Source organism: Scyliorhinus canicula, chromosome 25 (genome assembly GCF_902713615.1).
Source record: "Scyliorhinus canicula chromosome 25, sScyCan1.1, whole genome shotgun sequence".
Classification (NCBI taxonomy): Eukaryota; Metazoa; Chordata; class Chondrichthyes; order Carcharhiniformes; family Scyliorhinidae; genus Scyliorhinus; species Scyliorhinus canicula.
The window spans coordinates 23,155,449-23,299,627 of record NC_052170.1 but is presented as its reverse complement, the minus strand read 5'-3'; the positions used below and the strand labels follow the sequence as shown (position 1 = coordinate 23,299,627).

The window sequence follows — 144,179 nt, the reverse complement described above, 5'->3', positions numbered from 1 at the left end:
GTAGGCGTCGTCAAAAATAAAAAGGAGGCATTTGTCAGGGCTAGAAGGCTGGGAACAGACAAAGCCTGTGGAATATAAGGAAAGTAGGAAGGAACTTAAGCAAGGAGTCAGGAGACCTAGAAGAGGTCAGGAAAAGTCATTGGCAAATAGGGTTAAAGAAAATCCCAAGGTTTTTTACACGTATATAAAAAGCAAGAGGGTTGCCAGGGAAAGGGTTGGCGCACTGGAGCATAGGCAAGGGAATCTATGTGTGGAGCCAGAGGAATTGGGCGAGGTACTAAATGAATACTTTGCATCAGTATTCACCAAAGAGAAGGAATTGGTGGATGTTGAGTCTGGAGAAGGGTGTGTAGATAGCCTGGGTCACATTGAGATCCAAAAAGACGAGCTGTTGGGCGTCTTGAAAAATATTACGGTAGATAAGTCCGCAGGGCCTGATGGGATCTACCTCAGAATACTGAAGGAGGCTAGAGAGGAAATTGCTGAGGCCTTGACAGAAATCTTTGGATCCTCACTATCTTAAGGTAATGTCCCGGAGGACTGGAGAATATCCAATGTTGTTCCTTTGTTTAAGAAGGGTATCAAGGATAATCCAGGGAACTACAGGCTCGTGAGCCTTACGTCATGCTCCGTGTCATGCACCTTGTGTGCAATGTGGGAGCTCAGGGACACGTCCACTGTCCCTGGCTCCTTCATGTGCAAGTTGCGTGTCCAGTAGCAGCTTCTGTTAGACCGCTTGATGGCTCTGGAGCTGCCGATACTCACTTTGGAGCATCCGCGATGCTGAGGATGTCGTGGATAGCACGTTTAGCGAGTTGGTCACACCGCAGGTGCAAGTTACTGAGGGAGATAGAAAATGGGTGACCAAAAGACAGAGCAAGAGTAGGAAGGCAGTGGACGGATGGATAGATTTGTTTATTGTCACGTGTACCGAGGTACAGTGAAAAGTATTTTTCTGCGAGCATCTCAACAGATCATTAAGTACATGGGAAGAAAAGGAAATAAAAGAAAATACATAATAGGGCAACACAAGATATACAATGTAACTACATAAGCACTGACATCGGATGAAGCATACAGGGTGTAGTTTTAATGAGGTCAGTCAATAAGAGGGTCGTTTAGGAGTCTGGTGATAGTGGGGAAGAAGCTCTTTTTGAGTCTGTTAGTGCGTGTTCTCAGACTTCTGTTTCACCTGCCCGTTAGAAGAAGTTGGAAGAGTAAGTAAGCCAGGCGGGAGGGATCTTTGATTATGCTGCCCGCTTTCCCCAGGCAGCGGTAGGTGTAGATGGAGTCAATGGATGGGAGGCAGTTTCTTGTGATGGACTGAGCGGTATTCTCGACTCTCTGAAGTTTCTCTCGGTCCTGGGCCGAGCAGTTGCCATACCAGGCTGTGATGCAGCCCGATAGGATGCTTTCTATGGTGCATCTGTAAAAGTTGGTAAGGGATAATGTGGACATGACGAATTTCCTTAGTTTCCTGAGGAAGTATAGGCGCTGTTGTGCTTTCTTGGTGATAGCGTCGACGTGAGTGGACCAGGACAGATTTTTGGAATGTGCACCCCTAGGAATTTCAAACTGCTAACCATCTCCACCTCGGCCCCGTTGATGCTGACAGGGGTGTGTACAGTACTTTGCTTCCTGAAGTCAATGACCAGCTCTTTAGTTGCACTCCAGTAGGTTCTCTATCTCCCTCCTGTATTCTGACTCGTCGTTATGCGAGATCCGGCCCACTGTGGTTGTTACGTCAGCAAACTTGGAGAGGCAGTTGGAACCAAGTTTTTGCACGCAGTCGTGTGTGTACAGGGAGTAGAACATAGAACAGTACAGCACAGAACAGGCCCTTCGGCCCTCGATGTTGTGCCGAGCAATGATCACCCTACTCAAACCCAAGTATCCACCCTATACCCGTAACCCAACAACCCCCTCCCCCTTAACCTTACAGTAGTAGAGTAGGGGGCTAAGTACGCAGCCTTGCGGGGCACCGGTATTGAGGACTATTGTGGAGGAGGTGTTGGTGTTCATTCTTACTGATTGTGGTCTGTTGGTCAGAAAATCGAGGATCCAGTTGCAGAGTGGAGAGCCAAGTCCTAGGTTTAGGAGCTTTGCTATGAGCTTGGCTGGGATTATGGTGTTGAAGGCGGAGCTGTAGTCAATAAATAGGAGTCTGATGTATGAGTCCTTGTTTTCGAGATGCTCTAGGGATGAGTGTACGGCCAGGGAAATGGCGTCTGATGTGGCCCGGTTGCAGCGGTATGCGAATTGAAGTGGAGCAAAGCGTTCTGGGAGTATGGAGGTGATGCGTTTCATGACGAACCTCTCGAAGCACTTCATTACGACTGATGTCAGGGCCACCGGACGGTAGTCATTGTGGCACATTGCCTGGTTCTTCTTTGGTACCGGTATGATGGTGGTCATCTTGAAGCAGGTGGGGACCTCGGAGTGGAGTAGGGACAGGTTGAAGATGTCTGTGAATACCTCTGCCAGCTGGTCCGCGCAGGCTCTGAGTGCATGACCAGGGATCCCGTCCGGGCCCGTCGCCTTCCGCGGAAGATGTGATGATGGGTATGGGTGAATTATGGGCTGCTGGGGCACTCGACATCGGATTGTTGGTTACCTTCTCGAACCGAGCATAGAATACACTGAGTTCATCGGGGAGTAATGCGCTGCTGCCAGAGATACTGCTCGCCTTCGCTTTGTAGCCCGTTATGTTGTTTAGTGCAGGTGTCGCCTGCAGTCATCTCCCAGCAAAACAGATATACCGCTTTGGATACTGTTGAGGGAGATGGCTCACCAGGGGAAGGCAGCAGCAGCCAGGTTCATGACACCGTGGCTGGCTCTGCTGCGCAGCAGGGCAGGAACAAGAATGGAGGGGCTATAATGATAGGGGACTCAATCGTAAGGGGAATAGACAGTCGGTTCTGGGGACGCAATCGAGACTCCAGGATGGTATGTTGCCTCCCTGGTGCAAGGGTCAAGGATGTCTCAGAGGTTTCAGGACATTCTTGGGGGGGGGGGGGTGAACAGCCAGCTGTCGTGGTAAGCATAGGCACCAACGATATAGGTAAAAAACGGGATGAGGTCCTACAAGTGGAATTCAGGGAGGTGGGAGTTAAACTAATAAGTAGGACCTCAAAGGTAGTAATCTCAGGATTGCTACCTGTGCCACGAGCTAGTCAGAGTCGGAATGTCAGGATAGATAGGATGAATGCGTGGCTCGAGAGATGGTGCAAGAGGGAGGGATTCAAATTCCTGGGGCATTGGAACCGGTTCTGTGGGAGGTGGGACCAGTACAAACCGGACGGTCTGCACCTGGGCAGGACTGGAACCGATGTCCTGGGGGGGTGTTTGCTAGAGCTGTTGGGGAGGGTATAAACTAATGTGGCAGGGGGATGGGAACCAATGCAGGAAGTCGGAAGGTAGTAAAACAGGGACAGAAACCAAAGGCAGTAAGGGAGAAAGTGTAAGGCAGAGGAGCCATAGCCAAAAATCAAAAAGGGCGGCAGTATAAGGTACAGTGACTGAGGGAAGCTCCGTGAATAGGCTCAGTAAATCCAAAGAAATCAAACGGAAAGTAAAAACATAAATGGTAAGCAGCGCGGCAGGTTGTTACATGAAGATATGGGTTCAACAAGGAAAATTAGGAGAAAAGCTAAGAGGAAATATAACTTAGGAGAGGTTACTGATCGAGGTGTTAAGATTCAAAACAGAGGTATAAAAGCCAGTGTAAATGTACTTTACCTGAATGCTCGTAATATTCGAAATAAGGTAAATAAGTTGCTCGCGCAAATCACCGTGACTGACTATGATTTAGTGGCCATTACTGAAACATGGTTAAAGGATGGTCACGACTGGGAGTTAAATATCCACGGGTATCAAACTATTCGGAAGGACAGAGTGGATAGTAAGGGAGGTGGTGTTGCTCTGTTATTTAAGGATGACATCCGGGCAATAGTAAGGGATGACATTGGTGCTATGGAGGATAAGGCTGAATCCATTGGGGTGGAAATCAGGAATAGTAAGGCGTAAAAGTCACTGATAGGAGTAGTCCATTGGCCACCAAATAGTAACATTATGGTGGGGCAGGCAAGAAACAAAGAAATAACTGATGCATGCAGAAATGGTACAGCAGTTATCATGGGGGATTTTAATCTACATGTCGATTGGTTTAACTAGGTCAGTCAAGGCAACCTTGAGGAGGAGTTTATAGAATGTATCCGTGATAGTTTCCTGGAACAGTATGTAATGGGACCTAGGAGGGAACAAGTGATCCTAGATCTGGTCCTGTGTAATGAGTCAGGATTGAATAATGATCTCATGGTTAGGCATCCTCTCGGAAGGAGCGATCACAATATGGTGGAATTTAAAATACAGATGGAGGGTGAGAAGGTAAAATCAAACACTTGCATTTTGTGCTTCAACAAAGGAAATTAAAATGGGATGAGAGAAGAGCTAGCTAAGGTAGACTGGGAGCAAAGACTTTATGGTGAAACAGTTGAAGAACAGTGGAGAACCTTCCAAGCGATTTTTCACAGTGCTCAACAAAAATTTATACCAACAAAAAGGATGGTAGAAAGAGGGAAAATCGACCGTGGATATCTAAGGAAATAAGGGAGAGTATCAAATTGAAGGAAAAAGAATACGACCCGTCGTGGGGGGTGGAGAATCGCGCCCGAGAGGACTGGGAAATCTTTAGGGGGCAACAGAAAGCTACTAAAAAAGCTATAAAGAAGAATAAGATTATGAGAGTAAACTTGCTCAGAATATAAAAACAGACAGTAAAAGTTTCTACAAATAAGGCAGGATCTGGAAGATACATTACGAACAGGAGGGCAACATTGTATGGCTACGAACAGCGCTCACGACTATAAAAGAAGACCGAGACAAGGAAATTATGAAGACAAAAACCCAGTTAGAACCTACAATAGTATGGTGAACCCCAGAAATGCACGGGACATGATAAATCAATGTTTTTGATGTGCTTTCAACTGTCCAACTCATTATGATCGAATGTTTGAAGCGACACATGACACGGAAAAGTCAGTAGAGGAAAAAGATAGTGACCAGAAAGTAGGCATGTTCCTATTAACAAGCTGTTTTACACCGGTAATGATGGTGTTGGTTGCAGAATCCTTCAACTGTGCTGTATTGGACAGTGGCTGCACATCTACTGTGTGTGGAATTGACTGGTTAAAATTTTATCTGGAGTCCTTGAATGCTGAAAATCGTAACAAGGTTAAGGAATTTGAAAGTTCCACAAGTTTCAGGTTTGGGGATGATAATACTCTCAAGTCGCTAGAAAGAGTGGTGATCCCTTGCAATATTGCCGGAGTGAATCATTTCATAAGCATGGATGTGAATCAAGTGAGATATCTTTGCTTCTGAGCAGACCGTCGATGAAGAAAGCACACATGAAACTGGATATGGAACAGGATAAGGCAAGAGTTTTTGGAAAGACAGTGGACTTACAATTTACACATTCTGGACACGATTGTATTTCATTACTGACAAATTATATTTGAAGTGCAGTGTTAAAGATGTCTTAACGGCAGTTGAAAATGGGACTTCAGCTGAAAAAACTGCATTGGCAATTTGCGCATCCGTCTCCTCGAAGGCTGAAATATTTATTAAAGGATGCAGGAAAAAGGGATGAAGACTGTACTGAACTGATAGAACAGGTTAGTGATCACTGTGAAGTTTGTAGGAAGTACAAGTCACCAGCATGACCGATAGTAACCCTACCTTTGGCCAGAAATTTTAACAACATTGTGGCCATGGACCTTAAGATCTGGGATTAAGCCAATAATATATTTATTTTGCATTTTGTAGATTTAGCAACCAGATTTAGTCAATCAACGATTGTACGAAGTAAAGAAGAGTGTAATTCTGTATCAAATCATGGAAAAATGGATGGGAACAAAAATGGGCCAACCGGCAAAATTCCTCACTGACAATGGGGGAGAATTTGCTAATGAAGAGTTTCTGGATATGTGTGAAAACGTGAATATCAGTTATGAATAAGCTGCAGAAAACCCATTTAGTTATGTTGTGTGTGAAAGAAACCATATGGTAATTGATGACATGCTCCGGAAAATGTTGGCAAATAGACCAAACTGCCAGCTAAATTCAGCTTTAGCATGGGCGGTACATGCAAAGAATTCATGGAGATGGTTGGAGGCTATAGTCCCTATAAATTAGTGTTTGGTAGAAATCCTAAAATTCCGTTCATTTTAGATGACCAACCTCCAGCTTGGGAAGGGACTACAATTAGCTCTGCCTTTGCTGAGCATTTAAATGCATTACATAGCAGTAGAAAAGCTTGTTTGGAAGCAGAAGTCTCTGAAAGAATTCGCAGAGCTTTAAGACATAATGTACGGCCATTAAAACCGTTTTTCAGCAAAGAGACATAGTATACTCTAAGAGAGACAATTTTAATGAATGGAAAGGCCCAAGCAAGATCATAGGCATAGATGGCAAAACAATTATTTGCAACATGGCAATCAAGCTGTTCGGGTACATTCATCAAGGATAATGGGTACAGATTACAGCTTTTCAAATTTAGACAGAGCAGACAGACATGATGAGGAGCCAGAGTCATCTGGTAAGCACATGTTACAGAACTATGAGGACCAGTTAACTGATATAGACAGGGTTTTTGTAGAAGAACACAACACTTCTGATGAATTAGCACTGGCCATTTTTCCGAAAGGACAACTGCCAAAAGTTGGTACAAAAGTGACATAATTGCCTGAAGGGTCTAGTCAATGGAAGAATGGACATTGGTTGAATGTACAGCATTCAGGGGAAGGAGTCAAGACAATGGATTGGGCACAGAAACGCAGTGCCAGTTCAGATAGTACATCGGATAGTGAACAGGTCTGCAGGAAAAGGTTGAGAACTATTGAAAGGACATCCCACAGCAGAAGGGAAAGATCAAGCAGTAGCAGTACAGAACGAGATACCAGGCGGGAGAGAGGACGTAGTTTATCAAAATCTCGGAATATGAGTAAGACTACGAATACTATTAGGAGTAGAAGCCCACATGCACGTGAGATTTTGGTGGCTTCCAATAAATTAGATGAAAAAGTTATCAAAGATGCTAAACAGCAAGAATTGCATAGTTGGAGTGAATTTGGGGTATACACGGAAGTACCAGATAGGGGACAAAGAGCTCTATCCTTCTGGTGGATTTGCATGGAAAAGGTTCTTCCAGATGGAACTTATAAGGCAAAGGCCAGGCTTACAACAGCAGCTAAAGGTATAACATGCGACCTCCCATCGATTTCAGGATACTTAGCTCTTTTTTAACCTCTTCATGGTCAGATTGCCCTTTCAGCTTTTCATCCAGCTCGTTGTGTGTGCTGTTCTTTGCACTGAGCTGCTGTTCTTTGGCATCTCCGAGATTATCCATCACCACTTGCAGCTCTTATTTTTTCTCTTGCAGACAGGTTTCCATATCTCCTATCTTTCTAGTTAGCACTTCCTTCTGGGTGTTCAGTTGCTTGATTTCCTGATGCAATTCACCTGTCTCGGTGTGTCGTTTCTGCAGTTTAAACACAGCATTACTGTTATTGTCTTCACTTACTTCAAATGTTTTTTCTGACTGAATAAGTTTGTTCTCTAATTCAAGGCAATTCCCTTTCATGTGGTTTCTCTTTCTCTCTAAACACTCAATAATTTGCTGAAAGGAATTCATTTTGGTGTTAAGAGGTTTAAATTTGTCGATTCTTCTCCATAATCTGTTTCTGGTGTACTATTTGTGCTCGTTGAAACTGAGAGGCCAGTTGCAGGGTTTCTAGTTCCCTCTTCTCCTTTTGCGGCACAGTTCCTGTCCTCTTCAGTTCTTTCATGTTTAGCTCCTGGTGCTGTTTCAATTTCAAACGGTCACATTTTCTGCTCAACGTATCTAACTTTCCCAAACTGTTGTCTTTCAAAATCCACTCCAAAGGTACCATGTAATGTTCTTTGATTAGGCTGATGTGAACAAATAACATTGGACTTTGTTTTATAAACACAGCTATTTATGACAAACACGACATTAACGAATAACTAAAATGAATATAGTTGGAAGTAAACATCTATCACTAACTTACACTAAGATACAACAGAGCTACTTTAAACTGCGACTGCTATCGACTTTTGAGAAACACCTTCTGAAGGCAACACATATTACATCCCATGGGCGGGATTCTCCATGAATTGGCGCGAGGGCCCGAACCCGGCGCCAAAAACGGCGCAAATCACTCCGGCGTCGGGCCCCCCGAAACGTCGCGCATTCTCCTGCCGGAAATGGGCTAGTAGTGATCAGATGCCATTCGCAACGGCGTCACCCGTCACGGACGCGCGCGCTGTCAGTGACACCGCGCGGCGTCACTGCAAAAGATGCGCCCCCCCGGACACACGGCAAAATGGTCGCCCGCTGCGCAGCATCAAGTGACAGACACTGCCTGCCCCCCTTCCCCATATCCCACATTCCCCTTCCCCCATATCGCCCTTCACCCATATACCCAGGGGCAAGTGGGATATTGCCCAGGACGTTCCAGGGCAGCCACGAGCCGGGGACAGTCCCAGGGCACCAGGCGGACGCCGACCCCAGGGTGGCCACGAGCCAGGGACAGACCCGGAGCACCAGGTGGACGCCGCCCACATCTAGTGCGAGTGCGGGGACGCTGGCGGGCCATACCTAGCAACAAGGAGGGCAGCCACAGCAACTGGCCCCGTTGCAGCAGACCCAGGACACTGACGCACAGGAAACAATCACACAGGACACCGACCTCAGAGCCCTAACACACAGGACACCGACGCCGAGGACAGTGACGCACACAACACCCACACACAGCGGACGGATGGACAGGAATCACCACTCCAGGGTACCCTGGACTTCAGGTAGGATGAGGAGCAGGCCATTACGCCACTGCTATCTCCTACACCCTCCACCATCGCAGAGACACTCACTTCGGTTGGGCACTTTAGCGATGAGGCATCTGGGACACGAACTGGTGCGCACAACACAGCCGTCCCGTTACAGCAGGTGGAGGCAAGAGCAGCCGAGGGGCCGGGCGGTCGGAGGCCAGCCCGGGGCAGGCAACCATCTGCTTCCCAGATGGGTCCCGGGGTCCTGGAGTTACCACATCCATCCATAGACCCGATGCAGTCATGGACCAAGGGACGACCGAAGGGGGTGACGGCTGGCTTGCGCCAGCTGCAGACGAAGGTGGAGGAGTGTACCAGCATGGAGCAGGTAGTGGTGCCGGTCATGCGTGCCACCCAGGCTGACAGCGCACGGGTGGCATCCGCGGTGGAGGCAATGGGTGCGACGGTGTCAGACATGGGTCGCAGTATGCAAGGTGTGGGGCTTTCCTTGCAGGCTGCCTCTCACAGGCAGCCATGAGCCAGAGCCAGCAGCAGATCGCAGAGGCGCTCAACGCCGTGGCCCAGTCTCAGCAGGCAATGACCCAGTCTCAGCAAGCCATCGCTGAGGGCATCAGCGCCATTCCCGATGTGCCGGCCGGCGGCGCCCAGACAGACCGCGATGGCCAACTCCCTGAGCTCCCTGGTTGATACCTGGGCGGGCCTCCAGGACTGGCAGCGCCAGGTGTCGGGGGGTGGTCGGGTGCTCGGTCCGTTCGCATCCCTGACCCATGTAGAGGCCCGGGGGCCATCAGGCATCCCGAGAAAGGAGGTGGTGCAGGGGCCCGTTCCAGGTCCCCCTGTAGAGGAAGTTCCGGAACACCGCGACACCTCGAACTTCCCCCCCCCCCCCCTTCCGCCCCAGGTGCATCTGCTGGGCAACGGGCAGGACAGGCTGGCAGCTCGCCATCCCAGTCGCCCGAGCCGCAGCCTGGCCCATCTAGGCCAGGCCGCCCTTGGAATCTGCACCCAAAGGGGTCCCTAGTCACAGGGCAGGAATCACAGGAGTCCACCTCCAGTTCTGCTGGGGAACCACCTCCACCTCCAGTACCGTGTGGGGAACCACCTAGACGTGTGAGGGTGGCTGGTGTTGGGTGGGTGGGGTGAGGGTGGTAGGCTGGTGCCAGAGTGTGCAGTCTGTGCCCATACTCGGTGATTCCCACACCCCCTCGTCCGTGAACCGGGTAGATATCAGCATGTCCCGTGCCCGCTGGCCCAGTTGGTAATGGTGGGCAGCCTCCCGTCCATGTCCACCCCGTCTGTCCTGACCATTGCCCCCATCCTCTTCATCTAGGGAGGTCTGCGCCTCATCTTGCTGTTCCTCCCCTTCCCCCTCCTCTGCCTGCAGCACATCGCCCCTCTGCTAGAGTATGTTGTGCAGGACTCAGCAGACCACAATGATGCGGCCGACCCCAGCCCAAAGCACCTCTCTGTCACGCCACTGGTGAAATTAAAATCGCTTATTGTCACAAGTAGGCTTTAAATAGTCGCCACATTCCGGCGCCTGTTCGGGGAGGCTGGCACGGGAATTGAATCGTGCTGCTGGCCTGCCTTGGTCTGCTTTAAAAGCCACCTATTTAGCCCAGTGTGCTAAACCAGCCCCAGTTTAGCGGGGAGGAGATGGGGGGGGGGGGGGGGGGGGGGTTGGGGAGGGTGCGTTTCAGGGAGGTTGGGGAGGGTGCATGCAGGGGAGGAGGGGGAGGGCGATGATGGAGAGAGTGCGTGCCAGGAGGAGGGGGGGGGGGCAAGTGATGGAGAGGATGCGTGCCGTGGAGGAGGGGAGGGGTGTGTTGGAGAGGGTGCATGCCGGGGAGGAGGGGGGGGGGGGGTTGGAGAGGGTGCGTACAGGGAAGGAGAGGGGAGGTGTAGCCACCTAAGATGGACACTGGGCTAACAAAATGGAGAACTGCTAAGGCTGTAGGGAGAAAACAGTTTTAGCCAGGACAAGCAGTTTGCAAAAGGCTAATTAGCATTCTGCACGTATCGAAACCAGTTTATGGCCAGGTGAAAGATCTCAACCAAAGGTGTAAATAGCAAAACGCTTTGCATAGTAATGAGGCGATCCAGATCTGGGCCCACACAATAGCAACATTTGGGTTTGAATGGATGCCCAGACGAAACGGGACCAGAAGTATCCATCACAAAAGACCCTAGAGACCGCCCCACCCATCGAGAAGAGACCCTCAGATTGGGGGATTTGCAAGATATCGATTGGGAAATGACCCAATCGATACATGGCAGGTAGAGGCCCGCCCCGAAAAGGCACGGACATTGGGGGACCTATAAAGGTAGACCCCACACATGGTTCTGTCTGTTTTGCTCCGGCCTCGCTGTTTTTGTGCTCCGGCTTGGACTGCTGTTTTGACTCCGACTCCAGCCTCCAGGTCCTGTCTTCCATCACCGGCCGTTGAGCACCAGCCATCGTTCAGTAAGTGCCAAAACGACGCTCGCTACGTGAACCCGGCATTGCTTATACATTATTCGACTAGTAGAGAACAGAAGGTGCAGTCCAGAAAGGAACAAAGGCCTTGTCCCCTGACCTTGCTGGTTCCTACTTAGATAAGTATTTAGTCGTTTAATAGTAGAAATAAGTATTAGTCTTTAGCGTATGCATGCGTATTTATTATATTTGTATAATAAATATCAATCGTTTGAACTTACTAATCGGTGTATAGTTTATTACTTTGAACCTGACCTTGAAATACTTGTGAGGTGTCTAAATACGGCACCTGGCGACTCCGAGCTGAAAATACATACACAGAGCTGTAGTAGTGTTAAGCACACGGCCTTTAAATGGAGGCATGTTAATACACTCCAATAAACGCGTAATACACTCAAGTAAAATGTGCAACGGAGGGTGAGTGATGGAGAGTGTGGGGGGGGCGGGGGAAGCAGGGAGGCCCATGGTCGCTGCATGGGCATCGTTGTAGCGGTTCTCCACGTCACTGTGGTCTTCATATAGGCATCATCAGCCACGACCCCAACGGTTAACCCCCAGCTCAGCAACCAGCCCCTCAGCCGGGGGGTGCGTCCCTCGAATATAGTGGGGATGAAAGATTGCGGCAATACGAATGAGTCATGTATACTGCCCGTGTACCGGGCGCAGACGTGCAGGATCCTCAGGCGGCGGTCACAGACCACCTGAATGTTCATGGAATAGGTCCCCTTCCAATTAGTGAACACGGCCCTGTTATCCGCAGGTGGCTGCACGGCGACATGCATTCCATCGATCGCCCCCTGGACCATGGGTATCCTGGCCAAGGCAGCGAAGCCCGCTGCCCGGGCATCCTGGCTGGGAACTGGATGTAGCAGTCCGCAATGGCATATAGGGTGTCTGTCACTGCACGGATGCACCGCTGCCTGCGAGATGCCGGACAGGGCCCCACTCGGCGCCTGGAATTCCCCCATGGCATAGACGTTCAGGGCCACTGTAACCTTAACGGCCACGTGGAGAGGATGTCCTTCCCCAGTGTCACGCGGTGCCAGTAATGCCATCAGGTGGCAGATGTGTGCCATGGTTTCCCAGCTCATCCGGAGTCTCCTCCTGCATGCCCGGTCTGTGAGGTCCTGGTGCGATGAGCGGGGCCTCATTGGGCATCTCCGTTGCCGTGTCACCACCACCACCTCCTCCTGTCGTGCGGGCGGCCCTCCAGCCTGGGCGGCTGCCACCTGCAGCACGCTCCTCTGCGGCAACGTCCGCCGCCTCTCTGGCACGCTCCTGACCAAACATAACGGACTGCAAGGGGTGGGTAGACGACATGTCACCATTGCCCATTCCCCCCGCCCCCCCCCCCCACCCCCCCACCAGCCAGGTGCCATGGGCTGCATGGTCGCGACTGTTTCCAGCTGGCACCATGACCAGGTAGACACCCCACCCCGGCGCACACAATCCCCAACCTGCCCCCCCGGCACAGACCCTCTCCGTCACTCGCCCTCCCCCGGCCCTCTCCCATAACTCGCTCTGCCTGCCCCCCCTCTCCTCCCCGGTACGCACCCTCTACAACAGCCCCCACCCCCTCAGCACCTCCCCCCCCGGCACGCACACTTCCAACGGCTCCTCCGACCCCCCCCCATCCCACTACCTGCGCCCGTGCCGTCACTTCTCCGGCGGCCGCCCCACGCTGACCCCTACCTCCGCGCTGGCTGGCGTCAACCAGCACGATTGGTTGATGCTGTTAAATAGATGGTTTGATTTACGCCGGCATGACCTGTGGTCACGTCGGCGGGACTTCGGCCCATCCGGCCGGAGAATTGGGGCGGCCCAGGGCTTCGACCTTCTCCGAGGCGCGCGATTCACGTGTGCGGGATTTTTGGGGGGCCGGGGAATATCACCCCCCGGCAATTTTCCAACCCACCGGGGGGTCGGAGAATCCCGCCCCATAGCTTGTGACTCAGTAGGATGGTAGACCTACATCAGAAAAACATAGAACTTATAATACACATGCAGATCATAGAATTTAGTGATGAATTATTCATATTATGTACAGATGAGTGCACCTATCATCATCCTGGTGAGTTAGTCATCAGACAGGTAGTAATGAAAATAGCCAATAGAAACCAGGGGTCAATAATAGAGCAGAAGACAGCGTTGAGCAGTATTAGCTGCAGATTCAACGCCTAAGGGAAAAAACGGTCCATCTTTTAAGAAAAAGTTTAGTACCCAATTATTTTTTCCCAATTAAGGGACAATTTAGCATGGCCAATCCACCTACCCTGAACATCTTTTTGGGTTGTGAGGATGAAACCCACGCAAACACGGGGAGAATGTGCAAACTCCACACGGACAGTGACCCGGGGCCGGGATTGAACCCGGGTCCTCGGGGCCGTGATGCAGCAGTGCTGACCACTGTACCTCCGTGTTGCCCGGGAACAATGTTCCTGAGGTATTACACAGATGTCCCTGATGTCCATTTAAATTCCGTTCCACATTATTGACCAATGGTGCTGTTGCCAGGGCTCCAGCAGGAATGGACCTTGTTTGCCAGTTTCTGCACCTCGCTAGAATTTTAAATGCCGTCACCTTCTCCATGTCCAATATACTCCAACCATGGAGCCACGCAGCATTTGCTGATTCAAGTTTGCTTCGTGTGTGAGAGGCTCCCAGATGGAAATTGTCTGCAGTCGCCTCGGGGAGAGCTTTGCACAGGTGAAGACCGCAATCAGCAGGCGCGGTGAATGTTTGGAATCCCATTCCCGGCGCTCACTCCCTCACTCGCGGGTCAGACACGCCGCCCGGATCCCGAACTTTCCAGAAGCTCGAGCTTCCCCCCCACCCCGACAGCGGAACGCGCTCCTCCAATCACAGCCTCTCCTTTACCCCGCCCGTGGCCGCTCGCGCGCTGCGACCGTTGGGCTGGTCAAACCCTGCCCGCTCCCTCCCACACGTGCCACCTTTCCTCCAATCACAGCCTCTCCTTCACCCCGTCCTTCGCCGCTCGCGCGCTGCGAACGTTGGGCTGGCCAAGCTCCTCAGCTCCCCCCCCCCCCCCCTCTCCCACCCGCACGTGCCACCGCTCCTCCAATCACAGCCTCTCCTTTTCCCACCCTCTGGCCGCTCGCGCGCTGCGACCGTGAGGTCGAATGGAAAAAAGAGAATGGCTGCGGCAGGGTCAAGGGAAAAGCCCGGTGAGCATTGGCAAGGAGCCTCCGCTGCAGAGTTAATATTTGTAGCACGTTATGTTGCAGCTGTTTAGGGCAGTGTTCTTCAAAGGGCGGGATGGGGGTGGGGGCACACTTGGGGGAGGGAGGCGAGGATGGCGGAGCGAGAGGGGGCACACTGGATGAGGGGAGGATGGAGGGGGCATGGTGGGGGAGGGGGCAAACGGGGTGGGGGGAAGGCACATTTTTGGTAGGGGAACACTGGGGGTGGCAAGGAGCCCCTGCTGCAGAGTTCATATTTGCAGACAGTGCCAAGGAAGAGGGCACGGCGGGACCCCATCGGCGGATGGGAATAGGGAGTTTCCGCCATGAGTCTTCGTGTGACTGAACGGGCCGTTTGCTAACCCGCGTCCCTGGGGCATGGAGTCGGGTAGGCCAGCTGTTAGGCTCAGCTTGATGGAGAAGTTGGCGCTGCCTTTGTAGGAATAACAGCAAAATGGACTATTATTTAAACGGTAAGAAAATTGCAGCATGCTGCTGTGCAGAGGGACCTGGGTGTCCGAGCGCATGAATCGCAAAAGGTTGGTTTGCAGGTGCAGCAGGTAATTAAAAAGCAGATGGAATTTTGACCCTCATTGTGAGAGGGATGGAATTTAAAAACAGGAAGGTTATGTTGCAGCTGTTTAGGGCAGTGTTCTTCAAAGGGCGGGATGGGGGAGAGGGAGCATACTGGGGGGGAGGGGGCACACTGGGGGGTGGGGGAGAGGGCAGGTATGGGGGGCCGAGAGGGGGCACACTGGGGATGGGGGGAGTGGGCAGGATAGAAGTGGGGGGGGGAGAGGGCTGGATGGGGGCGAGAGGGGGCACACTGGGGGTTGGGGAGGGGACACACGGGATGGGGAGAGGGGAGGATGGAGGGGGCATGGTGGGGAGGGGGCAAACGGGATGGGGGGAAGGGCAGGATGGGGGGCGAGGGGGGCACATGGGATGGGGAGAGGGAAGGGTGGGGGAAGGGCAGGATGGGGGGGCGAGAGGGGGCACATGGGATGGGGAGAGGGAAGGGTGGGGGGGTGGTGGGGGAAGGGCAGGATGGGGTGAGAGGGGGTACACGGGGTGAGAGGGCACACGGGGTGGGGGGAAGGCACACTTTGGGTAGGGGAACACTGGGGGTGGTAAGGAGCCCCCGCTGCAGAGTTGATATTTGCAGACAGTGCCAAGGAAGAGGGCACGGCGGGACCCCATCGGCGGATGAGAATCGGGAGTTTCCGCCATGAGTCTTCGTGTGACTGAATGGGCCGCTTGCTAACCTGCGTCCCTGGGGCATGGAGTCGGGTAGGCCAGCTGTTAGGTTCGGCTTGATGGACAAGTTGCCGCTGCCTTGGTAGGAATAACAGCGAAATGGACTATTATTTAAACGGGAAGAAAATTGCAGCATGCTGCTGTGCAGAGAGACCTGGTTGTCCGAGCGCATGAATCGCAAAAAGTTGGTTTGCAGGTGCAGCAGGTAATTAAAAAGCAGATGGAATTTTGTCCCTCATTGTGAGAGGGATGGAATTTAAAAACAGGAAGGTGACGCTGCATCTGTTTAGGGCAGTGTTCTTCAAAGGGCGGGATGGGGGAGAGGGAGCATACTGGGGGGGAGGGGGCACACTGGGGGATGGGGGAGAGGGCAGGTATGGGGGGCCGAGAGGGGGCACACTGGGGATGGGGGGAGTGGGCAGGATAGAGGTGGGGGGGGAGAGGGCTGGATGGGGGCGAGAGGGGGCACACTGGGGGTTGGGGGAGGGGACACGGGATGGGGGAGAGGGCAAGATAGAGGTGGGGTGAGGGGGCACACTAGGGATGGGGGTGGTGGGGGAAGGGCAGGATGGGGGGGCGAGAGGGGGCACATGGGATGGGGAGAGGGAAGGGTGGGGGGAGAGGGAAGGTTGGGTGAGAGGGGGCACACTGGGGGTGAGAGGGCACACGGGGTGGGGGGAAGGCACACTTTGGGTAGGGGAATACTGGGGGTGGCAAGGAGCCCCTGTTGCAGAGTTAATATTTGCACACAGTGCCAAGGAAGAGGGCATGGCGGGACCTCATTGGCGGATGGGAATCGGGAGTTTCCGCCATGAGTCTTCGTGTGACTGAACGGGCCGTTTGCTAACCCGCGTCCCTGGGGCATGGAATCGGGTAGGCCAGCTGTTAGGTTCGGCTTGATGGAGAAGTTGGCGCTGCCTTGGTAGGAATAACAGCAAAATGGACTATTATTTAAACGGTAAGAAAATTGCAGCATGCTGCTTTGCAGAGAGACGTGGGTGTCCGAGCGCATGAATTGCAAAAAGTTGGTTGCAGGTGCAGCAGGTAATTAAAAAGTAGGTGGAATTTTGTCCCTCATTGCGAGAGGGATGGAGTTTAAAAACAGACAGGGTATGTTGCAGCTGTTTAGGGCAGTGTTGTTCAAAGGGCGGGGTGGGGGGGAGGGGGCGGGTGGGGGGAGAGGGGCCACACTGGGGGGAGGGGCATAGTGGGGGAGGGGGCACACTGGGGGTGGAGGGAGGGAACATACTATGGGGTGGGGGGAGAGGGCAGGACGAGGGTGCACACTGGGGGTTGGGGGAGGGGACAGGATGCAGGTGGGGAGAGAGGGCATGGTGGGGGGAGGGGGCAAACGGGACAAAATGAAAATCGTTTATTGTCATGAGTAGACTTCAGTGAAGTTACTGTGAAAAGCCCCTAGTCGCCGCATTCCGGCGCCTGACCGGGGAGGCTGTTACGGGAATCGAACCGTGCTGCTGGCCTGCTTGGTCTGCTTTCAAAGCCAGCGATTTAGCCCAGTGTGCTAAACAGCTGGGGGGAAGGGCAGGATGGGGAGGGGAAAGAGGGGCACATGGGATTGGGGGGGAGAGGGAAGGATGGGGTGGTGGGGGTGGAAGGGTAGGATGGGGGGGTGAGAGGGGGAACACTGGGGGTGGGGGTGAGAGGGCACACGGGGTGGGGGGAAAGCACACTTTGGGTAGGGGAACGTTGGGGGTGGCAAGGAGCCCCCGCTGCAGAGTTCATATTTGCACACAGTGCCAAGGAAGAGGGCATGGCGGGACCTCATTGGCGGATGGGAATCGGGAGTTTCCCTTGGGGCATGGAGTCGGGTAAGCCAGCTGTTAGGTTCGGCTTGGTGGACAAGTTGGCTCTGTCTTTATAGGAATAACAGCGAAATGGACTACTATTTAAACGGTAAGAAAATTGCAGCATGCTGCTGTGCAGAGAGACCTGGGTGTCCGAGCGCATGACTCGCAAAAAGAGAAGGATGGAGTTTAAAAACAGGCAGGTGATGTTGCAGCTGTTTAGGGCAGTGTTCTTCAAAGGGCGGGATGGGAGAGGGGGAGAGGGCAGGAAGGCGCGGTGGGGGACAGGGCAGGATGGGGGGGTGGGATAGAGGGCAGGATTGGGGGAGGGGGCTCACTGGGGGAGGGGACACACTGGGGATGGGGAGGAGGGCTGGATGGGCGACAGGGGGCAGACTGGGCTCGGGGACAAACTGGATGGGGGAGAGGGCAGGATGGAGGTGGGGGCGAGGGGGCACACGGGATGGGGTGGTGGTGGGGGGGAAGGGCAGGACGGGGGGCGAGATGGGGGAGAGGAAAAGATGGGGGTGGTGGGGGGAAGGGCAGGGTGAGAGGGCACATGGGGTGGGGGGGAAGGCACACTGTGGGTAGGGGAACACTGGGGGAGGGGTCCTTAATTGCACCCGGGCCGGGCGGCTGATCCGGGCAGAGAGGGGGAGCAGCCCCGCCGAGAGGTCGGTGTGTTTGGGGCGAGGGTGGTGGAGCTGCGGGTACGCCTGTCGCTCGGCAGTGCGGCCCCGGGATGAGGCGCCCCCGGGCCCGTGACATGCCCGAAAGAAAAGAAAATTGGTTATTGTCACGAGTAGGTTTCAAATGAAGTTACTGTGAAAAGCCCCTAGTCACCACATTCCGGCGCCTGTTCGTGGAGGCTGGTACGGGAATTGAACCGTGATGCTGGCCTGCCTTGGTATCCTTTCAAAGTCAGTGATTTAGCCCCTAGATTCAAAACAATTCAGCACCGAGGCTTCGCTCACCACAAACTGCAGGCAGCTTACCCGCTCCAAACCCCGCTTCACACAGCCCACTGCAGCGTCACCACTTCAAAGAAACCCTGCCAACAGCACGCTTCCGGGGAGGGAGGGAGAGACCCTCACACTGAGACTTCCACCAAAAAAAATAGCGGCCGCACTGCCCGAGCGCGCCCGATGATCTTTTTTTACATGTTTGAGGCCATTTTAAAGGCTGTTTGCAGCCACCGTTATTAAAAGCTGGTTGCTGCACGGGAATTTGCGCGATTGGGAGCGCCGCGGAGGACGGCTCCATGACCCTCCCAATACCCACCTGCGGGTCGCGCCCCGAGTTTGAAGAACACTGGTATAGGGTGTTGGTGAGGCCAACTGCACCACCAGGCGCTAGATGCTCGCTGACCACCCCTCATGTAGTCCCTGGCTCTGGTACTGCATCTCCACGATCAATTGGACCATCTATTCCAGAAGCCCAAAATCCAACTCAGTTAGCCTCTGAGTCGGCCTGCTTTCCAATTGTCTGCCACCTCTGGAGTTCCTACCTCCACCTGATATACTGCTCCATGTGTGTGGTGTTCACTGGATTGTGCCCCAGGAGCCTCTTCACTAAAATGCCCAACCGAGGTGAGTGCACCTGGATGGTGGAGGGCATTAGTGATAGATGTGATGGGAAATTAGTGTTATCCTCGGTCTCAGGGTTCTGGAAAAGGTGGATCCATCGATAATGGAGATACAGACACAGAGCCAAAGACTACATGAGGGGCTTTCAGAAACCATCCAGTGCCTGCAGGTGCATTGGTAGTGTCCAAACTACCAGTAGGGGCAGGAGGCAGTGCCGACAATGTGTGCCACCCAGGCCAACTGCGCATGGGTGGCATCTATGGTGGAGGCCTTGGGGACGAAGGTATTGGCCATATATCAGGATGTCCAAGGCCTGGGGCACTCTGCGCGGGCGGTGGCCAGGTCACAGGACAGTACTGCCCTGTCACAGGCATTTTTATACCAGGGCCACGTGGACATTGCAGTGGCGCTCCAGTGCTTGGCCCAGTCACAAATGGTTATGGCTGAGGGAGTCGTCAGCATTGTCTGGGCGCTGGCTCACCTGCGCCAGTCCCAGAGGGAGGTGGCACAGTCACTGAGTGATGTGCCAAGTCGCAGAGGGAGGTGGTCCAGTCCTTGTGCTCCTGGCTGCAAGCATGGAGACCCTGTTGAAACGTAAGCGGGCCCCAGGACTGACAGAGTCAGTTTGCGTTAGAGCCTCAGGAGTTTGGTCTGGTCGCACCCCTGTCCCACAGAGTAGCACAGGGAGCCATCGGGCACCCCCGAAGGAGGAGGAGGTGATGGGGCACATGCTAGCACATCTTACAGGGCAGGAACACCACAGTGCCTCGGACTCGCTCCCTCCTGTCCCTGGGACATCCGATGGACAGCGAGCTGAACAGGGCATCACCGAGCCACTTGGGACAGCCGAGGAACTGCCGGGCCCATCCAGGTCCGGTCGCTCGAGAGGACGGCAACTAAAGGGGACCCATGTTACAGGTCAGGATTTGCAGCAAGCCGCCTCCACCCCTGATGTTTATATCTGGGAATTCACCTCTACATAGCGTTAGGACCCATAAGGTCAGAAAGGTAGACAGCAGTTAAGTTGGCACAGGTGCAGCACAGAGGATAGCGTTAGGGACTACGGCTCAAAACTTTATAGTGATGTTCACATGTTATTTTCAAAGTAAACACTTGTGCACAAAGGTTCCAACCTGCCTTGGTGCTCTGTCAGCAGGTTGTGAAAGCTGGGCTGGGCTGGCTGCAGACGGCGTGCTGAGGGGTGGGGGAGCGGGGAGGGAAAGATAGGCGGACGGTGGAGGTGGTTTCAGATCCCGCACATCAGCCTGATATCACGCCTCTCGCACAACCTCCCCCTGCAGCCTGTCCTCAGCCACCCCAAGGGCTCAGTGGGACCATGCGATGGAATGGTCAGCCCGCATGCAGGGCTCACCTGGATGTACGGTGGAAAGACTTACTGTGAGCGGGAATCGGACTTTGTCAAATGAAGTTAATCGCAGAATGGGTCATCATCATTCTCCATACCTGGACCAGACCCACTGTTACTCCCAATGTAGAGGCCGCACCTGCAGGTAGGGATCACGGAGGGAGTAGCGGGGGTGGGATGGTGGTGTAGAATGGGTGGTCAGGGACAGGGGGGATGGTTGTGGAGGTGTGACAAGATGTTTGTGCCATCGGCCAGGCCCCCTAGTCTGTGAACCTGGAGGTGACTAGAATGTGCTGTGCAGAGGACCCCAGGAGCAGGACGGATCCTCCCCCATGAGACCTTGAGGAGTCCGATTCCAGACGCTGCAAGACGTGTGGTCGACGCAATCACAGGGAGCGACATCTGCGGGTCAGTCTGCCCTCCCTGGTCCCGTGCACACTTTGTGGAAGAGCCTGCAGATGAATGCCAGCAACTCAACTGTATCTCCACAACAAAGCTGGTGCCGATAAAGATTACGATCCGAGTCAATGGACACCTAATCCCGATTAAACTGGACACAGGCGACACCGTCTTGGTTATCAGCAGAGGCACGCTCAAATGGATCCGGGCTGGGGAACAACCTTTGTTTTTACAAGACACCAAGGTCTGTTTGGCCATCTACACTGTGGAATCATTGGCAATTGCAGGTACCCCAATTAGAACATAGAACATACAGCACAGAAGGAGGCCATTCAGCCCATCGAGCCTGCACCGACCCACTGAATCCCTCACTTCCACCCTATCCCCGTAACTCAGTTACCCCTCCTACCCTTTTTGGTTACGAAGGGGAATTTTTCACGGCCAATCCACCTAACTTGCACGTCTTTAGACTGTGGGAGGAAACCGGAGCACCTGGAGGTAACCCACGCAGACACGGAGAGAACATGCAGACACTGCACAGAGAGTGACCCAGCGGGGAATCGAACCTGGGACCCTGGTACTGGGAAGCCACAGTGCTATCCACTTGTGCTGCCCAGATTGGTCCCTGTTACCTACGGACAGCAGTCGGCCTACCTACCCTTAGTCATGGTACGGAGCAGCGGCCAAGTTTGCTCGGGCGGGATTGGCTACAGCTCTTCCGCCTTGATTGGAAGCAAGCATTCCAGATGTGCTCGGAGGGCCCACATACACAGCTCTCAAAATACCCAGACCAGAAGTTTTCCAGCTTGGCCTGGGTACCATTCATGGGGCCACAGCACAAATTTGCGTTGATCCATTGTCACAGCCATGGTAGTTCCACGCCCATCCAGTCCGATATGCTCTGCGACTCAAGGTAGGCATGGAGCTCAATCGCTTTGAAAACCTTGCATTATCCACCTCATAAAATTTGCAGATTCGCCAGCGCCAGTCATCCCCATGCTGAAGCCAGACTGCACCATGTGCCTTTATGGGGACTACCAGATGATAGTAAACCGGGCTTCCAAACTGGACCATTATCTCATGTCTAGGATCTAAGACCTCTACACGAACTCAGTGGGGGGGACTCTCCTTCACGATGCCTTGCCCTATGGCATTAGGGCAGTTTTGGCCCATCGCATGGATGATGGGACGGAGCGCGCGATAGCTTTCACTTCCTGGACACTTGCCGCCGCTGAATACAACTATGCGCACATTGAGAAAGAGGGTTTGACTGTGCTATTTGTCATTAAGTTTCATCAGTATGTCTACGGATATAAATTCAATGGATGGATGGATGGATTTGTTTATTGTCACGTGTACCGAGGTACAGTGCAAAGTATTTTTCTGCGAGCATCTCAACAGATCATTAAGTACATGGGAAGAAAAGGGAATAAAAGAATATACATAATAGGGCAACACAAGATATACAATGTAACTACATAAGCATTGGCATCGGATGAAGCATACAGGGTGTAGTGTTAATGAGGTCAGTTAATAAGAGGGTCATTTAGGAGTCTGGTGATAGTGGGGAAGAAGCTGTTTTTGAGTCTGTTCGTACGTGTTCTCAGACTTTGGTATCTCCTGCCCGATGGAAGAAGTTGGAAGAGTGAGTAAGCCGGGTGGGAGGGAACTTTGATTATGCTGCCCGCTTTCCCCAGGCAGAGGGAGGAGTAGATGGAGTCAATGGATGGGAGGCAGGTTCATGTGATGGACTGGGCGGTATTCACGACTCTCTGAAGTTTCTTGCGGTCCTGGACCGAGCAGTTGCGAGACCAGGCTGTGATGCAGCCCGATAGGATGCTTTCTATGGTGCATCTGAAAAGTTGGTAAGGGTTAATGTGGACATGCCGAATTTCCTTAGTTTCCTGAGGAAATATAGGCACTGTTGTGCTTTCTTTGTGATAGCGTCGACGTGATTGGACCAGGACAGATTTTTGGAGATGTGCACCCCTAAGAATTTGAAACTGCTAACAACCTCCACTCGGTGCCCGTTGTTTGTGACAGGGGTGTGTACAGTACTTTGCTTCCTGAAGTCAATGACCAGCTCTTTAGTTTTGCTGGCATTGAGGAATAGATTGTTGTCGTTACACCACTCCACTAGGTTCTCTATCCCCCTCCTGTATTCTGACTCGTCGTCATTCGAGATCCGGCCCACTATGGTCGTATCGTCAGCAGACTTATAGATGGAGTTGGAACCAAGTTTTGCCACGCAGTCGTGTGTGTATAGGGAGTAGAGTAGGGGGCTAAGTATGCAGCCTTGTGGGGCCCCGGTATTGAGGACTATTGTGGAGGAGGTGTTGGTGTTCATTCTTACTGATTGTGGTCTATTGGTCAGAAAATCGAGGATCCAGTTGCAGAGTGGAGAGCCAAGTCCTAGGTTTTGGAGCTTTGATATGATCTTGGCTGGGATTATGGTGTTGAAGGTGGAGCTGTAGTCAATAAATAGGATTCTGATGTAGGAGTCCTTGTTTTCGAGATGCTCTCGGGATGAGTGTAGGGCCAGGGAAATGGCGTTTGATGTGGACCGGTTGCAGCGGTATGCGAATTGAAGTGGATCAAGGCATTCTGGGAGTATGGAGGTGATGCGCTTCATGATCAACCTGTCGAAGCACTTCATTACGACTGAGGTCAGGGCCACCGGACAGTAGTCATTGTGGCACGTTGCCTGGTTCTTCTTTGGTACCGGTATGATGGTTGTCTTCTTGAAGCAGGTGGGACCTCGGAGTGCAGTAGGGACAGGTTAAAGATGTCTGTGAATGTCCATGCAGGCTCTGAGTGCACGACCAGGGATCCCGTCGCCTTCCGCGGGTTCACTTTCAGGAAGGCCGATCTGACTTTGGAAGCTGTGATGGTGAGTATGGGTGAATTATGGGCTGCTGGGGCACTCGACAGCGGATTGTTGGTTACCTGCTCGAACTGAGTGTAGAATGCATTGAGTTCATTGGGGAAGTGTGCGCTGCTGCCAGAGATACTGCTCAGCTTCGCTTTGTAGACCGTTATGTTGTTTAGTCCTTGCCACAACCTCTGGGAGTCTGTCTGTGACTCCAGCTTGGCTTAATATTCTCTCTTGGCATCTCGGATGGCTTTGCGGAGGTTGTACCTGGATTTCTTGTATAGGTCAGAGTCGTCTGCCTTGAACACCTCAGATCTGTCCTTCAGTAGGGAGTCAATCTCGCGGTTGAGCCATGGTTTCCGGTTGGGGAACGTACGTACTGCTTTCTTTGGCACACAGTCGTCCACACATTTGCTGATGAAGTTTGTGATGGTGGTGGCATACTCATTTAAGTTGGTCGCTGAGTTCTTAAATATGGACCAGTCCACTGTCTCTAAGCAGTCACGTAAGAGCTCTTCTGTCTCCTCGGACCAGCATTGCAGAACCTTCTTAGCTTGATTCTCCCGCTTGAGTTTCTGATTGTAAGCCGGGAGAAGGAGCACTGTCTTACGGTCTGATTTCCCGAAGTGCGGTCGGGGGATGGAATGGTGGACATCCTTGATGTTTGTGTAGCAGTGGTCAAGTGTTGTTGCCCCTGGTGGGACAGGGGATGTGCTGGTGGAATTTTGGCAGTACACTCTTGAGATTGGCCTTGTTGAAGTCTCCAGCCACGATGAACAAGGCCTCTGGGTGTTCTGTTTCGTAGTTGTTTATAACTGTGTACAGTTCATCCAGCGGCTTCCACATTTCTGTGATGTAGTGTGATGTAGACCACTGTGATAATGGCTGAAGTGAACTCACGTGGATGATAATATGGGTGGCACTTCACGGTCAGGTATTCGAGGTCTGGGGAGCAGTAGGTCACCAGAGTCACCACATCCAAACACCAGAAGGAGTTGATGAGGAGTCACACCCCTCCACCCTTCACTTTGCCCGATGATGCCGCCCGGTGAATTGAGAAACCTTCAGGTTGTATAGCACAGTCCGGTGAGGCGGGGGTGAGCCATGTCTCTGAAACAGAGCACACAGCAGTCTCTTACTTCCCTCTGAGAGGTAAGTCTGGCGTTAAGTTCATCCAGCTTCTTTTCAATCGCTTGGACGTTTGCCAGGAGTATGCCTGTGAGAGGGGTCTGGAAACCACGTTGCTTCAGTCTAACCTGCAGATCGCCGCGTTTGCCTCGCTTCCTCGGTCGGCGGCTGCTGCTGGATGATCCTGGGATCCGAAGGGAGACGTCAGCCCTTGTGGAAGATAGGTGGTTGTGTCTGGCGTGGTCCAGGGCGCTGGCGGGGACCAGGGCGCTATTTACTTATCCGGGTCAGGTCTGGCAGGGTCCCGGACGCTGGTTGAGGTAGAGGGGTTGTTAGTGGGGCGAGTTTGCGATCCGGATGGGTCCCAGCATTCTGCGGGCGCGGGAATACCTTGCAGCGCGTTCGGGTCCTCGCCCGCGGTCTGCGCCGTTTCTGGGGTCGTGGGCAGAGGCCTCCTGAGGCAGGTTTCGCTGGGTCCCGTGATGCTCCCTCTCTGGGCTCTCCTGGTGTCGGATCTTGAAGTAAGCCCAGTCGGGCCTCCATGTGGATTTTTCTTTCTTCCATCACCAGGTAGGTTGGGTTGTTGCGTGGGCCTCACTGGGTCGGGTCACTGGGCGGGTCTCACGGGGTTGCGTTGGGCTGGGTCTTGCCGTCGGGAGTCAGGTCGGGAGCTCTGGGGACTAGGCCGGGCGATCCGGGGGCTGGTATCGGTAGTTAGGCCGTGTTTGGTGCTCCGAGGCCCGGGTCGGCGCCAAATCGAGGTCGGGGCTTCACTTCCGGTTTGGGCCCGATCTTCTTCCAGATCACGGGAGGTCAGATCGGGTTGGGTCAAAAGGTCTCCAAGGGCCTTGGAGGATGTTCAAGCCTGCAAGAGAAGATAAAACAGTGATTAGTAATAATGTTAGTTTTAGAATTATTTTTAAAATGATTAGAACGAGTATAAGTTAAGTTAAACGTGGATCTGTTGGGGAGAGCTCGCAGAGAGTCACCTCACTCCGGCGCCATCTCGAATTTCCATCTCAACGTGCTGACCAATCATAATTTTCGGGTTGTTTAGAGAAGACTGGGCAATTCCGCACAGTGCGTCGGCCCGGTTCAATGATGGGCCTTACTTCTGTCAGCTTACGAGTACGTATTGGAACTACGGATGGACTCACTTTGGAGCATCCGCAATGCTGAGGAGGTCGTGGATAGCACGTTCAGTGAGTTGGTCACACCGCAGATTAGGATTGGTGACGGAGACGGAATGGGTGACCAAAAGGTAGAGAAAGAGCAGGAAGGCAGTGCAGGTGTCCCCTGCGGTCATCTCCCTCCAAAACAGGTATACCGTTTTGGATACTGTTGGGGGAGATGGCTCACCAGGGGAAGGCAGTAGTAGCCAGGCTCATGGCACCGTGGCTACCTCTGCTGCACAGAAGGGCGGGAAAAAGACTGACAGGGCTATAGTCACAGGGGATTCAATTGTAAGGGGAGTAGATATGCGTTTCTGTGGTCGAAAACGAGACTCCCGAATGGTATGTTGCCACCCGGGTGCTCGGGTCAGGGATGTCTCCGATCGGCTGCAGGACATACTGAAGGGGGAGGGTGAACAGCCAGTTACCGTGGTGCATATAGGCACCAACAATTTAGGTAAAAAAAGGGATGAGGTCCGACAATCAGAATTTAGGGAGTTAGGAGATAAGTTAAAAAGTAGGACCTCAAAGGTAGTAATCTCAGGATTGCTACCAGTGCCACGGGACAGTCAGAGTAGAAATTCATGAATAGTCAGAATGAATACGTGGCTTGAGAGATGGTGCAGGAGGGAGGGGTTCAGATTTTTGCGACATTGGAACTGGTTCTGGGGCGGTGGGACCATTACAAACCTGGGCAGGACTGGAACCAATGTCCTAGGGGGTGCTTTTGCTAACACTGTTGGGGAGGTTTTAAACTAATGTGGCAGGGGGATGGGAACCAGATTAGGAAGTTAGAGGTCAGTAAAGAAGCAACAACAAAAGCCAGTAAGGTACGAGACAATAAACTCAATGTGACTCAGGGGAAGAGTAGACAGGGAAGAGATGATGAACGCAAAGGTGGTCTGAGGTGCATTTGTTTTCATGCGAGAAGTGTAGCAGGTAAGGCAGATGAACTAAGGGCTTGGATCAGTACCTGGGAATATGATGTTATTGGTATTACTGAGTCTTGGTTGAGGGAAGGGCAGGACTGGCAACTGAATATCCCAGGGTATAGATGCTTCAAGAGGGATAGAGAGGGAGGTAGAAGGGGTGGAGGAGTTGCATTACTCGTCAGAGATGATATCACAGCTGTGATTAAGGAGGGCACGATGGAGGATTCGAGCACTGAGGCAATATGGGTGGAGCTGAGAAATAGGAAGGGTGCAGTAACATTGTTGGGACTTTACTACAGGCCTCCCAAAAGCGAGCATGAAGTAGAGGTACAAATATGCAGACAGATTATAGAAAAATGTAGGAGCAATAGGGTGGTTGTGATGGGAGATTTTAACTTCCCCAACATTGAATGGGATTCGTGTAGTGTTGGAGGCGTAGATGGAGCAGAGTTTGTAAGGAGCATCCAGGAGAGTTTTTTTCAGCAGTATGTAAATAGTCCAACTCGCGAAGGGGCCATACTGGACCTGGTATTGGGGAATGATCCCGGCCAGGTGGTTGATGTTTCAGTCGGTGATTACTTTGGGAATAGCGATCACAATTCCGTAAGTTTTAGAATACTCATGGACAAGGACAAGAGGGGTCCGAAAGGAAGAGTACTAAATTGGGGAAAGGCAGAGTATAACAAAATTTGGCAGGAGCTAGGGAATGTGGATTGGAAGCAGCTGTTTAAGGGTAAATCCACATTTGAAATGTGGAAGTCTTTTAAGGAAAGGTTGATTAGAGTGCAGAACAGACATGTTCCTGTGAAAATGAAAGATAGAAATGGCAAGATTAGGGAACCATGGATGACGGGCGAAATTGTGAGACTAGCTAAGATGAAAAAGGAAGCATACATAGGATCGAGGCAACTCAAAACTGATGAAGCTTTGGAGGAATATCGGGAAATTAGGACGAATCTCAAACGCGCAATAAAGAGGGCTAAAAGGGGTCATGAAATATCTTTGGCTAACAGGGTTAAGGAAAATCCCAAAGCCTTTTATTCGTATGTAAGGAGCAAAAGGGTAACTAGAGAAAGGATTGGCCCACTTAAAGACAAAAGACGAAATTTATGAGTGGACTCAAAGGAAATGGGTGAGATTCTTAATGAGTACTTTGCATCGGTATTCACAAAGGAGAGGGACAAGATGGATGTTGAGGCTAAGGATGGATGTTTAAATACTCTCGGTCAAGTTGTCATACGGAAGGGGGAAGTTTCGGGTATTCTGAAAGACATTAAGGTGGACAAGTCCCCAGGACCGGATGGGATCTATCCCAGGTTACTGAGGGAAGCGAGGGTCTAAATAGCTGGGGCCTTAACAGATATCTTTGCAGAACCCTTGAGCACGGGTGAGGTCGCAGAGGACTGGAGAATTGCTAATGTTGTCCCTTTGTTTAAGAAGGGTAGCAGGGATAATTCAGGGAATTATAGACCTGTGAGCTTGACGTCAGTGGTCGGCAAACTGTTGGAGAAGATACTGAGGGATAGGATCTATTCACATCTGGAAGAAAATAGACTTATCAGTGATAGGCAGCATGGTTTTATGCAGGGAAGGTCATGTCTTACAAACCTAATAGAATTCTTTGAGGAAGTGACAAAGTTAATTGATGAGGGAAGGGCTGTAGATGTCGTATACATGGACTTTAGTAAGGCGTTTGATAAGGTTTCCCATGGCAGGTTGATGGAAAAAGTGAAGTCGTATGGGGTTCAGGGTGTACTAGCTAGATGTATAAAGAACTGGCTGGGCAACAGGAGACAGAGAGTAGTGGTGGAAGGGAGTGTCTCAAAATGGAGAAGGGTGACTAGTGGTGTTCCACAGGGATCCGTGCTCGGACCACTGATGTTTGTGATCTACATAAATGACCTGGAGGAAGGTATAGGTGGTCTGATTAGCAAGTTTGCAGATGATACTAAGATTGGTGGAGTTGCAGATAGCAAGGAGGACTGTCAGAAAATACAACAAAATATAGATAGATTGGAGAGTTGGGCAGAGAAATGGCAGATGGAGTTCAATCCAGGCAAATGTGAGGTGATGCATTTTGGAAGATCAAATTCAAGAGCGAACTATCTGGTCAATGGAAGGGTCTTGGGGAAAATTGATGTGCAGAGAATCTGGGAGTTTAGGTCCATTGTACCCTGTTAGGTCCATTGTACCCTGAAGGTGGCAACGCAAGTCGATAGTGATCAAGAAGGCATACAGCATGCTTGCCTTCATTGGACGGAGTATTGAGTACAAGAGTCGGCAGGTCATGTTACAGTTGTATATGAGTTTGGTTCGGCCACATTTGGAATACTGCGTGCAGTTCTGGTCGCCACATTACCAGAAGGATGTGGCTGCTTTGGAGGGTGTGCAGAGGAGGTTCACCAGGATGTTGCCTGGTATGGAGGGTGCTAGCTATGAAAAAAGGTTGAGTGGATTAGGATTGTTTCCGTTGGAAAGACTGAGGTTGAGGGGGGACCTGATTGAGGTCTACAAAACTATGAGAGGTATGGACAGGGTGAATAGCAACAAGCTTTTTCCAAGAGTGGGGGTGTCATTTACAAGGGGTCACAATTTCAAGATGAGAGGGGGAAAGTTTAAGGGAGATGTGCGTGGGAAGTTTTTTTACGCAGAGGGTGGTGGGTGCCTGGAACGCTTTGCCAGTGGAGGTCGTAGAGGCGGGCACGATAGCATCACCAAAAATCTATCCTGGTCCACTCATGTCGACGCTATCACCAAGAAAGCACAACAGCGCCTTTACTTCCTCAGGAAACTAAGGAAATTTGGCATGTCCCTTACCAACTTTTACAGATGCACTATAGAGAGCATCCTCTCGGGCTGCATCACAGCCTGGTATGGCAACTGCTCGGCCCAGGACCGCAAGGAACTTCAGAGAGTCGTGAATACCGCCCAGTCCATCACACGAACCTGCCTCCCATCCATTGATTCCATCTACACCTTCCGCTGCCGGGGGAAAGCAGGCAGCATAATCAAGGATCCCTCCCACCCGGCTTACTCACTTTTCCAACTTCAGAACTTCCAGATTCAGAAGTCTGAGAACACGGACGAACAGACTCAAAAACAGCTTCTTCCCCACTGTCACCAGACTCCTAAATGACCCTTTTATGGACTGTCCTCATTAACACTACACCCTGTCTGCTTCATCCGATGCCAATACAGTTACATTGTATACCTTGTGTTGCCCTATTATGTATTCTCATGTATTTTCTTGAATTCTGTTCAATTCCCTTTTCTTCCCATGTACTGAATGATCTGTTGAGCTGCTGGCAGAAAAATACTTTTCACTGTACCTCGGTACACGTGACAATAAACAAATCCAATCCAATCTAATCCAATCATTTAAGATGCATCTAGACAGATATATGAATGGGTGGGGAACAGAGGGAAGTAGATCCTTGGAAAATAGGCCACAGGTTTAGATAAATGATCTGGATCGGTGCAGGCTGGGAGGGCCAAAGGGCCTGTTCCTGTGCTGTAATTTTCTTTGTTCTTTGTTCTTTTGAGCCTTTATTCAACAGAAGCTAACACTGGTAGCAGAGGATGGTTGCTGTGCAAATGTAAAGGGTTAAAAGATACAAGTTTTCCAGAAGAAAATAAAATTCTGCATCACCGAAGCAAAGTGTTTTCTGAACTGGAAGTGGAAGAGTTATACTCCAGAAGGTATGGAGATTCTATTGCGTTTTACGGATAAGATTTAACAAAAGGATGACTTGTTAAGTGAGTATGAAGCTTGGTCAGAATTTGATAGATTCCGGAAAACTGAGGATATCTCTGTTGAGGACTATATATTGGAATTTAGCAGACTATGCAGAAGGCTGCACAAACACTGCCTCGAACTTCCACAGTCCGTGTTGGCATTAAGTTACTGGGCTGTGCTCGAGTGACCAATATGGATAGGCTCCTAGTTTTGACAGGAGTTCAGTTTGCAGATAATGATACCTTATTCAATCAGATGATGGAATACTTAAAGAAGTTTCTGGGGAAACATTCAATTCCTATGGTTCTTATGAAAAAAAAAGGTCAGTCAGCAATAAAGCAGACTATGGAAGATACACTACTGACAGGATGGCGAGATCGTACGGCCACGGCTACAAACAGGTTACATAAGAACATAAGAACTAGGAGCAGGAGTAGGCCATCTGGCCCCTCGAGCCTGCTCCGCCATTCAATTAGATCATGGCTGATCTTTTGTGGACTCAGCTCCACTTTCCGGCCCGAACACCATAACCCTTAATCCCTTTATTCTTCAAAAAACTATCTATCTTTACCTTAAAAACATGTAATGAAGGAGCCTCAACTGCTTCACTGGGCAAGGAATTCCATAGATTCACAACCCTTTGGGTGAAGAAGTTCCTCCTAAACTCAGTCCTAAATCTACTTCCCCTTATTTTGAGGCTATGCCCCCTAGTTCTGCTGTCACCCGCCAGTGGAAACAACTTGCCCGCATCTATCCTATCTATTCCCTTCATAATTTTAAATGTTTCTATAAGATCCCCCCTCATCCTTCTAAATTCCAACGAGTACAGTCCCAGTCTACTCAACCTCTCCTCATAATCCAACCCCTTCAGCCCTGGGATTAACCTAGTGAATCTCCTCGGCACACCCTCCAGTGCCAGTACGTCCTTTCTCAAGTAAGGAGACCAAAACTGAACACAATACTCCAGGTGTGGCTGCACTAACACCTTATACAATTGCAACATAACCTCCCTAGTCTTAAACTCCATCCCTCTAGCACTGAAGGACAAAATTCCATTTGCCTTCTTAATCACCTGTTGCACTTGTAAACCAACCTTCTGTGACTCATGCACTAGCACACCCAAGTCTCTCTGAACAGCGGCATGCTTTAATATTTTATAGTTTAAATAATAATAATCCCGTTTGCTGTTATTCCTACCAAAATGGATAACCTCACATTTGTCAACATTGTATTCCATCTGCCAGACCCGAGCCCATTCACTTAACCTATCCAAATCCCTCTGCAGACTTCCAGTATCCTCTGCACTTTTCGCTTTACCACTCATCTTAGTGTCATCTGCAAACTTGGACACATTGCCCTTGGTCCCCAACTCCAAATCATCAATGTAAATTGTGAACAATTGTGGGCCAACACGGATCCCTGAGGGACACCACTAGCTACTGATTGCCAACCAGAGAAACACCCATTTATCCCAACTCTTTGCTTTCTATTAATTAACCAATCCTCTATCCATGCTACTACTTTACCCTTAATGCCATGCATCTTTATCTTATGCAGCAACCTTTTGTGTGGCACCTTGTCAAAGGCTTTCTGGAAATCCAGATATACCACATCCATCGGCTCCCCGTTATCTACTGCACTGGTAATGTCCTCAAAAAATTCCACTAAATTAGTTAGGCATGACCTGCCTTTAACGAACCCATGCTGCGTCTGCCCAATGGGACAATTTCTATCCAGATGCCTCGCAATTTCTTCCTTGATGATAGATTCCAGCATCTTCCCTATTACCGAAGTTAAACTCACTACGGACGGTCTACACTGGCTGCCATCGATGTGAAGGTAGAACATACCGTGCAGAAGGAGGCCATTCGGCCCATCGAGTCTGCACCGACCCACTTCAGCCCTCACTTCCACCCCATCCCCATAACCTTTTTGGTCACTAAGGGCAATTTATCATGGCCAATCCACCTAACCTGCACGTCTTTGGACTGTGGGAGGAAACCGGAGCATCTGGAGGAAACCCACGCACACACGGGGAGAAGGTGCAGATTCCGCACAGACGGGGGAATTGAACCTGGTACCCTAGAGCCACAGTGCTATCCACTTGTACTACCAAGTGCAAAGCTCAAGCTTGTGAGATGCGTCAATTTACTTCTGCTCTGCCAGCAGTAACTTTCTACATCCTCAGGGTCACAGGAGATGGAAGTCAGCGAGCCAATCACCTATCCACTAACCCACAGAGACTCGAGACCTATTGAAGGATACTGGCTGTTCAGATCTTACCTTCTGAAGGGTGCTCGAAGCCACAGTCCACAATGGCCCGCAGAAGCTCAGGTTTCAACAGGAAATCCCTGAAGCCAGAGCTGTGAATCTTTCTTTGCAGGAGCTGCTGCTGGCTCTGCCACAATCTGGTTTTCATCATCCTCTTCATAATCCAACAGCTCATTCTCAACATCGTTCTCTGCCATCTTGTCTGACTGAAGCAAAGAACAACAGATTCAGACGAGCTGATTAAAAAGCGTTTTATTCCCCATCTAATCCGTTAAACCCAATTCCTGTCCTCCCGTGCATTCACACTAGTGAAATTGCTATTGTGAGGACAAAGTAATGTTACTAAACAGAGGAGTGGAAAGATGGCTGTCCCTCTCCAGAGCTCTCACCCATTCAGTTAAACCCCTGTCCCAGGAGTCTTCCTTCTCCAGCCTCCAACCTCGCTGCTCCCCCCCAACTCACTATCCCTGCTCACATCTCCTGACCATCACTTGCAAGCAACTGGCACCAACTCTATACCACTCATCCCACTTCCATACCCCTTATGACCCTCTGACCCTTTCTCTCTCGCTCAACAACCCCCTCTTCCTCCCTCAGCAACTTTCTCCTTCGCCCCCCGTGATCCTGTCTTTCTCCTCACCGACCAGTCTCCCACACAGTACCACCTTTCTTCCCGTGACCTCATTTCTCTCCATCTTTCTCCTGTGACCCCCCTTTCCGTCCTTCAGTGACCCCCCTCTTTACCTCCCTCAGCGACCCCCTCTTATCCTCCCTCGGCGACCCCCCCTTTCCCTCCCTCGGTGACCCCCCCCTCAGGTAACCCCCTCTATCCTCCCTCAGTGACCCCCTCTATCCTCCCTCAGTGACCCCTCTATCTCCCCCCCCGGGCTCCGGCCCTCCTCCCCGGCCTCACGCCCTCCTCCCCGGCCCCGGCCCTCCTCCCACCTCCTCCTCCTCCCCGCTCCCACCTGCCCCCTCCCCGCTCCCCCCTCCTCCTCCCCCCCCACTCATCCCCCCTCCCCGCTCCCCCTTCCTCCTCCCCGCTCCCCCTTCCTCCTCCCCGCTCCCACCTCCTCCTCCTCCCCGCTCCCACCTCCTCCCCGCTCCCACCTCCTCCTCCTCCCCGCTCCCACCTTCTCCTCCTCCCCGCTCCCACCTCCTCCCCGCTCCCACCTCCTCCTCCTCCCCGCTCCCACCTCCTCCTCCTCCCCGCTCCCACCTCCTCCTCCCCGCTCCCACCTCCTCCTCCCCGCTCCCACCTCCTCCCCGCTCCCACCTCCTCCCCCTCCCCGCTCCCACCTCCTCCCCCTCCCCGCTCCCACCTCCTCCTCCTCCCCGCTCCCACCTCCTCCTCCTCCCCGCTCCCACCTCCTCCTCCTCCCCGCTCCCACCTCCTCCCCGCTCCCACCTCCTCCTCCTCGGGCTCAGGCCCTCCTCCCCGGCCCCGCTCCCAGGCCCTCCTCCCGGGCTCAGGCTCTCCTGCCCGGCCCCGCTCCCAGGCCCTCCTCCCAGGCTCAGGCTCTCCTCCCGGGCCCCGGCCCTCCTCCCCGGCCCCGCTCCCAGGCCCTCCTCCCCGGCCCCGCTCCCAGGCCCTCCTCCCGGAACTTTCAAATTCCTTAACCTTGTTACGATTTTCAGCATTAGAGTCCAGGTAACATTTTAACCAGTCAATTCCACAAACAGTAGATGTGCAGCCACTGTCCAATACTGCACATTTTAAGGATTCTGCAACCAACACTCATTACTGGAGTAAAACTGCTCGTTAATAGGACAATGCCTTCTTTCTGGTCACTATCTTTTTCCTCTTCTGTGTCATGTGTAGCTTCAAACACTCTATTATAACTTGTTGGACAGTTGAAAGCATAATGGTATTGAGAGTCACACCGAAAACATCAATTTATCGTAGCCCAGGCATTTCTGGGGTTAATTTTCCTACTAACATTCGCCATGTCCCTCCTCCTGTTATAGGTTTTAAATGGGTTTCTGTCCTCATAATTTCTAGGTCCCAATCTCCTTCCATACTCTCGCTGTTTCACAGACTTCAAAGCTGAGGAACTGAGCTCTCTGCAGGAAACAAACAGAAGGCTGTCAAGAGATTCAGACCACCCAGGGTGCTGCCATCAAGGAGTAACAGACACAGGCCACTGAACGAGAGGATGAGGCCGTGGTCCTTGTGAGTAAGGTGGAGGGGCACGAGGCACTCCACAAGAAGTGGCAGTAACGCTTCGAGGAGCTTGATCACCGCATGAGGCGGAAAAACCTGCGGATCTTGGGCCTTGCGGAGGGGCTGGAGGGGTCGGACCTGACAAACTACGTGGCTATAATGCTGAACTCGCTAGTGGGGGCCGGGTCTTTCCATCTGCCCTTGGAGCTGGAGGGAGCGCACAGGGTGCTGGCCAGGAGGCCTAAGGAAAATGAACCCCCGCGTGCGGTGCTGGTGAGGTTCCACCGGTTCAGTGATCGGGAGTGTGTGCTGCGCTGGGCCAAGGAGGTGAAGAGCAACAAGTGGGAGAATGGGGTAGTACGGATCTACCAGGATTGGAGTGCGGAGGTCCGGATTTAATCGGACGAAGGAGGTGCTTTACAGGCAAAAGATAAAGTTCGGAATGTTGCAACCCGCACGCCTGTGGGTAACTTATTCGTACCGGCACTATTATTTCGATTCCCCAGAGGAGGCGTGGGCCTTCGTGCGGACGGAGAAACTGGACTTGAACTAGGGGTTGGGGGTTGCGGGGTCGGTTGTAATATTTTAGTGCTGGATTCTGCTGTTGCTGTGTTCTCTTTTTTTTTGTACTTTTACAATTTTGATATGGTTATTTACGGGGGTGTTCTGCTATGTTTTTTTTTGCTGTGGGGTACTGTTCGAGTTGTGTATCTTGCGGGGAGGGTCGGGGTTTGTTGTATTCTATGTCGGGTTGGGGGTATGGAGTGGGGCTGGTATTTGGGAGCTGCGTCAGAAGGGTGTGGTGGGGCAGTGCGAAAGCGCGGGCTTTCCTCTGGTTTCACGCGCTGCGGGGCTGGGGGGCGGAGACTGTGACGGGGGGAGGCGGGTTCTTCCCCGCGCTGAAGCGGTGCCTGGAGGAGGGATAGATTGGGGGATTATCCCACTTTGGGAGGGGTCGGGTTATTGGCGGGAGTTTCCAGGGTCAGCAGACGTTAGCTGACACACGGAAGTACAATGGAGGACGGTTTGCGGCTAGGAGGGTTCCTAGCCTGGGGGGGAAGGGAGGGGGGGAAAGGGGAATACCGGGTTGCTGCTGGTAGGGTCAGGAAGGAGCTGGTGGGGGCTGGGGGGACAGAGGTGAGGTGTTGTCGCCGTGGGAACTAGGTCGGGCAGAGGGTGCTGGCCTGGGGCGGGCAGTCGACCGGCTATGGCTAGTCGACATGGGAGGGGGGCGGGACGCCCTCTGATCCGGTTGGTCACCTGGAATGCGAGAGAGTTCAATGGGCCAGTGAAGCGGTCGAGGGTACTGGCTCATCTGAAGGGGCTAAAGGCAGATGTGGCAATGCTTCAGGAGACCCACCTGAAGGTGGCGGACCAGGTCCGCCTGAGGAAGGGATGGGTGGGGCAGGTTTTCCACTCTGGGTTGGATGTGAAGAACCGGGGAGTGGCGATTCTGGTGGGGAACAATGTGTTGTTTGAGGCATCGGAGGTGGTGGCGGATAAGGGGGGTAGGTATGTTATGGTTAGGGGCAGGCTACAAGGAGAGAAGGTGGTACTGGCTAGTGTGTATGCCCCAAATTGGGACGATGCGGGCTTTATGAGGCGTATGTTGGGACGGGTCCCGGATCTGGAGGCGGGAGGTCTGATCATGGGGGGGGGGACTTTAATACGGTGTTGGATCCTTCACTGGATCGGTCCAGCTCTAGGACGGGTAGGAGGCCGGCGGCGGCCAAGGTACTGAGAGGGTTTATGGACCAGATGGGTGGGGTGGATCCATGGAGGTTTGTGAGGCCGAGGGCACGCGAGTACTCTTTCTTCTCCCACGTACATAGGGTCTACTCTCGGATAGATTTCTTCGTGGTGAGTAGGGGACTGATTCCGAGAGTGGAGGAGGCCGAGTATTCGGCCATTGCAATCTCCGACCATGCTCCGCATTGGATAGAGTTGGAGATGGGGGAGGTGCGGGACCAGCGCCCGTTGTGGCGGTTGGATGTGAGGTTGTTGGCGGAGGAGGAGGTGTGTAGGAGGGTCCGAGCAAGTATTGAGGGGTACCTCGAGGTGAATGATACGGGGGAGGTTCAGGTGGGGATCGTCTGGGAAGCCCTGAAGGCAGTGATTCGTGGGGAGCTGATATCCATCCGGGCACACAGGGAGAGGAGCGAGAGGAGTGAGAGGGATAGACTGGTGGGAAAGATGCTGGAGGTGGACAGGAGGTATGCAGAGGCACCAGAGGAGGGACTGTTGGGGGAGAGGCGCAGCCTGCAGGCTAAATTTGATTTGCTGACCACTAGAAAGGCGGAGGCACAGTGGAGGAAGGCACAAGGGGCAGTGTACGAACATGGTGAAAAGGCGAGTAGGATGCTGGCTCATCAGCTCCGCAAGCGGGATGCGGCTAAGGAAATTGCTGGAGTGAGAGACAAGAGTGGGAATGTGGTGCGGAAGGGGGTAGAGGTGAATGAGGTCTTCAAGGACTTTTACAGGGAACTGTACCGGTCGGAGCCAACGGGGGAGAGGAGGGGAATGGAGAGGTTCCTTGACGGGCTTTCTTTCCCGAAGGTGCAGGAGAAGGTGGAGGGGTTGGGTGCGCCGATTGAGCTGGAGGAGCTGGTTAAGGGGATCGGGCAGATGCAGTCAGGGAAGGCACCGGGGCCGGATGGGTTCCCAGTGGAATTTTATAAAACGTTTGTGGACCTAGTGGGCCCCTTGCTGGTGCGGACACTCAACGAAGCGTGGGAAGGGGGGACTTTTCCCCCGACGATGTCGCGGGCGCTGATCTTGTTAATTTTAAAGAGGGACAAGGACCCCCAGCAGTGTGGTTCATACAGGCCCATATCTCTCCTCAACGTGGATGCTAAGGTGCTGGCAAAAATCCTGGCCACCAGGATAGAGGACTGTGTGCCAGGGGTTGTGCACGAGGACCAGACAGGTTTTGTGAAGGGAAGGCAGCTGAACACGAATGTGCGGAGATTGTTGAATGTCATTATGATGCCGGCCATTGAGGGGGAGGCAGAGATAGTGGTGGCGCTGGATGCAGAGAAGGCCTTCGATAGTGTGGAGTGGGGGTACTTATGGGAGGTGTTGGGGAGGTTTGGATTTGGTGAAGGGTTCATTAGATGGGTAAGGCTGCTATATGAGGCCCCGATGGCATGCGTGGCCACGAATAGGAGGAGGTCGGAGTACTTCCGGCTTTACCGAGGGACCAGGCAGGGTTGCCTCCTGTCCCCCTTGTTGTTTGCACTAGCAATCGAGCCGCTGGCGATGGCGTTGAGGGATTCAGAGAGGTGGAGAGGCTTGGTGCGAGGTGGAGAAGAACATAGGGTGTCGTTGTATGCCGATGACCTGTTACTGTATGTGGCGGACCCGGTGGGAGGGATGCCGGGGGTGATGGAGTTGCTAGCTGAGTTTGGGACCTTTTCAGGTTATAAATTAAATTTAGGCAAGAGTGAGGTGTTTGTGGTGCACCCTGGAGACCAGGAGGAAGGAATTGGTAGGCCCCCGCTTCGGCGGGCAGCGGAGAGCTTTAGGTACCTGGGGGTGCAGGTGGCCAGGGACTGGGGGATTCTTCACAAGCATAATTTCACCAGACTTGTAGATCGGATGGAGGAGGAGTTCAAGAGGTGGGACATGCTGCCATTATCATTGGCGGGGAGGGTACAGTCCGTCAAAATGACGGTGCTTCCGAGGTTCTTGTTCCTCTTTCAGTGCCTGCCCATCTTTATCCCCAGGGCCTTCTTTAGCAGAGTGACTAGCAGTATTCTGAGCTTTGTGTGGGCGCATGGGACTCCGAGAGTGAAGAGGGTGTTCCTGGAGCGAGGGAGGGATAGAGGAGGGCTGGCGCTGCCCAACCTTCTGGGGTACTATTGGGCGGCCAATGTGTCAATGGTGCGTAAATGGGTGATGGAGGGGTGAGGGGCGGCGTGGAAAAGAATGGAGGTGGCGTCATGTAGAGGTACGAGCCTGGGTGTCATGGTAACGGCGCCGTTGCCGCTCTCCCCTAAGAGGTTTACCACGAGCCCGGTGTTGGCGGCGACCCTAAGAATCTGGGGACAGTGGAGGCGGCATAGGGGGGAAACGGGGCTCGATGGAGGCTCCACTGGGTGGCAACCATCGGTTCATCCTGGGGAACAAGGATGGGGGATTTAGGGGGTGGCAAAGGGCGGGCATCAGCAAATTGAGGGACCTGTTTATTGGCGGGAGGTTTGCGGGCCTGGGGGAACTGGAAGATAAATTTGGCCTTCCCCAAGGGAACATGTTCAAATACTTGCAGGTAAAGGCGTTTGCTAGGCGACAGGTAGAGGGATTCCCTTTGCTGCCCTCGCAGGGGACGATGGACAGAGTGCTTTCGGGGGTGTGGGTCGGAGAGGGGAAGGTGTCTGACATCTATAAGGTAATGCAGGAGGTGGAGGAGTCGTCAGTGGAGGAGCTGAAGGATAAATTGGAGGAGGAACTCGGGGAGCAGATAGAGGACGGGACTTGGGCGGATGCCTTGGAGAGAGTCAACTCTTCCTCCTCATGTGCGAGGCTTAGCCTCATCCAATTTAAGGTGCTGCACCGGGCCCACATGTCCGGAACTAGGATGAGTAGGTTCTTTGGGTGTGAGGATAGGTGCACCAGATGTTTGGGGAGTCCAGCGAACCACGCCCATATGTTCTGGGCATGCCCAGCACTGGAAGAATTCTGGAAGGGGGTGGCGGGGACGGTGTCGAGGGTGGTTGGATCCAGGGTCAAACCAGGGTGGGGACTCGCGATTTTTGGACTTGCGGTAGAGCCGGGAGTGCAGAAGGCAAAAGAGGACGGTGTCCTGGCCTTTGCGTCCCTAGTAGCCCGTCGAAGGATTCTGCTACAGTGGAAGGATGCAAGGCCCCCAAGTGTGGAGACCTGAATCAGTGACATGGTGGGATTTATAAAACTGGAAAGGGTCAACTTTGCCCTGAGAGGATCAATACAAGGGTTCTATAAACGATGGCAGCTTTTTCTGGACTTCCTGGCGCAAAGATTGGTATCTTGGTCAATAGCAGCAGCAACGCGGTGGGGGGGGGGGGGGGGGGGGGGAGGGGTGATCCTTATCGTGGTTTCTATTCTGTAACTTTATATTGTGTTAATTTGCGTTGTTGTTAAAATGCTGTGTTGTGCATGGGGGTGGGGCGAATGTTCATGATTGTTAATATTATTATTTTTGGTATTTTACTATGGTGCGTTATTGTTGTATAAATTCAAAATTTTTCAATAAAAATTATTTTTTTTAAAAATGAATGGAAAGGCATACGGAAAATCAGAGGCATAGATGGCAAAACAATGGTTTTGCAAAATGGCAATCAGACTATAGGATACATTCATCAAGGATAATTGATACAGATTACAAATTTTCAAATTTAGACAGAGTAGACAGACAGTGTGTTAGTGTTTATTAACAAGGGGCTTGAGTTTAAGAGCCGCTGGGTTATGCTGCAACTGTACATGACCCTAGTGAGACCACATTTGGAGTATTGTGTGCAGTTCTGGTCACCTCACTATAGGAAGGATGTGGAAGCATTGGAAAGGGTGCAAAGGAGATTTACCAGGATGCTGCCTGGTGTGCAGGATAGGTCTTGTGAGGAAAGGTTGAGGAAGCTAGGGCTTTTCTCTTTTGAGGGGCGACTTAATAGAGGTTTATAAGATGATGAGGGGGGTAGATAGAGTGAACGTTCAGAGACTATTTCCTTGGGTGGATGTAGCTGTTACAAGGGGGCATAACTATGAGGTTTAGGGTGGGAGATATAGGAGGGATGTCCGAGGTAGGTTCTTTACTCAGAATGGTTAGCGTGTGGAACGGACTGCCTGCTGTGATAGTGGAGTCGGACATGGTAGGAACTTTCAAGTGGTTATTGGATAGGCACATGGAACACACCAGAATGACAGGGAGTGGGATAGCTTGATCTTGGTTTCGGACAACATCGAGGGCCGAAGAGCCTGTTCTGTGCTGTACTGTTCTATAACGAGGAACCAGGGTCATCTGGTATGCACGTGTTACAGAACTGAGGATCAGTTAACTGATATAGACAGGGTTTCTGTAGAGGAACACAATACTTCTGATGAATTAGAACAGGCCATTTTTCCGAAAGGACAAATGCCAAAAGTTGGTACAAAAGTGACGTACTTGTCTGAAAGATCTAGTCAATGGAAGGATTGACATGTGAGAGTACCTTTAAGAAATAGCACAGCTCATATTACTGAAGTGATGTCGGGGGGGGAGCTGATCTGAGATCACTTCTGCATTTTGGGAGTTTTAGTTTCAGTTTTGAGAAAAAGAGCTTGGGTGTGTCTGTGTTTGCAGTGAGCTGAATCTGCGGTGATCTCTGCCAGAAAGGACTATTTCTGAATCATTTGGGTGATTTAAACTCCTATAGTAATGTCTTTAACCTGATGTGTTTCTGTTTAAAGTGTTAAGTCTTTTGGAGATTTGAAGGAACATTTTGAGGGATTATTTAGTGTTGTATTATTTTCGGGGTTATCTTTGAATTAATGGGTGTTAAGGGATCCAATGTTTATTTAAGAAGGTTAAATTGAATTCATGGATTAAACATTGTTTTGTGTTCAAAAACCCATGTGTCCGTAATTGTAATACCACACCTGGAGACCAAGCCGTGTGCTTCAAAAGCAACAATACATTAAAGGGAGAGGTTGGCTGAACTCCATGATACATTTTGGGGTTCTGAGACTGCCGCTCCCGTAACAGAATGCAACTATTATCAGTAGAGCAGGGAAGGCCACTGGAAAGTATAAACACTGGTTGAATGTACAGAATTCAGGGGAGGGTGTCAAGAGAATAGACTGGGAACACGAATTTCAAAAACGGAGTGCACAGAAACGCTCTGCAAGTTCAGATAGTATATCGGATAGTGAACAGGTTCACAGGAAAATGTCGAACTATGGAAAGGACATCCCACAGCAGATTGATATTGATATTTATTGTCACAGGGACCAAAGTACAGTGAAAAGTAGTTTTCTGCGGCCAAGGGAACGTACACGTTACGTACATAGTAGACAAAAGAATAATCGACACATTGACAGTGGTGCATCAACAAATAGTGATTGGTTACAGTGCGGAACAAGGCCAAATGAACAGCATCGGGCATTGTGAATAGTGTTCTTACAGGGAACAGAGCAGTCCAAGGGAGTGTCGCAGAGGAGTCTAGTAACTGTGGGGAAGAAGCTGTTCCTATGTCTGGATCTATGTGCGGGTCTTCAGACGTCTATAAATTCTGTCTGATGGAGGGGGAAGCCTAGGTGCGAGGCGTCTCAGACAATGCTGTCTGCCTTTGAGGCAGCAGGAGGTGTATACAGAATAAATGGGAGCACGGCAAGTGTGTGTGATGCGTTGGGCTGAGTTCACCACACTAGTTTCTTGGAACGAGCAGTTGCCATATCAATCTGTAATGCAGCCAGATAGGATGGTCTCTCTGGCACATCTGTTGACGTTCGAAAGAGTTGATACAGACATGCAGAATTCCTTTAGCTTGCATAGGAAGTAGAGGTATTGTTGGACTTTCTTGACTGTTTCATCAACGTGATTGAACCAGGAGAGACTGTTGGTGATAGTGACCCCCAAGAACTTAAAGCTATCGACCGTCCCTATTTAGGAGCCATTGATGTAGACCGGGGGGGGGGGGGGGGGGGGGTGGCGTTGTGCTACACTTCCTGAAGTCGATGATCAGTTCCTTGGTTTTTCCATCATTTAGAGGTTGTTTTTGGTTCACCATGCAACCAAGTGATCTATTTCCCTTCTGTAGTCTGATTCGTCGTTGTTTGAGATACAACCCACCACAGTCGTATCATCTGCAAACTTAGATTGAATTGGAGTTGAATCTCGCCACAGTCATGTGTGTATAGGGAGTACAGTAGAGGATAGAGCACACATCCTTGCGGGGCCCCGGTGTTGAGGACTATTGTGGAGGAGGTGCTGTTGCCTATCCTGACAGATTACGGTCTGTTGGTGAGGAAGTCAAGGATCCAGCTGCACAGGGAGGGGTTAAGTCCAAGGTTGCAGAGTTTGGTTATTAGTCTTGAAAGAAAAGATCAAGCTGTAGCAGTACAGAACGATATACCAGGCGGGATAGGGGACGTAGTTTTTCAAGGACTCAGAAGATGGGTAAGATTCTGAATACTATTTGGAGTAGAAGCCCATATGCACATGAGATTTTGGTGGCTTCCAATAAATTTGATGAAAAAGTATCAAAGATGCCAAAGAGCAAGAACTGCATAGTTGGAGTGAATTTGGGGAATACATGAAAGTACCAGATAGGGGACAAAGAGCTCTATCTCACAGATGGATTTGCACGGAAAAGGTTCTTCCGGATGGAACTTGAGGCAAAGGCCAGGCTTGTGGTAAGCGGATTTGAAGAAAACTTAGAAGATCGAGATTTAAGGGTAGATTCACATCCGGCAGGAAAGGTTATTTTAAGGGTAGATTCACCGACGGCAGGAAAGGTTATTTTAAAGATCTTCTTGGCTGTTATTAGCCACAAAGGCATGGGATTGCAAATCTATAGATATAAAAGGTGCCTTATTGCAGAGGCAACAGCTTCAGAGAGACATTTTTCTCCATCCTCCTAAAGAGACAGCTAACACAGAAGGGGTACTCTGGAAGTTGAACAAATGTGTATATGGATTAAATGATGCATCTAGAGTCTGGTATTTTTCGGTAAGGTCAGTTTTGTTAAAGTTAGGCTGTTGCCAGTTGAACGCGGATCCAGCAATGTTTTACTAGCACTAGGAAGGAAATCTTTATGATGCATGTCGATGATTTTTTCTGGGGTGGGATTAGTGATTTCAAACCTATTGTAATCTCGGAAAGAATTCAGGGTTGGCAGTCAGGCTTCCAGTGCACTTAAATATATTGGACTAGAAATCGGACAGACTTAAGTTAGGTGAAACTTTACGTTCGCAATCTTTGGAGAGCATCAGCCCAATAGCAATTAGTCATGGTCGCGTTTCACAAAAAGACGCAGTGGTTTCAAAAATGGAAAACGAGCAACTGCATAGTTTAATTGGGCAACTGAATTGGTTACGTAGACAGAGTGGACTGGACGTTAGTTTTGATGTCTTAGAGTTGAGAACAAAAATGAATGATCCAAAAGTGGAAGACCTAATGAGAGCAAATAAAGCGTTGGTCAAACTAAAAATGCAGGAGTGTGTTTTGAGGTTCCCGGTTTTATGTGATCTTAGGCACTCTAAACTCATCGTTTATAGTGATGCGTCCTATGCAAATTTGTGATGGGGTTTCAAGCGCAGGAGATTTTATAATTTTCCAAATATCCTCTTGCGTGGGAAACAAAGAAAATAAGGAGAGTCGTCAAAAGCACTTTGGCCGCTGAAACATTAAGTCTTGTAGAGGCAGTGGATATGGCCTTGTTATATATCCCAGATATTGACAGACATTTTGGGATGAGGTGATCTGGGTAACATACCCATTGAGTGTCACATTGACAATCAATCCCTGTGGGAAAATGTGCACTCTACAAAAAGTGAGAATGAGAAAAGGTTAAGGATAGACATTGCAAGTTTGAAAAATTAGTGGGTCGACAGTGGCTATCAACTGTCCGATTGTTTTACGAAAAGAGGGGCTGGTTCAGAAACTTTTGGATATTGTTAATGAAGGGTGCCTGTTTCTGTTACTTTATTTTCTTTCCTTCCAAAAATGGGGAAAAAAGAGGAGGGGGGGAAATTACATCTGTTTTTGAGTTTCTTGTAATTTTGTTTTCACCAAATTATTTTTTTTCTCCAAGGAAGGGGAGACTGTTAAGGAATGGGGAGACTGTTAAGGAATGGGTTAAGATACATTCCAAATAGATGTCTTATTGATTGTTAAGTATCTAATAACTGACACTGATATGTAAAGAGGCTTCAGGTGATGCATGTGATGTGGTGAAAGAGTTTTGTACAGAATGTGTTGAAGGAAAATAAAGGTGTTTGTAAAGGAGCAGAACTCTTGAATCTTTATTCAACAGCAGCTAGAAGCTAACACTCCAGATCCTCCCTCCTTCAGCCTCTTTTGGGTCTCCCCCACCTCAGCCACCAATGAGGCTAACTGCTCCTCGTGCTCCACCACCTCCTCCACTTTCTGGATCACCAAGCCCTAGGACTTCAACTTCTGCACCACTCTTTCGATTCCCAACTTAATCAGTTCCACCGCCTTGACCAGGTCTTCTAGGGCCTCCTTTCTCTGCTGACAGAACTTTCCAGTTAGGAACTCTGTTATCTGCTGCATTGCAATCTTATCCTATGGTGCACTGTGAAGACTCCTGTTCCAGCAGCTCTTTTCTCTTGCCCCACTACCAGTTCGTGGATCCATCCACGAGCCACACCAGAGGAGTAAAACCTTCCACAGGCACTCCTGTACCTGTTCCCCGCAAATACTTTGCCCTTCATGTGGGAATAACCAAAAAATGCCTCGAGTAGGAGCCACCAAATGCGCAACTGCTCACTCCATGGCCACCACCAGAAGTCCCGAGGTGAAGTATCATTCAACTCCATCCCCTGTATATTTAGGAAATAATCAAAGGTTCTTACTTATCTCAAGATAGTTCATACTGTCTGTATTCTCTCTCTCTATCTCAGAGGCTCTCTATCTCTTACCCTCTATCTCTTTCCTAAATGATTAACTTCATTCGCTGAGTTTTTGGACACTATTTTCTCACCGAATTGTGCCCTGCAGTGATCGCGATGTGCCAGGTGCATTGCAGGAGATGCCCAAATTGGGTTTTGCATCGGGCCCAAAACCGTGCACACGTCACCCGACCCGTGGAACCTGGCGTGATATTCTTTAATATTTAAATATGCATGTCTATTGGAGGATGCATGCTCCCGGGAGTCACCACCGATCAGTACTAGTCTCTACGAGCAGAGACCAGGCTTGATGGACACTCTGGGGGTCTCGGAGGCCGATGGAGCCTTCTGGGTATCCGGAGACAGTGCAAGGTATTACCTTGGCACCCAGGCAATGCCAACGTGGCACCTTGTCAGTGCCAACCTGGCACTACCCAGTGCCAGGCTGGTGCTGCCAGGTTGGCACTGCCAGGAGTTGGGGCCTGAGGGGGCCCATGCCCGTGAAGGGGGGTTGATGGATGGGGAGGTGTAAGGAGAGTATGGAGGGGCTTCAAAAAGGTTGGAGGATGAAGGGGGTTACTGTGCTGGGTGTGCTCACTTGGGGTTGGATAATTCCCAAGTCTGCGGGAGACGGCATTTTCCGTGGTTGGAGGTGTAGGGACCCTCAAACTCAGATCGGGGCACCCTTTTAAAATGACACACCGATCTCCAAGGAGCTGGTCTCACCAGTGAATTCAGCTCCCCACTGCTAAAAAATGTGTTGTGGGCCAGACTAGTGAGAAACTCCCCAAGGCACAAAAAAGTGTGGGTGAATCCAGGTCTGGATTTTGCCAAATCATCCCACCAAACCTACCCAAAATTATACTCAAGTCATTTTTAGGTGAACCGTGCCCAACATTTCAATTTTTGCATCCTTCTCTTTTTCCTTTTCTTGCTCTTTTTCCCACTGAAGCTTTCTCTTTTTTCTACTTCTTTTAATCTGTCCTTTTCTTTTTCTAGTTATTTTCAATTCCCCCCCCCCCCCCCCCCCCGAGTTCAAGTCTTTTCAGTTCCATTTCTTTTTCCAATTCAAACTCCTGCCTTTCACTCTCTCTATATATCGTGCTGATTCAATTACAGCTGAAGTCTTACTACTTCCAGTGGTCACACCTAAATTTCTGCTTCAACTTTAAATGCTCAAAAATATTTTAACCATATCAGCCTCACAATATTCTGCTTAAATTTCCACAATATTCTGCTTAAATTTCCATAACATTCTGCTTATATTTCCACCTGCACTTTATCTGCTGACTCTGTCAGCTGAGTCACTCTGAAATTTCAAATACTTCATAGTCACACTTCCAGTCCCGCTTACCGATTGCCAAAGCTATTTTGCAGCCCAACCACATTGAAAATTCCCAACACAAAACTCTTGAATTCAATATTCTCCACATACCTGTATCCTTTAGATTCAAAAACTCCTATCAATCAAAGAACTTTAATAGAACATAGAACACCCCCCTGCCATACTAGTTTAAATCCTTCCAAGTGACTCTTTCAAACCTCCCAGCCAGGATATTGGTGTCCCTCCAGTTTAGATGCAACCTGTTCTTCTTGTACAGGTCCCACCTGCCCCGGAAGAGATCTCAATGGTCCAGAGATCTGAAACATAGAACATAGAACGATACAGCAGGGTAGCATGGTGGTTAGCATAAATGCTTCACAGCTCCAGGGTCCCAGGTTCGATTCCCGGCTGGGTCACTGTCTGTGTGGAGTCTGCACGTCCTCCTGTGTGCGTGGGTTTCCTCCGGGTGCTCCGGTTTCCTCCCACAGTCCAAAGATGTGCGGGTTAGGTGGATTGGCCATGCTAAATTGCCCGTAGTGTCCTAATAAATGTAAGGTTAAGGGGGGGGTTGTTGGGTTACATAGAACGGTACAGCACAGAACAGGCCCTTCGGCCCTCAATGTTGTGCCGAGCAATGATCACCCTACTTAAACCCACGTAACCCGTATCCCAACAATCCCCCCATTAACCTTACACTACGGGCAATTTAGCCTGGCCAATCCACCTAACCCGCACATCTTTGGACTGTGGGAGGAAACCGGAGCACCCGGAGGAAACCCACGCACACACGGGGAGGACGTGCAGACTCCACACAGACAGTGACCCAGCCGGGAATCGAACCTGGGACCCTGGAGCTGTGAAGCATTGATGCTAACCACCATGCACCCTATACGGGTATAGGGTGGATATGTGGGTTTGAGTAGGGTGATCATGGCTCGGCACAACATTGAGGGCCGAAGGGCCTGTTCTGTGCTGTACTGTTCTATGTTCTACAGCGCAGTACAGGCCCTTCGGCCCACGATGTTGCCATGGGAAGTCAAAAACTAAACGCCATCTAACCTACACTATGCCATTATCATCCATATGCTTATCCAATAAACTTTTAAATGCCCTCAATGTTGGCGAGTTCACTACTGTTGCAGGTAGGGCATTCCACGGCCTCACCACTCTTTGCGTAAAAAACCTACCTCTGACCTCTGTCCTATATCTATTACCCCTCAATTTAAGGCTACGTCCCCTCGTGCTAGCCACCTCCATCCGCGGGAGAAGGCTCTCACTGTCCACCCTATCTAACCCTCTGATCATTTTGTATGCCTCTATTAAGTCACCTCTTAACCTTCTTCTCTCTAACGAAAACAACCTCAAGTCCATCAGCCTTTCCTCATAAGATTTTCCCTCCATACCAGGCAATATCCTGGTAAATCTCCATTCATAAAGTATTCATTTAGTATCTCGCTTATCTCCTCAGCCTCCACACACAACTTCCTACCACTGTCCTTGACTGGCCCTACTTTTACCCTAGTCATTCTTTTATTCCTGACATACCTATAGAAAGCTTTTGGGTTTTCCTTGATCCTACCTGCCAAAGACTTCTTATGTCCCCTCCTTGCTCGTCTTAGCTCTCTCTTTAGATCCTCCCTCGCTTCCTTGTAACTATCAAGCGCCCCAACTGAAACTTCACGCCTCATCTTCACATAGGCCTCCTTCTTCCTCTTAACAAGAGATTCCACTTCTTTGGTAAACCACGGTTCCCTCGCTCTACCCCTTCCTGCCTGCCTGACTGGTACGTACTTATCAAGAATACACAATAGCTGTTCCTTGAACAAGCTCCACATATCCAGTGTGCCCAACCCTTGCAGCCTACTTCTCCAACGTACACATCCTAAGTCATGTCTAATGGCATCATAATTGCCCTTCCCCAGCTATAACTCTTGCCCTGCGGGGTATACTTATCCCTTTCCATCACTAATGTAAAGGTCACCGAATTGTGGTCACTGTCTCCAAAGTGCTCACCTACCTCCAGATCTAACACCTGGCCTGGTTCATTACCCAAAACCAAATCCAACGTGGCCTCGCCTCTTGTTGGCCTGTCAACATATTGTGTCAGGAAACCCTCCTGCACACATTGTACAAAGAACGACCCATCTAATGTACTCGAACTATATCTTTCCCAGTCAATATTTGGAAAGTTAAAAGATTTAAAACTTTTAAAAGATTGTGGTATGGGGAGCACACGGCCCACTCTACAGGTGCGGTACATCAGAAATGGACAAGTATTTTTTTAAACAAAACAATGTTTATTCTATGATCACAAGTTAATCTTTTTAAAACATAGTGAACATCTAAGCAACCATTAATTCAAATACGACCCCAAAGACTACAACACTAAGTGACCCTGTAAGCTGTCCTTTTAACATCCAAAAGACTTAAACAAACCTTCAAACAGGAGCACATTAGGTTTACATTCAAAACTAAGACCTTTTACAATTCTGAGTTCACCAAATGATCCATAGAGGGTCTTTGGATGGCAGAGATCAACAGTACAGCTCTTTGTTTAACTCCAGATGCAGCTCGCGGAAAAACAGACACACCCAAGCTTTTTCTCAAACTGAAATTAAAAAGCAGAAGTGGAGTTCAGCTCCACCCACACTCTGACATCACTGCAGTAACATGAGCAGCTCCATTTCTTAAAGGTCCATTTCTTAAACACTCATTTCTTAAAGGTCCTCCCGCATGACGATATATATATATATTCTGAAGACAAGGAACAACCCACTGATTCCAGAAGTATAGAATCCCAGTAACACTTTTGGAATGTTTAAAATTAAAAGTTTTTTATTAACAAGAAAGAAAGAAAACTTAAGCACACAAGATTAAGTTGCATAGTTAAAACAGTCTTACAAAACCTCTCCTAAAGGAGTCATTTAGTCAGAACACACAAGTGAATTTCTTCTTTGCAATACTCCCTTATAGATTTGTAACTCTAAAAATCAGTATTATTACCCAGGCAAAACTGCCATTACTTTAGTAAGGGTACCATGGAACTTTAACCTCTTCCACTTTGCTATGGAAACCCAAGAAACTTTAGAAACTAGACTTTCACGGTTTCTGGTTGGTTGCTTCAGATGTCATGCCTTCTTTCAACACTATCTCCCCCACACAGCCACCCCAAGTCAACTGCACAATTTTTTTTCAGTATCCTTTTTCTCTTTCATTTCCCATTCCATTCTCCTCAGCACCTCTTTGAATTCAACTTTTTCAAAATATGGAAATGTTTAATGTTTTCCTTCTCCCTCCACTTTAAGTCAAATTGAATAACCTTCTCTTGTTTGTTTATTTATGAAAACGTTGTAAGTTGTAAAAGTCCCTTAATCAAACAAAAGTAAAGCCAAGTCTCTATCTTCCTCCTCATTCAAATTTCTAAACCCAGCCTATTTACTTATAAATCCACGTCACCGCTGCCTTTAATTGCAAATGCATGAATTTAGTGCCTTTACCTCTTTTATCTCTCAACCCTCCCAGATATTTTATCTCTGTTAACATTTCACCAGCTTAATTAAATCATTTATACACAGACATACGTCTTTACAGAATAACACTATTTTCCCCAAACTTTAACGTAACATCCATCCTCACACCAGCTTAATTGAATCATTTACACACAAGACACAAAGCTTTCTTTACAGAATAGCACAATATTCCTCAAAACTATTTTAAAAATTACATCCATCCTTGCATATTACCAAGAGTGGTCCATATTACCAAGACAGGTTGAACAAAATGAGCACAAACATCTGAATCTGAACAATTCACAGGAGGTAACAGGGGCTGGATTCTCCGATTCTGTGGCTATTTCCAGAGGCTGCGTCTGGTCTTCCGACCAAAGCGTCGGCACTGCCCCCACACCGATGCTCCGTCCGGTGGGGGGCTAGCAGCTGCGCCACGTAAATTCTCTGGCTTTACCTGCCGATAGGGATGCAGAATGGCCGGGTCCGTGGAATCGCATGGTGGCACACCACCCCCCCCCCCCCCACCCCCCCCCCCCCCCCCCCCCCCACCCTCCCCGACTATGGCTGGACATATTCCGCAGCCACCACCTCAGGTTTCCGAAGGTTGAGAGGACACGTGTACTACACAGTCAGGAAGTCAGCCCATCGGGGGCATCCTGATGCTGTCCCAATGGCGTGAGGGGGCAGAGAATCCGGCAATCAGAGAATCATTCCCCAGATGTCTACTTCAGATGCAAGGGTTACATGTGTCGTGCGTAACCATCATTTTAGCATAGGTAGGCTAACATTAACACTGCAATGAAGTCACTGTGAAAATCCCCTAGTCGCCAATTCGGGTACACCAAGGGAGAATTGAGAATTCACCTAACAAGCACATCTTTCAGATCTTGTGGGAGGAAACCGGAGCACCCGGAGGAAACCCATGCAGACGGGGAGAACGCGCAGACTCCGCACAGACAGTGACCCAAGCCAGGAATTGAACCCAGTCCCTGGTGCAGTGAAGCAACAGTGCTAACCACTGTGTACTGCGGAGCTTGTCCCAGTCGTAGTCGGGCATTGCCGAGGCGCTGCAGAGCACAGCCCAGTCACTGAGGAGCATCGCCAATGCCGTCGACATGATGGTGCAGACCATGGGGAACTGCCAGGGCTGGCAGAGCCAGATGATGCAGGGGCAGCCGGGCTCGAACCAGCTGCCCCTCCATCCTAAGGTGAACTTCAGACCCTATGTGCACCGACTGGGAGGATGGGGTGCTGGTTGCTAACCTGAACCTGTCCCATGGAGTGGCGATGGTGGCCACCAGCTCCACCCCTCTGATGTGGCCACATCTCAAAGTCAGCACACAGGACAGGGCAACGCGGCTGTGCTGCCGCCAAGTGCGTTGGGACCCTCCGGCCTCGGAGATCCCAAAGGATGCACGCCAGGGGTATCGATTGAGGTAAGCAGTTGGCTGCCTCCACCTTTGATGTGCATCATGGGGAGACACCGAGACGTAGCAGTCGAGCTGGGAAGGCAAAGCTGTTGAGGGCACCGGAGGAGGTGGAGGGGGGGGAGGAGGAAGCGACACCATCGGGAGAGAGGGAACTTATATTACACATTAAACACCCTTGTGCACAACTATTATGACTTATCACTTTCTTCCGCAATGGGGCAGCATTGTGGCACAGCGGTTAGCACTGCTGCCTCACAGGTCCAGGGTCCCAGGTTCAATTCCTAACTCGGGTGACTGTGTGGAGTTTGCACTTTCTCCCTGTGTCTGTATGAGTTTCCTCTGGATTGTCCAGTTTCCTCCCACAGTCCAAAGATGTGCAGAATGGGTGGATTGGCTATGCTGAATTTCTCCTTAGTGTCCAAAGATTAGATGGGATTGCTGGGTTACAGGGATACGATTGAGGCGTGGGTTTAAGTAGGGTGCTCTTTCCAAGGACCGGTGCAGACTTAATGGACCGAATGGCCGCCTTCTGCACTGTAAATTCCATAACTCTATGACCTCCGATCCCTTGGCCCATCCCTCTTGGCCCCCCCCCCCCCCCCCAATCAATCGCAAAATGTTTGCTGTTGGTGTGTTTTTGGTTTCTCCCACTATTCACCGGCCTCGTTTGGCTTGAGCGCGATCGTAACGAGGCCGCAGAATCGCGCCCAATGTACATGGATATTTCAAAATAGATTTATTTTTTTGCACCGACTAGAAAATTAAAGAAACCAGAATTGTGCAGATTTTTCACAGATTGACAGATGTCCAAAATTGCAAGGCCAATCATGCCATTTTCCTTCAGTAAACATTGTGACACAATGTTCCTCTCCACCATTGGGCTGGCTGATATCCCAAAACCTGAATGAGAAAAGAGAATAGAACAAAATGAATGGACTGTTGGACCCTAAATTTACCTGGAGAATCTTCTCTAATGAAAATTGATGTTTAAACATTTAACCTCCATATCAGTACAATAACAAGTAAACAATTGTGGAATGGAAGTGTCTGTGTAATTATTTACAAGTTGCTGCCATTTTGTGAACTGACAGTAACATAAGGTGATTTCCTTTTTCCTCTACTCATAAAATTCTATTGACAGCCCAACGGTTGGACATATTAGCATGCAGAGTCAAGCTTCTTAATCACCAGTTAACTGGATCTATGCATAAACGTAAGCTTGTCATCATTCTTACACTGCAAGAATTATACTTGTTGAAGTGTGAAGCAATAAAAAAATACAGGCAATGACCTCCAATAGGCTGACACAGCATTTGTGACAACACACTTTTTTTCCCCTCTGAAGTTTGGTACCTGATGTTGAGATGTTATCCAGGTCTCAACCTTGCCCAGATGGAGAATGAGAAAGTAGCCACAGCTTGTGGTATTGATGGAGATGGGCTGCTAATTAGCTGGTGGGTGGATTGGGTGGAATATTATAGTAACACATGCGGGATAGAAGCAGGACTGCTGTGGTACAGGCCAAGTTTAAAGGCAACATGGCAGCTGTTAGAGACAACCATTTGGAAGAGGGAATGCAAGGAACAGGTTAACGGGAAATAAAAAGGCCTGGCACCTAGGGGACTGTGAGGGAGAAAATATATTCTTGTTAAGTTCTTATTATCTTCAATGTAGGTATATCAGGACTCTCAATAGACATGACCTTCAGTGCACGACAAATCCAGGAAAAGTGCAGGGAGCAGCATCAACATCATCTCATGAGAATGTCTGTCTGCTCATGTTACTGCTGTGAGTGAGTGTGGGTGGAGCTGAGCTCTGGCTCTGCTTTTTAGTTTCTCTTCGAGAAAGGCTTGGGTGTGTCTGTGTCTTTTTGGATTTGTTTTCAGTGTTGGAGCTGAAGCCAGCCAATGCAGGTGTACTGCTGTTCTCTCTGCCATGAAAAGAATATCTCTATCATTTGTGAATTCAGAATTATACAGGTTCTCAGTAGTGAATGTGCTTCTGTTAAAAGGTGTTTCTTTTGTCTTCTGGATGTTGTTTGGGAAGTTATTAAGGATTACTTAGTGTTGTATTCTTTGGGGGTCGAATTTGAATTGATGGTTGCAAAGATGTTCACTATGTTTTTAAAAAGGTTAACTTGAGTTCATACAATAAACATTGTTTTTCTTTAAAAATACTTTTCCATTTCTGCTGCACCCCACCTGTAGAGTAGGCCGTGTGCTCCCGAATACCACAATCTATTAAAAGTTGTGGGTCAGGTGAACTCCGTGATACGCTTTGGGGTTCTCTAAACCCTGGCACTCGGTACATGGCCTTCTTCGATCTCGCAAAGGTATTTGACTCTGTCAACCGTGAGGGATTGTGGAGCATCCTCCTCAAATTCGGCTGCCCGGAAAAATTAGTCATAATCCTCTGCCTGATCCACGATTACATGCAAGCCGTGTTCCTCACCAACGGAACCACCACAGACCCAATACGTGTTCAAACTGGAGTCAACTGGCACTATCACACCAACACTCCTCCATCTTCATCACAGCAACACTCCAGCCAGTCACCGGAAGCTACGCACTGGAGTGGAGATAACCTACCGGACAAGCAGGAAACTGTTCAACTTCCAATGCCTCCAGGCCAGAACTAAGACCACCTCAAACTCTGTCCTCGAGCTGCAGCACGCAGAAACCGACCTAGAAACCATCATTAACGCATTCACTGAGGCATACGAGAGAATGGGCCTCAGACTAAACATCCAGAAAATAAAGGTTCTCTACCAGCCCGCTCCTGCTACACAAAACTGCCCCCCAACCATCAAGGGTCCATGGTGAGCCCTTGGACAATGTGGATCATTTCCTATACCTAAGGAGCCTACTTTTCGTGCGAGCAGACATGGACGATGAAATACAACATTGACTCCAATGCGCCAGTGCAGTCTTTGGATACTTAAGAACAGAGTATTCAAAGACAGAGACCTCAAATCTAGCACCAAGCTCATGGTCTACAGAGCAGCCGTGGTCCCAGCCCTCCTGTCTGAAACATGGACAATGTACAGCAGACACCTCATCATTGGGGAGATATCACCAACGTTACCTCCGCAAAATCTTGTAAACCCAATGACAGGATAATTAATAATAATCTTTCTCACAAGTAGGCTTAACATTTACATTGCAATGAAGTTACTGTGAAAAGTCCCTAGTCGCCACATTCCAGCGTCTGTTCGGGTACACAGGTTATTTGGACATTTTAAATTCTCCTACTAACGGCACATTTTTTGGGACTAGTGGGAGGAAATCGGAGCACTCGAAGGAAACCCACACAGACACAGAGAGAACATGCAGACTTCGCACAGACAGTGACCCAGCCGGGAATCGAACTTGGGACCCTGGTGCTGTAAAGCCACAGTGCTAACCACTGTGCTACCATGCTGCCTCAGCGTACCAACGTGAGCATGCTCTGTCAGGCCAATATCTCCAGTATCGAGGCACTGGTCATGCTCGAGCTGATGGGCAGGCCACATTCCCCACATGCCCGACACAAGTCTCCCTAAATAAGTGCTCTACTACAAGCTCCACAGAAGCAAGCGATCACTGGGAGGGCAGAAGAAACATAGAACAGCACAGAACAGGCCCTTCGGCCCTCAATGTTGTGCCGAGCCATGATCACCCTACTCAAACCCACATATCCACCCTATACCCGTAACCCAACAACCCCCCACCCCCCTTCACCTTACTTTTCTATTAGGACACTACGGGCAATTTAGCATGGCCAATCCACCTAACCCACACATCTTTGGACTGTGGGAGGAAACCGGAGCACCCGGAGGAAACCCACGCACACAGGGGGAGGACGTGCAGACTCCACACAGACAGTGACCCAGCCGGGAATCGAACCTGGGACCCTGGAGCTGTGAAGCATTTATGCTAACCACCATGCTACCCTGCTGCCCTTGTTACTATACTATAACCTGGGACCCTGGAGCTGTGAAGCATTTATGCTAACCACCATGCTACCCTGCTGCCCTTGTTACTATACTATAATAAACGCCACAAGGATACGCTGAATGCCTCCCTAAATAAATGCAGCATCCCCACCAGCACCTGGGAATTGCTTCCCTTAACACGCTCAAGCTGGAGAAAAAGCATCCACCAGTCTATTTCTCATCCAGCAGAAGGAAGCAGAGCGGAGCTGCTGATTGGCTGTTGGAGGTAAAATTTGCATCAGTGTATTGCGGTCACTGTGTCCAGAATGTGTACCTGAGCAAGACACCCTCCGTGTTCAAGTGAAGGCAAGCACCCAGCAGAGGGCAGCAGAGTGGAACTGCTGATTGGCTGTTGCGGGGAAAGTTTGCATCAGTGCATTGCGGTCACTGTATCTAGAAGGTAGTTTGTGGAGGAGCTGTTGTCACGTGACAGTTAAACCCCAAACATTTCAGTGTTTCCCTCCCTACCTCCTGCTCTAACCCAAAAAAATTAAAAACACCTCCTGCGATGAGGGAAAACCATCTAAGAATAGGCCTCAATTAAAGAGGCAAAGCACCAATGTGAAGGGGGATGCACAGACACCCCAGACCACAGACAGGAACGAAAATGAAACTCGCCCAGAGCACCAACCTCTGGACGATGGGAACCGGCCTGCAACCCCAACACCCACTGACTGCCACGGTGGACACAACGGCTACACTACCCCACCAATGCACATCCGTCAAGTTCACGGCCCCACTGCGGATCAGTACAGCTTCCTCAGCCCTGCAACTGTGAAACAGTTTGTGAGCACCACCGGCATGCTGGGGAACATTGAACAGCTGGAACACCCAACTGTATAGTCTCTGGACTCAGACTGGTGAATCTACTCTTTTTAAAATGGGATTTAAAATTGCATCTGTTAATGTGCGAAGCATTAAAGACACTTCGCGTTGTGTAGCCACACTCAAGCTACTTAGCAAATGTGAGAGCCAACCTACTGTTCCTGCAGGAGTGTGGGATTCCACACCTCAGCAACTACAGGTGCTCGTCGAGCTGGTGGTCCCACGGGCCATCCATCTGGTCAGGAGGAAAGGATTGTCATTCCTCCGGCCTGGGTATTCTGCTACGGGGAGGCAATTTCACCATCTCCGACATTAAGGAGGTGATGGGTGGACGCCTCCTCGTAGCAGACTTCAAATACAAAAACGCCCCTCTCAGACTTATTAACGTGTACGCCCCAGCCGTAAAGACTGAGCGGCTGGCAGTCCTTCAGCAACTCCCACTGCTGTTGGCCACCTCCAAGCCGGTCATTCTAGGCGGTAACTTCAACTGCATTATCGATGCGGCTGGACAATCCAGCAGAGCCGACAGCAAACTAGACGCTACGTCCAGACTCCTGATGGAAACGGTAAAAGTCGGCAAGCTGCTCGACGTCTTCAGCAATCCTGCAGACGGAGCGCAACATAGATACACATGGTCACGTCCAGACGGGTCCGTCCGCTCCAGGATAGACTTCGTCTTTGTGGCCCATGCTTTCACGGTCAGGTCCACCGACGTTAAGCCGGTGTTCTTCTCTGACCACTGCCTCCTTCTGGCTGACTGCCACCTACAGGAAAACCAGGGGATGGGCAGGAGGACATGGAAGCTGAATGTAAAACTGTTGACTCCAGAGAACCTCCAGGAACTCAAAAGGGATTACAATGGTTGGAGAACCGTGAAACCACTCTTGAGTCTCCACATCTCTGGTGGGAAGCAATCAAGGGGAACATCAAAAGGTTCTTCATCCTCAAAGGCGTTCAAAAGGTGAGAGAGAGACGAGGGGTCATGTCCAGGCTCCAGAAAAGCATGCAGAATTTGTTCCAGCTGCAGTCGATGGGGGTTGATGTCAAGGAGGATCTCCAAGAGGTGAACATAGAACTGTACAGCACAGAACAGGCCCATCGGCCCTCGGTGAAGGGCCAGCAAGCCTCGCTCTACACCTCGGAGGCCTCCAAGGTTATCCGTGGAGCAGGATGAAAAGTGCTCACGCTTCTTCTTCCAAAAGGTACACAGAGAGACCTCTGTGATCAGCAGCCTGAAGGAAGAAGATGGCTCTGTAAAGACATCGCAGTCTGACATCCTGAGGATCAGTCAATCCTTTTATGCCAGACTGTATGATCTGAAGCCAACAGACAGTACTGTTACCCAGACCTTCCTGTCGTCTATCATGGAGGTCTTGGACGACAGCGAGCGGGAAAACCTGGACAAACCACTAACTCTGGACGAACTGACAAAGGCCGTCAAGTCCTTTGAGACGAATAAAACTCCCGGAAGCGACGGCTTACCGGCTGAGTTTTATTCGGCTCTGTGGGACTGGCTGGGCCCAGACCTGCTGGAAGTGTACGAGAGTATGCTTCTGGATGGCAGCATGTCAGAATCCACGAGGAAAGGCATCATCACCCTCATCTACAAGCAGAAGGGGGAAAGGGAAAAAATTCGAAATTGGCGACCCATTTCACTGTTAAATGTGGATCACAAAATCTTAGCCAAGGTCATCGCCAATCGGGTCAAGTCTGCTCTGGAGTCGGTGATCCACCCCGACCAGACCTGTGCTGTACCCGGCAGGAAGATCTCTGATAGCCTCGCGCTACTCAGGGATATGATCGCCTACGTGCAGGACAGGAGGGTGGACACCTGCCTCATCAGCCTTGACCAGGAGAAGGCTTTTGACAGAATATCGCACACCGACATGATGGATGTGCCCTCCAAAATGGGGTTTGGGGAGGGAATTCGCAATTGGATCAAACTGCTGTACACAAACATCTATAGCGCAGTCTCAATCAATGGGTGGGAATCAGAAAAGTTCCAGATCAAATCTGGAGTCAGGCAGGGCTGCCCTCTCTCCTCGGCCCTGTTTGTGTGCTGCATAGAACCTTTTGCCGAGTCCATCAGGAAGGACCCGAGTATAAATAGAACAGCACAGAACAGGCCCTTCGGCCCTCGATGTTGTGCCGAGCAATGATCACCCTACTCAAACCCACGTATCCACCCTATACCCGTAACCCAACAACCCCCCCTCCTTAACCTTACTTTTTTTTTTAGGACACTACGGGCAATTTAGCATGGCCAATCCACCTAACCCGCACATCTTTGGACTGTGGGAGGAAACCGGAACACCCGGAGGAAACCCACGCACACACGGGGAGGACGTGCAGACTCCGCACAGACAGTGACCCAGCCGGGAATCGAACCTGGGACCCTGGAGCTGTGAAGCATTTATGCTAACCACCATGCTACCGTGCTGCCCATTATCCTGATGGCCACCTTTGTGTGCAGCTGCATCAAGCTGTGCGTGGACCCCGGTATGCAAACACCAAGTGTCACTACATACTGAGGTTCTACCTGCCTCCGGTGTTACGAAGGATGGGCCTGGCCTCATTGCCGCGGAACGCTCCAAGTAGTTGGACCGTGCCGTACCCCTGTCCCTCGTGGAAAATGTTTTGAAGGAAAACACCTTTTTTTTTTTATAAATTGAGATTACCCAATTATTTTTTTCCAATTAAGGGGCAATTTAGCGTGGCCAATCCACCTACTCTGCACATTTTTGGGTTGTGGGGGCGAAACCCACGCAGACACAGGGAGAATGTGCAAACTCCACACGGACAGTGACCCAGAGCCGGGATCGAACCTGGGACCTCAGTGCCAGGAGGCGGTTGTGCTAACCACTAGGCCACCGCTGCCCTAAGGAAAACACTCTTGACCACAAGGTAATGAAGCAGTGGTCAGTACATATTGTCCTCGAGGCCCTCAGGGAAAAGGAGACTGTGGAGGACGTTGGATGGTTCCCTGAGCAGACTGTCAGAGTCATCTGGCAGAACGCCTCATCACCAGAACTTTCAAACAAGCACCAAGACCTAGCTTGGCTGGTGGTGAGAAGGGCCCTCCCTGTCAGATTCTTCATGCACACCCGAGGGCTCAGCACTGTTGCACGCTGCCCTCTGAGTGGATGTGGGGGAAATGAGACAGTCACACACCTCCTGGTGGAATGTGCCTTTGCAAAGAAGGTCTGAAGAGAGATGCAGTGGTACTTGTCGAGGTTCATCCCGAGCAGCTCTGTGACACAGGACTCTTTGCTCTATGGACTGTTTCCAGGGACACACACCGAGACAAGTGTAAAACCCCTCGGTCCGGGTCTTCAATACTACAATGTATAAAAGAAACAATGCAATGTAAATATTTAAGAAAGAACTCTAACTTAAAGTAGGATATCTGTGTTATGTCATCCCAATTGAATTGAAGAAAGACAAATGAATGTGCAACTTTGATGAGAATGGACAGTCAAGACAATAGGAATGTCCTGTAATGTTTATTATAAATTTTATGAATAAAGTATATTTTTTGAAAAAAATAAATTAAAAAAAATCACTGTAAGGATCCCAGCTGAGTAAAGATCAAGAGGGAGACTCGAGGGCAGGTAGAAGTAGAAAGAAGTTGAACCGTGACGTCACCACCTGCAGGCAAGTGATTGGCTGGTGACTGGTAAGTAGTTTTTCTTTTCCCTGAAGTGTTATCGTGTGGGGAACAGTGTTTGCTTAGTGAGTGCTTGGGAGTTTCCAGCTGAATCCGGTTGGAGTGAGGACAGAGTGACTGTTGGGTAAGTAGTAAAGATTTAAATTGTTTGCGCAGACCCATAACAGCTGATTGCTGTTCTCGTGCGAGGTGCAGTGGTTGCTGGTTAAGTGTTTTATTTTTACCAGTATTTAAGTTGGGTACTTCCTAAACCCTAGAAACTACACTTGTAGTGTCCCCCACCCTTCCACCTCCTCTAACCTAAGGGGTAGAGTGAATAACAGGTAAGCTCTTTCTTTCTTTTTCTTTTATCGAGAGGGGATGGCAGGGAAGGCACTGCAATGTTCCTCCTGCAGAATGTTTGAGGTGAGGGAGTTTGAGGTCAGTGTCCCTGCTGATTTCACCTGTGGGAAGTGCACCCATCTCCAGCTCCTCAGAAACCGCGTTAGGGAACTGGAGCTGGATGAACTTTGGATCATTCGGGTAGCAGAGGTGGTCATAGATAGTAACTTAAGGGATGTAGTTACTCTGAAGAATCAAGATAGATGGGTGACGGTGAGAGGGGCTGGGAGGAAGCAGTCAGTGCAGGGGTCCTCTGTGGTCGTTTCCCTCAGTAACAAGTATACCGTTTTGGATACTGTTGAGGGGGACGACCTACCAGGGGTCAGCCACGGTGAATGGATCTCCAGCACTGAGTCCGTCCCTGTGGCTCAGAAGGGAAGGAGGGAGAGCAGGAGAGCAATAGTTATTGGGGACTCGATAGTTAGAGGGACAGATTAGACGGTTCTGTGGCAACAAAAGAGACTCACGATGGTATGTTGCCGCCTGGGTGCCAGGGTTCGTGACGTCTCGGACCATGTTTTCAGAATCCTTAAGGGGGAGGGGGAACAGTCACAAGTTGTGGTACACATCGGTACCAACGACATAGGTAAGAGAAGGGACGGGGATTTAAAACAGGAATTTAGGGAGCTAGGGTGGAAGCTGAGAGCCAGCACAACCATGTTGTCATCTCTGGTTTGTTTCCAGTGCCACGTGCGAGTGAGGTGAGGAACAGGGAGAGAGTGCAGATAAACACATGGCTGCAGGGATGGTGTAGGAGGGAGGGTTTCAGGTACGTGGATAATTGGAGCACATTCTGGGGAAGGTGGGACCTGTACAGACAGGACGGTTTGCACCTGAACCAGAGGGGCACCAATATCCTGGGAGGGAAATTTGCTACGGCTATTCGGGGGGGGGGGGGGGGGGTGTTGAAATTCATTTGTCAGGAGGATGGGAAAACGAGCTGTAGTCCAGAAGCCAGTGTTGAGAGTAGTGAGGTACTGAGGAGGGTATCAAGATCGCAGGAGTGTACCGGCAGACAGAAAGGTGGGTTGAAGTGTGTCTGCTTCAATGCAAGGAGCATCCGGAATAAGGTAGGTGAACTTGGAGCGTGGATTGGTACTTGGGACTACGATGTTGTGGCCATTACGGAGACATGGTTAGAACAGGGACAGGAATGGTTGTTGGGGGTTCCGGAGTATAGATGTTTCAGTAAGAGTAGGGAAGGTGGTAAAAGAGGTGGAGGAGTAGCATTGTTAATCAAGGATAGTTTAACGGCTGCAGAAAGGCAGTTCGAAGGTGATCTGCCTACTGAGGTAATATGGGCTGAAGTTAGAAATAGAAAGGAGCGGTCACGTTGTTAGGAATTTTCTATAGGCCCCCAAATAGTAATCGAGATGTGGAGGAAGAAATTGCAAAACAGATTATAGATAGCTGTGGAGGTCTCAGGGTAGTTGTCATGGGTGACTTACTTTTCAAATATTGATTGGAACCTCTATAGGTCGAACAGTTCGGATGGGGCAGTTTTTGTACAGTGTGTGCAGGAGGATTTCCTGACACAAATTTTGAATAGAGGGGGGGCCACATTGGATTTGGTACTGGGTAATGAACCGGGCCAAGTGTTAGATTTGTTTGTGGGAGAGCACTTTGGAAATAGTGACCACAATTTGGTGTCTTGTCTTTCACTATTGCAATGAAGCAGGATAGGGCCATATGGCAGGGCAAGTTTTATAATTGGGGGAGGGATAATTACGATGCGATTAGGCAAGAATTAGGGAGTACAAGATGGGAACAGAAACTGTCAGGGAAAGGCACAAATGAAAAGTGGAGCTTGTTCAAGGAACAAATACTGCGTGTCCTTGATAGGTATGTCCCCGTCAGGCAGGGAGGAAATGGCCGTGTGAGGGTACCATGGTTCACAAAAGAGGTTGAATGTCTTGTCAAGAGGAAAAAGGAAACGTATGTAAGGATGAGAAAGCAAGGTTCAGTTGGGTCGCTTGAGGGTTACAACGTAGCAAGGAATGAGCTAAAAAAAAAAGGGCTTCGGAGAGCTAGGAGGGGGCATGAGAAGTCCTTGGCGGGTCGGATCAAGGAAAACCAAGGCTTTTTACTCTTACGTGAGAAATAAAAGAATTACCAGGGTGAGGTTAGGGCCGATCAAGGACAGTAGTGGGAACTTGTGCATGGAGTCAGTGTTCACCAAGGAGAGGGGCCATGTCTTTGAGGATGAGAGTGTGATACAGGCGGGTAGGCTGGAGGAGGTAGATATTCTGAGGAAGGTTGTATTAGCAATTTTGAATACCCTTCGGACAAGTCCCCTGGGCCAGATGGGATATATCCAAGGATTCTTTGGGAGGCAAGGGATGAGATTGCAGTGCCTTTGGCTTTGATGTTTGTGTCCTCGCTGTCCACGGGGATAGTGCCAGAGGACTGAGAGTGGTGAATGTTGTTCCTCTGTTCAAGAAAGGGAATAGGAATGACCCTGGTAATTATAGGTCGGTTACTCTTACTTCGGTGGTCGGTAAGTTAATGGAAAAGGTCCTGAAGGATAGGATTTATGACCATTTAAAAAGATGCTGCTTAATCCGGGATAGTCAACACTGATTCGTGAAGGGTAAGTCTTGCCTCACAAATTTGATTGAATTCTTTGATTGTATTCTTTGAAGAGGTAACTAAGTGTGTAGATGAAGGTAGAGCAGTTGATGTGTATACATGGATTTTAGTAAGGCGTTTGATAAGGTTCCCCATGGTCGGCTCATGAAGAAAGTAAGGAGGTGTGGGATAGAGGGAAATTTGGCCAATTGGATAAGTAACTGGCTATCACATAGAAGACAGAGGGTGGTGGTGGATGGAAAATTTTCAGACTGGAGACCAGTTACCAGCGGTGTACCACAGGGATCAGTGCTGGGTCCTATGCTATTTGTGATTTTTATCAATGACTTGGAGGAGGGGACTGAAGGGTGGGTCAGTAAATTTGCTGATGACACCACGATTGGTGGAGTAGTGGATGAGGTGGAGGGCTGTTGAAGGCTGCAAAGAGACATTGATAGGATGCAGTGCTGGGCCGAAAAATGGCAGATGGAGTTTAACCCTGATAAGTGCGAGGTGATTCATTTTGGTAGAAATAATTTGAATGTGGAATACAGGGTCAACGGCAGGGTTCTGAGGAATGTGCAGGAACAGAGAGATCTTGGGGTTCATGTCCACAGATCTCTGAAGGTTGCCACTCAAGTGGATAGAGCTGTGAAGAAGGCCTATAGTGTGTTAGCATTTATTAACAGGGGGCTTGAGTTTAAGAGCCGCGGGGTTATACTGCAACTGTACATGACCCTGGTGAGACCACATTTGGAGTATTGTGTGCAGTTCTGGTCACCTCGCTATAGGAAGGAAGTGGAAGCATTGGAGAGGGTGCAAAGGAGATTTACCAAGATGCTGCCTGGTTTGCAGGATAGGTCTTATGAGGCAAGGTTGAGGGAGCTAGGGCTTTTCTCTTTGGAGCGGAGGAGGATGAGAAGCAACTTAATAGAGGTTTATAAGATGATGAGGAGGATAGATAGAGGGGATCTGCAGTTTCTGTAGATCGTGAATTGGGAGCCCAATCCACATCCTGTCTGATATTCATCACCATTGACATTAGCGGGAGAGAAAGTAAGGTAGGCTGTAAACAGTCATCTGATTTCTGTATTTATAAAAAGCTGAGTTACCACCCGAAATAAATTTCAGCTCCAATGTGCCAAGTGGACTTTTCTGTTACATAAACTTCAAAATAATATTTATTTGAAGATATTCTCATTGTAATTTCAATTGTTTAAGATTTTGGGATGCTAAGTGACAAATCCATGTTTGGTTCAGGATTACTAATAATATTGGAAGCTGTCTTCAACCTAATTGCAGTGCAATTGTTGGAATTAGGGCCAGGACTGTTTGTTCAGATGACACATAGCACCTTATAGTGATTGGGAGTTCAAAAGGCTTAAGCCAATTAGCTTGCTTGTAACAGGTTGAGTTATAAAAACAAGAAGAGGAGAGGTAGGCTTATTCCCATATCGGGTAGTGGTAGTGCAGCAAAAAACTGCTAGAATATAATTGCCGCTGGTTATACAAAAGACGCGATTCTCCGCCTCCCGACGCCGGGTGGGAGAATAGCGGGAGGGCCTCCTGACATTTTTCACGCCTTCCCGCTATTCTCCCCCCCCACGCCCGACCCACGCCACGAATCGCCGCTTTTTATGGCGAGCGGCGATTCTCCGGGGCCGAGCGGCCGGGCCTTCATGCCCCTTTCAACACGGCAGCAAACACACCTGCTCGCTGCCGTCGTGAAACGGGTGCCAGATGCCCGTTTGGGGCATCTGGGGGCCCGATTGGCACGGCAATACCACGGCCGTGCCAAGGGGGGCATAGGCCCGTGATCGGTGCCCACCGATCGCGGGCCATGCGTCCGTAACGGACGCACTCTTTTCCCTCCGCCACCCCGCAAGATCAAGTAGCGACGTCTTGCGGGGCGGCTGAGGGAAAAGACGGCAACTGCGCATGCGCGGGTTGGCGTTGTCCAACCTGCGCATGCGTGGCCGACATCATGGGCCGCGTCAGCCGCCATGACGCTTGACGTGCGGCCTTGACGACCGTCGTCAAGGCCGTGACGCACGGGTCCGCGCTCCTAGCCCCGCCCGGTGGGGGAGAATTGGCCCCGGAAGTGGGCGTGAAGGCTGCCGTGGGTCACGGCCTGTCCCACGGCAGACTTTACGATTCTCCACATTTGCGGAGAACTTCGCCCATGATATTCTGATCTATTGAAAACCACAAAACTGAACACCAGATGGGTGCACAATGGGAGGCTGATGCCATTTCTCCCGTTTAATTTTCCTGTCCATGTTAAGATTTATCCCGAAGGAATCCAAGCAACCCTTTTATATAGTGACACATCATCATTGAAAAACATTAATTGTAAAATGGTAGATTGCTCCTTGGCTATATCAAAGTTTTAGAAAAGTCACAATAACCATCTGAAGACAAAGGAAATTTCACTCTTTCAGCTGTGAATTTGTTATACCAACAAACAGATAAGATCAAATGTTCCTTAACATTCACAGACTTTCCAAACCATAATTGTCCAATTTTGAGTCTTCTGAATTGATGGTTCAGAAAATAATAAACCCCGCTTAGTTTGTAACTAAAGGCAGCTCCTTCAGTGCCTGGGACGTTCTCGGAGGGTTAAATCAGTTAGCCTCTGAAACCAGATGTGGGGATCAGGATGTGTCATTAAACTGCACCATTGAGTAGAAAGCAGGTTGCTGCAAATTGTAGTCATTTCCAAGTGCAGTGGGGGAGATGGTGGTATAGTGATCATGTCACAAGACTAGTAATCCAGAGGTCCAGGGGCCATGGAGTCAGATCCAACCACAACAGCTGGTGGAGTTAAATTCAGTTAATAAATCTGGAATATAAAGCTAGTCTCAGTAATGACCATGAAAATATCACCCATTCTTCTGTTTCACTAATGCCGCTTTAGGGAACTAAATCTGCTGAGGGGACTAAATCTGCTCATCTGGCCTACATGCGGCCCCAGATCTATAGCAATGTGGCTCAACTATTAACTACCCTCTAAAATGGTCTAGCAAACCACTCAGTTGTACCACATTGCTAAAGAAAAGTAAAAAAAAAGGAATACAACCATGTTGAAGACTTGGCATTGACTGAAGCATTAGTAACAACAATCAGTCAGTCAGCCCTGCAAAGTCCTCCTTAATGGCATCTGGGGACTTGTCACAATTGGGTGAGCTGAGCCACAGGCTAGTCAAGCCTGACACGGCCGTACTCAGTGAATGACTCTGAATACCTTTGACAAGAGCTTTGACAAAAAGTCATCCAGATTTGAAACATGAACTCCCTTTTCTCTCCACAGATGCTGTTAGACCTGCTGTGTTTGTCCACTATTTTCTGTTTTTGTTACAACTCTGAATATCAGTGTACAAGGGGCTTCCACAGCATCAGAACATAATTAAAACCAATCCTCCAGGAGGGCTCCATAAAGGCCCTCTTAATATGGTAGCCTGCTGAAAGCCCTTCTTTTCCTTCTGCCTCTTCTTGAAGCTTGTTGCGTTCTGTGTGACCTCTTATTCTCAAAGTCATACTCAAAGCCAAGAGGAAGCCCTCCTAGGGTCCCCCTCTTTGGATTGAACTGGTTTGTGAACAAGCCTTTCAATTGCTGAAGAACTACTTCAGGCAGATAACTTCCTCTAAAATATTCAAACTTTTAACAAGGATGGAAAAGCACCCAAAACTCGTAAAATTGTAACAACACCCAAAATAAACATTGCAGCAATTAAGTTGTAAATAGTTGATGCTCCCTTTTCGTATTTCAGGGGACCTCATAGTGCCCAATAGAAAGTTGCTGCCAAGCTCAATTTTGTACCCTTTGTCTCTAAATCATTTCTCCTATTCAGTTAATATCTGAAGTTGTAGATCTAAAACAAATCCAGCGTTTTGTTTAGTGCTCAATGCTTTAGGTATTGCCCAAAATGTGCAATTGAAACAGGAACTCACTTTACAGAGGAAGTATAATCCGTGCCATCCACCCATCGCCAGTCACCTTCAGAGATTAAATCACTGAGTCCAATCCAGTGATCTTTGTCATTCTGCCATCCTTTTACAAATGTCTGCAATGTAAATAAATGTGTAATTACAATGTATGGCACAGCATAGATTGGCAGCATATATTAGTGGAAAACTCTCTACGTTGGCATTCTTCTCTCAGAGGCCTTAACCCAGTGTTTTTCAAAGTTTTTTTCCAGGGACCCATTTTTACCAACCAGCCAACCTTCGGGACCCACGCCGGCTGACCTTCGCGACCTACCATTTTCTCTCACCTTTTTGTGCAGGGAAGGTCATGTCTTACAAACCTAATAGAATTCTTTGAGGAAGTGACAAAGTTAATTGATGAGGGAAGGGCTGTAGATGTTGTATACATGGACTTTAGTAAGGCATTTGATAAGGTTTCCCATGGCAGGTTGATGGAAAAAGTGAAGTCGTATAGGGTTCAGGGTGTACTAGCTAGATGGATAAAGAACTGGCTGGGCAACAGGAGACAGAGAGTAGTGGTGGAAGGGAGTGTCTCAAAATGAAGAAAGGTGACTAGTGGTGTTCCACAGGGATCCGTGCTCGGACCACTGTTGTTTGTGATCTACATAAATGACCTGGAGGAAGGTATAGGTGGTCTGATTAGCAAGTTTGCAGATGATACTAAGATTGGTGAAGTTGCAGATAGCGAGGAGGACTGTCAGAGAATACAACAAAATATAGATAGATTGGAGAGTTGGGCAGAGAAATGACAGATGGAGTTCAATCCAGGCAAATGCGAGGTGATGCATTTTGGAAGATCAAATTCAAGAGCGGACTATATGGTCAATGGAAGGGTCTTGGGGAAAATTGATGTACAGAGAGATCTGGGAGTTCAGGTCCATTGTACCCTGAAGGTGGCAACGCAGGTTGATAGAGTGGTCAAGAAGGCATACAGCATGCTTGCCTTCATCGGACGGGGTATTGAGTACAAGAGTTGGCAGGTCATGTTACAGTTGTATAGGACTTTGGTTCGGCCACATTTGGAATACTGCGTGCAGTTCTGGTCGCCACATTACCAGAAGGATGTGGATGCCTTGGAGAGGGTGCAGAGGAGGTTCACCAGGATGTTGCCTGGTATGGAGGGTGCTAGCTATGAAGAAAGGTTGAGTAGATTAGGATTGTTTTCATTGGAAAGACGGAGGTTGAGGGGGGACCTGATTGAGGTCTACAAAATTATGAGAGGTATGGACAGGGTGGATAGCAACAAGCTTTTCCCAAGAGTGGGGGTGTCAGTTACAAGGGGTCACGATTTCAAGGTGAGAGGGGGAAAGTTTAAGGGAGATGTGCGTGGAAAGTTTTTTACGCAGAGGGTGGTGGGTGCCTGGAATGCTTTACCAGCGGAGGTGGTAGAGGCGGGCACGATAGCATCATTTAAGATGCATCTAGCCAGGTATATGAATGGGCTGGAACAGAGGGAAGTAGACCTTGGAAAATAGGAGACAGGTTTAGATAAAGGATCTGGATCGGCGCAGGCTGGGAGGGCCGAAGGGCCTGTTCCTGTGCTGTAATGTTCTTTGTCTTTGGTTTGCTGCCCACAAAATGGAGGTGTCAAAATCGCGCCCAAAGCACGTGATGTCGACATTCGGGGCCTTCAGGCAGAAAGATTACATGGAATTTTTAAAAATTCTTCTGTGTCTCCGATTGCGCAAATTTGAGGCCAGCAGCCGGCTTTTTAACCTTCTTTTGTTGTATTCCCAATTCTGGCCTCTTGTGCATTATTTCCTTCGCTCCACAATTGGTGGCTGTCCTGTCGGCTGCTATTGCCCTAAACTCTGGAAAATCTTCCTTAAACCACTCTGCCTCTTTATCGCTCTCTCTCTCTCTCTCTTTCACTTCCTTTAAGCCTCTCAGTCTGTCACGACTCTCCCGATCTGCGGGCATGCATGTGCAGTGTGGCTGCATTTATTTTATATGGTCGCGGCCTTTTTGAAGGCCGCTCAAGCCGGCATTGTTAAAAGCCATCTGCGGAGGCTGTTGCGCGCAAATTTTCACAATCGGGAGCACCGCAACGGATGACCCTCCCGACACCCGCCATCAACCCACCCGTGGGTCACGACCACGACTTTGAAAATGCCTGCCTTAACCCATTGATTTCAAACCAGCTTTCCTCCCTACTGAAATGTGAGATGAATGCAGTTTTAGACCAGGGAAGTAGTGTAATAATGGTACTTGTCTAAAAATCCAGAGTTCCAAAGAAGAGCCATATTGGACTCAAAACTCAATGTTACCTGCATTTTTCCAACATTTCCTGTTTTTATTTCAGATTTCTAGCATCTGCAGTATTTTTCTTTTAATTTCTGGAATCAGGAGTCCCAGGCTAATGCTCAGGGAGCATGGATCCAATCCCACCATAGCAGCTAGTGGAAAATAAATTCAATTATTTTAAAAATTCTGGAATATAAATCTAGTTTCACTAATGTTGACCATGCAACTACCATTGATTGTAAAAACCTATCTTGTTCACTAATGCCCTTTTGGGGGTGGATATCTGCCATCCTTACCTACATGTGTCTCCAGACCGACAGCAATGTGCCTGACTCTGAAATGGCCTACCAAGACACCGCAGCTGTATCAAACTGCTACAGAGAAGAAACTACCCAGAATCAACCTAGTTGCCGGAAATTTGAATGGCATGCCTTGCCCTGCCAACCCTACAAAGTCCTTCTTACTAACAGTGATTCACCTGAGGAAGGAGCTGTTCTCCGAAAGCTAGTGATTCGAAACAAACTGTTGGACTTTAACCTGGTGTTGTAAGACTTCTTACTGTGCCCACCCCAGTCCAACGCTGGCATCTCCACATCATGACCTCTCACTAATATCAGGGGGCACATGCCAAAATTGGTAGAGCTGTCCCACAAACTAGGCAAGCAACAACCTGACATAGTCACACTCACTAATTTTTTTAAAAATATTTTTTATTCTCCTTTTTCACATTTTATCCCAAATTTACACCCAACAATAAATAATAATCAGGAACGAATGTAATGTCAATCCCCATATCAATAACAACAATCCCATCCTCCCACCAAACCCCAGACATTAGGCTGCATGTTAACATAAACAAATGACAAAAAGAAATCAGGAATCACCCATAGTCACCATTAACACATACAGTCCCTCCACCCCAACCTTCCCAGCCCCCCCTAATATTCAATGTGATCCAATTCTCGAAAGTGCATAAAGAATAATGCCCATGAATTGTAGAACTCCTCCATCCTTCCCCTCAGTTCAAATTTGACCTTTAAGCATCAAGAATTCCAGCACGTCCCCCCACCATGCCAGGGCACAGTGTGGAGAGGTTGATCTCCACCTAACAGGATCTGCCTTCGGGCGATCAACGAGGAGAAGGCGACAACATCTGCCTCCGCGCCCGTTTCCAACCCCAGCTGATCCGACACCCCGAATATGGCCTCCCGAGGGCCCCGGGTCCAGTTTCACGTGCACAACTTTAGAGATTAGCCTAAACACCTCCTTCCAGTAATCCTCCAGCAAAATATATGAACGTGGTTTGCGGGCCCCCCCTACTATGTTCACACACATCTTCTAACCCCTCAAAGAGCCAGCTCATCCTTGCCCTTGTAAGGTGCTCTCTATACACCACCTTCGACTGTATCAGCCCCAAACTCGCACATGAGGTGGAGGCGTCACCTTCCGGAGCACCTCACACCAGAACCCTTCCTCCATACCCACTCCCAACTCTTCCTCCCACTTTGCCTGGACCCCTTCTGGTGGCACCTTCTCCTCCTCCAAAATAGCCCAGTAAACCACCGATACCACCCCCTTCTCCAGTCCCCCTGTCGTCAGCACTTCCTCCAGCAATGTGGAAGCTGGCTCTACTGGGAAGCTCTGTATCTCCTTTCTGGCAAAGTCTCAAACCTGCATGTATCTAAATATTTCCCCCTGCTCCAGCCCATACTTCACTCCCATCTCCTTCAATCCCGCAAAACGACTCCCGAGAAACAAATCTTTTAGTGTCATAATTCCTTTCTCCTCCCATCTCCGAAAATTTCCATCGCACTTCCCTGGCTCAAATCTATGGTTCCCCCGAATTGGAGTCACACTCACTAATTGACGGAAAAATCATTTTGATAAATGTAGAAATTTCAGATATATACAGCATTTGGTGCAGTAAGCGTTGAAAGTTTGGGTTAGTGCCTGTATGACTGCTGCAGTAGTGTTTTTAAAAATCCTGATTTGTAGGACAGCTAGGTTTTTGGGAGCCAGAGGTGCAATTGAAGCATTATAAATAATTGGGTGAATAAATTTCTGTTTATATTAAGAGTGTTCCCCGCAGAGTGAGTTAATGAGAAACACCGTGTTCCGTTAATAAGATGATGTAGAAAATGGGAAGAGTAAGGGTTTGAAGAAGTCAGGTGTTGAGTTTTAGTTTGTGGCTGGAAGGCAAGCTGAGAAGTTTCTGAAGAAATGAAGCTGGTGCACAAAAAATCTGGAGCATGGTTTACACCATCACTCTTGCTGGGTCCACAGACATCGGGGTACAATCTTTAAAAGATTCCCAGATCCGTGTTTAAAATAAATATTCTCCGAACCCCCCATGGACACAGAGGACCACACCCACAAGCTTCGGGGCAACAAGGCAACAAGGTACCCTTCCTACACTGTGCTGTCTTCGGGGCTCTCCCTTCTCCCCCACCCACCACAGCACATAAGGGGACCCCCCTCCCAATGGAGAAGGGACACTCCCTGGCACTGTCCACTTCCCGTGCCCATTTGCCATTCAACCCTGGGGTCCTCCATGCACCCCAGTGTGGTCACATTTGAAAACCAATAGTGATTCGAGCCAATGTAAGGTCATGCTGCAGGTGGAGGGTCCATCACAGAACATAGAACAGCACAGAACAGGCCCTTCGGCCCTCGATGTTGTGCCGAGCAATGATCACCCTACTCAAACCCACGTATCCACCCTATACCCGTAACCCAACAACCCCCCCTTAACCTTACTTTTTAGGACACTACGGGCAATTTAGTATGGCCAATCCACCTAACCCGCACATCTTTGGACTGTGGGAGGAAACCGGAGCACCCAGAGGAAACCCACGCACATACGGGGAGGACGTGCAGACTCCGCACAGACAGTGAACCAGTAGGGAATCGAACCTGGGACCCTGAAGCTGTGAAGCATTTATGCTAACCACCATGCTACCGTGCAGCCCACTTTTTTTTTCTTTTTTCTTTTTTCTTTTTTTTTCTTGCTGGCAGAGGTAGTGTCACACTGAAAAACGTCCTCACAGCTATCACTGTGTAACCGCTCCTTCTGGAGGAGTCTGTCTACTCTCTGAATAATACAGTCCAAACTTTTATCAACATTAAGTCACACCTCCCATTCCTCCACCCATCCCATGGGTGAACACGATAGCATAAAGCCATTCTAGTACATTTAAATTAGGCGTGAACCTGATAATGGCAAGGGCGAGGAATATCTGAAACTGAGAATATACCGGCGCAAGTCCCATTTGTTCTCTTGGGTGATTTAGCGGCCATAACGAGATTTGCGGCCGCAGTGAAGGGCCGCTGTATGTTGCCCAAAATGTCTTCTCCTATGAACAAATCGGGGCATGATCCTTGCTGCAATTGTCCGGCACTATAAAAAGGTTCCTTTCCTCTCGTGAAAAATGCCGCACCTGCGGTGTGAAACATCCGATTTTCCCACCTTAGCAGCATCGAATCATTTCCATGAAGGTGGCACTGCATTTAAATGGCTCCACAACACTTGCTCTCATTCAAGCCAGGAGGATGGCAGAGAGGAAATTAGTTCCTAGATTTACGGAGTGGGCTCTCAGCCATTTGCTGGATACCGTGAAGGAGAGGCCCCTACAATACAGTAGCATAGTGGTTAGCACTGTTGCTTCGCAGCATCAGAGTCCCAGGTTTAATTCCCGGCTTGGGTCACTGTGCGGAGTCTGCACGTTCTCCCCGTGTCTGCGTGGGTTTCCTCCGGGTGCTCCGGTTTCCCCCCACAAGTCCCAAAAGACGTGTTTGGTAGGTGAATTGGACATTCTGAATTCTCCCTCTGTGCACCCGAACAGGCGCCGGAATGTGGCAACTGGGGGCTTTTCACAGCAACTTCATTGCAGTGTTCATGTAAGCCTACTTATGACAATAATGTTTATTATTGTTATATACCATTGGGCTGACAGGAGGCCCTCCAGCAAGGTGACAAATCCCCCCGGGAGACAGTGGCAGCATTGGTCAGTGCCAGCAGTCTGGTCACAAGGACAGGAGTACAATGCAGAAAAAAGATGAATGACGACTCCAATCAGCCAGGATAAATGCTCTTCTGTCTCGTCTCTGCAATCCACACTTCTGACACCCAAGAATGTTACCTCGATCCCACAGGCTGCCAACATGCAGGCCCCCAGCATCCGACCTCCCAATAGCATTGTCAAACACAACCACCAGCACTCCTCATCAGAACCCCTTCCATGCTTAGGTGCACTGCCCACACATGCCAGGTGTCATCAACCTCTGACCCACCCAGTGCCCAGATCACATTATCCCCATTTGTGTCTTGGAGGACAAAGCCGCCACAACCACCATGACTGAGAGAAAACAGGTGCTGGGATGTCAGAACTGAGGATCCTGACCCTGTACGAGGAGAGAGCTACAGAGTCCGTGGGGAGACGGAGGGGAGAAGAAGCAGCGGGTCTGCGCAGAGAGCAAAGAAGGCCCATGCGAGAAAAGTGAGGACCCACTGCATCTTCATTCAGATGACCAGTCTCAAGTGAGTTCTGTGTAATCCAGTCCCTTGACCAAGCAATGTACTAAAAGCAATCCCTTGCTTTGCAAGAACATCAACTAAAGAATCTGGCCTGTCTACCAGCATTGTCACACTGCCCACCATCAACACCACCTTGGAGATGATCTTGGAGAGGACATGGAGGAAGCACCATCGTTACCAGCCGCACCATCGGACAGACTCACACCTCGGTGGGTGATCCGAGCAGGCAGGCTTCTGTGTCACTGTCTGGTGAGCACCAGATGGATGCACATCAGATGGAGGCAGGAGCATCCTAGGGATCAGACCAGTGGAGGTCTGTTGGATCCCAGGACCCAGCTGTGCCCAGCCAGGTGCCGTTTATCTCGACACATTCATCACTCAGCTGATGCGATGCAAAGGCAGAGCTGGGAATACCAGGAAGGGTCGTCAGAGACACTCCTGCGACAGCAAGGCTGAATGGAGGAGTCCCAAAGCCTTCTGTCGCAGGGGATGTTGCCAGCAATGTATGGCACCTAGGTCAATACCTCAAGGGTGGCGTCCTCAGTGGAGCCTGGGCAAGCCTGTGCTGGCCTTGGAAAGGGTCCAGAGGAGGTTCGCGAGAATGATTCCCTGGAATTAAAAGCTCGCCGTATGAGGAGCAGTTGAGAACTCTGGGTCTGTACTCATTGGACTTTAAAAGGATGAGGGAGGATCTTATTGAAACTTACAGGAAACTGAGAGGCCTGGATAGAGTGGACGTGGAGAGGATGTTCTCACTTGTAGAAAAAAACTAGAAGCAGAGGACACAATCTCAGACTAAAGTGATGATCTTTTAAAACAGAGATGTGGGGGAATTTCTTCAGCCAGAGGGTGGTGAAACCGCAGAAGGTTGTGGAGGCCAAATCACTGAGTGTCTAAGACAGAGATAGGTAGGTTCTTGATTAATAAGGGGTTATGGGGAGAAGGCAGGAACATAGAACATAGAACATAGAACAGTACAGCACAGAACAGGCCCTTCGGCCCTCAATGTTGTGCCGAGCCATGATCACCCTACTCAATCCCACGTATCCACCCTATACCCGTAACCCAACAACCCCCCCCCTTAACCTTACTTTTATTAGGACACTACGGGCAATTTAGCATGGCCAATCCACCTAACCCGCAAATCTTTGGACTGTGGGAGGAAACCGGAGCACCCGGAGGAAACCCACGCACACAGGGGGAGGACGTGCAGACTCCACACAGACAGTGACCCAGCCGGGAATCGAACCTGGGACCCTGGAGCTGTGAAGCATTTATGCTAACCACCATGCTACCCTGCTGCCATAATGGGGAGAATGGGGATGAGAAAAATATCAGGCATGATTGAATGGCAGAGCTGACTTGATGGACCGAATGGCCTAATTCTGCTACGAAGTCTTATAATCTAAGAGGTCACATCCATGACATGAAAACTCCAAAGCATAGTTCAGTCACTGAAGACCATGGCTAAGGGGTCCAATTGTTTGGTGCAGACAATGGCGGACCTCTAGGACTGGCAGCAGCAGATCACATTGAGGCATCTGGAGCTCACTGCAACTGCCCTTCCATCTCATGGAGTAGCCCATGAGCACCAAGAGCATACCCTGGGACCTTCGACCCAGGAGACCCCGGGAGTGACCAGCCAATCTGAACCCCCTTCCGAAGACTCGGGTAACTCAGGCACACAAGCAGAACAGGGTGATGTGACCACCCCAGTGCCACCCAAATGTAGGTGGCATTCCATCTGGACACAGTTCTTCTCATTGTCTCTCAATGTCAAGCAGACGGTTAGGCCCATTCATTCTGAATGTTTAATTCGCTGTGATAGGACTCGGGCATGATTCAATGAACGCCAAGACCCTTGCCCCTAATCCGCCTCTGAAGGCAAGGGGCAAAAGACTGGAGAGGTAAACCTCACTCAGACAAGAGCTGGAAGTCATTGTGCTCGCAGCAGACAGACAGAAGTCAGACATAAACAATAGATAAGGAGCATCACAGACCGTTATTCACTGCGAGTCATCATCACCTCTTGCACAGACTGGACAACAGGCATGCAGATACGCCCCAACCCCAGCATCCTGATGAGTAAGATCTCTGCAACTTTCATCCTTTGGTCACAAAGGTGTCACAATATCCTGGAGGTGGGGATTGAAGCGCTGTTGAACAACATTCTGGTCTTACTCCATGAAGTGGGAGGTGACGAGGGCATCCCTCGCCCTTCTGCCCATGTGCATCCTCATCCCAGCATGGCCTCCATTCTCTGCATCCTCAGCGGCCTTTTCCTCAAACTCCTTCCTGAATGTCCACCTCATCGGAGGACTGGTGTCGCTCCTCTGGATCTTCCTCATGAATGTCATTGCCCTGCTGAAAAGCCAGGTTATGTAGGGCACAGCAGACCACCACAATGCGGGAGATTGGGAGCTGTAAATGCGTCTTCATGCTCTTATCTCAGATTGGTGGCACTGTGCGCTTTGTTGTACCAGGCCTCTGCTGCAGTCTCTGGCATACACACTGGCGTCATCGCCTCAGGTGTATCCCCTGTTCCCTACAAGTCATTCTTGCAGCCTGGGGTGACCCACAAAAATGCCCGAGGATGTAATTATCATGCATGCTCCCTGGAAAACGTGCATACAAATTCATGAATTGCATCTGGTGGCCACAAATCAGCTGAAGGTTGTGAGAGTGGAGCCCTTCCTGTTTATGATGGGGGCTCTCTGATGTCACAGGACATGTATAGTGATGTGTGCAGCTGATCGCCCCTCCATCTGTGCCAAACCAGCTACGGTAGCACAGTGGTTAGCATTGCGGCTTCACAGCACCAGGGTCCCAGGTTCGATTCCTGACTTGGGTCACTGTCTGTGCGGAGTCTGCATGTTCTCCTCATGTCTGTGTGGGCTTCCTCCGGGTGCTCAGGTTTCCTCCCACAGTCCAAAGATGTGCCGGTTAGGTGGATTGGTAATGCTAAATTGCCCTTTGTGTCCAAAAAGGTTAGGAGGGGTTATTGGGTTAAGGGGTTCGGGTGGAAGTGAGAGGTTAAGTGGGTCGGTGCAATCTCGATGGGCCGAACGGCTTCCTTCTATGTTCTCTGATGCCTAATTCCATAGCTCTCTCACCTTGCTGGGCTTGATCCAGGTCAAAATAAATTCCAAAGCCCTGACAGAGTGCAATCGTGACCTCTCGGAGGCACTCATGGGCAGATGTTTGTGAAATGCCACACAGGTCACACATTGAGCCTGGAACAACCTCGTTGTGTACAAATTAAGGACTGCCATAACCTACACGACCACAGGGAGCAGATGTCAGCCATAGAAGTCTGCAATGATTTGACTCAGGTACCGCAAGGTCTCCCTGGTTAGGCAGAGTCTTCTACGGCTCATGTTGTCCCACAGCTCCTTGTCACAAATGTATCAAAGCTTCCCCTGCCAAGCTTATCCCTTCTAAATCGGGGCTGCCGCTGTTAACTGGATTATTCTCATAGGCGGCAATCGGGCAATCTTCAGGTTTAATTTCCTCATTGGGTTGTACATTGTTCTTCACATTATTCCAAAAAATATACACCAACTAAGAAGCAGTTTTAAGTTACTCTTCGGCGTTTTGAGAAGTGTGAGAGAGAGAGAGACTGAGAGGTGTTGCAGCTGGATAACATCAGCACCCATTGGCCTCCCGAACCTGGAGCAGCCAGTCCCATGCCTTATCCAAGGGCTACCACTCACTCACAGCAAGGTGCTTTCCCAGCTTAAATGCATGACTGTCCCTGGCCTCATCCTGTCAGACTCGCCTTTGGTCTCCTGTCTGTACTCCCCTCCCTTTTCTATGTATCACTGGAGGTTCTGAAAGGAGGTTTATATGCTCGACATCAGACGAACACAGATCTCTCAGAACTTTTAAATAACACAGTAGCACGCAATGTACTACTGGGACAGTCACACACACAGTGCACTACTGGGACAGTGAGTCTCCTGGGGGCAGCACAGTAGCACAATGTCTAGCCGTTGCATGAGAATCCCATTCTCGCAAGGTGCTGCACTGAATTAACTTTCATGGACATCAGTAAATCTTACATAATGGCCAATGTTTGATTAATAAATCATCCTCTAAATAACAGAAATTTGATTTTGAACAAATCAGGAGGTCTCAGCTGAGAATTAGAAACCAATGAGAGTAAATGAGAGATTGGAGCATAGATGGGGGTGGGATTCTCTGATCCTGGGGCTAAGCGTTGATGCTGTCGTAAACGTTGGAGCGCTTTTTTACTCTGGCGTCACCTGGCCCCTAGGATCAGCAATCCTGCGCAGCACATGGGGCCAGCACGGCACTGGAGCGCTTCACTCAGCTCCAGCTGCCGATCCGGGAATCAGAAATGGTGCCACGGGTCCGCACTACGGCCGTCACGAGTTCACGCATGCACGTGGGTTGCCTTCTCCGCGCCAGCCCCGACGCAACATGGTGGAGCGCTACAGGGACTCGGCGCGGAGGAACATAGGCCCCCAGAAGGATAAACCTGCCTGCCGATCGATAGACGCCGATTGTGGGCCAGGTCACAATGGAGGCCCACATGGGGTTAGATCCCCGCTCCCTCTCACCAGCCCCCCCCCCCCCCCCCCCCCCGCAGCATGAACACAGAGTACTCGCTGGGTAGGACCACACGGCACCAGCGGGACTCAGCCCATCGCGCACGGAGAATCATCAGGGGGGCCATGTAGAGCAGCCCCCAACCGGTGCCAATGGCGGTGATTCCCCGGTGACCGGAGAATCAGTGGACCACCGTTGGGGCGGCGTCGTGTGAATCGGGCCCCCCCCCTCCACCGGTGATTCTCCGACCCGGCGTGGGGTTGGGGAATCACGCCCAAGGATTTCCTTAAAAGTAAGACCTCATGGTCAAGGACCCAATCCTTAATTCCTGCCTTCCTGAATTCTTCAATCATCTATCCTTTGTGTTTAAAAAGTGATTTCTTTATGCTTTTATTTTTAATGGTTTGTTTTTCCATGTGTTTGACCGTTGTATATATTATTTAAAATTTCACTTCTAAGTTTTGATTCAGTTCTTATTCATGTGTATTCAAGTGGATACTTAGCAGCAAAGCTTATTTTGGACACCTCCAATCAACTAGATAATCAACTCCTATTAGAAGATAGAATAAGAGATCCTATTGTCACAAAGGGCATTCGCAGGACCTCACCGATTTATGACATATAAAGAGAACCTGAGAAATATATCCAAATTTGCTAATGATACAAACCTAGCTGGGAATGTAAGCTGTGAGGAAGACACAACACAACCCAGAGAGATGGAGGTGGGTTAGGTTAATGGGCAAAGAGATAGCAGATGGAATACAATGTGGGGAAGTTTGAAGTTGGGTTACTGTGCACTGTTTTGGTCTCCATATTTAAAGAGGTATAGACAGGCATTAGAGGTTACACAGTGAAGCTTCATTAAATTGGTTCCTAAGAGGAGAAAATTGCGCTTTAATGAGAGGCTGAGTAAATTGGCCCTATACAATCTGGAGTTTAGATAATGAGAGGTGTTCTCATTGAGCCATAGAAAGGACATGACATGGTTAACACTGAGAGGTTGTTCCTCAGGCTGGAGAATCTAGAACATTGAGATAGAATCTGAGGATGAGACACCAAATATTTAGGACGGAGATGAGAAATTTCTTCACTCAGAGGATTGTGATTCTTGTGAATTCTCTACCTCAGAGGGTCATGAGTTCGCCTTCATTAGTTCCCACATCAGTGAATATGCTGCAAAATTATTAGCTGTTGGTGGATTGGGAAACGTAATACTCTCCTACCTGTTCCTCAGCTTTGTTAATGACAACAAGATTAGCGTCCATTGAGGCACAGGATTTCTGGGCATCTGTCCAGTTTTTCTTGTATGATGAAAAGTAATAACAATTTTTCTGGAACAACCTCCACTCGTCAGGACAGCGGATATGAAGTAATTCTATGAAGAAATTTAAATAACAGTTAGACCAAACAGGTGTATCCTATTAACTCTGTGACAGGTGATGTTCAGTTAGAGTTTTGTGCAGAGTCTGTTGGAATGAAATAAATGTGTGTTGGTGAAAAAGGAATAGAACCTTTGACTCTTCATACCACAGCAACTAAAAAGTCTAACAATTGGTAGCAGAGGATGATTTCTGTGTAAATGTGAAGGGTTGAAAGATACAACTTTTCCAGATCAAACCCAGGAGTGAGTGAAAAAAAAGGGATATATGGCTGAGCCCAGGATAAAGATGGCTGCATATGACTATATGGGAATCGTACGACCAATGGAGAAGTGCAATAGTTATGTGAACAAAGGTAAGTGCTTTGGGAAAGAGAAACCAAGGTACGGCATTGGCTCTCTTTCTCTACCATATGGTAGTAAAATCTGAAACAAAGTGCTTTCTGAGCTGGAATTGGAAGAGTTAGGCACAGAAGAAGGTCTGGAGACTTATTATATTATATGGATAAGATTTATAAGGACTTGTTAAGTGCGAATGAAGCATGGATTTTGATAAGTCCCGGAAAATGGAGGATTTTCCATGGAAGACGATATAATGGAATTTGGCAGACTATATAAAAAGCTGCAGAAACACAACCTGGAATTTCCAGTCTGTGTTGGCCTTTAAATTACTTGACTGTGCGAGAGTGAGCAACATGGATGGGCTCCTGGTTTTGACAGGAGTTCACTTTACGGATAAGGATACCTTATTCGAACAGATGACAAAAGCTTTACAAAAGTTTCTGTGGAAACATTTGGTTCCGATGGCTCTGATGACCCAAATAGGTCAGCCTGCAATGAGGCAGAATATGGAAGATACACTACTAACAGGATGGTAAAATCGTATGGCTACGAAAAGAGCTCAAGACTATAAAAGAAGACCGAGACAAGGAAATTATGAAGACAGAAACCCAGTTGGAAGATGAATCCCAGAAATGCATGGGGCATGATAAATCGATGTGACTCTCGATACCATTATGCTTTCAACTGTCCAACTTGTTATGATGGAGTGTTTGGAGCGACACATGACATGGAAGAGGAAAAAGATAGTGACCAGAAAGAAGGCATTGTCCTATTAACAAGCTGTTTTACGCCGGTAATGAGGGTGTTGGTTGCAGAACCCTTCAACTGTGCTGTATTGGACAGTGGCTTCACATCTACTGTATGTGGAATTGACTGGTTCAAATGTTATCTGGACTCCTTAAATGCTGAAAATCATAGCAAGGTTAAGGAATTTGAAAGTTCCACAAGTTTCAGGTTTGGGGCTGATAATACTCTGAAGTCGCTGAAAAGAGTGGTGATCCCTTGCAAAATTGCCGGAGTGAATAATTTCATTCGCATATCAAGTGAGACACCTTTGCTTCTGAGCAGACCGTCAATGAACAAAGCACACATGAAACTGGATAAGGCAACAGTTTTTGGAAAGACGGTGGACTTACAATTTACACAGTTGGGACACTATTGTATTCCATTACTGACAAATAATATTTCAAGTAGAGTGGTTAAGGATGAGTTAATGGCAGTTGAAAATGGGACTTTAGCTGATAAAAAGCTTATTGCATTAAAACTGCATCGGCAATTTGCGCATCCATCTCCTCGGAGGCTGAAAAATTTATTAAAGGATGCAGGGGTAAGGGAGGACGACTATACTAAACTGATAGGACAGGTTAGTGATCACTGTGAAGTTTGTAGGAAGTACAGAAGGACACCAGCATGACCGATAGTAACCCTACCTTTGGCCTGGGATTTTAACAACATTGTGGCCATGGACCTTAAGATCTGGGATAAAGCCGATAATATATATATTTTGCATTTTGTAGATTTAGCAACCAGATTTAGTCAATCAACGATTGTATGAAGTAAAGAAAAGAGAGTAATTCTGGATCAAATTGTGGAAAAATGGATCGGGACAGGAATGGGTCCACCGGCAAAAATTATTTTCGGACAATGAAGGAGAATTTGCTAATGATGAGTTTAGGGATATGCGTGAAAACGTGAATATCAGAGTTATGAATACGGCTGCAGAAAGCCCAGTTCGTAATGGTGTCTGTGAACGAAAACTGCATGGCCTTGATGACATGCTTCGGAAAATTTTGGCAGATCGACCAAATTGCACGCTAAATTCAGCTTGAGCATGGGCGGTACATGCAAAAAATTCATTGCAGATGGGGGCTATAGTCCTTATCAATTAGTGTTTGGTAAAAATTGTAAAACTCCGACCATTTTGGATGACCAGCCTCCAGATTGGGAGGGGACTACAATTAACTCTGGTTTTGCTGAACATTTAAATGCATTACATAGTGGTAGAAAAGCCTTTTTAGAAGCAGAAGTGTCTGAAAGAATTTGCAGAGCTTTAAGGCATCAAATACCGTTTTTCAGCAAGGAGACATGGTATACTGTAAGAGAGACAATTTTAATGAATGGAAAGGTCCAGGGGATTTTGAAGCTATTGTAATCTCTGGTTTGAGGAAAGAATTCCGGGTTGGAACATAAGAACATAAGAACTAGGAGCAGGAGTAGGCCATCTGGCCCCTCGAGCCTGCTCCGCCATTCAATTAGATCATGGCTGATCTTTTGTGCACTCAGCTCCACTTTAGGCTTCCGGTGCATTTAAATATATTGGACTGGAAATCGGATAGACTAAGTTGGGGGCAACTTTACGTCAGCAATCTTATTTGGAAAGCATCAGCCCAATAGCAATTAGTTGTGGCCGAGTTTCACAAAAAGGCGCAATGGTTTCAAAGATAGAAAAAAAAGCAACTGCAAAGTTTAATTGGGCAACTGAACTGGTTAGGTAGACATACTAGACCAGACGTGAATTTTGATGTCTTAGAGTTGAGTACAAAAATGAATGATCCCAAAGTGGAAGACATAATAAGAGCAAATAAAGCGTTGGCCAAACTAAAAATGCAGGAGTGTGTCTTGAAGTTCCCGGTTTTAGGTGACCGTAGGCACTTGAAACTCAGTTTATAGTGATGCGTCCTATGCAAATTTATGTGATGGGGTTTCAAGCGCAGGAGGTTTTCTAATTTTCCTTTTGGGGAACAATGGTAAATGTTGCCCTCTTGTGTGGGAAACAAAGAAAATAAGGAGAGTGGTAGAAAGCACTTGGTTGCTGAGACGTTAAGCCTTGTAGGAGTGGATATGGCATTTTATATAAGTCAGAAATTTTGGATTTCGGGGATTTGGGTTTGGGGCAGCACGGTAGCATTGTGGATAGCACAATCGCTTCACAGCTCCAGGGTCCCAGGTTCGATTCCGGCTTGGGTCACTGTCTGTGCGGAGTCTGCACATCCTCCCCGTGTGTGCATGGGTTTGCTCAGGGTGCTCCGGTTTCCTCTCAGTCCGATGATGTGCAGGTTAGGTGGATTGGCCATGCTAAATTGCCCTTAGTGTCCAAAATTGCCCTTAATGTTGGGTGGGGTTACTGGGTTATGGGAACAGGGTGGAGGTGTTGACCTTGGGTAGGATGCTCTTTCCAAGAGGCGGTGCAGACTCAATGGGCTGAATGGCCTCCTTCTGCACTGTAAATTCTATGTCTATCTATGACTGTCATATTGACCATAAACCCCTGTGGGATAATGCGCACTCTACAAAAAGTGTCAATGAAAAGACGTTATGGATAAATCTCGCAAGTTTTTAAAAAAAAAAAAAATTTTTTTAAATTTAGATTACCCAATTATTTTTTCCAATTAAGGGGCAATTTAGCATGGTCAATCCACCTACTCTGCACATTTTTGGGTTGTGGGGGCGAAACCCACGCAGACACGGGGAGAATGTACAAACTCCACACAGACAGTGACCCAGAGCCGGGATCGAACCTGGGACCTCAGCACCGTGAGGCGGTTGTGCTAACCACTAGGCCACCGTGCTGCCCAATATCGCAAGTTTGAAGCAGATGTTGGACAGAGGGGAAATAACAAAAATTAAATGGGTCGACAGTGGCTATCAACTGTCAGACCGTTTTACGAAAAGAGGGGCTAGTTCACAGAAACTTTTGGATATTGTTAATGAAGGGCGCTTGTTTCTTTGACTTTTTTTCTCTTCGAAACAAAAACTGAAAAAAAAGAGGGGAGAAATCACGTGTGTGTTTTTGAGTTTCTTGAAATTTTGTTTTCACCTAATTATTTTTTTTTCTCCAAGGAAGGGTAGACTGTTAAATAATGGGTTAATAGACATTCCAATTAGTTATCTCATTTATGTTCAGTATCCAATAATTGAAACTGATATGTAAAGGGCTTCAGGTGGCCTCTGTGTCTGGTGATGTGCAGTTAGAGTTTTGTGCAGAGTCTGTTGGAATGAAAGGAATGTTGGTGAAAAAGGAATAGAACATTTGACTCTTCATACCACAGCAACACATTCTAGTGAAAAGTGAAAGTCACCATAGTCTCCAAGGACCATAGACTGCTCTTCCATTTGGTCTCCCATTATTAGAGAGCTAACAGGTGGATATTTAACCTCAGGGTCACCATACCTCAGGCAAGGGCAAAGGGTAAGAAGGCAGGGTCCACATGGATAACCTCCACATCACCAGACACAGAGGCCACCTGAAGCCCCTTTACATATCAGTGTCAATGGATAACCTCATGGGAATTTAACCCCACTGTGGCATTACCTCCACATCAGAGACCAACCATTCAGCCAACTGAGCTAACTGACCCCTACATCCCAGTATGCCACAAATAAATCTTATTTTAGCCAGCACTGTAAAGATGCAGATAGACTATCAAGTGTTTTGAAGCTTGCACTTTTCAAGGAGACACGTCCAGAGTGGGAAGTTGGAACTTGGTAATTTGGTGCAGTGAGGTAATCAGGAAAGGTAAGTGGAAAATCTAATTCTGCAGTTTTTCAGTGAAAAGTGCAGTGTGTAGCTTAGTGTCTGATTGGTTGAAGCTGCCCCCACCCTAATTGCTGAGAGGCAGTTATCTGTCAGTCACCTGAGGCCTGTTTAGAGGCACAAAGAGCACATTGTATTCTTCTCTTTGAAGTTTAGGTATTTTTTGAGTCATCGGTTAGCTGAGGTCTGCATAAAAGACAGACAGAAAGCGCACTCAGTAAGCTTGCGCTTTTAAAGGAGACACATCCGGAGTGAGGCACATCCAGAGTGGGAAGTTGGAACTTGGTAATTTGGTGCCGTGAGGCAATCAGGAAAGAACATAGAACATAGAACGATACAGCGCAGTACAGGCCCTTCGGCCCATGATGTTGCACCGACATGGGAAGTCAAAAACTAAAGGCCATCTAACCTACACTATGCCATTATCATCCATATGCTTATCCAATAAACTTTTAAATGCCCTCAATGTTGGCGAGTTCACTACTGTTGCAGGTAGGGCATTCCACGGCCTCACCACTCTCTGCGTAAAAAACCCACCTCTGACCTCTGTCCTATATCTATTACCCCTCAATTTAAGGCTATGTCCCCTCGTGCTAGCCACCTCCATCCGCGGGAGAAGGCTCTCGCTGTCCACCCTATCTAACCCTCTGATCATTTTGTATGCCTCTATTAAGTCAGCTCTTAACCTTCTTCTCTCTAACGAAAACAACCTCAAGTCCATCAGCCTTTCCTCATAAGATTTTCCCTCCATACCAGGCAACATCCTGGTAAATCTCCTCTGCACCCGTTCCAAAGCTTCCACGTCATTCCTATAATGAGGCGACCAGAACTGTACGCAATACTCCAAATGGGGCCGTACCAGAGTTTTGTACAGCTGCAACATGACCTCATGGCTCCGGAACTCAATCCCTCTACCAATAAAGGCCAACACACCATAGGCCTTCTTCACAACCCTATCAATCTGGGTGGCAACTTTCAGGGATCTATGTACATGGACACCGAGATCCCTCTGCTCACCCACACTACCAAGAATTTTACCATTAGCCAAATATTCTGCATTCCTGTTATTCTTTCCAAAGTGAATCACCTCACACTTCTCTACATTAAACTCCATTTGCCACCTCTCAGCACAGCTCTGCAGCTTATCTATGTCCCTCTGTAACCTGCAACATCCTTCCACACTGTCTACAACTCCACCGACTTTAGTGTCATCTGCAAATTTACTCACCCAACCTTCTGAGCCCTCCTCTAGGTCATTTATAAAAATGACAAACAGCAACTGCCCCAGAACAGATCCTTGTGGTACGCCACTCGTAACTGATCTCCATTCTGAACATTTGCCATCAACCACCACCCTCTGTCTTCTTTCAACTAGCCAATTTCTGATCCACATCTCTAAATCACCCTCAATCCCCAGCCTCCGTATTTTCTGCAATAGCCGACCGTGGGGAACCTTATCAAACGCTTTACTGAAATCCATATACACCACATCAACTGCTCTACCCTCGTCTACCTGTTCAGTCACCTTCTCAAAGAACTCGATAGGTTTGTGAGGCATGACCTACCCTTCACAAAACCATGCTGACTATCCCTAATCATATTATTCCTATCTAGATGATTATAAATCGTATCTCTTATAATCCTCTCCAAGACTTTACCCACAACAGACGTGAGGCTCACCGGCCTATAGTTACCGGGGTTATCTCTACTCCCCTTCTTGAATAAAGGGACCATATTTGCTATCCTCCAGTCCTCTGGCACTATTCCTGTAGCCAATCTTGACATAAAAATCAAAGCCAATGGCTCAGCAATCTCTTCCCTGGCTTCCCAGAGAATCCTAGGATAAATCCCATCAGGCCCCGGGGACTTATCTATTTTCACATTGTCCAGAATTGCCAACACTTCTTCCCTGCGCACCTCAATGCCATCTATTCTAATAGCCTGGGTCTCAGCATTCTCCTCCAAATCATTATCTTTTTCCTGAGTGAATACTGATGAAAAGTATTCATTTAGTATCTCACTTATCTCCTCAGCCTCCACACACAACTTCCCACCACTGTCCTTGACTGGCCCTACTCTTACCCTAGTCATTATTTTATTCCTGACATACCTATAGAAAGCTTTTGGGTTTTCCTTGATCCTACCTGTCAAAGACTTCTCATGTCCCATCCTTGCTCGTCTTAGCTCTCTCTTTAGATCCTTCCTCGCTTCCTTGTAACTATCAAACGCCCCAACTGAAACTTCACGCTTCATCTTCACATAGGCCTCCTTTTTCCTCTTAACAAGAGATTCCACCTCTTTGGTAAACCACGGTTCCCTCGCTCTTCCCCTTCCTCCCTGCCTGACTGGTACGTACTTATCAAGAACACGCAATAGCTGTTCCTTGAACAAGCTCCACATATGCCATCTATTCTAATAGCCTGGGGCAGCAGGGTAGCATGGTGGCTAGCATAAATGCTTCACAGCTCCAGGGTCCCAGGTTCGATTCCCGGCTGGGTCACTGTCTGTGTGGAGTCTGCACGTTCTCCCCCTGTGTGCGTGGGTTTCCTCCGGGTGCTCCGGTTCCCCCCCACAGTCCAAAGATGTGCGGGTTAGGTGGATTGGCCATGCTAAATTGCCCATAGTGTCCTAATAAAAGTAAGGTTAAGGGGGGGTTGTTGGGTTACGGGTATAGGGTGGATACGTGGGTTTGAGTAGGGTGATCATGGCTCGGCACAACATTGAGGGCCGAAGGGCCTGTTCTGTACTGTACTGTTCTATGTTCTATATCCAGTGTGCCCAACCCTTGCAGCCTACTCCTCCAACCTACACATCCTAAGTCATGTCTAATGGCATCATAATTGCCCTTCCCCCAGCTATAACTCTTGCCCTGCGGGGTATACTTATCCCTTTCCATCACTAACGTAAAGGTCACCGAATTGTGGTGACTGTCTCCAAAGTGCTCACTTACCTCCAGATCCAACACCTGGCCTGGTTCATTACCCAAAACCAAATCCAATGTGGCCTCGCCTCTTGTTGGCCTGTCAACATATTGTGTCAGGAAACCCTCCTGCACACATTGTACAAAGATTGACCCATCTAATGTACTCGAACTATATCTTTTCCAGTCAATATTTGGAAAGTTAAAGTCTCCCATAACAACTACCCTGTTACTTCCGCTCTTTTCCAGAATCATCTTCGCCATCCTTTCCTCTACATCCCTCGAACTATTAGGTGGCCTATAGAAAACTCCCAACAGGGTGACCTCTCCTTTCCTGTTTCTAACCTCAGCCCATACTACCTCGGAAGAAGAGTCCCCATCTAACATCCTTTCCGCCACCGTAATACTGTCCTTGACTAGCAGCGCCACACCTCCCCCTCTTTTGCCCCCTTCTCTGAGTTTACTAAAACACCTAAACCCCGGAACCTGCAACAACCATTCCTGCCCCTGCTCTATCCAGGTCTCTGAAATAGCCACAACATCGAAGTCCCAGGTACAAACCCATGCTGCCAGTTCCCCTACCTTATTTCGTATACTCCTGGCATTGAAGTAGACACACTTCAAACCACCTACAAGGTAAGTGGTAAGTCTAATTTTGCTGTTTTTCAGTTAAAAGTGCAGTGTGCAGATTAGTGTCTCATTGGCTGAAGCTGCCCCCACCCTAATTGCTGAGAGGCCGTTATCTGTCAGTCACCCAAGGCCTGTTTAGTGGCACAAAGGTACACATTGTATTCTTCTCTTTGAAGCTTAAGTAGTGAAATTAAATGAAAATCGCTTATTGTCACAAGTAGACTTCAAATGAAGTTACCATGAAAAGCCCTAGTCACCACATTCCGGCGCCTGTTCAGGGAGGCATGTACGGGAATTGAACCGTGCTGCTGGCCTGCCAGTGTGAGTCACCCTGGTTAGCTGAGGTCTGTATAAAAGACAGACAGAAAGCGCACTCAGTAAGCTCTGCGCAGGTCAATGATACACAGCCTGAGTGATGCACATCCAGAGTGGTAAGTTGGAACTTGGTAATTTGGTGCAGTGAGGTAATTCGGTGCAGAGTGGGAAAAGGTGCTTTTTCTCTACTGTTTAGTGTTCTCTCCTTCTGGCCTGTGACTTTTAATCTGCAGGGAGAGAACAAGGGAGCATCTAAGACCCTGGTTGAGTTCTCCCAGTGAGCCTGAGAAGACACAGCCAGACTGAGGCACAACCAAGAGTGAGTTTGGGAATTTGAAGCTAGGTGCGAATTCAAAGCTGGGTGGGGAGGAGGTGCTTTTAACCGTGGCAAGTGACTGGTAAGTAGTTTTTCTTTTCATTGTCCAATTTATTTATTTTGATTTTGAAATTGTAGTTGTATAAGTTTACCTAAGGTTTAAGACATGGCAGGAGATCCCAGACCCGTGTCATGCTCCTCATGTGCGATGTGGGAGCTCAGGGACATGTCCACTGTCCCTGGCTCTTTCACGTGCAAGAAGTGTGTTTAGTTGCAGCTCCTGTTAGACCTCTTGACGGCTCTGGAGCTGCGGATGGACTCACTTTGGAGCATACGCGATGCTGAGGAGGTCGTGGCTAGCACGTTTAGCGAGTTGGTCACACCGCAGGTGAAAGTTACTGAGGGAGATAGCAAATGGGTGACCAAAAGACAGAGCAAGAGTAGGAAGGCAGTGCAGGTGTGCCCTGCAGTCATCTCCCTGCAAAACAGATTTACCGCTTTGGATACTGTTGGGGGAGGTGGCTCCCTGGGGAAGGCAGCAGCAAGGTTCATGGCACCGTCGCTGGCTCTGCTGCACAGCAGGGCAGGAAGAAAAATGGCAGGGCTATAGTGATAAGGGACTCGATCGTAAGGGGAATAGACAGGCGGTTCTGTGGACACAATCGAGACTCCAGGATGGTATGTTGCCTCCCTGGTGCAAGGATCAAGGATGTCTCGGAGCGGCTCCAGGATGGTATGTTGCCTCCCTGGTGCAAGGGTCAAGGATGTCTCGGAGCGGCTCCAGGATGGTATGTTGCCTCCCTGGTGCAAGGGTCAAGGATGTCTCGGAGCGACTGCAGGACATTCTGGTGGTGGGTGGGGGGGAAAGAAGGTGAACAGCCAGCTGTCGTGGTGCACATAGGCACCAACGATATAGGTTAAAAAACGGGATGAGGTCCTACAAGCGTAATTCAGGGAGTTAGGAGGTAAACTAAAAAGTAGGACCTCAAAGGTAGTAATCTCAGGATTGCTACCAGTGCCACGAGCTAGTCAGAGTAGGAATGTCAGGATAGATAGGATGAATGCGTGGCTCGAGAGGGAGGGATTCAAATTCATGGGGCATTGGGACCGGTTCTGGGGGAGGTGGGACCTGTACAAACCGGTCGTTCTGCACTTGGGCAGGGCTGGAACCGATTTCCTAGGGGGGGGGGGGGTTTACTAGAGCTGTTGGGGAGGGTTTAAACTAATGTGGCAGGGGGATGGGAACCGATGCAGGCAGTTGGAAGGTAGTAAAACAGGGACAGAAGCAAAAGGAAGTAAAGGGAAAAATGCAAGGCAGAGAAGACATAGTCAAAAATCAAAAAGGGCGACAGTACAAGGTACAGTGACTGAGGGGAGCTCAGTGAATAGGCCCAGTAATACTAAAAGGAATAAAACTAGAGATGTTAAGATTCAAAATAGAGGTAAAAAAAAAATCATAAGTGTACTTTACCTGAATGCTCGTAGTATTCGGAATAAAGTAAATGAGTTGATGGCGCAAATCATCGTGAATGACTATGATTTAGTGGCCATTACTGAAACATGGTTAAAGGATGGTCATGACTGGGAATTAAATATCCGAGGGTATCAAACTATTCGGAAGGACAGAGTGGATGGTAAGGGAGGTGGTGTTGCTCTGTTATTTAAGGATGACATCCGGGCAATAGTAAGGGATGACATCGGTGCTATGGAGGATAAGGTTGAATCCATTTGGGTGGAAATCAGGAATAGTAAGGCGAAAAAGTCACTGATAGGAGTAGTCTATCGGCCACCAAATAGTAACGTTATGGTGGGGCAGGCAATAAACAAAGAAATAACTGATGCATGTAGAAATGGTACAGCAGTTATCATGGGGGATTTTAATCTGCATGTCGATTGGTTTAACCAGGTCGGTCAAGGCAACCTTGAGGAGGAGTTTATAGAATGTATCCGCGATAGTTTCCTAGAACAGTATGTAATGGAACCTGCGAGGCAACAAGCGGTCCTAGATCTTGTCTTGTGTAATGAGACAGGATTGATTCATGATCTCATAGTTAGGGATCCTCTCGGAAGGAGCGATCACAATATGGTGGAATTTAAAATACAGATGGAGGGTGAGAAAGTAAAATCAAATACTACTATTTTGTGTTTAAACAAAGGAGATTGCAATGGGATGAGAGAAGAACTAGCTAAGGTAGACTGGGAGCAAAGATTTTATGGTGGAACAGTTGAGGAACAGTGGAGAACCTTTCAAGCGATTTTTCACAGTGCTCAGCAAAGGTTTATACCAACAAAAAGGTAGGACGGGAGAAAGAGGGAAAATCGACCGTGGATATCTAAGGAAATAAGGGAGAGTATCAAATTGAAGGATATAAAGTGGCAAAGATTGGTGGGAGACTAGAGGACTGGGAGACCTTTAGGGGGCAACAGAAAGCTACTAAAAAAGCTATAAAGAAGAGTAAGATAGAGTATGAGAGTAAATTTGCTCAGAATATAAAAACAGACAGTAAATGTTTTTTACAAACATATAAAACAAAAAAGAGTGGCTAAGGTAAATATTGGTCCTTTAGAGGATGAGAAGGGAGTTTTAATAATGGGAGATGAGGAAATTGCTGAGGAACTGAACAGGTTTTTTGGGTCGGTCTTCACAGTGGAAGACACAAATGACATACCAGCGACTGATAGAAATGAGGCTATGACAGGTGAGGACCTTGAGTGGATTGTTATCACTAAGGAGGTAGTGATGGGCAAGCTAATGGGGCTAAAGGATGACAAGTCTCCTGGCCCTGATGGAATGCATCCCAGAGTGCTAAAAGAGATGGCTAGGGAAATTGCAGATGCACTAATGATGATTTACTAAAATTCACTGGACTCTGGGGTGGTCCCGGTGGTTTGGAAATTAGCAAACGTGACACAACTGTTTAAAAAAGGAGGTAGGCAGAGAGCGGGAAATTATACGCCAGTGAGCTTAACTTCGGTAGTAGGGAAGACGCTGGAATCTATCATCAAGGAAGAAATAGCGAGGCATCTGGATAGAAATTGTCCCATTGGGCAGACGCAGCATGGGTTCATAAAGGGCAGGTCGTGCCTAACTAATTTAGAACATAGAACAGTACAGCACAGAACAGGCCCTTCGGCCCTCAATATTGTGCCGAACAATGATGACCCTACTCAAACCCACATATCCACCCTATACCCGTAACCCAACACCCCCCCCCCCCCCCGCCCCTTAACCTTACTTTAGTGGAATTTTTTGAGGACATTACCAGTGCAGTAGATAATGGGGAGCCAATGGATGTGTTATATGTGGATTTCCAGAAAGCCTTTGACAAGGTGCCCACAAAAGGTTGCTGCATAAGATAAAGATGCATGGCATTAAGGGTAAAGTAGTAGCATGGATAGAGGATTGGTTAATTAATAGAAAGCAAAGAGTGGGGATTAATGGGTGTTTCTCTGGTTGGCAATCAGTAGCTAGTGGTGTCCCTCAGGGATCCGTGTTGGGCCCACAATTGTTCACAATTTACATAGATGATTTGGAGTTGGGGACCAAGGGCAATGTGTCCAAGTTTGCAGATGGCACTAAGATGAGTGGTAAAGTGAAAAGTGCAGAGGATACTGGAAGTCTGCAGAGGGATTTGGATAGGTTAAGTGAATGGGCTAGGGTCTGGCAGATGGAATACAATGTTGACAACTGTGAGGTTATCCATTTTGGTAGGAATAACAGCAAACGGGATTATTATTTAAATGATAAAATATTAAAGCTTGCCGCTGTTCAGAGAGACCTGGGTGTGCTAGTGCATGAGTCACAGAAGGTTGGTTTACAGGTGCAACAGGTGATTAAGAAGGCAAATGGAATGTTGTCCTTCATTGCTAGAGGGATGTAATTTAAGACTAGGGAGGTTATGTTGCAATTGTATAAGGTGTTAGTGAGGCCACACCTGGAGTATTGTGTTCAGTTTTGGTCTCCTTACTTGAGAAAGGATGTACTGGCGCTGGAGGGTGTGCAGAGGAGATTCACTAGGTTAATCCCAGAGCTGAAGGGGTTGGATTATGAGGAGAGGTTTAGTAGACTGGGACTGTACTCGTTGGAATTTAGAAGGATGAGGGGGGATCTTATAGAAACATTTAAAATTATGAAGGGAATAGATAGGATAGATGCGGGCAGGTTGTTTCCACTGGCGGGTGAAAGCAGAACTAGGGGCATAGCCTCAAAATAAGGGGAAGTAGATTTAGGACTGAGTTTAGGAGGAACTTCTTCACCCAAAAGGTTGTGAATCTATGGAATTCCTTGCCCAGTGAAGCAGTTGAGGCTCCTTCATTAAATGTTTTTAAGGTAAAGATAGATAGTTTTTTGAAGAATAAAGGGATTAAGGGTTATGGTGTTTGGGCCAGAAAGTGGAGCTGAGTCCACAAAAGATCAGCCATGATCTCATTGAATGGCGGAGCAGGCTCGAGGGGCCCGATGGCCTACTCCTGCTCTTAGTTCTTATGTTCTGCCTCAGGGTAGGTTCAATTCAGAGTCTCACAATCGAGGGCCTCATATTTGGATCTCAGTTGAGTCAGAAATAAGCCTGTTGCTGAGCACACTGTGGCTGGGTGTAGTATCCAGGCCAAGAGAATAGTCTGAATGCCAAGTAGGATGCAAGACAATTATCTTTTATTACAATACACAAATCGCCTCTCCCCGAAGTGTCTCCCTCCCTAACCTGCACCCAGGACGGGCTTTTTATACTCTCATCGTTAAAGGTGTCGCCCCACCCTGTGACCAGGGAAGTTCATATTCCTTGGAAGCCATGGGGAAACGAATGTCACACTCTGTGGGGGTTACAACATCTCTCCTCCCTGAAGTCCGAAGTGGCATCTGCATCAGCGTACATTCCCAGTCGGGCTTAAAGGCGCAATCCAAGCTCTGGCAGCCCAGGTGCATTGAGTGTGATGGCATGACAGAAATAGGGGGCGTGACAGAAATAGGGTGTACCCTGGCAGGATGGTAGGAGGACTGCCAAAATGCCAGGCTGGTATCCAAGATACCCACGTACCGAGGTATCACTCGTCCCAGAACCTGAAAACCAAGGGGCCTCTGATCCCCGATGGATCCGCCTAAGGTGATGTTATGCGAGATCTCCAATGTGCGGGATTTCGATCCTGGGCCTTGGGAGACTCCGGCATGAGCATATTTAAGAGAGCTTAACTGCACATTTAAATATGCAGATCTGGATCCTGCCCATAATGGTGGGGGAGGGGGGGGGGGGGGGGGAAAGAAGAGTGGTGGCATAATGAAACAAACGTGCATCACCTGGCCTGGCCATGTCTGAATTACTGAGTTATGGTCATTGGCAAGGGCCCCGAATCTAGCCAGTAGTGGGCCAGAATGACTTGGCCCTTCTGCAGGCAAACAGCACTGTTATTTTCCCAAATGTGTTGCAGGAGTTTGCCTCTGGGCAAATCCTGGTCTTCAGCATCAACAAAGGCCCGTTGTGGCAGTGTCACAAAATTGCCTGATCGCCACCCTCTGCTATCAGGTCGGAATCTGCTGATGTCTGCATTTGGGACATCATTCAGAGGTGGGATTGTATTATTGTGATGCAATCTACCTGCTTCTTGTGTCACCATTCTGATACTTCCCAGTCTGAATACTCCAAAGTTAAAGCCCTTTGTGGTGGTTATAAAACTTACTCTCCTTCAGCTGTGAAACTTCAGTCCTCAGTTCAGTGAGTAAGATGTTTGGATTCTCAGATATCCCTGTAACTGAAAGTGGAACAAGCATTTAGATCATGTGGCACTGATTCTCCAAGAGATAATTCTAATCTTTGCTCCAGATTTATTTGGAAACACAATGGGTTGGATTCTCCATTTCAACAGCTAAGTGCCGCCTCAAACGGAGAATTTGCGGGTGTTTTATGAAGCCAAAATCGGTACCGAACCCTCACCGATTCAGGGACCTGTGAGTAGCTAGTAGCAGCGCCGGGTGAAACTCCTGGCTCCTACGCTGAAATGGCCAGAGAATGGCTGGGTTCCTGGCCACGCATGCGCATGGCAACGACCTGCAGCGGTTGCTCCGTACAACATGGCGCCAGCTGTCTGTCCTCGACATCATCCTAGGCATCATCTTCCAACACTCCCTACCTGACAAAATGGACATCTAACAGATATTCACAGAGGACCACACACACAAAGTACTGATGACCCCACTGCCCCATCAGATCCATGTGATTGAAATGCCTTTGTTACCGGCAGAGGAGCGCTGTCCTTTCCCCCTACTTCAAACTTTCCTTCTGTTTTTCAGTTGGAGAACTGGGAGTACCTCAGGAGCAGACTCAAAGAATAATACAGCACAGAAGAGGCACTTCAGCACATTCAATCTGCACCAACAAATGAAAAGCACCTGACCTACCCACCTAATTCCATTTGCCAGCACTTGGCCCATAGCGTTGAATGTAATCACATTCGAAGTGCTCATCCAGGTACTTTTTAAAGGATGTGAGGCAACCCGCCTCTACCACCCTCCCAGGCAGTGCATTCCAGACCATCACCCCCCTCTGGGTAAAAAAAACATTTCCTCAAATCCTCCCTGAACTCACCTTGAACTTGTGTCCCCCTTGTAACTGACCCTTCAACTAAGGGGAACAGCTGTTCCCTATCCATGCCCCTCATAACCTTGTATACCCCGATCAGGTCGCCCCTTAGTCCTCTCTGCTCCAGAGAAAACAACCCAACCCTATCCAACCTCTCTCCATAACTTAAATGTTCCATCCCAGGCAATATACTGGTGAATCGCCACTGCACCACCTCCAGTGCGATCACATCCTTCCTATAATGTGGTGACCAGAATTGCACACAGTACTCCAGCTGTGGCCTCACCAAAGTTCTAGACGACTCCAATATGACCTCCCTGCTTTTGCAATCAATCTATGGCTCAATTGATAATTGCAAGTGTCCCATATGCCTTTTTCACCCCCTATTAACCTGCCCTTCTGCCTTCAGAGATCTATGGACAAACACATCAAGGTCTTTTTGTTCCTCGGAAGTTCCCAGTGTCATGACAATCAGTGAATATTTGCTTGTCACATTACTCCTTCCAAGGTGTACCACCTCACACGTATAAGGTTAAATTCCATCAGCCACGTTTCTACCCATTTGACCATCCCGTCTATATCTTCCTGTAACCCAAGGCACTCAATCTCACTGTTAGCCACCCGTCAATCTTTGTGTCATCTGCAAACCTACTGCTTCTATCCCCCACATAGTCATCTATGTCAGTTATATAAATGACAAACAAGAGGGGACCCAGCACAGATCCCTTTGGTACACCACTGGACACTGACTTCCAGTCACTAAAGCAGCCGTCTGTCATCACCCAGTCTCCTATAGCTAAGCCAATTTTAAATTCACCTCATTGAGTTCCTCTGTAACCCATGTACATTTTCCTTCTTTCTCATCTCCCATGTGGGACCTTGTCAAAGGCTTTGTTGAAATCCATGTAAACGACATCAACTGTACTACCCTCAACTACACATCTAGTTACATGCTCAAAAAATTTAATCAAATTTGTGAGTCATGACCGCCCTCTAACAAAGCCATGCTGACTATTCCTGATCAAACTTTGCCTCTCCAAGTGGAGATAGATTCTCTCCTTCAGAATTTTCTCCAATAGTTTCCCTACCACTGATGTAAGACTCACTGGTCTGTAGTTCCCCAGCGATCTCTACAACCTTTCTTAAATGGTGGTGCCACATTAGCTATCCTCCAGTCGTCTTGACACCTCCCTTGATACCAGAGAAGAATTAAAAATTTGGGTCATAGCCCCTGCTATATCCTCCCTCACTTCTCACAGCATCCTTCATCCAGATTCATCCAGACCTGGAGATTTGTCCATGTTTAAGCCCGCCGGCATCTCTAATACCTTGTCACTCTCTATGACCATAAGATAGAGGAGCAGAATTAGGCCACTCAGCCCATCGAGTTTGCTCCACCATTCAATCATGGCTGATATTTTTCTCATCCTCAATCTCCTGCCTTCTCCCCATAACCCCTGATCCCCTTGCTAATCAAGATCCTATCGATCTCTGACTTAAAATTACTCCGTGATTTGGCCTCCACAGCCTTCTGTGGCAGAGTTCCACAGATTAACCACCCTCCTCATCTCTGTTTTAAAGGATCATCCCTTTAGTCTGAGATTGTGTCTTCTGCTTCTAGTTTTTTCTACAAGTGAAAATATCCTCTCCACATCCACTCTATCCAGGTCTCACAGTATCCTGTAAGTTTCAATAAGATCCACCCTCATCCTTCTAAACTCCAACGAGTACAGACCCAGAGTCCTCAACCATTCCTCATATTACAAGCTCTTCATTCCAGGGATCATTTTTGTGAACCTCCTCTGGACCCTTTCCAAGGCCAGCACATCCTTCCTTAGATACGGGGCGCAAAACTGCTCACAATACTCCAAAATGGGGTCTGACCAGAGTCTTATACAGCCTCAGAAGTACATCCCTGGTCTTGTATTCTAGCCCTCTCGACATGAATGCAAACATTGTAATTGCCTTCCTAACTGCCGACTGAACCTGCACGTTAACCTTAAGACAATTGGGAACACGGACTCCCAAGTCCCTTGTGCTTCTGGTTTCCTAAGCATTTCCCATTTAAAAATAGTCTATGCCTCCATTCCTCCTTCCAAAGTGCATAACTTTTCCACATTGTATTTCATCTGCCACTTCATTGCCCACCCTCCTAGCCTGTACAAATCCTTCTGAAGCCCCCCTGCTTCCTCAATACTATCTGTCCAATTTACTCAAGAACCTCACAGTCTCTCTCCCTGACTTCTATATCTACCTCCTCATTCTCTTAGGTGTAGATAGATATGAAGTATTCATTCTATACCCTACCAATGTCCTCTAGTTACACTCACAGGTTTCTCTGTTGGTCCCTAATAGGTCCTACGCTTTCCCTGGTTATCCTCTTCCGATTGATATACTTAATAGAGTATCTGGGATTTTCCCTATTTTTACCAGCCAGAGTTTTCTTGTATCCCCTCTTTGCTCTCTTCTATTTACTTTCTTAAACTCTGTACTTTCTGTACTCTACTGATGCCTCAGTTGATTTTCTCCCCTTCTACTTGTTAAAAGCCTCTCTTCCTTCTTATCGTATCCTGAATGGCTCTGGTCATCCAAGGTCTCTGGGCTTGTTACTCCATCCTCTAACCCGAGAGGCCAGATCCTGCCTTATTTTACTTTATCCACTCTTCCCCCATCCACAACCTTTTTTTACAACTTATCCATTTCTTTGTCCATAACAAACTTAAATTGTTCAATGTAATGTTCACTATCACCAAAATTCTCCCCCACCAACACATCAACCACCATTCCCCAGAATTAGGTCCAGCCCTTGTTGGATCTTCGACATTGAGCTAAAATGTTCTACTGTATCGATTATAAGAACTCCACTCCATCCAAGCAGGAGCAAGCTTTAGACCATTGTGATCTCATATCTAAGATTATGGGGCTGGTTTAGCACAGTGGGCTAAACAGCTGGCTTGTAATGCAGAACAAGGCCAGAAACGCTGGTTCAATTCCCGTACCGGCCTCCCCAAACAGGCACTGGAAAGTGGCAACTAGGGGTTTTTCCACAGTAACTTCATTGAAGCCTACTTGTGACAATAAGTGATTATTATTATTATTAATAATACTTTTATTATAGACTATTGTGATCTCAGATCAGAGCCCAATAGTTTCTAGGATATCGGACAGAAACCCCAATATTTAATTTAATTTGTAAGACTGTGAGGAAAGGATGCTTCGCTCCAGGAGTTATTCCATGCACAGGATTAAAATAATTTTAACCTCAAACAAGAAAACAATCACAATTACCCACGAAACCATGGTTTACAATAAAATGAAGAAATAAATCCTAACTGCTATTTTATATCCTCAAGCAATACCCATCTCGGGTCAAAATCCACATTTAAATAGTTAGCAGACCCAAGAATACTTGCTTATTAATTATGGGTTTTGGATACCCTGCTTCAAGAGATATCCTTCAGTACGCAGCTTTCAGATTCTTGCCTGCCTCAAATTACTGTTTAACCTGCCAGTCTTTGAGAAACTGCTCCTGTTCACAGGCAAATCTTAATATACTGTTTTGAGAGAAACTGCTCCTGTTCACAGACGGATCAAAACTCACCATTTTGAGAGCAGCTGTTGGTCTGACCACAGAAAACTTTTAACTGACTGTTTCTCCAGAAACTGCTAGTCTGCTCACAGACAGGTCTAAATTGAACTCAACACCTGACTACTTCAGTCCTCTTAAGTAATGGGTTAAGAGACATTCCAATTAGTTGTCGCATTTATGTTAAGTATCCAATAATTGACACTAATATGTAAAGGGACTTCAGGTGGCCTTTGTGTCAGGTGATGTGATGTTAGGGTTTTGTGCAGAGTCTGTTGAAGTAAATGAAAGGTATTTGTGGAAAAGGAGCAGTACCTTTGACTCTTTATTCAAAAGCAGCTAAACGTCTTACAAGTCCCTGGCTCCTCCCATTAGCAACATCTTACTGAGCTAAACATGTCTCAATTATCTACTCCCCAAGGAACCTTCTGCATACAATCAAAATTACATTAACCCAACTTTTACAATGCTTTGATTGCATCTCTTGCAGTCATAAAGCCTGGAAGTTTTGCAAACCAGGATTTTTTAAAATATGACTGCAGCAGTCACACACTAACGCAGGCTTTTAACCCTCACTGCACTACATACATATTATACAAGAGATCTGAAATTGTTCCATTCATCACAAGAGGACGCCTCATATCTAGCGATGCATGTGGCATTCATGGAACAGCTCTCCAGCCTGAATCCAAAGGCTATAGCATAAGGGGCACCATTTTGAATCAATCATGGTTGACCAGGAATCTCTTGTGTTCTCACCACCTGCCAGAGCACACGGAGGAAAGCCACGCAGACACGTTGAGAATGTGCAGACTCCGCACAGACAGTGTCCTAGCGGGGAATCAAACCTGGGGCCCTGGCGCTGTGAAGCCCACAGTGCTCTCCAGTTGTGCTACTGTGCTGCCCTCGTTAAATCTGTCACGAGGTTATGTCCCTTTATTTTTTGAAGATCGTTTCAATTTTCAACCAACTGGAAATTTTGCCAATTGAACTGAGACAGGATAAACTACTTAAAATTCAAGGTGAAGGTGAGACACAAATAAATTGCTCTGGCGAAGTGTGAAGAGGGAGACATAGGGAGCAATGGTGTCGTGGAATTACCACTGGAATGGTTTAGTGGTATTACCACTGGGCTGGTGTAATGGGGTTACCACTGGGCTGGTGCTGTGGTATTACCACTGGGCTGGTTTAGTGGGATTACCACTGGGCTGGAGTAGAGGGATTACCACTGGGCTGGTGTCGTGGGATTACCACTGGGCTGGTGTTGTGGTATTACTACGGGGCTGGTGTCGTGGGATTACCACTGAGCTAGTGTAGAGGGATTACCACTGGGCTGGTGTAGTGGTATTACTACGGGGCTGGTGTCGTGGGATTACCACGGGGCTGGTGTAGAGGGATTACCACAGGGCTGGTATAGAGGGATTACCACTGGGCTGGTGTAATGGGATTACCACTGGGCTGGTGTAATGGGATTACCACTGGGCTGGTGTCGTGGGATTACCATGGGGCTGGTGATGTGGGATTACCATGGGACTGGTGTAGTGGGATTACCACTGGACTGGTGTCGTGGGATTACCACGGGGCTGGTGTAGAGGGATTACCACTGGGCTGGTGCTGTGGTATTACCACTGGGCTGGTGTAGTGGGATTACACTGGGCTGTAGTGGGATTACCACTGGGCTGGTGTAGTGGGATTACCATTGGGCTGGGATAGTGGGATTACCATTGGGCTGGTGTAGTGGGATTACCACTTGGCTGGTGTTGTGGTATTACCACTGGGCTGGTGTAGAGGGATTACCACTGGACTGGTGTAGTGGGATTACCACTGGACTGGTGTAATGGGATTACCACTGGGCTGGTGCTGTGGTATTACCACGGGGCTGGTGTAGAGGGATTGCCACTGGGCTGGTGCTGTCGTATTACCACGGGGCTGGTGTAGAGGGATTACCAAGGGGCTGGTGTAGTGGGATTACCACTGGACTGGTGTAGTGGGATTACCATTGGACTGGGATAGTGGTATTACCACTGGGCTGGTGTAGAGGGATTACCAAGGGGCTGGTGTAGAGGGATTACAAAGGGGCTGGTGTAGAGGGATTACCAAGGGGCTGGTGTAGTGGGATTACCACGGGGCTGGTGTAGTGGGATTACCACTGGGCTGGTGTAGTGGGATAACCACTGGGCTGGTGTAGTGGGATTACCACAGGGCTGGTGTAGTGGGATTACCACTGGGCTGGTGTAGTGGGATTACCACTGGGCTGGTGTAGTGGGATTACCACTGGGCTGGTGTAGTGGGATTACCACGGGGCTGGTGTAGTGGGATTACCACGGGGCTGGTGTAGTGGGATTACCATGGGGCTGGTGATGTGGGATTACCATGGGGCTGGTGTAGTGGGATTACCACGGGGCTGGTAATATGGGATTACCATGGGGCTGGTGTAGTGGGATTACCACTGGGCTGGTGTAGTGGGATTACGACGGGGCTGGTGTAGAGGGATTACGACAGGGCTGGTGTAGAGGGATTACCACTGGGCTGGTGTAGAGGGATTACCACGGGGCTGGTGTAGTGGTATTACCACGGGGCTGGTGTGGTATAACCACTGGGCTGGTGTAGAGGGATTACCACGGGGCTGGTGTAGTGGTATTACCACGGGGTTGGTGTAGTGGTATTACCACTTGGCTGGTGTAGTGGGATTACCACGGGGCTGGTGTAATGGGATTACCACTTGGCTGGTGTAGTGGGATTACCACTGGGCTGGTGTAGTGGGATTACCACGGGGCTGGTGTAATGGGATTACCACGGGGCTGGTGTAGTGGGATTACCACTGGGCTGGTGTAGTGGGATTACCACTGGGCTGGGGTAGTGGGATTACCACTGGGCTGGTGTAATGGGATTACCACTGGGCTGGTGTAATGGGATTACCACTGGGCTGGTGTAGTGGGATTACCACGGGCCTGGTGTAGTGGTATTACTACTGGACTAGTAATCCAGAGACTCGTGGTAATGCTCTGGGTAACCGGTTCAAATCGCACCACGTTAGATGGTGAAATTTCAATTCAATAAAATGGCTGGAATTGAAAGTCTAATGATGTGTAGGCATATGGACGATAAGGGAATAGTGTAGAGGGACTTTAGAAGGGTTTCACAGGACGGTGCAACATCGTGGGCCGAAGGGCCTGTACTGCGCTGTAATGTTCTATGTTCTATGTGTTGTTTACTTACCCGGTCGGGCCTACATTCAACTCCAGAGACAGCGATGTAGTTGACCCTTAATTGACCTCTGAAATGGCCCAGCAAACCACTCAGTACAAGGGTATTTCGGGATGGGAGCAATAAATGCTGGCTCAGCCAGCGATCATAGATCACAGAATTTTCAGTGCAGATCGAGTCTGCACCGGCCCATGGAATGATCATCCTATCTAAGCTCCCATCTCCACCTTATCCCCGTAACCCAGTAACCCCATCTAACCTTGTTGGACACTAAGGGCAATTTATCATGGCCAATCCACCTAACCTGCACATCTTTGGACTGTGGGAGGAAACCGGAGCACCCGGAGGAAACCCACGCACACACGTGGAGAACGTGCAGGCTCCACACAGACAGTGACCCAAGCATGGGATGCCCATATCCCATGAATGAGTTAAAAAAAACAACATTTCCTACAATGCAGACATCCATCAATACTCATTACTGTCTCAGAGAGCGATATTAAAAATGCAAAGCACTGGCTGCTAAAACAATGGCTGCCACAAACAGACATCACCAAAACCTTTTGGAAATACACAATCATTGAAGAATTTCAAGGCTGACAAGCCACTTGAGAGAGATTGCAAATGTGCAAGAAATTCTTCAACAGAGGAAACAAACTGAAAGATGCATTATTTCCCCCCTCTTTTGGAGTAAGTGTGTCACTCAGTTTGCGAATTCAACTCTCAGAAACCAACCAGTAAACCCAGATATCAAAATAATTGCAATATCTTCAACATCTGACTACACTCAAGAAACCAATTAACCTAATGAGGCCACAGGATTTGAAATCTAAGTTAAAATTGATGGACACTTAACCATATAACGTTTTGCATTTTTGCAATCGGACCCTAACTCTCTCTTTCTGATGTGTGTGTGTGTTCTTGTAGGTGTGCGCGGGTGTGTGTCCGCTTGTGTGGGTTTCTGTATGTTCGCATTTGTGCACATGTGTGTGTCTGTGTGTGCGCAAGTGTGTAAGTGTGCTTGTGCGAGCATGTGAGTCCACTTGTGTGTGTATGTGTGTGTCTGTGAACAGCACGGTAGCATAGTGGTTAGCACAATTGCTTCACAGTTCCTGTGTCCCAGATTTGATTCCCGGCTTGGGTCACTGTCTGTGCGGAGTCTGCACGTTCTCCCTTTGTTTGTGTGGGTTTCCTCCGGGTGCTCTGGTTTCCTCCCACAGTCCAAAGATATGCAGGTCAGGTGGATTGGCCATGCTAAATTGCCCTTAGTGTCCAAAATTGCCCTTAGTGTTGGGTGGGGTTACTGGGGGATGGGGATAGGGTGGGGGTGTGGGCTTGGGTAGGGTGCTCTTTCCAAAAGCGGGTGCAGACTCGATGGGCCGAATGGCCTCCTTCTGCGCTGTAAATTCTATGAAATAGGTGAGTGCGTGTGTGTGAGAGCGTGTGTGTGCGTATTTGGGTTAGAATAACTGCATGATGGCCACATGCTTGATGTCATGACGTGTGTTTGCATTATTCTTGGGTTTAGTCATGAATAAATATGCTCAACAAAACTTTGTTTGATTGGTCCCCCCTTTCTTCCCATCTTAAATAGTTAAATACATTCTGATTTGGAAAAGAGATCACCTCATGAAAAATAGACTTAAATGTTTGATGTGACCAGCTAAGGAGATTGAATAGAGGGGAGCCCGTTCACCCCATCTCACGTGGTCGTAACAAATCAAACCAAGTTGACTTATAACATATATCATTGTTCCCATATCTGGGGTCAATGCCCTGGAATTCCTTACTGAATCCCATAGTGAAAAAAACATCAGCACAGGACGTACACATTTTACGATGGAGAAAATCCATCGACTCCATCTCAGGACAACTAGAGCTGGGCAGTCACAGTGCTTACTCAGTACCACATAGACAGTTAAGAGTCAACAATGTTGACGGACTGGATTCACATGTTGGCCAGGCCAGGTAGGAATGACAGATTTTCTTCCTGAAAAAACATTGGGGAACCAGCTTCATAATCTAGTACCAGAGGCTGGATTCTCTGCACCCTGACGCAGGAATAACGGCCGGTGCCGGGGCGGAGAATCCAGTTTGACGTGGAAATTGGGACCGGCACCAGTTCGCCAATTCTCCGGGCACCAAAAAGCGGCTTCACCGGGCACCGCCGAGGGCCATTGCCAGAATCCCAATCTGACATTCTCCACTCCTGACCAGCCGAAGTCCCGATGGTGTGGAACTAAGCTGGTACAGCCGGTCTGGATACTCACATGACGGCTGCGGACTCAGTCCGCGGCTGCCCTGGTCGGGGACGGGCGGATCGGAGCCCGGGGGGAATTTATAGACGGCCGGGGGATGATTGTGCAGGATTTGAGGGACAGGCATGCGGCCGATCGGCGGGTCTCCTTTGTAGGTCTACCTCCACAGTCTGTGTCCGCCATGGAGCATGGCGTGGCCGCTAGAGGCCGCCGCCATGCGCATGCGCGGCCTCTGACCCGGACATGAGGGGGGCCGTATCTGCAACAACAGCTGCGAGATATACTCTGGGTCCCTGCAGGACCCCTACAGAGCTGTGAATTCGTGTCCCTTTAATCCAGGATTTTCAGGAGTAAAACTTCACTGTTTTGACGCTGGCGTGGCCCCAGACGTTTATACAGAATGCAAATTCCCAAACTATTACAGAATTTGAACTGGCATTCTGGGGATAATTCAACAAGGTCTGAGGATTACGTCAATCAGATTGTCACTACACTTGTGTATACACTTAACTTTAACCTCATCTGCATCTGTCCATTGCAGCATTGGTATGAGTGACACTAAAACCGGCCTTGTGGAGATCTGGTCATGTCTTCACACAATGCTCTGTGAAATAGATAGAGAACAGATCCAGCAGCTCAAAATTGGGCATCCAAGAGGTGCTGTGGACTTTCTGCTGCATTTGATGTGTATTCCAACACAATTTGTAACCTCGTGGCCCAGCATATCCCCTTTTTTCTATTACCATCATTCAAAATAAAGAGCTTTGAGTGAGCAGGCCAAGAGAGCATTTTCGGAACACCATACCTGTAAATGAGCTGACAGCCTGATGAAACTACAAAAGGTGAATTGCATACATGCTAAACAGCAGAATCAATGTTCTTTAGACAGCTAGGCAATCCCACAAATAGCGGATTATGTTGAAGTTGTGTCAGTTATAAATGGCAATTAACGGGAGGAAGGATCTCCAAGAGTATCCCTGTTCTATATGTTGGAGGAGCCTGACATGTGGATACAAAATATGATACAAAAGCATTCACAACAATCTTAACAGTGAAAGGATGACCTCACCATGTCTCCACCAGGACAGATGCCGCTCTCAAGCTGCTTCAATTCACTCCATGTAATATTAAGAAACAGCAGAATGGAGTTGAGAAACCAAAGGCTACAGGCATTGACAATATAGCAACTATATGGCTGAAGACGTGTTCTGCAGAACTTTCTATGCCTCTAGCCAAGCTGTTTCAGTGCAGCTGCAGCACTGGCATATCTTCATCAATGTTCTCTTGTAAAGAGCTAAAATAATGTATCTCCAGAAAGCATCGATACCACAAGCATTCAACAAGGTGCCGCACAAAAGGCTGCTGCACAAGATAAAAGTGCATGGTGTTACGGGTAATGTTTTAGCATGGATAGAGGATTGGTTAACTGACAGAAAGCAAAGAGAAGGGATTAATGGGTATTTTTCTGGTTGGCGATCAGTGGCTAGTGGTGTGCCTCAGGAGCTGCAATTGTTTACAATTTACATAGGTGATCTGGAATTGGGGACCAAGTGTAATATGTCAAAGTTCACAGATGACACTAAGATGAGCAGCAGAGCAAAGTATGCAGAGGACACTGAAAGTCTGCAGAGGGATAGTTTAGGTGAGTGGGCAGATGGTGTACAATATTGGTAAATGTGAAGTCATCCATTTTGGTAGGAAGAACAGCAAAATCGACTATTACTTAAATGGTAAAAATTTGCCGCATGCTGCTGTGCAGAGGGACCTGGGTGTCCTTATGCATGAATCGCGAAATGTTGGGTTGCAGGTGCAGCAAGTAATTAAGAAGCAAATTGAATTTTGTTCTTCATTGCTGGAAGGATGTAGTTTAAAAGCAGGGAGGTTACTTTGCAGCTGTATGGGGTGCTGGTGAAGCCACGCCCGGTTTTGGTCTCCTTCCTTGAGAAAGGTTGTACTGGCACTGGAGGGGATGCAGAGGAGATTCACTAGGTTGAATCCAGAGTTGAGAGGATTGGCCATGAGGAGAGACTAAATGGACTGGCACTATACTCATTGGAATTTAGAATGAGGGGAGGATCTTATAGAAACATATAACATTATGAAGGAAATAGATAGGATAGAAGCAGGAGGTTGTTTCCACTGGGGGGTGAAACTAGAACTAAAGCAGAGCCTCAATATAAAGGGGGACAGATTTAGAACTGAGTCAGGAGGAACTTCTTCAGTCAATGGGTTGTGAATCTGTGGAATTCCCTGCCCAGTGATGCAGTTGAAGCAACCCCATTTCATGTTTTTATGACAAAGGCAGATAGATTTTTGAACAGTAAAGGAATAAAAGGTTATGGTGAGCGGGCAGGTAAGTGGAGCTGAGTCATGATCTTATTGGATGGTGGAGCAAGTTCGTGGGGCCAGATGGCCTACTCCTGCTCCTATTTCTTATGTTCTTATGTTAAATCCAATCGAGTCAAGCACCATTGTGACAGATCACCAGCGATGGAAAGTATCAACAACAGTTTTTTCAAACATCATTTGCTCACTAATAACCTGATATTTCAGTTCAATCTCTATCAAGAACACTCAGCTCCAGATGATGATCTCAGTCCCAACAAGCACATTGGAAAAAATTGTCATTCATGAGATGTGGGCATTGCTGGCTGGGCCAGCATTTATTACCCATCCCTAATTGCCTTTGTGCTGAGGCCCCCTTTGAATTGAGGCCATTCCAGAAGACACTTAAGAGCCAACCACATTGCTCGGGGTCTGTGATGGTGGGATTTGAACTCGGATCCCCAGAGCATTAACCTGGGTCTGTGTTACTAGCTCAGTGATATATATTCTGAATTCCAGAAATGAGGTGAGAGTGACTGATTTTAACTTCAGGACAGAGTGTGGCACCAAGTCCTGAAACAAATAACTTTTCCAGTAGCTCGAGTCAAAACTAGGGATCCAGAATATTGCTGCTGGAGTTCGTCAGCGTGTTGTTAAGGCCCAGCTATCTTCAGCTGTTTCAATAATTACTGCTTTCATCATCAGATCAGGGGCAGATTCTCCGACACCCCGCCGGGTCGGGAATCACCGGGGGCCGGCATGAATCCCGTCCCCGCCAGCCACCGAATTCTCCGGCACCGGATATTCGGCGGGGGCAGGAATCGCGCCGCGCCGGTCAGCGCCCCCCCCCCCCCCCCCCCCCCCCCCCGGAGATTCTCTGGCCCACGATGGGCTGGAGTCCCGCTGCTGTAATGCCAGTCCCGCCGGCGGGAATCAAACCACCTACCTTACCGACGGGACTGGCGGCGCGGGCGGGCTCCGGGGTCCTGGAGGGGGGTGCGGGGCGATCTGGCCGGGGGGTGCCCCACGGTGGCCTGGCCCGCAATCGGGGGCCCACCGATCCGTGGGTGGGTCTGTGCCGTGCGGGCATTCTTTTCCTTCCACGTTGGCCATAGTCTTTGCGATGCCTGACGCGGACGTGATCCCCTCCCCTGCGTATGCGCGGGGACGATGTCAGCAGCCACTGATGCTCCGGCGCATGCGCGGACTTCCTCCAGCCGAAGTCCCTTCGGCCCCGGCTGGCTTGGTGCCAAAGGCCTTCCACGCCAGCCGGTGGGACGGGAGCCACTCTAGCACGGGCCTAGCCCATGAAGGTGAGGGCTTTGCCGCTAAAGGTGCGGAGAAATCCGCACCTTTGGGGCAGCCCGATGCCGGAGTGGTTCACGCCACTCCATCCCGCCGGGACCCCCCGCCGGGTAGGGGAGAATCCAGCCCCAGAAGTGGGAATGTTTGCCCTCGCCATCCATCCGTAAACAGAAAAGTGCTTTTGGTTTTTGATTTCTCTCTTTATCAGCCGTGGCTTATTTTACCAATGCTTGCAGTTTTGGTACATTGCAATTCTGTTAATAAGCCACAGCAAACTCAAGATAGGGTGAATAAAAAGGGGTTAGATTATTTCATACAAACTCAAAATGCGGGTGGAGTGTATCTATGGTACAATCACACGATGAGAAAAGGATATGGAAGTAATGAGGTAGTGGGCAAAGACCACAGCCAAAGTGAGAATAGTATTTTGCCAGATTCCAGAGTCCAGAATCTAAGTCTAATGGTGTCTTCCTTCAGAGAGGCTGAAGCTGATGCTGGGTAGCCCACTTTTCCAAGACTGATGTCTTCAATGATGGGAGAATATTTAATGAGAGATGTTAAGAGCTTACGGTAGGTGCTGTGCTCCCCCTGGAGTATGTTTTTGTGCTGGCAAAGGAGCTGTGAAGGAGCAAAGGAAAATCAGCCACTCAGTTGAGCCAGAAAAGGCTTGGGGATGCAAAAATCAGTCTGGTGTTTGATGTTTTGAAGTTACACAGCAGAATGGAACTGAGGTGGTATACCTCACTAAAGTGACAGTAGCTTTGCATTTGGTCTAATGTTCCTGGATTTTTCATATTTAAATATGCAGAGGGGGTTATGCCTGAAGAATTTTTATTTGTATGCCTAATCAAGTAGGAAACCTTTAGGGTAGAATGTTTTGTAAGGCTAATTTTCAGAGTGTAAGTCTAATCTTCTGTGTTTAAGTTTTCTTTTTTTAATAAAATGTGTTAATATAATATTTAAAATCCCCCAAAACATTACTGCAATTTGTCACTTTTAAATTCAGTAAAGAGGTCTTCTTGTGGTCAAAATACAAAGAAATACAAAAAGAAAAGTTCATTTAATAGAATCAGATCCCAAATTCTATGATATGAACTCTTCTTTTTGTATCTTCTTTGTATTTTGAGCACAAGAAGACTTCTTTGCTGAAGAGTTGATAAGCATTGTGATAAATGGGCCAAGTTTCCCTACGGAATTTGGTTTATGTGCCAATTAACATCTGCCAGATCATAACACATCTCCCGAAGATTGATTCCCGTGAGATAGACATACATAAAATTAGAACATAGAACATAGAACAGTACAGCACAGAACAGGCCCTTCGGCCCTCAATGTTGTGCCGAGCCATGATCACCCTACTCAAACCCACGTATCCACCCTATACCCGTAACCCAACAACCCCCCCTTAACCTTACTTTTATTAGGACACTACGGGAAATTTAGCATGGCCAATCCACCTAACCCGCACATCTTTTTGGACTGTGGGAGGAAACCGGAGCACCCGAAGGAAACCAACGCACACAGGGGGAGGACGTGCAGACTCCGCACAGACAGTGACCCAGCCGGGAATCGAACCTGGGACCCTGGAGCTGTGAAGCATTTATGCTAACCACCATGCTGCCCTGCTGCCCCTTATTATGTAATATTTTATCAGTGCAGGTTGGGGGTTATATTTTAACTTGTGACGAAGAAAAATATAGAGTTTTTAGTTAGAGATAGATAGAGAAATACAGCACAGAACAGGCCCTTCGGCCCACGATGTTGCGCCGAACTTTTGTCCTAGGCTAATCATAGAATTTTGGACAATTTTTCATGGCCAATCCACCCAACCTGCACATCTTTGGACTGTGGGAGGAAACCGGAGTACCCGGAGGAAACCCACGCAGTCACGGGGAGGATGTGCAGACTCCACACAGTGACCCAAGTCGAAATCGAACTTGGGACCCTGGAGCTGTGAAGCAATTGTGCTATCCACAATGCTACCGTGCTACCCTTAAGAAGTTAACCTACATTCCATTATTCTACCCCAATCCATGTACCTATCCAATAGCCGCTTGAAGGTCCCTAACGTTTCCGACTCAACTACTTCCACAGGCAGTGCATTCCATGCCCCCACTACTCTCTGGGTAAAGAACCTACCTCTGACATCCCCTCTATATCTTCCACCATTTATCTTAAATTTATGTCCCCTTGTAATGGTGTGTTCCACCCGGGGAAAATGTCTCTGACTGTCTACTCTATCTATTCCCCTAATCATCTTATAAACCTCTATCAAGTCGCCCCTCATCCTTCTCCGTTCTAATGAAAAAAGGCCTAGCACCCTCAACCTTTCCTCGGATGACCTACTCTCCATTCCAGGCAACATCCTGGTAAATCTCCTTTGCACCTTTTCCAAAGCTTCCACACCCTTCCTAAAATGAGGCGACCAGAACTGCACACAGTACTCCAAATGTGGCCTGACCAAGGTTTTGTACAGTTGCATCATCACCTCACGGCTCTTAAATTCAATCCCTCTGCTAATGAACGCTAACACACCATATGCCTTCTTCACAGCTCTATCCACTTGAGTGGCAACTTTCAAAGATTATGAACATAGACCCCAAGATCTCTCTGCTCCTCCACATTGCCAAGAACCCTACCGTTAACCCTGTATTCCGCATTCATATTTGTCCTTCCAAAATTGACAACCTCACACTTGTCAGGGTTAAACTCCATGTGCCGCTTCTCAGCCCAGCTCTGCATTCTATCTATGTCTCTTTGAAGCCGACAACAGCCCTCCTCACTATCCACAACTCCACAAATCTTCGTATCATCTGCAAATTTACTGACCCACCCTTCAACTCCCTCATCCAAGTCGTTAATGAAAATCACAATCAGCTGAGGACCCAGAACTGATCCCTGCGGTACACCACTGATAACTGGGCTCCAGGTTGAATATTTGCCATCCACCACCACTTCTATCGGTTAGCCAGTTTGTTATCCAACTGGCCAAATTTCCCACTATCCCATGCCTCCTTACTTTCTGCACAAGCCTACAATGGGGAACCCTGTCAAATGCCTTACTAAAATCCATGTACACTACATCCACTGCTTTACCTTCATCCACATGCTTTGTCACCTCCTCAAAGAAGTCAATAAGACTTGTAAGGCAAGACCTACCCCTCACAAATCCGTGCTGACTATCCCTAATCAAGCAGTGCCTTTCCAAATGCTCAGAAATTCTATCCCTCAGTACCCTTTCCATTACTTTGCCTACCACCGAAGTAAGACTAACTGGCCTGTAATTCCCAGGGTTATCCCTATTCCCTTTTTTGAACAGGGGCACGACATTCGCCACTCTCCAATCCTCTGGTACCACCCCTGTTGACAGCGAGGACGAAAAGATCATTGCCAACGGCTCTGCTATTTCATTTCTTGCTTCCCATAGAATCCATGGATATAACCCGTCAGGCCCGGGGGACTTGTCTATCCTCAAGTTTTTCAAAACGCGCAACACATCTTCCTTCCTGACAAGTATCTCCTCGAGCTTATCAGTCTGTTTCACACTGAACTCTCCAACAATATGGCCCCTCTCATTTGTAAATACTGAAGAAAAATACTTGTTCAAGACCTCTCCTATCTCTTCAGACTCAATACACAATCTCCCGCTACTGTCCTTGATCGGACCTACCCTCGCTCTAGTCATTCTCATATTTCTCACATATTTGTAAAAGGCCTTGGGGTTTCCCTTGATCCTACCTGCCAAAGATTTTTCATGCCCTCTCTTAGCTCTCCTAATCCCTTTCTTCAGTTCCCTCCTGGCTATCTTGTATCCCTCCAGCACCCTGTCTGAACCTTGTTTCTTCAGCCTTACATAAGTCTCCTTCTTCCTCTTAACAAGACATTCAACCTCTCTTGTCAACCATGGTTCCCTCACTCGACCATCTCTTCCCTGCCTGACAGGGACATACATATCAAAGACACGCAGTACCTGTTCCTTGAACAAGTTCCACATTTCACTTGTGTCCTTCCCTGACAGCCTATGTTCCCAACTTCTGCACTTCAATTCTTGTCTGACAGCATTGTATTTACCCTTCCCCCAATTATAAACCTTGCCCTGTTGCACGCACCTATCCCTCTCCATAACTAAAGTGAAAGTCACAGAATTGTGGTCACTACCTCCAAAATGCTCCCCCACTAACAAATCTATCACCTGCCCTGGTTCATTACCAAGTACTAAATCCAATATGGCCTCCCCTCTGGTCGGACAATCTACATACTGTGTTAGAAAAGCTTCCTGGACACACTGCACAAACACTACCCTATCCAAACTATTTGATCTAAAGAGTTTCCACTCAATGTTTGGGAAGTTGAAGTCACCCATGACTACTACCCTGTGACTTCTGCACCTTTCCAAAATCTGTTTCCCAATCTGTTCCTCCACATCTCTGCTGCTATTGGGGGGCCTATAGAAAACTCCCAACAAGGTGACTGCTCCTTTCCTATTTCTGACTTCAACCCATATTACTTCAGTAGGCAGATCCCCCTCGAACTGCCTTTCTGCAGCTGTTATACTATCTCTAATTAACAATGCCACCCCCCACCTCTTTTACCATTCTCCCTAATCTTGTTGAAACATCTATAACCAGGGACCTCCAACAACCATTTCTGCCCCTCTTCTATCCAAGTTTCCGTGATGGCCACCACATCGTAGTCCCAAGTACCGATCCATGCCTTAAGTTCACCCACCTTATTCCTGATGCTTCTTGCATTAAAGTATACACACTTCAACCCATCTCCTTGCCTGCAAGTACTCTCCTTTGTCAGTGTTACCTTCCCCACTGCATCACTACGTGCTTTGGCGTCCTGAATATCGGCTTCCTTAGTTGCTGGACTACAGATCCGGTTCCCATTCCCCTGCCAAATTAGTTTAAACCCTCCCGAAGAGTACTAGAAAACCTCCCCCCCAGGATATTGGTGCCCCTCTGGTTCAGATGCAACCCGTCCTGCTTGTACAGGTCCCACCTTCCCCAGAATGCGCTCCAATTATCCAAATACCTGAAGCCCTCCCTCCTACACCATTCCTGCAGCACCATGTTCAACTGCACTCTCTCCCTATTCCTAGCCTCGCTATCACGTGGCACCGGCAACAAACCAGAGATGACAACTCTGTCTGTCCTGGCCTTTAACTTCCAGCCTAACTCCCTAAACTTGTTTATTACCTCCACACCCTTTTTCCTACCTACATCGTTGGTACCAATGTGCACCACGACTTCTGGCTGCTCACCCTCCCCCTTCAGGATCCTGAAGACACGATCCGAGACATCCCTGGCCCTGGCACCCGGGAGGCAACATACCTTTCGGGAGTCTCGCTCGCGACCACAGAATCTCCTATCTATTCCCCTAACCATTGAATCTCCTATTACTATTGCTTTTCTATTATCCCCCTTCCTTTCTGAGCCCCAGAGCCAGACTCAGTGCCAGAGACCTGGCCGCTAGGGCCTTCCCCCGGTAGGTCATCCCCCCCAACAGCATCCAAAACGGTATACTTGTTTTGAAGGGGAACGGCCATGAGGGATCCCTGCACTGTCTGCCTGTTAGTTTTCTTTCCCCTGACGGTAACCCAGCTACTCTTGTCCAGTACCTTTGGTGTGGCTACCTCCCTGTAACTCTTCTCGATAACCCCCTCTGCCTCCTGGATGATCCGAAGTTCATCCAGCTCCAGCTCCAGTACCTTAACACGGTCTCTGAGGAGCTGGAGTTGGGTGCACTTCCCGCAGGTATAGTCAGCGGGGACACCAGTGGTTTCCCTCACCACCCACATCCTACAGGAGGAGCATTCAACTGCCCTAGCCTCCATCCCCTTTTGGTTTACAGAATTAGCTGCCCTGTAGACCAACTGGACCTCTGCCCTCTGACTCTGCTTCCAGTCAGTTGTACTCTAAACTCCTGGCTCCCTTCACGCTCTTTGATAAATATAGGAAATGAAATGTAAGGAACACCTTACTCCCTCCTCATCTAACTCTCTCAGTCACCAAACTCTCACTGTAGCACTCAAATGCCACAAGCTCAGCACTCCAGTGCAAAAAAAAAAGTTCAGTGACTTTCACACCAACTGGACCATCTCTTTGTTTTATTGTCCACAGGTCCAGCTGAAGCACCCCCAGCTCAAACGTATTTCAACATGTCAAAAGAATGATCTCAAAAAGTAGAGATATCTCTGAATTGGAGACGCAAAGATTTGTCAGATTGGGAATTCATACTTACCATTACTCTTCAAATCAGTTTCTGACCTCTTCATTTCACCAATGATCTGTGTGACTGAAATGGAAACAAGGCTTTGACTCACACATTAGCTTGCACTTCATTATCTTCTCCTGCCCCTCATGGGGAAAATGACATGGTAATGTCGACCTTTACTTTTCAACTCAAATTCAATTTCCCCTCCTTTCCCCATCTCTGCATGGATTGTTGTACGTCATCTCTTCCATGTACATCTCCAGTCGATTAGGGAGGGCTCAGACATAGTTAGAACATAAAGAAGTACAGCACAGAACAGGCCCTTCGGCCCACGATGTTGTGCCGAACTTTTGTCCTAGGTTAATCATAGATCATAGAATTTTGGACACTAAGGGTAATTTATCATGGCCAATCCACCCAACCTGCACATCTTTGGACTGTGGGAGGAAACCGGAGTACTCGAAGGAAACCCACACACACACGGGGAGGATGTGCAGACTCCACATAGACAGTGACCCAAGCCGAAATCGAACCTGGGACCCTGGAGCTGTGAAGCACTTGTGCTATCCACAATGCTACCGTGCTGCAATAAGAACAAATTAATCTACACTCCATTACTCTACCATAATCCATGTACATATCCAATAGCCACTTGAAGGTCCCTAACTTTTCCAACTCAACTACCTCCACAGGCAGTGCATTCCATGCCCCCACTACTCTCTGGGTAAAGAACCTACCTCTGACCTCCCCGTATGTCTTCCACCATTTACCTTAAATTTATGTCCCCTTGTAATGGTGTGTTCCACCCAGGGAAAAATTCTCTGACTGTCTACTCTTTCTATTCCCCTGGACATCTTATAAACCTCTATCAAGTCGCCCCTCATCCTTCTCCGTTCTAATGAGACAAGGCCTAGCATCCTCAACCTTTCCTCGTAAGACCTACTCTCAATTCCAGGCAGCATCCTTGTAAATCTCCTTTGCACCTTTTCCAAATCTTCCACATCCTTCCTAAAATGAGGTGACCAGAACTGCACACAGTACTCCAAATGTGGCCTTTCCAAGGTTTTGTACAGCTGCATCATCACCTCACGGCTCTTAAATTCAATCCCTCTGCTAATGAACGCTAGCACACCATAGGCCTTCTTCACAGCTCTATCCACTTGAGTGGCAAATTTCAAAGATCTATGAACATAGACCCCACTATCTCTCTGCTCCTCTACATTGCCAAGAACCCTACCATTAACCCTGTATTCCGCATTTATATTTGTCCTTCCAAAATTGACAACCTCACACTTGTCAGGGTTAAACTCCATCTGCCACTTCTCAGCCCAGCTCTGCATCCTATCTATGTCTCTTTGCAACCGACAACAGCCCTCCTCACTATCCACAACTCCACCAATCTTCGTATCATCTGCAAATTTACTGGCTCACCCTTCAACTCCCTCATCCAAGTCATTAATGAAAATCACAAACAGCAGAGGTTAATCCCAGTATCAGAGCTGGGCCAAGGTCCACTTTTGTTCTTGGTTTGCTGAGTTGAAATTTAACTAGCACTTTTCCAGGAGACACATCCGGAGTGAGACTCATCCAGAGTGGGGATTGAAACTTGGTAATTTGGTGCAGTGAGGTAAATCAGCAAAGGTAAGTGGAAAATCTAATTCTGCTGTTTTTCAGTTAAAAGTGCAGTGTGGAGCTTAGTGTCTGATTGGTTGAAGCTGCCCCCACCCTAATTGCTGAGAGGCAGTTATCTGTCAATCACCTGAGGCCTGTTTAGGGGCACATTGTATTCTTCTCTTTGAAGTTAAGGTATTTTTTGAGTCATCGGTTAGCTAAGGTCTGTATAAAAGACAGACAGACAGCGCACACAGTAAGCTAGCACTTTTCCAGGAGACACATCCGGAGTGAGACTCATCCAGAGTGGGGATTGAAACTTGGTAATTTGGTGCAGTGAGGTAAATCGGTGCAGAGTGTGAGGAGGTGCTTTTTAACCCTGTTAAGTGACTGGTAAGTAGTCTCTCTTTTTCTTTTCATTGTCTAATTTATTTATTTTTATTTTGAAATTCTAGTTGTTTAAGTTTACCAAGGGTTTAAGACATGGCAGGAGATCCCAGACCCGTGTCATGCTCCTCGTGTGCGATGTGGGAGCTCAGGGACACAGCCACTGTCCCTGGCTCCTTCACGTGCAAGAAGTGTGTTCAGTTGCAGCTCCTGTTAGACCGCTTGATGGCTCTGCAGCTGCGGATGGACTCACTTTGGAGCATCCGCAATGCTGAGAAGGTCGTGGATAGCACGTTTAGCGAGTTGGTCACACCGCAGGTGAAGGTTACTGAGGGAGATAGAAAATGGGTGACCAAAAGAAAGAGCAAGAGTAGGAAAGCAGTGCAGGTGTCCCCTGCGGTCATCTCCCTGCAAAACAGATATACCGCTTTGGATACCGTTGAGGGAGATGGCTCACCAGAGGAAGGCAGCAGCAGCCAAGTTCATGGCACCGTGGCTGGCTCTGCTGCACAGCAGGGCAGGAAGAAAAATGGCAGGGCTATAGTGATAGGGGACTCAATTGTAAGGGGAATAGACAGGCGGTTCTGTGGACGCAATCGAGACTCCAGGATGGTATGTTGCCTCCCTGGTGCAAGGGTCAAGGATGTCTCGGAGCGGCTGCAGGACATTCTGGGGGGGAGGGTGAACAGCCAGCTGTCGTGGTGCACATAGGCACCAACGATATAGGTAAAAAACGGGATGAAGTCCTACAAGTGGAATTCAGGGAGTTAGAAGTTAAACTAAAAAGTAGGACCTCAAAGGTAGTAATCTCAGGATTGCTACCAGTGCCACAAGCTAGTCAGAGTAGGAATGTCAGGATAGATAGGATGAATGCGTGGCTCGAGAGATGGTGCAAGAGGGAGGGATTCAAATTCCTGGGGCATTGGGACCAGTTCTGGGGGAGGTGGGACCAGTACAAACCGGACGGTCTGCACCTGGGCAGGACTGGAACCGATGTCCTAGGGGGGGTGTTTTCTAGAGCTGTTGGGGAGGGTTTAAACTAATGTGGCAGGGGGATGGGAACCGATGCAGGAAGTTGGGAGGTAGTCAAACAGGGACAGAAGCAAAAGGAAGTAAGGGGAAAAGTGCAAGGCAGAGAAGCCATAGTCAAAAATCTAAAAGGGTGACAGTACAAGGTACAGTGACTGAGGGGAGCTCAGTGAATAGGCCCAGTAATAACAAAAGGAATAAAACTGGAGATGTTAAGATTCAAAACAGAGGTAAAAAAACCAACATAAGTGTACTTTACCTGAATGCTCATAGTATTCGGAATAAAGTAAATGAGTTGATGGCACAAATCATCGTAAATGACTATGATTTAGTGGCCATTACTGAAACATGGTTAAAGGATGGTCACGACTGGGAGTTAAATATCCGAGGGTATCAAACTATTCGGAAGGACAGAGTGAATGGTAAGGGAGGTGGTGTTGCTCTGTTATTTAAGGATGACACCCGGGCAATAGTAAGGGATGACATCGGTGCTATGGAGGATAAGGTTGAATCCATTTGGGTGGAAATCAGGAATAGTAAGGCGAAAAAGTCACTGATGGAGTAGTCTATCGGCCACCAAATAGTAACGATATGGTGGGGCAGGCAATAAACAAAGAAATAACGTATGCATGTAGAAATGGTACAGCAGTTATCATGGGGAATTTAATCTACATGTCGATTGGTTTAACCAGGTCGGTCAAGGCAACCTTGAGGAGGAGTTTATAGAATGTATCTGCGATAGTTTCCTAGAACAGTATGTAATGGAACCTACGAGGGAACAAGCGGTCCTAAATCTTGTCCTGTGTAATGAGACAGGATTGATTCATGATCTCATAGTTAGGGATCCTCTCGGAAGGAGCGATCACAATATGGTGGAATTTAAAATACAGATGGAGGGTGAGAAAGTAAAATCAAATACTAGTGTTTTGTGTTTAAACAAGGAGATTACAAGGGGATGAGAGAAGAATTAGCTAAGGTAGACTGGGAGGATTGGTCCTTTAGAGGATGAGAAGGGAGTTTTAATAATGGGAAATGAGGAAATGGCTGAGGAACTGAACAGGTTTTTTGGGTCGGTCTTCACAGTGGAAGACACAAATAACATGCCAGCGACTGATAAAATGAGGCTATGACAGGTGAGGACCTTGAGAGGATTGTTATCACTAAGGAGGGAGTGATGGGCAAGCTAATGGGGCTAAAGGTAGACAGGTCTCCAGGCCCTGATGGAATGCATCCCAGAGTGCTAAAAGAGATGGCTAGGGAAATTGCAGATGCACTAGTGATAATTTACCGAAATTCACTAGACTCTGGGGTGGTCCCGGTGGATTGGAAATTAGCAAACGTGACGCCACTGTTTAAAAAAGGAGGTAGGCAGAAAGCAGGAAATTATAGACCAGTGATCTTAACTTCGGTAGTAGGGAAGATGCTGGAATCTATCATCAAGGAAGAAATTGCGAGGCAAAAGGATAGAAATTGTCCCATTGGGCAGACGCAGCATGGGTTCGTAAAGGGCAGGTCATGCCTAACTAATTTAGTGGAATTTTTTGAGGACATTACCAGTGCAGTAGATAACGGGGAGTCGATGGATGTGGTATATCTGGATTTCCAGAAAGCCTTTGACAAGGTGCCACACAAAAGGTTGCTGCATAAGATAAAGATACATGGCATTAAGGGTAAAGTAGTAGCATGGATAGAGGATTGGTTAATTAATAGAAAGCAAAGAGTTGGGATAAATGGGTGTTTCTCTGGTTGGCAATCAGTAGCTAGTGGTGTCCCTCAGGGATCCGTGTTGGGCCCACAATTGTTCACAATTTACATAGATGATTTGGAGTTGGGGACCAAGGGCAATGTGTCCAAGTTTGCAGATGACACTAAGATGAGTGGTAAAGCGAAAAGTGCAGAGGATACTGGAAGTCTGCAGAGGGATTTGGATAGGTTAAGTGAATGGGCGAGGGTCTGGCAGATGGAATACAATGTTGACAAATGTGAGGTTATCCATTTTGGTAGGAATAACAGCAAACGGGATTATTATTTAAACGATAAAATATTAAAGCATGCCGCTGTTCAGAGAGACTTGGGTGTGCTGGTGCATGAGTCACAGAAGGTTGGTTTACAAGTGCAACAGGTGAAATGAAAAATGAAAATCGCTTACTGTCACGAGTAGGCTTCAATGAAGTTACTGTGAAAAGCCCCTAGTCGCCACATTCCGGTGCCTGTCCGGGGAGGCTGGTACGGGAATTGAACCGTGCTGCTGGCCTGCTTGGTCTGCTTTATAAACCAGCGATTTAGCCTTGTGAGCTAAACCAGGTGATTAAGAAGGCAAATGGAATTTTGTCCTTCATTGCTAGAGGGATGGAGTTTAAGACTAGGGAGGTTATGTTGCAATTGTATAAGGTGTTAGTGCAGCCACACCTGGAGTATTGTGTTCAGTTTTGGTCTCCTTAGAACATAGAACATAGAACAGTACAGCACAGAACAGGCCCTTCGGCCCTCAATGTTGTGCCGAGCCATGATCACCCTACTCAAACCCACATATCCACCCTATACCCGTAACCCAACAACCCCCCCTTAACCTTACTTTTTATTAGGACACTACGGGCAATTTAGCATGGCCAATCCACCTAACCCGCACATCTTTGGACTGTGGGAGGAAACCGGAGCACCCGGAGGAAACCCACGCACACAGGGGGAGGACGTGCAGACTCCACACAGACAGTGACCCAGCCGGGAATCGAACCTGGGACCCTGGAGCTGTGAAGCATTTATGCTAACCACCATGCTACCCTGCTGCCCTGAGTACTGGCGCTGGAGGGTGTGCAGAGGAGATTCACTAGGTTAATCCCAGAGCTGAAGGGGTTGGATTATGAGGAGAGGTTGAGTAGACTGGGACTGTACTCGTTGGAATTTAGAAGGATGTGGGGGGATCTTATAGAAACATTTAAAATTATGAAGGGAATAGATAGGATAGATGCGGGCAGGTTGTTTCCACTGGCGGGTGACAGCAGAACTAGGGACATAGCCTCAAAATAAGGGGAAGTAGATTTAGGACTGAGTTTAGGAGGAACCTGTTCACCCAAAGGGTTGTGAATCTATGGAATTCCTTGCCCAGTGAAGCAGTTGAGGCTCCTTCATTACATGTTTTTAAGGTAAAGATAGATAGTTTTTTGAAGAATAAAGGGTTTAAGGGTTATGGTGTTCGGGCCGGAAAGTGGAGATGAGTCCACAAAAGATCAGCCATGATCTAATTGAATAGCGGAGCAGGCTCGAGGGGCCAGATGGCCTACTCCTGCTCCTAGTTCTTATGTTCTTATGTTCTTATCCCACAAAGACTGAATTTAGAATGTACAGTGCAGAAGGAGGCCATTGGGCCCATCTAGTCTGCACTGGCCCTTGGAAAGAGCACCCTACTTAAGCCCATGCCTCCACTCTATCCCCGTAACCCAGTCACCCCAGCTAACCTTTTGGACACTATGGCGAAATTTAGCATGGCCATTCCACCCAAGCTGTACATCTTTGGGCTTTGGGAGGAAACTGGAGCACCCGGAGGAAATCCACACAGACACGGAGACAAAATGCAAACTCCACACCAACAGTCACCCAAAACCGGATTGAACTCTGGTCCCTGGAACTGTGAGGCAGCAGTGCTAACCACTGTGCCACCGTGCCTCCCATTAACCTGGGTCTCTGGATTAGTAACTCAGTCAGACAAATGCTGAATTTTAGAACTGAGGTGAGAGAGACTGATTTTGATTCCTTGACAGAAGAGCACCAAGAGTTCTGAAAAAGAATTTACAGCTAACTTCTCCAGTAGCTGCAGTCCCATCTCGAGATTCAGAACATTGCTGCTGGAGCATTGTTAAGGCCCAACTATCTTCAGCTGTTTCAATAATGACTTCCTTCACCATAAGACCAGAAGTAGAGTTGTTTGCTAATGATGGCATGGTGTTGTGGACAGGAGGGAATTTAATTCAAAGGAACTATGATTTCTCCCCTCGCCACCCATCCGTAAACAGAAAAGTGTTTTTGGTTTTTGATTTCCCTCTTTATCAGCCGTGGCTTATTTTACCAAGGCTCCCAGTTTTAATGCTTTGCAATTCTCAGCAAACTCGAGATAGTGCGAATTAAAAGGGGTTAGGTTATTTTACACAAACTCAAAATGTTGGTGAAATGTCGCTACGGTGCACTCATACTGTAAGAAAAGCATATGGAAATAAAGAGGTAGTGGGCAGAGACCACAGCCAAAGTAAGAATAGTGTTTTTCCAGATTCCAGAGTCCAGAATTACAAGAGGCTCTGTGATCGGATTGAACTAAAATACATGACCTTGAAGAAAAATGCCGAAGCGGAGAGAAGAAGATACCTTCTTGTCCAAAGAGACTGTCAATCAAGAAGGATTGCAGTTGCAGGAAGAAGAACTAAAATGGACTATGTTATTATAAATGTTTGCGTGTTTTGTTTTTGTTTGAGAAAGTATATTTCTTGTCAAACTTTCTTAAAGGAAAGTGGAAAGGTGAAAAATGAAACCATCTTTGAAGTTGATGGTTTATTTACTTTTCTTGGGGGGAGATATCATGTGAGTGTCCCTTCAAGAAATATTCTGTATTATCACATGGCTTTAGTGATGTCATTGTGTGGGTGGAGCTGGGCTGCGGGCCTGGCTTTTACTTTCAATTTGTACTGTTGGAAGCTGGATTCAGACAAATAAGGCTTCTCCTCTCTCTCTGTATGTTAAAAGGTGTCCAGATCACTTGATAATTTAAAAGTGATAACTGATTTCTGGAAATAATTCAAACGTACTGTTTTGGTAAAAGGTTTTTTTTGGGTTTATTGGATGTTATCAAATTGAAACAGTTGAAAGGGAAGTCATTAAGGGTTATATATAGAGAGTACTGTAGCTGTGTGGGGTATTTATGTTTGTAGTTGATAAAAATGCTTACTGTGTCTGTTTATAGAAATGTTAACTGAATTCGTAGAATAAACTTTGTCTTTGATTTAAAGTGCTTAAGGCCTCTGTCGAATAACGCATGAAAGATAGGCCCTTGTGCTCCTCATAACCAAAATTTATAAACAGTTGTGGGTCAGGTGAACGCCAAGATATACTTTGGTGTTTTCTAAACCCCTGGCCCATAACAATGGGCCTGGCTGCAGCTTGGGTGTCCCAGATGGAATGGTACCAGATGGAATGGCCCTGTTCTGCCTGCTGCCCATCAGATGTGCCAGGGACAGGAGAGAGGGTGTCCAAGGCTGCGGTGTTCCTGCACCTCCATGGTGGGAGTCATCGGCATGGGCCCCATCACCTCCATCCCCCTCCGTGTGCCCGATGGTCCGCGGGCTACTCCCATGGCATGGGATGAGTGGAGCTAACCCCTGAGGCTCCCCGCACCCTTGCACTGCCAGTCCGCGAGGCTCGCTCCAGTCCCGAGCAAGGTCTCAATGCTCACGATGTTGGAAAAGAGGGAGTAGACCACTTCCCTCTGGGACTACCCCACATCACCCTGTGACTGTGCCACCTCCCTCTGGGTCTGTGCCACGTCAGCCAGTAACCGGTCAATACTGGTGACGCCCTCAGCCATGACTCACTTTTACTGGGCACGCACAGGAGCCACTGCAATGTCCAGGTGGCCCTGATACATGGCTGCCTGTGAGAGGGCAACCCTGTACTGGGCCTCGGCCACTGCACGCACAGAGGTCCCCTGGCCTTGGACGTCTTGACCCATGGCCGATACCTTTGCCCCCCAGGCCTTGATCTCAGATGCCACCGACATGGTTTTGCTGGGTGACATTCATGGCCGCAGCATCTCCTGCTCCTGCAGGCAATTGGACTCCTCCAACTGCACCTGCAGGTGCTGGACAGTTGCCGACACCCCTTTTCGGAATCCCGAAACCTGCCTGGGTGGCATCTAGTCGCTGGGGTCGGGCCGCCCTCTGACTGCCTGCTCCTTCAGAAGGATAGCTGGTGGTCTTCGTGAACAAGGCAGCCAGCTATGGCAGCCACAATAAGTGCTGGCACGTAGTGCAGGTTGAGCATTCGGTTACCCTCCGGGTGGGGAGGGGGTGGTGTTACGGGTCTGTGGGACGGCAGTTGGTGCCAGGCCCATGGCGCTGCCTATTCATCTTGGCTACCTTTAGGAGGTTGTGCAGTTTTTTCGGGCACTGTCCTGTCTTGGAGGTGTGTCCCACAGCGCTCATAACCTCTTCCACCTATGCCCAGGCCCAGTGTACGGTGACGGGTGGCAAACTCCTTCCCACTCCGGGGTACAGGGTTGCCTGACTCTCCTCCATGGCATCTAGCGGGGTCTCAAGTTCAGCTTCCATGAACTGGGGTCTGCTCTGCGTGCTACCTTCTTGTTGACTGGGTTGGGTGTGTGTGGGGAGCAGACAGCTCATATGCGTCTGCCGCTTGTCAGCCTCTTAAGTGTCAATCCCGACCCCGGTGAATCCAACACCATTTTTTATTGCAATCAGTCGTGCTCCACGTGGAGCTGGTGCGCACTCATTAATAATTGAAGAATTGTTCCAGGAGCTGCCCCAATTTTGCTGTCGTAGAAGTCCACCGATTCTGTCCTGGCAACAACACTAAAAATGTAAAACTTAGAATCCCACCCAGAATTTTGATTCAGTGACTTTCTTTGTTTTATTGTCCACAGGTAGAGCTGAAACTCCCCCGGCTCAAACGGATTTCAACGCGCGTCCAGAGTGATTGTCAAAAGGATGATCTGAAAAACTAGAAACATGCCTGAACTGGAGACACAAAGATCTGTCAGATTGGGAATTCACACTCACAATTACTCTTCAATTGGGAAAGTTCCATCTTCAAATTGGTTTCTGACATCTTCATTTCACCAGTTATCTGTGTGACTGAAATGGAAACAAGGCTTTGACTCACACATTAGCTTGCACTTCATTATCTTCTCCTGCCCCTCATGGGGAAAATCACATGGTCAGGCCAACCTTTACTTTTAAACTCAAATTCAATTTCCCCTCCGTTCCCCAACCCGGCACAGATTGTCGCATACTACCTCTTACATGTATATTACCTGTGGATTACGGAGAGTTCAGACATGGTTAACCCCAGGGATCAGAGGTGGGTCCACTTTTCCTCCTGGGTTTGAAATTTAACACGGCGCAATCCCAGAAAGACTGAAGACTTAAAATTAGGAGCTTGGTGCACAGTGAAGTAGAATGTAAAAGAAATCAGATAGACACGGACAGCTTAGTGAAATGAGTATACAGGTAACGGAGATAATTTAATTTGGAGAAGTTGCAATATGAGAGAGAAAGAAATTAGGAAATTGCAAAACTGTTAAGTTCACATTTGTTGGGGGTAAATTCCAGAGGATCACATCACACACAGCATTGATACAAACTATTCAGCCCAATAAGTCCATGGCAGTGTGTATGTTGTGCTTGAGCCTTCTCCCATCTTTTCACATCCAAATCATTGCAACCCTTTTGTTATGACCCTCACGAGACCCACGGGGATGATTCAATTTACCTCCCCGTGGAGTACCATCTCTCTCGGTGAGAGATGGAGGCCCAACAGTGGGACTCGTTAGTTCCCTTCGACAAAAGCTGGCTCAGGAAGGAGCTGGCATCTCAGGATCGTCCCCGCTGGGACTTGGACTGTTGCTTTGTTGCTGTATTTCCGAGCTGTGAGTAGGAAATAAACTCCTCATTGACTACAATACCTTTAGTACCTTCTACATCCAATTCCTGTCTAAATTTCCTGAACTGTATCTATACTATTTGTGTCAACCATTCCCTATGTCAACAAATTCATCATTCTAATCACACTTTGGGTACAGCTAAATTTCCTTCGTAATTGGAATATATAATTAAGAATAGGGTGACTGAACACTTAGATCAATTTCAGCTGATAAGAAAGCCAATATCAATTTAGAAAAAGTGGAATATATCCAATAAACCATCTTGAAATATTTCTGAAGAAGTCAGTTGAGAGTGGAATTACCATGGTTATGGTTATGATGCATGTGGAATTGCAGAAGGCATTCAATACGGTTTCAAATAAGACACTTTTGCTAATCCTAAAGCTCAGAGACTTGACATTAGGGAATATACACACAGTGGAAGGATTGTCAATGAAGAGATACCTAGGGCTTCAAATACAATTCCTTGATGCTAAATAGTATATTGATAGGGTGGCACTTGGCACAGTGGTTAGCATTGCTGCCTACAGCGCTGAGGACCCGGGTTCAAATCCTGGCCCTGGGTCACTGTCCGTGTGGAGTTTGCCCATTCTCCCCGTGTCTGCGTGGATTTCACCCCCACAACCCAAAGATGTGCAGGCTAGGTGGGTTGGCCACACTAAATTGCCCCTTAATTGGGAAAAAAATAATTGGGTATACTAAATTTTTATTTTTTTTTTAATTATACAGTCAGAGACAAACAAAGAAAAAAACAAGAAATAATAAATTGATATAGGCATTGGATTGGATTGGATTATTGTCACGTATTCTGAAGTACAGTGAAAAGTATTGGGCGCGATTCTCCCAGAGGGGGAGAAATCGTAAGGCTGGCGTCAAATCCGGGCGGGTTTGACGCCAGCCCCCCCCCCTCTGCGACCGGGAACCGATTCTGGTCCCCGGTCGGGGCTAGCATGCCGCCGCCGTAAACCCCGGCATCGCGGGCCTAACGAATTTTGTTAAGCCCGCTTGCCAGAGTTAGCGCCGGCTGAAGCGTCATATGACGTCAGCCGCGCATGCGCGGATTGGAAGACACCAACCCGCGCATGCACGGATGACGTCATCGCGCATTTGCGTGAAACACGCGCATGCGCGGGCCGGGATGCCCCTCAGCCGCCCGCGAAGTGATACAGCGGGGCGGCGGAGGGACAAAGAGTGCGCGGGCATCGGACCCCCTGCCCGCGATCGGTGCCCACCGATCGCGGGCCCATGGCACCCTTGGCACGGCCGTGGTACTGACGTGACAATTTTAAAAATCGGGACTTTACGGCCGTTTTTACGAACGGCCAGACCAGGTGTGTTTGCCGTTCGTAAAATCCGTTCGGCCCATCGGACAGCTGAGAATCGCTGCTGGCCGTAAAAAAACGGCGGCAGCGATTCGTATCGGGAGTCGGGCGTGGGGGAGGGGGGAGGGGAGAATAGCGGGAGGGCGTCGGACTAGCGTGGCCGTAAAATGTTACGAGCCACGCTATTCTCCGCACCGTCGTGAGTGCGGAGAATTGCGCCCATTGTTCTTTGTGCAGCTGAAACAGATCATACTGTACATGAAAAGAAAATACATAATAGGGCAAACAGAAAGTACACAATGTAAATACATAGACACAGGCATCGGGTGAAGCATGCAGATGTGTAGTAGAGAAGATGTGTGAAGAGATCATATCAGTCTATAAAGAGGGTCGTTTAAGAGTCTGGTAACGGCGGGAAAGAAGCTGCTTTTGAATCTGTCAGTGCGTGTTTTCAGACTTCTTTATTTCCTGCCCAATGGAAGAAGTTGGAAGAGTGAGTAAGCTGAGTGGGAGGTGTGGACAGAGTCAATGGATGGGACGCGGGTTTGTGTGATGGACTGGGTGATGTTCACAACTCTGTAGTCTCTTATGGTCTTGGGCCGAGCAGTTGCCATACCAGGCTGTGATGCAACCAGATACGATGCTTTCTATGGTGCACCTGTAAAAGTTGGTGAGAGTCAACGTGGACATGCCAAATTTCCTTACTTGGAAAGTATTGGAGAAACCATTCTTGGAGATCTGTTTGCTATTTTGGACATCTATTAATGAAGGGACAGTAAAGTATAGAGATCATTCAGTGTAGTTTCACCAGGATAGCAGGGCAGCAGGGTAGCATGGTGGTTAGCATAAATGCTTCACAGCTCCAGGGTCCCAGGTTCGATTCCCGGCTGGGTCACTGTCTGTGTGGAGTCTGCACGTCCTCCCCCTGTGTGCGTGGGTTTCCTCCGGGTGCTCCGGTTTCCTCCCACAGTCCAAAGATGTGCGGGTTAGGTGGATTGGCCATGCTAAATTGCCCGTAGTGTCCTAATAAAAGTAAGGTTAAGGGGGGGGGGTTGTTGGGTTACGGGTATAGGGTGGATAGTTTGAGTAGGGTGATCATGGCTCGGCACAACATTGAGGGCCGAAGGGCCTGTTCTGTGCTGTACTGTTCTATGTTCTATGATAAAAGTGGAGATGGAAAGATTGAATTTTGAGAGATTTGGTCTGTTCCCATTGCATCAGAGAAAGCAATCAGGAAATTCAATAGAGGTCCTAAAAATTGTGATTTAATGAGTAGAGCGACAATATTTTCTCAGATTGGGGAGTGGCATGTATCAATTTAAAGTAGTCACTTAGAGAGTAGGGAGTGAGTGTAGAGTGAGGGAGCAGGAGAGAGTGACACATGAGTAAGGAGAGTGTGGAGTGAGTAAAAACAAAAAGGTAAGATGTAAGGAGGATTGATTTATTTGCACAAAGTGATCACTTGGAAATGTTCTGGCAGAAGGAGTAATTTCAGGCAGAGCACCCTGCATCTTTTACGAGAATAGGTGTGAATCAGGTCTCGATTTCTCTGGAAACTGCCAGTTTAAGTTGACCAACCTTGTTCTGTTGCTTTGGTATTTCTATTGAGCCGACTCATTCTCTACTTCTGTAATGTCCTCCAGCCCTACAGCCCTCTTACTTATCTGCACTGCTCCAATTATCACCTCCAAAGCATACTTGCAGCTAATCACCACCATTGGTAGCATTTGTTATGACACCCTGGATGAGAGCGCAGTCAATTCTAGCCCCACAGGCCCCAGAGTCCCAATAAGGAAGTGAACAAACAAATATGATGAACAGTAGGGCCCTGAGGGTAATGAGTTCACAGACAGAGAATAAAGGGATGGTTAGGAAAGGGGAGGGGAGCTTTGCCTCGTGGAGAGAATAGTGAAATGGATGCTGGTAACAAGACGCCAGGATTGGGAAAATGCAAAGTGAGCCAATCAGGATATATGGCCAGGTCAGAAGGTGTATACATTAGCCTATGGGAAGCTTGTATGCGAATCTTGCTGTGATTCAATCAATATGTGCTGTGATTTCTTTGTCTTAACCCTCACTAACTTTTGGGAACTTTAGAAGACAGCTGTGTGTGTTCTAATGTCCCACGAGTGAGTCAGCCTTGCAAGCTGGTGGAAATAAAACAATAATTGATACCTGCTAATCCATCTCAGGTTTTATTGAGTCCAGACTGGCAACAAAGAATCAGGGATTAACATTTGGTGCCAAAATCGGGGATTTCTCTAGATGCTTGCCTTTCATCTGCAAAATCAGAATTGGACTGCTCTCGGAAGGGGAAAAAGGAAATGGTCCCACGGTACGAGTACATAAAACTCGCCATATCGATTTTCCTCTCTCCCGTATTCTGCTAACAGTCTAATCACTCGCATTTGATCAGGTAAGATCGTCTCGACAAAATCAAAGGTCAATCTGGTGGATTAGAAGAATTGATTCCAGTCAATGCAGGTACGGCTGAGGGTTGGAATGAGGTAACAATTCAGTTGGTGACTGATGGAATGTTGCCTGGTCAGTCAGTTGCATGTGAGTAGAAAATTAAAAATTGGTTCTATTAAATTACACTTTAATTCGGTTAAGGTCTTTAACAGGTTGAGGTAATGTCACAGAAACAGTTCAGTAAAAGCCCGCTGGTGATATCTTTGGGGACAGTTCAATTCGAATTGGCTAAAATTGGTTATATTAAATTACACTTTAATTCAGTTAAGGTCGTTATTGGGTTGATGTGATGTCGCAGAACAGTTCAGTAAAAGACCGCTGATGGAATGTTTGCGGACAGTTCAATTCCGTACAAATATAATTGGCTACGTTAACATTTATTGTTGGAAGATATATTTTTGAGTGAAACATAGAATTGGGAGATGAATGGCCACTAGGGGGAACCAGTCACAAGGGGACGTTTCGAATCGTATCGGAGAGCTCAAAAAATAAGAGATTCTGTTTTAATTCTTTCATTTTTCAATTCCAATTTGCATTGTTTGGTTGGTTGAGATGAATGAAAGTATAAGGATTTGAATTCCTTTTGGTTGAATGGAGATCTCCAATGAATGAATGAGTCCGGTTAATAAGAATTCGTGCATTCTTAGTTTTTTTAAATGTTGTGTTTTGCAAAACGCAGTTGAACATCAATTAGGAGGTTTTAAAGTGAGATTTAAAATGGGGTAAGTATTTGAACGTTCTTTAGAAACTTAGTAATAATGATTAACATTGTGGGAGTTAATTAGACCATAATTCTGAGGAAGTAAACAAAAGTGAAATCAAAATGTATAAATTGGGATTTATAAATGATTCGTTGCAACTCGGCATAGTCTTGGCTGCTAAAAAAAAAAATTAAATAAATAAATAAAATTGCTTCACATCAATTAGAAGTTATAAATGGCAGGCAAGAAATGTGATCAATATTATGAGGTAGAAACTTAGTATGCTCAGCACTAAATTGGTGTTTGCACAAACAAAAAGAGAAGTTTTACTCCCAAGCAGTCAGAGCTCTGTGCAGGCAATTACTTTGAAACTAACCAGTTGAAATTGACACGGCACAGCTCCACCAGGATCCTAGTGCCCGATGCATCGCAAGAAAGTTACGAGCAGAAGAAATGAAGTTTAGAGGATTAAATACCTTGTAGAAGGAGCTTTAAGGAATAAAGATATTAGACCAGAAGTTAGAGATTACATTAGAGAGTAATGTATAACCAATGCTAACCACTGCGCCACTGTGTTGCTCAAATGTTCCAGCAAAGCCCAGCGCAAATTGAGGGCAAAAGGTGTGTGAGTGCCCAGGGAAGGTAAGACTCCTCTGGTGATTCTGCTGTATGGATCAGAGGATGAGAAGTGCCACGAGAAAGAGAGGGCAGCTGGAGCAGGATAGTTTTCGAGATGCGCCACAGGAGAAGGTGACGGACAGCAAGGGGGCAGTACTGATGCCCAGTGGTTGAGGGAACAGTTGGTGGAGTTTGTGAATGTCAAATTACAAGAGCAGAGGAAAGAGGCTTTGAAAGACTCAGTTAAGTTGTTGGAACTGCTTGAGGGAGTGGAGCAGAGACTGACGCTCAGGCCCTGGTGATCCAGAAGGTGGAGGAAGCGGGGGTGGGGGGGGGGGGGGGGGGGGGATGAGGTGTGGATGGCCACACTGGAGACAGCATTGGGGATGGTCTTGGACAGTCAGAATAGGCTGTGACAGAAATTGGAGGAGCTGGAGAACCACTCCAGGAGACAGAACCTGGGGATTGTCGGGATGACTGAGAGCATCAAAAAAGAAGAAGTTGGCAAGTTGATGGGAGAGGGAGGCCTTCGACTGAGGTGTATCGAGCGCACAGGGCGTTCAGGAGGAGGCTGCAGGTGGGGAAGCCGCTGAGGGCGATGGCGGTGTGACTGCATTGATTCTTGTACAAAGAAAAGATCCTGTAATGGGAGCAGACTAGGACATGCACTTGGGAAGGGAGTGAGCAGCGGGTCTACCAGGACCTGGGTGTGGAGCTGGCAAAGAGGAGGACCGGGTTACACCGGATAAAGATAGGCCCCTTTCAGAAGGGGGTGAAGTTTGGGATTTTGTACCTTGACCGCTTGTGGGTGACACATCAGAAGCAGGAATTTTATTTTGACTCGCCAGAAAGACCATCGACTGGGAGGTGTGTGAGGACATTGAACTTTGGATAGGAGCTTTGTCTTCATTGTAATTGGGTGGGCAATTTGGGGTGGGTTTCGACGGGAGAGTGACAATGATGAGTGTGCCTTTTGTTCTCGTTGTTTGTTGGTGGTTAGGACGATTGTGGTGGGGGGGGTGGACTGGACTGGAGGGGTGAGGGTGGCCTTGGGCGGGGGCTGCTAGGCTAGCTGGGCAGGCTAGTAAACAGGGGTAAGTGGGGTTGCTAGGACGAAGGCGTGGGGGAAGAATAGGGTTGGTTCTTTGTTTGAAGATGCAGGAAAGGGGATGGGGTTGGTTGGCGTGCTGCAGTTGGCAAGGGAGTGATGGCGGAGATCCGAGGGAGAGCCTGATTGGTGCATGTCGTGGGCTCGCAGTTGACACAGAAAGGGTTATGGCTGATCGTCAGGGTGGGGGGAGGGGGGGCAGGGAGCCCCTGACGAGGCTGGGCATAGAATCCCTAGAGTGCAGAAAGAGGCCATTCAGCCTATCGAGTCTGCACTGACCCTCTGAAGGAGCACCCCACCTAGGGTCAGGTGCCCAACCTATCCATGTAACTCAGTAACCCCACCTAACCTTTTGGACAACTAAGGAGTAATTTTAGCATGGCCAATCCACCTAACCTGCACACCTCTGGACTGTGGGAGGAAACTAGAGCACCCGGAGGAAACCCACGCAGACAAGGCAAGAAAGTGCAAACTCCACACAGACAATTACCAAAGGCCAGAATTGAACCCGGGTCCCTGGCGCTGTGAGGCAGCAGTGTTAACCACTGTGCCACCCTGCCGCCCATGGTCACATGGAATGTGTGAGGGTTAAATGGGCCAACATGGGTTCACTCATTTTAGGAGTCTAAAGGTTGAAGTGGTATTTCTGCAGCAGATGCACCTGAAATTAGGGATGAGACAAGGCTGAGGAAGCGACGGGTGGGGCAGGTGTTCACTTGGGGCTGGATATGAAGAAGAGGGGGGGTGACAGTATTGGTTAATAAGAGGGTGGCATTTGGGGAGCATTGTGGCCAATCTGGGAGGTAGGTATGTGTGGTTAGTGGGAAGCTACAGAGGTTGCTGGTAGTCCTGGTAAACGTTTATGCCCCGAATTGGGACGGTGTGGACTTTATGAGTTGGGGATGATTCCGGACCTGGACACTGATCGGTTGATTATGGGATGATTTCAATATGGTCTGTGGACCCGTGTCTGGAGTGGTCAAGTTCAAACCTCATCAAAAGTGTTGGCTATGTCTAGGGAGCTGAAGGGGGGGTCATGGAGTGCATTGGGAGGATGGGAGAGTGGACCCATGGAGGTTTGGGAGGCTGAGGGCGAAGGGGTTCTTGTACTACTCCCATGTGCACCGGGTGTATTCCCAGATTGATTTTTTCATAATGGACAAGGCGCTGCTGGTAGGGGTGTCCGATTCGGAGTACTTGGTGATTGTGGTTTCTGACCATGTGCCTCATTGTGTGGATTTGTAGGTGGTTCAGGGGGAGGCCCAACGGCCGCAGTGGAGGTGGGATGTGGGGCTGTTGGCAGATGAGGAGATGTGCGAGTGCGTGAGGGCTGCTATTCGGGGCTGTATGGAGTTTAACAACATGGGGAAGGTCACAGCCCCCATGTTGTGGGAGTAACTCAAGGCAGTAGTTAGGGGGGGCAATTATATTTTGGTTTGGGTGCATAGGGAGAGGATGGAATGGGAGGAGAAAGCAAGGCTGGCAGGTGAGACTCTGAGGGTGGAGCGGAGGTACTTGGTAGCACTGGAGGAGGTCTTGTGGAAGGAGAGGCAGAGGCTCCAGATGGAGTTTGGGTTGATGTCTGCGGGGAAGGCGGTGGGGCAGTTGCGGAGAGCTAGATGGACAGTTTACGAGAATGAGGAGAATAGGATACTGGTCCATCAGTTGAGGAAGCAAGCAGCAGCAAGGGAGATTCCCTGTCAACAGAAATCCCAGAAAGGTGGGTGCGAGGAGTTAGCTTTTGTCTATTTCTCCTGGATTGATTGCCCATTTGAAAGCTTGGAGTTGGTAGAGTTTCAGTGAAAGTTTGCTTTACCTATATTCATCCTCTTAGTTGATCAGTTCCAAAAAAATTGTTTATAATCAATAAACTTAGACAGTATTTACTAAATTGGTGGCTGAGCCTTTGCCACATGGTTATGTCACTGTCAAACTCAAACAGTTTAAAAGGGCAATTTGGGTTACAGTATTTGGATGTGCACAGCTAAATTAAAACAAGTTTAAAATATCAAAAGACCCCTTTCAAAACGTTCACTAGCTTGGTGCTGCAGAGTTAATTTGTATGAGTTCCCCTTATTGCACAATTCAACTCTTGGAAGTCAGTATCCTGGCATGTTTGGCAGTGTCACTTTAATTGGAAACTGAGGAAATGAAACTTGAAAGAGGCTGAACAAAAATGCTGAAGATTGCAAATTTCTCATTTTTTATTTTTAATAGGTGCTGCAGATGCGAAACTCAATCCTGATAATGGCAAGTAGTTAGAATTTTCATTTTGACAACAGTATTTATTTATTAATAATAGTGGAAGTGCTTTAGCGTAGAGTCCAACTTGCATGTCTCCTTTCACCATCACCATTTGCAAGTCCCAGCTCTATTTTACTCCATAGAATTCCTACAGGGCAGATGGTGGCCATTCAGACCATCAAATATGCACGGACCCTCCGAAAGAGCATTCTACCCAGATCCACTCCCCCCGCTCCATCCCTGTAAACCCACCCAACCGTTGGACAATAAGGGGAAATTTAACATGGCCAATCCATCTAACCTGCACATGTTTGTTCAGTGGGATGAAACCGGAGCATCCGGAGGAAACCCACGCAGACCGGGGGAGAATGTGCAAACTCCACACAGCCAGTTACCCAAGGCCAGAATTGAACCCGGGTCCCTGGCGCTGTGAGGCAGTAGTGCTAACCATTGTGCAGTCCATTGGTGCATTACTCCTGCATTATTAATGCATGTTCATTTATGTATATCTTTGAATTAACTTTGTGAACTGTCATTACCGGATACATAACGCCATGGTCCAAAGTTTTAAACAATTCACAGAACTTACACAGTATAATTGCAGTTCCTAGAATCACCACCGACAGCAGGATGGAGAGACCCAGGAGAATGGAGATGACCAGAGGTGGACATTTTCCTCGGACAGGGTCTGCTGATCGGACACCTTGTTCTGTGAAGAGTACGAGAATGTTATCGCTGACAGGGGGAGAGGGACCCGTCTTGTTCAAAAGACTCAGAATCTTTCCGCATTTGCTGCTGGAGAGAAGGCAAGTGCTGCTGTCAACACTGGACATTTTTAAACTTTGCACAGCTGAACAACATTTTTTTGATTAAAGAACATTCCATAAGGGCGGCTTCAAGATCGAAAGTAGACAGGAAACTGAAATGAGGCAAGTTATGGAGCGTTACAAAAAGAATATACTAAATATAATTTACTCATTTAATCCTCATCAGACATGGAATAGAGACGATTGTTCATCATACGCCTCCCCCGAATCAATTCCTCAACATTTCATCGTCCTTCATCAGCATCTTTACTTCAAAATCCCCCTCACACATTTCAGTCAATAACATCATCAAATTGTTTGTTTTCTACCCCCTCTGTTTTATCTCACTGTTTATTATTAATTTCACCATTAGTTAAAGGGATGGTCACAGGGGGCTTTCTGCCCCCATTACATTCACTCACTGTTTCGTCTAAAATCACTAATTCAAAAGTGGAATTTACCAACAAAACCTTTTCTCAACCAACGAGAAAGTAATTCAGCTGAATTTTAATGAATTCCAGTGAATTAAGAAGGACTGAATAACTGCACAATAATGACTGGATCACTGGTGTGTACCTGACTCCACTTTTTCCTGATTTTTCCTGTCTCCTCTTGATCGATCGATATTTTCATATGTATCATCCAGCTCCATGTTCTCAGCTGGATGAACTTCTCAACTCGAGAGGCAGCTGGAGAAAAGAAACTTTCTTCTGGCAGTTCAACTTCCTGCACATTTAACTTTTCATCTGAAAAGCCACAAGCTATAGGATGATCAAGATAATTTAGCATTTCTGCTTTTTGACGATGGCACGGAATTGTTCCTATTCCCCTATTCCTATTCCTGCTGTTGATGACTTTAATATCCCTTCTTTAATTGGTTGTGGAAATACTTGCAGCTTAGTTTACCTGTATTTACATCTTCACAGAATTCTGTATTTGAATCTACAGGTCATTTTGTTCATCCACAATCTTCCAACATCTTACGAGTGTCTGTTCCCTGTCCATTGAGTGCATAATCCCATTCCAGTGGTAATACAGGGAATCAAGATGTTCGGCATGAAAAAGCAGAGCCCTGCAGAGCTGAGAAATACCTCACTATCAAACGAGATTCTGTTTTTTTTGGCCTCGGTAAGGAACTCCCACCAAGGCTGCATTTCATTTCCTGCACTCTCTCCACCCACCTCAGCATCCCCACCATGGCCTCCGTACCCGTTATGGGATCCTGGAGGCCCCCTTTACCCCACCTCATAAGGGTACCCGCAGGCCCGATTACTGGAACTGGCAACCTAGAACCTGAGCTCTGCCACCATGGCACACTGGCAGCGCCCCTGCCAGCCGGGAAGTGCCAGCATCTGGTGCTAACATTTTTAAGTGAGCTCACTGCTCACTTAAATATGGAAATCTGGATTACGTTCAGCGAGCATCACATATCTTGTGAGAGATCCCTCGCAAGTTTTAACGGCCTTGTCACGAAACCAAGTGGTGCGCGACAAGGCCGCTCGATCGTGCCCGATGTACTTGTAGGATAAAAGAATGTAATTCTGAAGCAGATGGGTTGAAAGCAATAATAAAACGGACAGGATTCTCCGTGACATTGTACCGAAATCATGAAAGGCCACTCCCCCCCCCCCCCCCCCCCACCTCAACCAGCGACACCCACCGGGGAACACCAAGGGCCACACCGCGGCAGCCCCCAGTGACGGCAGTGCCATCAAACGGTGGCCCTGTGTTGAAGAAAAATATGCCAGCACTTTTTGCCAAAGGTCCTTTATTTAAACACAAAGTTCGTGGAGGGAAATTAGAGTGACCACAGTCCTTCTAATTGTCCCCACTTTACAAAAGGTAAGGCAGTAATTTATATGGTACAATAAGCAATATTTAGGAAAACGAGGCATTCCTTTGATAAGCCCAGAGACAGAAAAGCGAGCCGAGTTAAACAACAGGCCTTGCATTCCTAGTCCAAGGAAAATAATAATTGTCTGTTGTCAGTAAAACAATGTGTAGCTGTGCGCTTGTTTACATGGTCTGACCTTCTGCCTATTTCATACAGAACATTCTGGACTGAAATAAGGCTAAATATCCACCATGCTTTGCCAAGTGCCTATTTCCATGAAATACAATCAAGCAGCTGGTTAAAATGAATACAGGGTATTAAGGCAACTGCTCCGCCAACTAAAGTCCCTTCTACACCCTGGCAGCAGGGACGGGCGCCAGGAACGGGGGCAACGACGGAGCCGAGGTGCGGGGGTGGGGCGACATGCGTGGCTGGGGCGCGCAGTGACAATTGGGGCCACCATGTAGCCCGTGGTACCTGGTTGTGTAAGGGTGTATGCGCCACGATAACATGTTTTCCCCTCACTCCCTGCAGATTATCATGGTGTCCGTTGCCCTGCCTGCAGCCCTGTGGCAGTGTGGGCAGTGGCGGCTCAGAGAGGCGGTGGAGGCTGCAGCAGAGGAGCGGGCTGCAGAGGGGCAGGTACCAGCCACTCACGAACAGGAAGGGGTCCCAATCTATGAACGTTCAGGTGGTCAGTGACCACCAGATGAGGATTCTGCACGTCTGCGCCCAAATCCCGGGCAATGGGTTACCCGTTGCGGTCATGGCTGATGATGTCTATACGGAGGCCACAGACCGACATGGAGACCCGTTACAGTGATGTACACTGTGCAATCAGGGGTGCCGTCGAGAGGTGCTTCTGGGTGCTGAAGATGCGCTCCAGGTGCCTGGAGCGCTCCGGAGGGGTCCTCCAGCACAAGGCCAGGAGGGTCAGCTGCATCATGGTGGTCTGCTGCGTCCTCCACAATATAGCCCAGCAGAGGGGCGATATTCTGGGGGAGGAAGAGGAGCAAGGGGTGGTCAATGAGCGGGACCTGGTGGCCAGGCCAGGTACGGGAGGCCGCACTACACCATTGGCAGGGCCAGCGAGCACAGGACACTTTAGTCGACATGTTTCACCAACTAGGGGGAAGGAGGGTTGCTGGGCAGGGGCACAGACACCACATTAGCAAAACCCTTCACCACCAAATGCCCTCACCTCCCACACCACCGAACACCCTCACCCCCCCCCACCGACCTCCCTCACCCCCCACACCACCGACCTCCCTCACCCCCCACACCACCGACCTCCCTCACCCACCACCACCACCGACCTCCTTCACCCCCCACACCACCGACCTCCCTCACCCCCCACCACCGACCTCCCTCACCCCCCACACCACCTGACCTCCCTCACCCCCCACACCACCGACCTCCCTCACCCCCCACACCACCGACCTCCCTCACCCCCCACACCACCGACCTCCCTCACCCCCCCACCACCGACCTTCCCTCATCCCCCACCACCACCGACCTCCCTCACCCCCCACACCACCGACCTCCCTCACCCCCCACCACCCGACCTCCCTCACCCCCCACACCACCGACCTCCCTCACCCCCCACACCACCGACCTCCCTCACCCCCCACCACCGACCTCCCTCACCCCCCCACCACCACCTCACCTCCCTCACCCCCCCACCACCAACCTCCCTCACCCCCCCCACCACCGACCTCCCTCACCCCCCCCCACCGACCTCCCTCACCACCCACACCACCGACCTCCCTCACCCCCCACCACCGAACTTCCCTCACCCCCCACACCACCGACCTCCCACACCCCCCCCACCACCGACCTCCCACACCCGCCACCACCGACTTCCCTCAACCCCCACCACCACCGACCTCCCTCACCCCCCACACCACCAACCTCCCTCACCCCCCACCACCACCGACCTCCCTCACCCCCCCACCACCGACCTCCCTCACCCCCCCCACCACCGACCTCCCTCACCCCCCACCACCGACCTCCCTCACCCCCCACCACCGACCTCCCTCACCCCCCACACCACCGACCTCCCTCACCCCCCACACCACCGACCTCCCACACCCCCCACACCACCGACCTCCCTCACTGCCACCCCCCCCCCACCACCGACTTCCCTCCCCCCCACCACCGACCTCCCTCACCCCCCCACCACCGACCTCCCACACCCCCCCCCACCACCGACGTCCCTCCCCACATCCCCCCCCCCCTGACCTCCCTCACCCCCCCACCACCGACCTCCCTCACCCCCCACACCACCGACCTCCCTCACCCCCCACACCACCGACCTCCCTCACCCCCCCCACCGACCTCCCTCACCCCCCACCACCGACCTCCCTCACCACCCCACCACCGACCTCCTCACCCCCCACAACCGACCTCCCTCACCCCCCCACCACTGACCTCCCTCACCCCCACACCACCGACCTCCCTCACCCCCCACACCACCGACCTCCCTCACCCCCCCACACCACCGACCTCCCTCATCCCCCACCACCGACCTCCCTCACCCCCCCCACACCACCGACCTCCCTCACCCCCCCCACGCCACCGATCTCCCTCACCCCCCCACCACCGACCTCCCTCACCCCCCCACCACCGACCTCCCTCACCCCCCCACACCCTCCACCACAGACCTCCCTCACCCTCCACCACCACCGACATCCCTCACCCCCCGCCACCGACATCCCTGACCCCTCACCACCGACCTCCCTCACCCCCCACCACCGACCTCCCTCACCCCCCACCACCGACCTCCCTCACCCCCCACCACCGACCTCCCTCACTCCCCACCACCGACTTCCCTCATCCCCCACCACCGACCTCCCTCACTCCCCACACCGACCTCCCTCACCCCCCACCACCGACCTCCCTCACCCCCCACACCACCGAACTCCCTCACCCCCCACCACCGACCTCCCTCACCCCCCACACCACCGACCTCCCTCAACCCCCACCACCGACCTCCCTCACCCCCCCACCACCGACCTCCCTCACCCCCCCACCACCGACCTCCCTCACCCCCCACCACCGACCTCCCTCACCCCCCACCCACCGACCTCCCTCACCCCCATCACCACCTCCCTCACCCCCCACACCACCGACATCCCTCACCCCCACCACCGATCTCCCTCACCCCCCACACACAACCTCCCTCACCCCCCTCACCGACTTCCCTCACCCCCCACACCACCGACCTCCCTCACCCCCACCACTGAACGTCCCTCACCCCCACACCACCGACCTCCTCCACCCCCCACCACCGATCTCCCTCACCCCCCACCGACCTCCCTCACCCCCCCACCCACCGACCTCCCTCACCCCCCACCACCGACCTCCCTCACCCCAACCACACGACCTCCCTCAAACCCCCACCACCGACCTCCCTCACCCCCCCACCACCGACCTCCCTCACCCCCCCCCACCACCGACCTCCTCACCCCCCCACCACCGACCTCCCGCACCCCCCCCACCGACCTCCCTCACCCCCACACCACCGACCTCCCTCACCCCCACACCACCGACCTCCCTCACCCCCCACCACCGAACTCTCTCACCCCCCACACCACCGACCTCCCTCACCCCCCCACCACCGACCTCCCGCACCCCTCCAGTCTTCTCCCACTGCCAACGGTTAGCGAAGCTGTCGTCCTCGGGGAACAAAAACAAACAGCAACAGTGTTAGATGACCCGGCGCATGCAGCCTAGTGGTTGGGCCTCTGATGGCATCAATCGCCAGGGCACCCGGCCATTGCAGTTGGAATGGGTGGGTGCAGCCATGTTGGTCAGGTCAGTGGCAGGCGGGTCACATGTGTGTTGGGGGTAGGGTGCTTGGTGCCAGGGGCAGAGTGCTGGGTACTCACCCTTGCTGCTCTGAGGAGGTTGTGCAGCTTCTTTCTGCACTGGTCTGTGGTCCGGGCCACCCCACTGATGGCGCTAATGGTGACTGCCAGCTCTGCCCGGGCTCGGCAAACAATGGCACCTGCTGACCAACGCCCCGGCCTGGGTTATAGCACCAGCCTACTCTCCTCCACGGAGTCAAGGAGGGTCTCTAGTTTGTGGTCCCGGAATCGTGGCGATTCTCTCCTTGCGGCCATGTTGCCTGCAACTCTTGTGTGTGGGAGGGGGAGAATCCATTCTGTGCAGCGACAGCGTCGAATCAATCACGGAACCGGCGAATCGGGTGCCGGTCCATTAATATCGTGATGCGTTTCCTGAAGCGCCTGTTCTGGCCAAAGGGGAGGGGTTGAATAGCTTCACCCGTGGACCCGATCACGCCATCATGAAACTCCACTGTGTTTTCCACAGTTTCAATACTTAGTCTCCAGAAGGGAGAATTTAGCCCCAAAGGTTTAGTCGATGGCTGTGGTATTGTAGATGGTTTGTTATAGACTAAGGCAAAATCCACGAACCAACCGATGATGTCACAGGCTATCACATGATTGGACTGTGAAAGTGACCATTCAACAACACAACACCAGCCCACATATAACACAAGGGATATGTGGATTGGGTGGGAAATGGGCTTCATATAGAAGTCCAGCCGTGGCTTAATGAATGGTAAAGGAGGCTTGAGGCCTTCATGGCCTATTCCTGCTATAAATATTCCTGATTAATCTGTTTCACTGACAGGATGGCTGAAAGTCAGAGGTCACACATTCAAACTCATTGGCAAAAAGGCAATAGTGAGACGAGGATAATTTCTCTTGGTCAGGAAGTTATGATGTGGAATGTATGAAAGCGGAGTGGAAGGCAAAATAAACTGGATAGTGTAAACATTTTGGAGCAATTTTCAGCCATTGGGGAAGAGGGGAGGGCGTGGGAATAATTGGATACGGATACGTCTTTCAGGGCGGAATCCTGGGCTTCTCATCACTGCCTGAGCCAATTCCCGGTCCTGACCCCGATGTTTCTAAGGTCTACCTGCCTGTGAGATCTTCCCGGAGATACAGTTAAGCTGCTGTCTGCCACATTCAATTTAAGACAGGGGGCAGGTTACACAAGTGGCTGGGCCAATGGAAGTGGGTGAGACCCTGGGTGACTGGCAGATCCATGATGGAGGTGGGCACTGGCACTGTGATGGATCATGATGGTACATCAAAATGGCTTTCATTGAAGCCCTCCCTCAGTACAGCACAGGATGCATCAGCCTGGGGATGTGTTCACCTCTGGAGGTCTGATGATGCTCTCACCCTGATTTTTACCTGGGTGGGTGGGTAGTGAGGTAGGTTCAAAACTGTTGCCCCAGAATCTTCAAAGAGTAATTCTCCTGTGTGAACCTCAGCCAAGGTTGGGACATCTGCCCAGGGCCGGATTCTCCTTTAGAACATAGAACATAGAACGTAGTAAGGGCCCTTCGGCCCTCGATGTTGCGCCAACCTGTGAAACCATCTGAAACCTATCTGACCTACACTATTCCATTTTCATCCATATGTCTATCCAGTGACCACTTAAATGCCCTTAAAGTTGGTGAGTCTACTACTGTTGCAGGCAGGGCGTTCCACACCCCTACTACTCTCTGAGTAAAGAAACTGCCTCTGACATCTGTCCTATATCTATCACCCCTCAATTTAAAGCTATGTCCCTTCGTGTTGGTCATCACCATCCGAGGAAAAAGACTCTCACTGTCCACCCTATCTAACCCTCTGACTATCTTACATGTCTCTATTAAGTCACTCTCAGCCTTCTCCTCTCTAACGAAAACAACCTCAAGTCCCTGAGCCTTTCCTCGTAAGACCTTCCCTCCATACCAGGCAACATCCTAGTAAATCTCCTCTGAACCCTTTCCAATGCTTCCACATCCTTCCTATAATGTGGTGACCAGAACTACACGCAGTACTCCAGGAGCGGCCGCACCAGAGTTATGTACAGCTGCAGCATGACCTTGTGGCTCCGAAACTCAATCCCCCTGCTGATAAAGGCTAGCACACCATATGCCTTCTTAACAGCCCTATTAACATGGGTGGCAACTTTCAGGGATTTATGTACCTGGATGCCGAGATCTCTCTGTTCATCTACACTACCAAGAATCTTGCCATTAGCCCAGTACTCTGCATTCCTGTTACTCCTTCCAAAGTGAACCACCTCACACTTTTCCGCATTAAACTCCATCTGCCACCTCTCAGCCCAGCTCTGCAGCTTATTTATGTCCCTCTGTATCCTATAACATCCTTCAGCACTATCCACAACTCCACCGACCTTCGTGTCATCTGCAAATTTACTAACACATCCTTCTACACCCTCTTCCAGGTCATTTATAAAAATGACAAACAGCAGTGGCGCCAAAACAGATCCTTGCGGTACACCACTAGTAACTGAACTCCAGGATGAACATTTGCCATCAACCACCACCCTCTGTCTTCTTTCAGCTAGCCAATTACTGATCCAAACCGCTAAATCACCTTCAATCCCATACTTCCTTATTTTCTGCAATAGCCTACCGTGGGGAACCTTATCAAACGCCTTACTGAAATCCATATACACCACATCAACAGCTTCACCCTGATCCACCTGTTTGGTCACCTTCTCAAAAAACTCAATAAGGTTTGTGAGGCATGACCTACCCTTCACAAAACCGTGTTGACTATCGCTAATCAACTTGTTCTTTTCAAGATGATTATAAACCCTATATCTTATAACCTTTTCCAGCATTTTACCCACAACCGAAGTAAGGCTCACAGGTCTATAATTACCAGGGTTGTCTCTACTACCCTTCTTGAACAAGGGGACAACATTTGCTATCCTCCAGTCTTCCGGCACTATTCCTGTCGACAAAGACGACATAAAGATCAAGGACAAAGGCTCTGCAATCTCCTCCCTGGCTTCCCAGAGAATCCTAGGATAAATCCCATCTGGCCCAGGGGACTTTCTATTTTGACATTTTCCAAAATTGCTAACACCTCCTCCTTTTGAACCTCAATTCCATCTAGCCTGGTCGACTGAACCTGAGTGTTCTCCTCGACAACATTGTCTTTCTCCAGTGTAAACACTGACGAAAAATATCCATTTAACGCTTTCCCTATCTCCTCTGATTCCACACACAACTTTCCACTACTATCCTTGATTGGCCCTAATCTTACTCGAGTCATTCTTTTGTTCCTGATATACCTATAGAAAGCCTTAGGGTTTTCCTTGATCCTATCCGCCAACGACTTTTCGTGTCCTCTCCTCGCTCTTCTTAACTCTCCCTCTAGGTCCTTCCTGGCTAACTTGTAACTCTCAAGTGCCCTAACTGAGCCTTCATGTCTCATCCTAACATAAGCCTTCTTCTTCCTCTTGACAAGTGCTTCAACTTCCTTAGTAAACCACGGTTCCCTTGCTCGACAACTTCCTCCCTGCCTGACAGGTACATACTTATCAAGGACACGCAGTAGCTGTTCCTTGAAAAAGCTCCACATTTCGATTGTACCCATCCCCTGCAGTTTCCTTCCCCATCCTATACATCCTAAATCTTGCCGAATAGCATCATAATTGCCTTTCCCCCATCTATAATTCTTGCCTTGCGGTATATACCTATCCCTGCCCATTGCTAAAGTAAACATAACCGAGTTGTGATCACTATCACCAAAGTGCTCACCTACATCTAAATCTAACACCTGGCCGGGTTCATTACCCAGT

At 48.8% G+C, this 144,179-nt stretch overlaps 1 protein-coding gene across 3 annotated transcripts; it reads right to left on the bottom strand.

Moving 5' to 3' along the window:
- Nucleotides 1-52,803: 52,803 nt before the first annotated feature.
- On the bottom strand, nucleotides 52,804-135,423 carry LOC119957172 (CD209 antigen-like protein C). Of its 3 annotated transcripts, XM_038784963.1 has the most exons (8): nucleotides 135,278-135,423; nucleotides 134,485-134,604; nucleotides 124,547-124,621; nucleotides 114,768-114,821; nucleotides 94,942-95,013; nucleotides 80,057-80,208; nucleotides 67,448-67,560; nucleotides 52,804-52,982 (listed from the first exon to the last, which is right to left on the bottom strand). In XM_038784963.1, the coding sequence occupies exons 1-8, from the start codon at nucleotides 135,351-135,353 to the stop codon at nucleotides 52,844-52,846; spliced, it is 801 nt and encodes a 266-aa protein (XP_038640891.1). In that variant the 5' UTR covers nucleotides 135,354-135,423; the 3' UTR covers nucleotides 52,804-52,843. The 3 variants fall into 3 exon arrangements, with proteins under 3 accessions (XP_038640891.1, XP_038640892.1, XP_038640893.1); XM_038784964.1 differs by lacking the exon at nucleotides 94,942-95,013; XM_038784965.1 differs by lacking the exon at nucleotides 134,485-134,604.
- Nucleotides 135,424-144,179: the final 8,756 nt, after the last annotated feature.

What these genes read in the sequence shown, in the direction of transcription:
- LOC119957172 (XM_038784963.1), bottom strand. Translation starts at nt 135,353, where the DNA reads ATGGAGCTGGATGATACATATGAAAATATCGATCGATCAAGAGGAGAC. An exon ending in TTCCCAATTGAAGAGTAATT is followed by an intron (nt 114,822 to 124,546) that starts GTGAGTGTGAAT and finishes TTTCCATTTCAG; the next exon opens with TCACACAGATCATTGGTGAA. An exon ending in GATTATACTTCCTCTGTAAA is followed by an intron (nt 52,983 to 67,447) that starts GTGAGTTCCTGT and finishes TTTCTCATTCAG; the next exon opens with GTTTTGGGATATCAGCCAGC.